The 144,179-nt window shown below is 41.5% G+C and overlaps 3 long non-coding RNA genes across 3 annotated transcripts; 2 read left to right on the forward strand and 1 right to left on the reverse strand.

The window, feature by feature from the left end:
- Positions 1–5,047: 5,047 nt before the first annotated feature.
- On the reverse strand, positions 5,048–7,352 carry LOC113900710. The gene is made up of 2 exons (XR_003513224.1): positions 7,050–7,352; positions 5,048–6,770 (listed from the first exon to the last, which is right to left on the reverse strand). It is a non-coding gene; the product is annotated as an uncharacterized LOC113900710 (long non-coding RNA).
- A 29,327-nt stretch (positions 7,353–36,679) lies between these two features.
- On the forward strand, positions 36,680–102,893 carry LOC113900986. The gene is made up of 2 exons (XR_003513270.1): positions 36,680–36,926; positions 101,811–102,893. It is a non-coding gene; the product is annotated as an uncharacterized LOC113900986 (long non-coding RNA).
- A 1,633-nt stretch (positions 102,894–104,526) lies between these two features.
- On the forward strand, positions 104,527–114,580 carry LOC113900987. The gene is made up of 2 exons (XR_003513271.1): positions 104,527–109,666; positions 110,315–114,580. It is a non-coding gene; the product is annotated as an uncharacterized LOC113900987 (long non-coding RNA).
- The last annotated feature ends 29,599 nt before the right edge of the window (positions 114,581–144,179 follow it).

The raw sequence follows: 144,179 nt of genomic DNA on the forward strand, positions 1-144,179 counted from the left end.
AAAAATCTAGAATGTTTTACTGCATGTTTCCCCTTAGGAGTCTGACAAAATGAAAGAGTGGATGGTTTCCACCAGACATTTGGCTCAACTCTCAGGTAAGTTGAGCAATACTCTTAGACCTTGGGTATGAACCGCCTGACCTGGTGCCCATCAAACCCCATAGACCCTACCTGAGAGTGTAGAACACAGGTGAGCAGAGTACACCTTCGTTCTCTCCAGTGGGCTTTGAAAGATATAGCCATGCAATGGTTTTCATCACTTTTTAAAGGGGAGGAGATTGTGACTTAAGGCAATTCCCCACATAAGCGACCAGAGCTCTACTGATTGCCCCACATACGAACCTTCAAGTCACAAACTTCCAGAGATGAGAATGTGTGTTCACATGTCTGATCACGTAAGTTAGTTCACATGTCTGGTGTACACTGTCACATGTGTGCTTATATACATGCTTATATAAGTATATACATGCTTATATACAGGTGGTTATATAACCTGGCTGAAATTGGCAGAGAAAATGTCAGAGCTGGTATCTACAACTGGTCTGGTAGTTTTGGGATGGGAGGGGATGGGAGAGGACTGTTGGGGGAGCCTGTAGCAGCAAAGTAGACCTGACATAAATACTTCCCCAGCTCCCTGGCCTCTCACATTGTAGGCAGACGCTTTACCATCTGAGCCACCAGAGAAGCCCCCCTTGGCCCCCAGAGGAAGGAAAAGAGGACATGGATCCCTAGAAGGCGCTCAGAGATGAAGAGGGGACTCCCTTCCCAGAGATAGAGCTTGGGCCGTGGACCACTGGAGGGACCCCCTGGGACTGACTATCTTTGGAGGAGTCCTCAGCTGAGTGCAGATTTCACATCATCTATGCAGGGGGCTCAGCAGTAAAGGATCTGCTTGCCACGGCAGAAGACACAAGAGATGTGGGTTCGGTTCCTGAGTTGGGAAGACAACCTGGAGAAGAAAAGGGCAAGCCACTCCGGTACTCTTTCCTGGGAAATCCCATGGACTGAGGAGTCTGACAGATTACAGTCCATGGGGTCAGAAAGGAGTCAGATTCGACTGAGAAAGCACACATGCACAGCATCTATTCAGGGGCCAGCACATGGGCAGAAGAAACCATTAACATCAGAAATAACACCAAGTGTGGAAGACCAAGCTAACTCCTCAAGCCTAGTGGACAGCATGTATATAGGAATACACTCTCATTCCCTGTTATTGTTGTTAGTTACCAGGTCATGTTCAACTCCTTGCAACCCCATGCACTGTAGCCCACCAGGCTCCTCTGTCTATGATATTCTCCAGGCAAGAATACTAGAGTAGGTTGTCGTTTCCTTCTCTAGGGGATCTTCCTGACCCAGGGATCGAACATTGCATTCGTCTCCAATCGAACATCCAATCGTCTCCTGCATTGGCAAACGGACTCTTTACCACTAAGTCACCCGGGAAGCCCTCTCATTCCCTGACTCCATCCCAAATTTATATGGTCCAACCAAACCAGAGAAGTGAGGGAGGGGAGCATGGATAGCAGATCAGCAACCACTCCAAGAATTGCAGTGCTGGGGAGTGAAAAAACAACGGGTTTCTCTAAACTACTTACCCCTTTTATTTTTTCACAATTCTTAATAAAATGTGATCATTCTGGGAGTATCAAATGTTACAGTAAAACACCCAGTCACATCCACTTATCTTTCACATCTACTAAGAGGCAAGATCTTTCTAGTTCAAAACCATTCCCTTGGCAAGTCTTTCAGCACCAGCCCTGGCACTAAGAAGCCTGTGAATGTGTTCTGCTTTTGTGGACTATGCATGCTTTAATTTTGTTTTAATCAAATTAACTCCTATCACATTACGTGAGCTCAAAATTATAGAGACAGCCTTCAACTGATTGTAAATGCAGATTTTGATTAATCTTTAAAAGGGCAAGTTCAACAGCGTTGCACAGAGCAAAGAGGTGAAGCAGAAAAATAATTGTAGCATTTCTGTTTATCACACACACAAAAAATGCTTCACCAGAATTTCACATTCCTAGGAAGTAAAGACAAACGTTAATGTTTATTTACAGTGTAGAGTAAGTGGTGGATATTTCTACGTTTTCTCCACTTTAAAATCTGGAAAGACTGTGGAATTCTGGCTCACAAATACAGACTGAATTTTTAAATTGTGAGTCATACAATCACGCATATGCTATTCAATTATTCCTCCATGAATTTTCAGTAGACGAACGGTGCAACATTTTCAGTAAATGTCCAGGTGGTATCATCCTACTTGGTACACTTTGCAATTTGTCTTTTACACTGAAGTTTTCTTGATGTGTCAGAAGCAAAAAATACATCCAGATGTAAATCTTTAACCTGGTTACAGGCTTTAAAAATATTTCAAAGTAACAATCATCTTCTCTTAATGAATGAAATTGTGTTCCCAACATTTGTTTTCCAAGTGTCTTACATATTCCATCCTTGTTAGCTCTGCTTTATCCCATTTAGTAGAGAAAATATATATATATTTTAAAATATGTATTGTTGTTGTTTTTCAGTCATTAAGTCATTTCTGACTCTTTGCAACCCCATGAACTGCAGCATGCCAGGCTTCCCTATTCTTCACTATCTCCTAGAGTTTGCTCAGACTCATGTTCGTTGAGTTAGTGATGCCATCCAACCATCTCATCTTCTCTCTACCCCCGTCTCCTCTTGCTCTCAATCTTTTCTAGCATCAAGGTCTTTCCCAGAGTCAGCTCTTTGCATCAGGTGGCCAAAGTATTGGAGATTCAGCCTCAGCCTCAGTCCTTCCAATGATTATTCAGAGTTGGTTTCTTTTAGTATTGACCGGCTTGATCACTTTGCAGTCCAAAGGACTCTCAGGAGTCTTCTCCAGCACCACAGTTCGAAAGCATCAAATCCTCAGTGCTCAACCTTCTTTATGGTCCAATTCTCACATCCATGCATGACTACTGGAGAAATCATAGCTTTGACTACACAGACCTTTGTTAGCAAATTGATGTCTCTGCTTTTTAATATGCTGTCTGGGTTTGTCATAGCTTTTCTTCCAAGGAGCAAGCATCTTTTAATTCCGTGGCTGCAGTCACTGTCCACAGTGATTTTGGAGACCAAGAAAATAAAGTCTCTCCCTGCTTCCATTATTTTCCCATCTATTTGCCATGAAGTGATGGAACCAGATGCATGATCTTCATTTTTTGAATGTTGAGTTTTAGGACAGCTTTTACACTCTCCTCTTTCACCCTCTTTATATATGTCTATTTAAAGTATATCGTGCAGGACAAAACCTCCCAGAACACAGAGATAAAGGATGGGAGGACTGGAACAAAAAAGGAAAGGGTTTAGCTGAGTTGCATTTCCTTTTAGGCTTTTATTGGGTTGACCAAAAATTTCATTCAGGTTTTCCCATAACAATCAAAACACATTTTTTGTCCAATCCAATAACTTGGATCCCTAGAGAAGCTCTGTCTGATATTAACATAATACTAGCACAGATGGGAGCCACCACTAAAATTTTCAATTTTCTGGCAACTACATTCAAAATGAGTCAAAAAACACAGGTAAAAATAATCTTAATCATATATTTTATTGTTAGATGTTTTCAAATTATTATCACTTCAACTTGTAATGATACAAACATTTAATCCATGAGGTGCTTTAAATCCTCATTTTCATTCTAAGTCTTCAAAATCTAGTGTGTATTGTACAGCCACAGCACGTCACATTTATAGGGCTCAGTGGTCACCTGAGGTTACTGGCCAGCACAGCTTTAAAGAGTTCAAGAAACTTTCCTAAGACCCTGATCAATAAGCCTGCATACCTGTGCTGGTGCGGTGCTAGTGCTCATAATGATGACTCTAATGAGGGTGCTACTGGAGGACCTCTAAGAAAATAATCCCTGCCATGACTGAAGCTCTATGACAGCTTGTTACAACCCTGTTAACCAAGTAACTCTTATCCACAGTTTACAGAAGAGGAAACAAGTTTGGAACCCACCCCACCCAAGGGTGCTTGAACCCAGATCTGGCCCCACAGTGATGTTCATCTCAACACCCAAGCCTGGTGCTCATCCCACAATGGGGTCCAAACCATGACCAGGAGGTGGCCAGGCTGGGCGGCCAGGCTGGGCATCCAGGCATTTGAAGCTCCCAGTGCTCAGTTGCTCAGGACTCTTTGCAACCCCACAAACTGTAGCCCACCAGGATTCTCCGTCCATGGAAATCTCCAGGCAAGAATCCTGGAGTGGGTTGCCATTTCCTTCTCCAGGGGATCTTCCCAACCCAAGGATCAAACCGAAGTTCCCTGTGTCTCCTGCATTGACAGCCAGAATCTTTACCACTAGCGCCACCTGGGACATTTCCAGTGAGCCTGAGTTTAGTTTTTGCACTGTGTACCCGGGGATTTCTCATGATGATTGCAAAATAAGTGATGGCTACGGCCTCTCTCAGGAATGTAATCATTTCTGTAGAAGTGCTGAAAGTTTGGATCAAATCAAGAATGTCTTTTTTCCCCCCAAACTCTCAGAAATAACTAGAGATCCCTACCCGTTGGGAGACCTGTAGGGCATTCAGTGATTTAACTTGTCCGATGTCACCCTGATGATAACTGATAGACGAGAGCTGGATGTGGGATTTCTAGGTGGCGCTCATGGTAGAGAACTTGCTTGCCAGTGCAGAAGACATAAGAGTTGCCAGTTTGATCCCTGGTTCAGAATTGAAGAATTCCCAAAGACAGAAGAGCCGGGCGGGCTACAGTCCACAGGGTTGCAAAGAGTCAGACTCAACTGAGCGCATGTGCACTTTTTGAATGAATTAATAAGTGCTCAGTAAGTGGAAGATATAATTATTTTAGAAAGTGTTCTTGTTTTAAAATATCAAACATAATCAATAATGCCATATTGAATTTCTGTGAGACCATGTTAATCATCTTTGAATCTTGGTAATTTTTTTAAAATAAAACTGGGAACATTTTTTTAAAGATAAGTTTAGATCGTACAAGCTCTTATACTGTATACTTTAACATTTTTAGAAAACCTATCAAATAACTTAGAAATAAAGGAGATGGCATGTCTATTTTTAATATTAAAATAAAAATATATCACTGAAGTGTATAAACAAAAAAATTATTGTAATATTTAAAAGAAAGTCATACAATGCAAATACTAAACTGTAGAAAACACTTTTTTAGCATTTTTAAAGCACACCAACTGCTCACTAAATTCTAGACACATCTATAGTGCGTTAGTGTTCAGACAAGTTCAGTTACTGATATAATCATTTATAAATTAGACTAAAACATAAGTCACCCCTGGTGTCTGAGAACACACACACAAAGAAATACAAACAACACATACATAGACAAATGCACTTTTTTTTTTAAGCCGCAGAGAATCGCAGGATTTGAAAGGGAGAAGATGTGCCACTGTTTGACAGCAACACTTGGCAATAGCTCTGACAGTTTGAGGAGAAGCCAATCTCAGTGGTAAAACCCTTTTATGGGTCCTTGGCTGGGACATTCAGATAGGAATGTGCCGTGAGAGAGAACAGGCTTGGCGAGATCGCAAGCAGGCTTCACTCTGTTTATTTCTGCCATCGCTGTAAACTGTGCTTGGGGTTGCAGATACACCGTCCCAGGCTTGCCTTGCAGCCTAGACCATGGCCCCAGGTATGAGCTGAGGAAGATGGGCGAGAGGAGCTTGGAAGCTGGTCCTCTCCTCTCCTTTCAGCTCTCGGTACACTTTGAATTCATCACATGGCTTCAATGTCACCATTAAGCCCCCACCATACATCAAGAGCCATGTCAACCACTTGACCTTACTCATGTGTAAAATGGGAATAATAACTGTATCTGTTTCCTAGGGGTGCCATGGCAATGCTGATGAAGTGCTTGTCACCGTGGCTGGCACAGAGTAAACATTCAGTAACTGTTGAGCCTAAAACTGGAAAATTTAGAGTGTTATAATTATTGAGCAGTTAGTCTGTACAGAGCCAGGATTCAAACCAAGCATCCTGGCTCCAGAGCCAGCCCTCTTAATCACTATCTTGGGCTATGGCCACTCAGTATCTATTAATTTTCACAGAACGTTTGAAAATGGATCCTTGTGGTTTGTTCTTAATATTGATCAAGTGGGGCACAGAGAATGGTCAGTGCCTGGCCAAGGTTTTCACGAAATGGAAGCTTCAGCTAACAACTACTTTTCCTCACAGTCATTCAGTAAATAAACCTGTTTGTTGTTGTTCAGTCATTCAGTCGTGTCCAACTCTTTGCGTGTCAAAATAAACCTTAATAAACGCTTTTAGCTCACGAAGTATGAGAAAAAGTATGGTAGAAGAAAGAAATGAAGAATTGGAAGATACGGTTCCCACACTGGGAGGGCTTCTATTCTGATCAAGAAGATAAAGCAGACACCAAGGCCTCAAAAAGAAATGGAGGCGTCAAAATAGATGCCACGTGGACACACTGATGTAAGCTGTGCGTACAAAGTACGGAATGGAGACATCGGAAGGGAGTCGTCCCAGAGGATTCCAGGAGAAGAGAGCTTTGGGGCCAAGTCTAGAAAGAAGAGCAGGCTCCAGGTTGGCAGGGTCTTCCCTTTCCAGCCATCTTGCCAATCAACAAACCCTCTGCATCCAAGGGCTGTTCTGAAGGAAATCGTTCCAGCCTGTGAGCAGCGCCCCAGCCTGAGGCCAGGTCAGCAAGGACAGCCTGACGGGTCAGTGCCACTTGGGAAAGGGCCATTGACAAGCAGCCAAAGAGATGCCCCAGGATGGGGAAGGTGACCTACGTAAGGGGAAGCGAGAAAAAAAAAAAAATTATGAAGACCAAGTCCTGTAAATAAATCTCAAACTTTTTTTTTTTTTTGCCATTTTGAATTTGTTCCTTGCTAGTCTGAGAACCACACTGGCTTTTCCTCCTTCAGTGTCTGGATTAACACACAAGGCACAGTGGTCCTCATTTCATATCCTCCCCCATCTCTGCTCTTATTTCCACCCTCTCTTCATCCCACCACCACTAAAGACAAACTAAAATAAAACAAACAAACAAATATGTGAAACTTACTTGGAATGATGCTAGAGTCTCAGCACTATTAAGACACTGAGTAATGATTGGCTGCTCTCCAGGTAGCTCTGCAGTCTGTTAAATAGCTCAATTAGTGAGCAGGGCTCTCTCTCTCTCTCTCTCTTCCTCTTTCCCTCTCTCTCTCTCCGCTCCTCATTGAATTTGGCCAAATGCAAGTTGCATTCTTGCAAAAGGCTGTGCCAAATGAACCCCAGCAGCATCCTCTTGTAGCCCCCGTGCCTGGGACCACGGAGAGCAGAAGAGAAGTCAGCATCTCAGGGCCTTGGGGACCGCGAGGCAGCAGAGAGCATCGTGGCAGGATGGTTTTTCCTTCTGAAGGGGGGCTAATGAGCAATGTAGGTGAAGCCCCTTGGGAGGCACCTGGGCACCCTGCCCACCCAAACAGAAGAAAGAGCAAGGTGCCAGCCACAGCCAGAGACGGGGGTGGGAGGGAGTGGGTGAGGAGAGGAGATGAGGGGGAAGGGGTGTGGGCCAGAAAGCAGACGCTCTGCTCAATTGTTCACATTTGAATGATCCAAAGGGAGCCTGCATCCCTTAAGAAAATACAATTCTCAAAAACACGACATAAGCCCACAGTGTTGGCGCCGTGTTCATCAGCGATGTACCTTTCCCACCATTCCTTTGAGCGCTGGACCACTGAGACACTATTCCCTCTTCTTGGAAGGGATGTTTTAGGTACACACACTCTCCACCTGCCAGACACACACATAGAGTGAGCCCTCAAATCTACACTCGTTTTGTGGCTGTTTTGTGGCCCAGCCAGACTTAAACAGCGTCAGAAGGACAGACAAGAAGGCTATGCCTTACGTAGAGTCCACAAGCCCCATGTAACACACAATTCCTTATTGAAATCCGCTGCCCTGCCCTGCAAACTTGTACAGAAAGCAGGACATTCATGTTGTAAGGTAAATACATTTAGTCTGTTGTCTGTTTCTGTAACACTTTTGTTGATCTGGGCTACGTGATCCCAATGTATCCATAACATCTTGGCATGTACAATATACAGTTTCTCAATTTGACTCATTACAGCCTTCATACCAATTAGGTGAAAGAAAATATTGTTTGCAAAAATACTTTTAGGGGGATTACATTTATCCTAGAATATTATGTATCACAATTTTAGAAACATTAGTTCCCAGCATTTACATATACTTATTACAGTTATACCCTAGAGAAGATATTTAAATGTCTTTACCCTATCTGTTGGGTATATGTTCCCTCAGAAAGAGTACCCTGTCAAACAATTAGAACGCTGAAATAAGAGAAAATATTCTTGGTTTCTAAATTGAAGAAAAAGTTGCCCCAAGATAAAAATTCTTAATGTAAAATTGTCCTCCGATTTGGGTGGTTTATTTTTGTTATGACATTATGGGAATATATTTTTTTTAAATTTTAAGCGTAAAATCATGCAACCCAATTATCAAGATATTTGCATCTGAGAAAATCAAGTAGTGAAATTAGACTCATAGATTTTTATGTGGACTTGAATCTGTTTCTTTGTCATTTCAGTGGGTACTTGGTAGTGCTTTGCCATGAATGTTAATAGGCTTTGTGTTATAGGTAGTGATTCTGTACATGTTGAGACGGACAAATTTGAGCTAGACACACAGACCAACCATTTTACGGAAAGCTGCCGAAGAGAATCATAAAGGTCCTTCAAAAATGAGATCTCCAAATATACCCTTCTCCAAAACACAGTGTACCTATCAGTGTCTGCTTTCTTTTGGTTGGATGTATATCTTAATAAAGGGTGGGGGGAAAGTTAATTTTAATAGCAGATCCTCCCTACCTTATCACACACCTCTGTTTTTTTAAAGGACAGATCAAAGGTGATCACGGATATCTGTATAAGTCACATGTAAATTTCTTTATTAGGATAATCTGTCATCCATTTCCATTTTTTTCCCCTTGGGGGAAAAAAAAAAAGAAAACGAAAGAAAGAAAGCATAATCAAAAGCCTAAATGACAAAGAGTTGACAGTCAGATTCCGCGGTAAATGATTCCAGAGTTGCTGGCCTGTGGAGACGCAGAGGAAGTCCCCAGCAGATCTGATTAATTCCAGTCTCTCCAGCTGCCGGGGAGCAGAGGGTAAGCAGTTTCTCAGAGAGGAGCCTATTACCACTACTAGGCTGAAATAGATCTAATCAACTCACAGCCGCTCCAAAGAAAACTTTACAGGTTTAGCTCACTAAGGCAGTGCTTTAAAATGATGACTACAAAGGATCATGGGAGTCTGAAAGCATTTAGTCTTTATTGCAGCTCAAGGAAATTTTCTGCTGTGGTTAGGTCGTGCTAATTTACTGAACATGACAAAGCCCTCCCAGACTGGGTGACATCATTTGTTTAAAGGCCCCAGTGCTCATACGGGAATATTTTGAAGATGACTTTTTTTTTCTTCGAAAACAGTTAATTTGTTGATATTTCTTCGGTGTTGGGGCTAATTACATGCACCATTATAAATGTCTGAACTAACCTACTTTAACGTTTAATTTAAACAACAATGCTCTGTAATTTGTCATGGTACTTACAAAGTGATGAACATTGCAACTTGGTTTCTAAGCAATCACTGTTTTATCTGTGCATCTTTAAAAAGAGGAAATTCCTGATGGGGAGGGAGAGTCTTTGAAACGAATGTGGGGTTCACACCACCAGCTTTGGAATGACATTCAGTGACACAGCAATTTGTGTGATAGAAAACACTCAGAGCTGAATGGATTGAAAAATGCTATGAAATAACATACTCTATCAAACAAAGTTCTGAGTTTTTATAAATACTCACACTGGATTGTATAACCACCTCCTCTTTAATGGAAAATAAACAGAGGGAAATTATTAAGTCCAGATAGATGCACATGTTAGATTGAAACCAAATAACCATTTGTTTTTTTTTTCTTTTGGTTGTTGGAAATCTTTGTAAAGATTTGCAGAGGTAAATCTGCTTTTGTTTAAATAATCAAGATTTGGAAACTCTGCAGGAGTTACATGATATGTTGTTTAGAATGCTGTGTGTGATAGCCAATAGGCACACCACACACTTATTAAATATATTGATTACTAATGAATTCCCTGATCATACCCCCAAAAGAAATTAAAGGAGTGTATTTGAATCTTTGAATTTAAGTTAATTACAGATGATAATCTGCAAACTGTTTCCTTCAGAAGATTTCTGCTGAAGGAAGATATGGAAGACCCAAAAGATGAAGACTGAGGAAGCAGAAAGACAAATGATGGATAGTTTAGGATTTTACTAAGCCCTGAATCTGTTAGTCATTATTTGGTTAAGCATGTGTGATCAGGGAAGGACTGGACACACCACAATTTCAGAAAAAGCAAAATATAGTCATGGGTGATATTCTGAAGAAAATCTCCAAGATTGCACTGGAACTTGACTTCTAGTTTTGGGAAAAAAAGCAAAAAACAAAATCCTAGGCTGAAGGAAGTGACAACCCACTCCAGTACTCTTGCCTGGAGAATCCCATGGAGGGAGGAGCCTGGTAGGCTACAGTCCATGGGGTCGCAAAGAGTCAGACCTGACTGAGTGACTTCACTTCACTTCACTTCACTTCAGGCTGCAGAGCATTTAAAGAACTTATCATAACAATACCTAGTTGCTACTATAACCTGACATTCATTACTGTCTGAATTACAGTTAAGCCATTCATATATTCAGAGCTTGTGCTGATCAAATTTCTTCCTTGAAATAGAGTTTTGCATTATTTGTCACTTATCCAGAGCTTAAAACAGCGCCTGTGCTTTCCTTCACATCAAGGATCCCAGATGTACCTTGGGAATCCATATCTGAATAGGATTTGTAAATTTCTGACTTTCATCAGAATATAATTTTTGGTTACATTATAATGGACTTGATCTACATTCCTGGAGTTCAAGCAGGATTTGTATTTAGATCAAAGAAAAATGTTCTTTTCTGAGGTTTTTCAATCTTGTTTCATTCAGGTAATATTAAGCTACTTAAAATTTTAACACTGAGAATCCAGCATTCCCCCTAAAGTAGATATAAACGTCTCTGGAACTGTAAGATTGAAGAGGTCCATCCTCATCAGCTACAAGTTCATGGCAGCCACAGGACACCAAAGGTCTACTTCTGTCTCTTTAAGTGACAGTTCCTAGTGGCCTCAAAGGTGCAAGCCATTAGGTAGATATATTTTAATTGGTTTGACATGACTGTTCTGTTCCTCCACACTGAGAAACTACCTTCAAAAATTTCACGGATAGATTTTGGACCACACAGATAACTTTTAAACATATGACGTTGCATAATTCTGCAGTGTCTAATAGGGAGCCAAATGAAATTAAAAATACTTCTGGAGAGTACCAGAAGCACACGGCTTCTGTGCTTGGCTTGATTTTTGAACAGAGCACTGGGCAGTGGAGGCCCAAGACATGAATATTTTTATCAAACTATGTCTGTGAGGGGCTTCCCAGGTGTCTCGGTGGGTAAAGAATCTCCTGCAATGCAGGAGACATGGGTTCAATCCCTGGGTAGGGAAGATCCCCAGGAGGAGGACATGGCAACCCACTCTAGTATTTTTGCCTAGAGAATACCCTGGACAGAAGAGCCTGATTGGCTACAGTTCATGGGGTCGCAAAGAGTGGACACTACTGAAGTAACTGAGCACACACACAGGTCTGTAAGTTTCAGACTGTTACAAAGACTAATGACAACACAATATATGCCCATTGTTCTTGGAAAAAAGCAATAGTGGAGGAGAAGAAATGGAGGACTAGGGAAGAGAAAAATGAAACTATCGGTATAAATCCATCTGGAAAAACACCTCAAAGCCTACTAATATCCAATGGTAGCATCATTTTCACCTACAAAGCTGGAGCTCTTAGAAACTCCTCTTGATTATGTGACAAAGACAACCAAAATCACTGATCATCAAAATCTGAAAGCTGGATAGCTTTAAGAGTTGTCACATCATAGTAACACATTCATAAAGTTAGAATATTGATAAAACAGAAATGAGATGAATGATGATAGACAGAAAACACCCTGAATGTAGCAAACTTTTACTGGGTACGTGAGCATATAATTTTAGGAAAGATTGAGCTACTGGCCATCTTACCTATGGATATGTTATTGGTGTGTTCTCAGTTGCTCAGTCATGTGCAACTTGACCCCATGGACTATAGCCCTGCCAAGTGACTCTGTCCATGGAGTTTTCAAGGCAAGAATCCTGGAGTGGGTTGCCGTATCCTTCTCCAGGGGATCTTCCCAACCCAGAGATCAAACCCATGTCTCCTGCATGGGCAGGTGGATTCTTCTACCACTAAGCCATCTGGGAAGCCCTTACGTTACTGGAGGATTTATCTCTTATAGATTCTACAGCTTGAATGCCATGCTGAAGTGAATGTAATGTGTGTCTAATCAACGTCATCCCAGAAAGTCCTGAAGATACAGCCATGTCACTGGAGCCTTCAGGTCACAGGCAGTGGAGCAAGGGGAACCTGAGTGCATACGCATGGTGTCCTTTTGCAGGGAGTTCAAGTTTGGGGCCAGAGAACCCCGTCCCTGTCAGGAAATAGCACCAACAACCAAAGGAATACATTTTAAACTTGTTTTTGAGGGAAATCGGGATGGTTCTGAAATCACCTGGATTTGCTTTATTGTTTTATTTCTTCTGCAGAGATCACAGTGATGTCATATGGGATTTGGCAGTAGAGACAGAGCACTACGGCAGATTTTTAGACTCAGTTCCAGGGGCTGTACTTTTTGACTGGCTACCTCCATGTGGTTTGGCTTCTTAGTGGCATTCAATAGGCTTTGTGTTTCTTATTATGATTTATTTTTAAATCTCTGCGTACTAGAGTGTTTGTGCTACTGAATGCTGCTCTAGTTTTCTTTACATGCCAAATACTCAACACGGAATCATAAAGATGTGCTAATTAAACTCAAAGCATTTCACATCTATTAATTCAGACTGCGATCTCTCATCAGATTTCATATGTGAAGTAGGACTCTGGGCTGGTCAACAGATGTACACTGTTCGCCAATGTGGTAAGCAACCAACTGCAATGACCATTCCCAAGGCAGAGTTTGTTTTTTTGTTTTTTCTTTTCCTTGTTCAGCTGTCAAAGGTTTACATTTCAGTTCAGATAGACGTTTGGCACCAGCAGAGAAAACTACATCTTATGGCTCCCCAGGGTGTATACCAGTTGTAGTTATTTTAATGATTTCCAACATTTAGCTTTTCTCTTGAATGGCTACTCTTTCTTTGATTCTGCCACTGAGGTAAGCCATGACCAGTAACCCATACTGGACAGACTGAGGCCAGCACAGGATGATCTGATATCCCTTCAGGGCACACGGCATGTCCCTTCTTTCAAAAAAACTGCTTACCCCAAGCAAAACCACAAGTAAGGATCCATCGTGAATGAAAAGAACAAAACCCTCTGAGGAGGACAGAAGGACAAAGAACTTGATGTTTTCAGAGACCAGATTCAGTGCAAAATGCTGTATAAAGTGGCACACATTGAAATTATTAATTCAATCATTTCTATCTGTGTTCTTGCAAAAGACACGGAGAGGAAATATATCTTGTGCCTCCAAAAACAAACCTACCAGAAGATGAAGACCACCCAACAGAGCACCAACACTTCCATCAATCTCTTTAGTGCAAAGAAAGAGAGTTTGTACCCAAAGTGAAGCTCAGAGCTTAACACTAAAGGATGGGGTTTCTTAGAGATGCCTCTGTGGATCCATCCCCAGTGAGTGATATCTGACAGTAAAAAGGCTATGCAAATTGCCACTGCTCAAAAATCAAAGTTGTTGTAAAACAATTATCCTTCAATCAAAAAATAAATTAAAAAAAAAAAAAACCAAAGTTGAAGTCCAAGACCTCTGTCCAATCAAAGGGTTCCTTTCTGCCCCCTGGTAGATGGAGACACATTTCTACAGGCCCATTGGAAGTGAAAGTGAAAGTCACTCAGTCGAGTCCCTCTCTTTGAGACCCCATGGACTACACAGTTCATGGAATTCTCCAGGCCAGAATACTGGAGTGGGTAGCCTTTCCCTTCTCCAGGGGGTCTTCCCAACCCAGGGATCGAACCCAGGTCTCCTGCATTGCAGGCAGACTCTTTACCAGCTCAGCCACATTATGTTCTTTGTAAAACTGGGCACTTCACTGAATTTCTGAAAGTAGATTTCTGAAAAACACAAACTATGATGTGGTCAGGTTTAACCAATTTTCTTCCTAGTGAATGCTTTGTAACAAAGCAACCATTTAATATGGGCAATTCTGTGCTTCCTCTCTTTCAATATGTGAAGAGACATTTTGGGGGTACTTGGCTGTGTGCACTGTGGTCTTGGGGTCTTCTCCACCATGGCTTTCTCCCTCCCCATCATTTTCTTTTTCCCTTCTCTTCTTCAGCTCATAGCCAAACCAGATGCTAAAAAGAGAAAATATATTTTGATTTCTGCTTCTTTCCCTCCCTGAATTTGTTTCTGGCATCCCTCCTTGATGATTTTCCTCCTTTATCTCATCGTTTCCTCTCCAATCCTGGGGTAGTATTGGCTACACTAGTACTATCAACAGATGAATCTATCAACTATCAACAGATGAATGACTTTGAAGAACTAGCGACTTAAAAGTGAAAGTTCAAGTTCTAGTCACTCAGTCACGTCCAACTCTGTGTGACCCCACGGACTGTAGCCCGACAGGCACCTCTGTCCATGGGATTTTCCAGGCAAGAATACTGGAGTGGGTTGCCATGCCCTCCTCCAGGGGATCTTCCCAACCCAGGGATCAAACCCGGATCTCTCGCATTGCAGGCAGATTCTTTACCATCTGAGCCAGGAAGAAAGCCCCAGCCTAAAGTGTTCATGTATTTTCCAAGCCAAATAAAAACAATATTAGAACAAATGAATAAATGGACGATGGTAGTGCACCCAGGGAGACTTCATTTCCATTTGGGTCACCCTTAGAGAAGCACGTTTGAGTGTGCTGTGCTCTCAAATGTTATAAAATTCTCACCAAAGGTAAAAAATAATATGTTGGGGTGATATTGCCTTGTCACAGAAGCACATCTTGTTGAACGTGGTGCCTAGCCACAGGATTTCACAATCTTTGGGGATTGGCAATTCACACGGTTCAAAATCCCATTTGCAACCCAGCTTTCCCCAATCCCATGAGATGCACTGTGAGAGCATTTTAATATAATAGTCTTCTCAGAGTTGAGAACTCTAGGTTGATATACCCTCATCTAAGACAGAGGGGCAGGAAGCAGGGTTGAGTTAATGAATTGATGGAGTAAAAAATGCTTTGTCTTTTATGTTTTCCGTCCTACATGTGCTTTTTCTGCCTGCTTTTCACTACGATTTTACAACTGATTCTTTTTTCCTTACAATTGCTTCTATGAGAAGAACACAGGCACACAAACTTTGAATTGCTATCACCTTCACTTATTTCTTTACAGAGACAATGCTGTTTCAAGAATACTCGTTTCAAGAATAAAATGCCAGTCCCCCCAACCCCCAGCCCCACCTCTGATCCCACATCCTAAAAAAAACCACTTCATTTCCTTTGATCTGTGAGACAACAGTGCTTTATGAATAGTATTGTTTTCTCTGTACACGCCTTTTTTTCCATGGAAAGTGTTGTTTGAAGACCGATCAATGTTCTATTTTAATCAAAACTTCCCCTGTGGCTTAGCTGGTAAAGAATCCGCCTACAATGAGGGAGACCTGGGTTCGATCCCTGGGTTAGAAAGATCCCCTGGAGCAGGGAAAGGCTACCCACTCCTGTATTCTGACCTGGAGAATCCCATGGACTGTATAGTCCGTGGGGTCACCAAGAGTTGAACACGACTGAGCGACTTTCACTTCACTTCACTTCCCCTCCCCAGTATTTTTCGTTTGTATTTTCTGAAGTCTCAAGTTCACATGAAAATAATTCTCTCAAAAAAAATGGCTCCTGGAATTTCCTGGGGTCCAGGGCTTAAGACTCAGAGCTTCTAATGCAAGAGTTCGATCCCTGGTCAGGAAACTAAGATTCCACACGCCGAGTGGCATGGTCAAAAAAAAAAAAAGAAGAAGAATTTACTTTAAAAAATGGCTTCTAAGTTTCCGGAAACAAATGCCAGACGGAGTTCCTTATGTTTGCCTTCTCCAGAGAGTTCACATCCAGGGAACTTGGAAAATTGAGCAGGACAGGCAGCTTAATCGCTGGCTGAATACCGATGACTCTGCTAGGCAGTGTGATGCACACGTGTGAAAAGTAAGAAGCAAAAAAGGCGTGAGGATAATATGGAGCCCTGGTCAACGCAGAATTAGACTACTTTCCAACTGTTAACACTGGGCTGTGGAACCATATATCATTCTCAGTGTAAATCATCACTTTGAAAGTCAAGCTTCTGAGTCAAAGGGGGAAAATATCTCCACTCTGTGTGTTCGTGGTGATTCCCAGCTTAGATGGGAGCTCTTTCTAGGATCTCCCTTTCATAAGCCTCAAGATTTGTGGTCAGCCCGGACTCCTTCAAGGCTTATCATCACGACACATACGTCAGCATTTAGATCTCTCCCTAGCTGTCAATCATAAAAACAACACAACCTTTTTCCCTGAAAAATATTTATACCTAAAAATGTGCATGTATGTCAAATGAAAGTAATGGAATGGAAACGAAAAGATTTGGTTGAGATAGAAAAGATAAAAACCAACCAGGTGACATTTGTCCTTTGATCTGTATCTTTGAGTAAACGGATAACTTGACCTTAAAACCTTTTATCTGAACAGTTTTAATTCAGCCATTGTCACTAGGATTAGAAAAAGAGGAGGAGGAGGAGGAGGAAGAAGAGAAAGAAGTGAAGAGGAATAAACCAGAGCCCATTACAAATCAGGACAAAAAGTAACTCAATGTAGTAATTCCAAGAACAGTTCTAACTTTTTTGGAGCACGTGAATTGTCATCACAACATTTAAGAATGAAACTGAAATTAGCTCCTTAAAGTGGTCCTGTGACTTTAATTATTCAAAAAGTACACCAATTTAATGAGTTTTTAAATATTAAAACTCTTCCCTATTGTCACCACCTACACTATCTATTGTGAGCTCTTAATTTACAGAGCAATTAAGTCAGGACCCTCATTTATCAGGACATGTGCATTTGTTAGAAACGTAGTCAGTTTTTATTAATTGATGCTATAGAAATACAGAGGTGAAATTAATGTGTGCCTTCAGAGGTCGTGCCCGTGGTGGTGGGGGGCTCGCAAGGAGTAAGACGTGAGATAAATAAGTCACTGCTATTTCCTGATTACTCTAGAGATCACTGAAATATTAAGTGGCACAATGGGTACCGTTCTCAGCCAAAATGCTTGCAAGAAAATGCCCCCTGAGTTTTTCTCTGGCAAACATCTGTCATGGGTAGTAGCTGAGAAATAGGGAAACTTCAAAGCAGTACTTTCTGATTATTAGCAGAGTGTGGAGTGTAATGTTCTTACATTTTAATGCAAACCAAGTGTTGATGAGCTGAGAGGGTAGAATTAAAAAGTAGCCCAAATTTCCTTTGTTCTTCGGGATGGGGCTGACAAGAACATTCACAGCCAGCAGTGTTCCCCAGTCCTTAGCAAGTTGCAAAGCACAAGAAATTCTGGCTCCAGAGGTAGATGGTGGAAGTAGAGCAGGACTAGGTAGGACTTGCCCTGCTGACCAATTACAGCCACCATGGCTCTGTCCAGTCACCTGGTGTCCACTGCTCAGCATACATGGTTCAGAGACAATCTTATTCAAAGCGGTCACAAAGGAGCATGAGTAAGTTTAAGTGGTGTGTCTTCTGCAAATGGACTTATCTATGAAACAGAAATTGACTCACAGACACAGAGAACAGACTTAGAGTTCCAAGAGGGATGGGGGCAGGGTGGGATGGATTTGGAGTCTGCAATTAGCAGGTGCAAACTATTATATGTAGGATGGATAAAGAGCAAGGTCCTACTGTAGAGCAGAGGGAACTATAGTCAATATCCCATGATAAACCACGATGAGGAAAAAACCAAAGCAGATTCACAGACATAGAAAACAAGCTTATGGTTACCAAAGGGGAAAGAGGGGCATGGATAAATTGGGAATTTAGATTAACAGATACAAACTACCATACATAAAATAAACAAAGACCTACTGTATAGCACAGGGAAGTACATTCAATATCTGTAATAACCTATAATAAAAATAATCTTTAAATGCATGTGTATATCACTGAATCACTTTACCATACATTTGAAACTAACACAATATTTTAAATCAACTATATTCCAATTACAAAGAGAGAAAAAGTGCTATGTCCTTGCGTCAGGAGGTTACTACCACCTCACAAAATTGTGCTGTAAAGGTTAAAGTAGGAAGACACTCTCTATTGTGAAATATAAACTCAGAGTATGAAAAATATCTGAGTAACTGTGTCAACATTTCTGCCAGTTGTTGGAAAGATTTGAACATAAAGGGACTGAGTATTTCCTTGGACAGATAGACCCACAGAGTGTTAGTATTTAGCTAATTTTTTTAAGAATTTAAAAAAGAATAGATATATATGTATAACTGCGAGACTTTGCTGTACACCTGGAAAGAGCACAATATTGTTAATCAACTATACTATACTCAATCACTAAGTCATGTCCGACTCTTTGTGGCCCCATGGACTGTAGCCCTCCAGGCTCTCCTGTCCATGGGATTTCCCAGGCAATAATACTGGAGTGGGTTGCCATTTCCTTCTTCAAGGGATCTTCCCCACCCAAGGATTGAAACCCGAGTTTCTTGCGTCTCCTGCATCGGCAGGCAAATTCTTTACCAGTGGCACCAATATACTCCAATACAAAAAGTTAAAAAAAAAAATAATAGATTGGATAGCGCAACAATCTCCAAGCATTTTTAATTCCTCAGAATTTCCACAGTCCACACTGGAAAAGAAAACTACACCAGGAAATCATACCACCCCCAGAAGGTACATCCCAAGGTCTGCAAAATAAGTCACCTGCCTCCTCTGGGCACTTGTCATTCTACCAAATCCTAAGGTCAAGTGCACAAGCTATCAGGTCCAGCTCCCCACCCCTGGAATCTGAGGGTAAAGGGAGAAGACAGCATTTCACTCCTAATTCCTGGTGGCTTGGATCATGGTCTCTTGTTGTTCAGTGGCTGTCGTGGCCGACTCTTTACGACCCCATGGACTGCAGCACACCAGGCTTCCCTGTCCTTCACTCATGGTCTCTAGAGTACTAGAAAGTTTGATGGGACATGCCACATGGTCCCCTGTCACCAGGACTTGCTAAATATTCCTTCATTTCTCATCCAGACAGGCAGCCGAGGATAAAAAAAAAAAAGAAAGAAAGCAAACAGCAGGGCAACCAACGCTGTCTTCCACAAATGCTCTGTAATAAATTGTTCTTTCAGCAGTGCAAAAGACAGATTTTTCTTTCCTCTGCTTCTTTCCTCCTTCACTGGGGAACCACCAATGGGAGGCTGGCTTTCCCACCTGGCCCTGGCTGCCTGTGCCCATAAATTTGCCTATGCGAAGCCTGTTTACGGGTCGCTGATGGAACACGGAGCCTGTGCATTTTGTAAGCACCGGGTAGATAATCATGGTAATTGATGTTTGGAGCTGCGAGCTCCTAGGAGCACGGGGTCTCTTTCTCCCAGTGAGGCCCTGCTCTCTGTTATCAGTCCGGCCCATAATTAAATATCACTCTTTTACAATATGTTTCAGGCTCCTTAATGAGTCTAAAGCAGAGAGAGTCACCTCTTTCCCCTCTGAGCTTTATTTGCTTGTTATTAAACAATGTTATTGAGCTTCCTTCGTTCCCTGCGTTGCCAAACCTGCATCATTTCCGTTTTATAATTGCACAATTAGAGCCGGGGCTCTGCTTTCATACATCAGCAGGCCCTGCGTGTGTGTGCGTGTGTGTGCGTGTGTGCTCGGGGAGAGAGAGAGAAGGAAAAATCAGGTGTTCACAGAGACTACTCAAATGCATCTTATTTTCATTAGCTGCCAGATTTTGCAAAATGGGAACCGATTTATCATGAGCCACTTTCTCCTATCAACCACCTCCACCAACAACACCGTGACTTTCCCTGTGACCTTGCGCTGTGTGGCGGAGGGCCCAATTTGCTCACTGTGACTCGCTTCATAATCCTGTGCCCCTCCCCCGCGGCCCTTTTTTTTTCTCCCTCCCCCAAGCAAAATCCGGTCATTTATATTCTGAGGCTAAACGGTCCTCTTTTTGCCCCCAAAGCTGGCGAGCTGTAGAACACTGGTAATTCCTTCTAACGAATTTCCAGAGAGCTCCTCCTCTTACACAGGCTTTCTCTCTCTCTCTCACACACACACACACACCGAGACAAACACACACACACACACACACACACACACCCTTACAGGCACCCCCTTAAGCTGCTCTAAGCAGTGTATTAAGTAGCTGAAGAAAATCCATTCACATTCTGCTGCGTCGCTTTCTTCCCAAGTCATGAACCCATCACAGACTTTTTCGAGCTGTGGGTTGCCACGGTGAAGATTTACAATGCCAGTTATTCATACATCTGCCTTCTCTTTTCTCCCCCCCTTATTCTTAAATCCCTTGGGCTAGGGCAACCTTGATACTGAGACTCGTAAAATTCATGCAGGCTTATCATCCTTGGTGAAGGCTCCAGGCTGCACCCCGCACCCCTCAGCCTGCTCAGCTCCGTGACGGCTGGGCCCCCGGCTTTTCTTTCCATCATGGGGGTGGGGCGAAGGGGTTGGGGGGAGGGGGGACCGAGGTGTCACAGTGGGAGACATGATAGAAAACTTATATTTTAAAAAAATAAAAGCAGTATCGGTTTCACTGATCGTTTACTCATTTTTTTAAAAATGACTTTTGGGTCTCTCTCAGGAGGTCAGGACGTATTTGATGCTGTGATATTGTGAAATATACAGTGGCCTCAGTTTGAATAACCCGAAATGAGAAAGCTCACCCATTAGTGTACAAGAGCGAAGGGAGCTGCTGGAATATAGACCTCCTCATTTCTCATCAAAAATCCTGCAGGAGGACGCCTCAGTGCTTTCTTAAGAGATGCATTTGATGGCCGGTGTTTGCTTTGTGATTTTTTTCACTTAATTCTCCTTCTCCTAACTGTTATTAAATTCATTGTTCTTCAAGAACGTGGAAAAAAAGAGAAAAATAAATATTTTCAAAAGCAAAAAAGTGAATATTTTAATGAAGCCATTGAAATTTTCACCAATCTGAAAATGAAATGAATACTGTGATAACATAATAGAGAACTATGGTCAAAGACTTGTAACCTCTTTGTAACATTTTGATGGGAAATGATGATAATTGTAGCAGGTGGTAATCTGGAACTCTTTCTAAAAAGTTGATCAAGTGATTTTTAGCCAAATTGAAATAGAATTCTGTCTCAGAACTGTTGTTTTTATAACCTTCTATTTTCATTCACTACTTTCAGGAATACAAACTATATCTTCCCTGGCCTCCTTCATTCCCCTGGTTGGGGCTGTGGTTGGTATGTCCACAGGGGCACATTCCCCTTCATGGCACCTCCTCCCATTCTCTGACCTTGGCCATGAGCATCCCTGGAGGCAGGCAGGTGTGAGGTCCTTGAGCTGCATGGGCTCTGCTGGGGGCAGGGCTGCTCAGGGGCCACATTCTGACCCACTCTGAAGCATCAGTGAGTACTCCACAGGCTACCTTTCAGACACTGCTCAGCTCTGAGAGAGGCTGGAGATGTCTACCTGTAATCCAGGAATCCAGGAAGGCATTTGAGAGGAAGTCATGCCAAGGAGGGGCCTTGATTGTCCTCACAGGTGTGTGTCTCGGACCTCAGCTTCCCCGACACGACAAGGAGACTGCTTGGTGTGACCCGCAGGTCCTATCTACTGTTCCATGACCTAGCTGCAATCCCATTCACTCTAAGCAAGAACTTGGTTAACCTGAAAGTTTTCTTCCAGTTCAAGGTTGCCTGCAGAGCCCAGCCTCCTCAGGGTAGCTCAGGCATGATTTGGGGTTTACCTTCTCTCTTGAGGTCATGACTGCACTGTTTAGGAAACAGCCTCAGAACATAACACGACATAGTGTGTTGATGCAAAATACCCAGAAATCCAAGGTGTTGATTTATTGTTGTTGTTCAGTCTCTAAGTCACGTCCAACTCTGCGACCCCATGGATTGCAGCTTGACAGGCTTCCCTGTCCTTCACTATCTCCTAGAGCTTGCTCAAACTCATGTCCATCAAGTCTATGATGCCATCCAATCATATCATCCTCTGTCACCCCCTTCTCTTCCTGCCCTCAATCTTTTCCAGCATCAGGGTCTTTTCTAATGAGTCGGCTCTTCACATCAGGTGGCCAAAGTATTGGAGCTTCAGTTTCAGCATCAATCCTTCCAATGAATATTCAGGGTTGATTTTCTTTAGGATTGAGCCCACAGAAAAGTGGGGAAGAACCATGTGAAATAGCTGTGGCTATGTTTTCTGAGACTACATCCTTGAAGCAAGGATAAGACAAGAGCAACAAAAGGAAAGAAATTCTGTTGTATTTTATTATATTATTTATTTGATTTTTAATTTAGTCTTTTTTCTTTCTGGCGTAACCCCTTTCCTTCTAGGTAGAACTTTGCTCTTCCAAACCATGCCCTAGCCCACTCCTGTCCCCATGGCTCCTGGGTACCACCAGGCTCTGTTTCAGAGATCTGAGCAGGTGGATCTGACCACCTTCATTGGCCCTGAATACACCTCTGAATAGTGTCATCTATAGCATCTCACTACCATGTGGCCTCACATCCTCTTAGAAAACCATCTGGCCTGTATATCCTGGGATTATTAAGTTGACATTCAGTTAAACTTTCAAAACAATCTATCAGTTCAGTTCAGCCACTCAGTTATGTCCAACTCTTTGCAACCCCGTGGATTGTAGCACGGTAGGCTTCCCTGTTCATCACCAACTCCTGGAGCTTGCTCAAACTCATGTCCATTGAGTCGGTGATGCCATCCAACCATCTCATCCTCTGTCGTCCCCTTCTCCTCCTGCCTTTAATCTTTCCCAGCTTCAGGGTCTTTTCCAATGAGTCAGTCTATGGCCACTCACAAATAGGGCTTCCCAGGTGGCTCAGTGGTAAAGAATCCACCTGCCAATGCACAATACACAGGAGATTCAGGTTTGATCCATGGGTGGGGAAGAGTCCCTGGAGAAGGAAATGGCAACCCACCCTAGTATTCTTGCCTGGAGAATCCCATGGACAGAGGAGCCTGGCAGTCTACAGTCCATGGGGTCACAAATGAGTCAGACAGGACTGAGCAACTAAACAACGGCAACACGAACAATATGGGCAGATAGAACAAAGTAACAAAGAATCAAGTGTTTTCCTGTTTCTTTCTACTATCTCTTCCTTCACAGCATACAAACACACACACACATATGTGTGTGCCTATGTATGCACCACACAGCAATTACCACTTTTAGAATTACTGTTGAATTTGAACAAGAAGAAGCATTTGTATGTACATAGTGTACTACAGTAATTCATTAGTCTCTTTTTCTCCTTTTTAATAGCTGTTTTTCCAGTTTTATTGAAATACAATTGACATAACATTGTATAAGTTTAAGTTTCACAACATAATGACTTGATATGTAAATAGGTCATGAAATGATTACCACAAGTGTAGTGAATGTTCTTCAACATACACAGTTACAATTTTTTCCTTTATGTTGAGGACTTTTAAGCCCTAATCTCTTAGCAACTTTCAAATATAGGAAACAGTATTGTTAAAACAGTCAGCATGCTGGACTCATCCCCCTAGAAATTGTTTATTATATAAGTGAAAGTTTATACCTTTTGACCTTGTGGCTTTTCATAGCTGCTTTTAAGTTTTAGAGCAAGTATTCTTCTCTAAAAACGGTGACTATTTTGAAACGTCTTACAATTTCAAGGAATTAGCAGGATCACTGCAATAATTTTTTTGTGTTCTTCACAAAAGATGCCTTTCTGTAGATGTGACTTGGTTCCATCACCAGCTGAAGATAATTATCAATAGCACAAGAGGCTTACTCTATGTTGGACATGCTCATACATGGGAATGGCACCCTCCTCTCTGACTTGTGTGGGGAAAACAATAGCCTCAATGCCACCAAATTATCTAAAGGAGAGGAAAGCTTCGGTCCTTGGAAAATCCATCTTATTATTTGCTTTACTTCTTTTGAGCTGTATTGTTACCTTAAAACCATTATGCTGTCAAAAACGTCTTTTCTGTCCTGTTCCAAATCTTTTAACACTCTTAAGACAGTAGGTGGTGTAGGAAGGAAGGAAGTGACTCCCTTATTCAGACAAAGCCTACCAACAGCACTTACTAAATTTGGGCCATCAAGGACCTTGGCCAATCAACAAAGAGCTGTGAGCTCTACTTAGCCTTATTAGATATTTACCTGTTCTTTTCAGATTTTTATGCAGAATAGTTTCTCAGGGCCAGAGTTTTCTCACAATCATTACTGGGTGGAAATAACCATCACTGTCTTCTTTCTCTGTCACACACAGCCATCTACACTGCCTCCCATGTTTGTCTGTATGCTTCTTATACAATCGCCAAGTCTATTAATCTTCAGAGAATCTTTCTTCCCTGTTTTCAGTGCTAATGGTAAAGAAGCCACTTCCCAATATAGGAGACACAAGAGTCTCAGGTTTGATCCCAGGGTTGGGAAGATCCCCTGCAGTAGGAAATGGCAACCTGCTCCAGTATTATTGCCTGGAAAATCCCATGGACAGAGGAGCCTGGTGGACTACAGCCCATAGAGTTGCAAAGAGTTGGACATGACTAAGCACACACACCACCATCCTTCATGAGCCTTTAGGGAGAGTACAGGTAGCAGATTTGATGGGCTCACAAAGGATATTGATCCATCTGTAAAGATGTGGATGGGTGGGTATCCAAATGTTAATATCAGAGAGGCTTCAAGAACTTAGGTCTGACTGTAGGGGTTTTCCTGGGCAATAATTCCACTTGCAGTGGGGTTGGAGAGGAGAGACCACCCAGTTCCTAGGAGTTACATCTGTGTTGAATTGAGACCCATGTGAGTCAGCATCATCCCTCTGGCCCAGGTTACTACCACCGCCCTAGAAGAAGGGGTTCTCTAGGTAGACAATTCCCATCAAACATGTTCAGACAGAGGCCCTAGCAGGAAGCTCCTAAAAGGATGGAACAGCTCAGGAAGTTCTCCAGTGCACGGTTACCAAGTTGCACGCTCTCATCCACCACCCAGTCTTCCCACTGAGATTTCATCTCCTTGCCTGGACCTTCCTGAGTTCATTTCTCTTCCTTTGATGCCAAAAATTTCCCTGAACCCAGCCCTTTTTGGATGCCAATTTCCTAACCAGATCATGATTTGCAGAGACATCCTAGACTTTGGGTGGCTTTCCTAGGTCTAAGATACCTGGCTCCTTCTCTCTTCGATGGCTAACCTCTCTGGACTTGACTTCGCTCCAGTTGCTGACTTTCCCCTGGCCCACCAGGACACCATCTTTTTCTGACTTCAGAGCTCACAACCCTTCTCTCTGTTCTTGAGACAACAGAGATATACCTTTATTTTGATTTTTATTGCATTATATTGTAAAGACTTGTTGGTGTCTGGCTCACAAGCCATGAGCAACAGGAAAAAAGGAAAAATTAGAAATGCCACTCTAGTCCCAGAAGTATACAAGAGGCTGTTAATTATAGATGTTCAGTATATGTTTGTTGAGCCTGCCTGACTTATGGACCTTATGTAACCAGCTCCCCTAAAATATTCATATTTCCATATTTCATTGGCCAAATTCATAGACAAAAATTTATTTAAGTTGGATCTATCATTTTGGCTAATTTTAGATAATATTGTTTAAATCAGACTTTTGAGGATATTACAAATATAAATTCTATAATGTCAGCTTACTATCAATGGATAGTCAACATGTACATTTTAAATATGTGGAAATCCTACTACTTATTTAACACTTGTGAGATGGTTATCCAGATACCACTTATATGTGGAATCTAAAAACATATACCGGTGAACTTATTTACAAAACAAAAGTAGGCTCATAGACATAGAAAACAAACTTATGGTTACCAAAGGGGAAAGAAGGGAAATAAATTGGGAGTTTGAGATTAACAGATACACTTTGCTATATACAAAATACGTGACCAACAAGGACCTACCGTATAACACAGGGACCTATACTCAGTGTTTTTATAATTACCTATAAGGGAAAGGAATCTGAAAAAGAATAAATTATGTATATATATACATGAGTGTATAACTGAATCACTGTGCTGGACACCTGAAATGAACACAATGCTATAAATTAGCTATATTTCAATTTAAAAATATAATTATCTAGATGAGCTAATACATTAATGGAAGACATAAGCTTGATAATAAAAGGCACAGATTTAAAATTTTCTATAATGGTTGATCTGCATAAGTTTCATTTTTCAAATAAGTGGACTCTTTCTAATGCTTGAGGGTGCTATTAATTTCCTAGGGAGGACCTGAGGAAACTTGTTTCACAGTTGAAGAAAGAACATTGAGATAAAACTTTGCACCAATTTTATGACCCCTTTGGTTTCAATAATTGAAAATGTTTACATGTCTTCATTCATCCCTGTTACCACCATAGTGGTGCCGTTGACAGCTGACAGTCTTACTGTGGGCTCCCTACCACAAGGAATGTGCATTGAATTCTGGCTTTGAAGGATCCCAGTGTCTTCCTTGGAGAAGGAAATGGCAACCCACTCCAGTGTTCTTGCCTGGAGAATCCCAGGGACGGGAGAGCCTGGTGGGCTGCCGTCTATGGGGTCGCGCAGAGTCGGACACGACTGAAGCAACTTAGCAGCAGCAGTGTCTTCCTTGGTTGGGGAAGATTCCCTAGGGGAGGGAATGGCAACCTATTCCAGTGTTCTTCCCTGGGAAACCCCATGGACAGAGGAGTCTGGCAGGCTACAGTCCATGAGATTGCAAAGAATCAGATACAACTTGGCAACTAAACCACCACTGCCTCTACTAGGGTCTCCCTGGGTACTTTTCCCTGGTATCCCAAAGACTGATGCTAGTGGGACCAAGACTGTGGGGTCATAGCCATGGCCCCAAGTTTGCCAGGTTTGGTGTCTGGAAGAGGGTCCGAGGTGAAATTCTGCCTTTCTTACTTTGCACTGTGCCCAGAAGGCCTCCTCCGGCCACAAATTTGAAATGGATATTTCAAAGTACTCTTAGTAGACTCTGTAAGAATCACAGCTATTCTGTGTTTCTTGTACATTCCACATCCTTGATTTGGGCTACACAAATATTCTTCCTGTGGTCTTACTCAGAAAGGCTAAAACAATAATATTCTAACCAATTGAATTTGAGGGGAAAAAAGGCCATCATTTCTGCCTCTTTGTCACCTTAGGTTTGGCTTCTCACTGAAGCTCAGATACTATGAACATCTTTCCTGAAGCAGCATGTACAGTGGGGGAGTGGGCTTCCCAGAAGGGTAGTGCCCTTCCAAGGGCAAGGCCAGCTGGATGGTTTCAGAGCAGAAGACCTGGGCTTCTGTCAGCTCAGAATTCTGCCCCTAAATCATCTTGTGTCCACGTCATGTCCAATTCAAACCCTATATGTTCTCTTTCTTCTTCCTACCTCCCTCTCTCTTTCTCTCTCTCTCTTCCTTCTTTTATTTCTTTCTTTAATTCATGGATGGTCTGGGCAGAATCTCTAAGATGTTTAAATAAGCCCATTCAAAAGACAGATAAAATCCAGTTCTTTCTTTCCTTCTATGTAATTTTTTTCCCAATTCTTGTGTTCTAAAATACCAAGCTTTAGTAATACATATTATCTTTTTTCCAAGCCATATTACTATTTCATGAGTGTGAGCTTTAAAAACAGCCTTGCTAAGAAAGGTGGGTCACTTGTAAATGGAAAGACTGAGGCAGAGAGTGATGCGGCCCTTCTCTCAGGGCCCCTCGTGGCTAAGCCCAGGCTCCCGTGGACTTTGGAAGCTTAATTTATTCCAGAGAAGGGCCAAGTTCCAGACTATGCAACTTACACATGAAAAGGCAACCCAAACAAGACTACTTTCCTGAATTTTAAATAGAAGTCTCAAATTGCCTGCAAGTAAGCATAAAATTCCAAGTTTTACTGTGCAAAAATCCTATAGTATAGGCACACAGATGAACAAATAAGCTGGAAAATGATGAGAATGAGAATGAAAAACACCTTCTTTACAATATTTAAATATATTGTAAGATACATTGTGCTTGTTAGGAGATTAAAAAAAATTGTTTTACTTGTATGTAGGTTTCATGCCTTCACTACTAATATACACCCAAGACATCACTAAGTATCAATATTCACCTTGTACGTGTTTCATGTTCAGTTATCAACTTAAAACAATTTACAGAGCTCTTCTTTTTTTAGCTGTTTATTTTATACTGGAATATAACCAGTTAACAATGTTGTGATATTTTCAAATGCACAACAAAGGGACTCAGCCATACAGATACATGTATCCATTCCCCCTAAACTATTCTCCTGCCCAGGCTGCCACATAACATTGAGCAGTAGGACCTTGTTGGTTATACATTTTAAATATAGTAGTGTATACAGTACTCTTGCCTGGAAAATCCCATGGATGGAGGAGCCTGGTGGGCTGCAGTCCATGGGGTCACTAAGAGTCGGACACGACTGAGCGACTTCACTTTCACTTTTCACTTTCATGCATTGGAGAAGGAAATGGCAACCCACTCCAGTGTTCTTGCCTGGAGAATCCCAGGGACAGGGGAGCCTGGTGGGCTGCCGTCTATGGGGTCGCACAGAGTTGGACACGACTGAAGCGGCTTAGTAGCAGTAGCAGCAGCAGCAGTGTATACATGTCCATCTCAAACTCCCTATCCCTTTCCCTGGTAACCATAAATAAACTTTAAAATTTCAACAGAGTTCACCCTTACTCTTAGCAAAGTGTTACCTAAGTGACAGACATCTGAACAAACCACCATAACAGGAGCTTGCGTTTGCATCTCACATTGCAGTTTTCCTAATGTTTTGCTGTACGGTATATTTGATCATGATGTCTACTCTAGAGTATATTTTACACTTCACCGTTCTGTCCCAGCCTAAAGATGGGGAACACTGTAGCAAGATAAGACACCTGGGTGAGACCCCAAGAAGTGGCCCCCCAGGTTAAAACCACAGTGATGACTACAAAGCTGATGCAGATAAGCATCAAGAAGTTCTGGTCAGAAACAACAGAAGCAGACAAAGTCACAGACCCGGTGAGGAGGAATGAAAGAGACACAGGAGGAAAGAGGAAGGCCTTTGACCCCAAACAATTCTGACCTTAGGTCAAATACTGTTTGCCTGTGGTCTCCTCATCTAGTCCCTGGTAGGGGAGGTTCCGGGGGATCGCGGTGGGATGTCCTAGTCCTGAAGGTTTGTACAGGGTTTGAAGTGCATTTAGACAGCATTCTAACTACAGCTGCGGGTGGAAGTAGACCCAGAGAAGTGACATTGTTAGTAAAACACTTACTGAATGCATGTTCAGTCTTGTCCTAGTCTTTGCGACCCTGCGAAATGTAGCCCACGAGCTCCTCTGTCTATGGGATTCTCCAGGCAAGAATACTGCAAAGGGTAGCCGTTTCCTTCTCCAGGAGATCTTCCCGATACAGGGATCAAATCCAAGTCCTTGTGTTTCCTGCATTGGCCAGCAGACTCTTTACCATTAGCACAAAGTGGGAAACCCAGTAAAACACTTACCTCCAGTAAATAGAATCAGTGATAATTAATTTCTCTTTCTAGTTTCCAATTGATATTGGTCATGGTTTCTTGATTTTTATGTTGAACTCTATGTATATGTAAGTATGCTTGTGTGTAAATATACATATATATATACATACATAAAGGTAAATATTCCTGTTTAATTATATCTTGATTGTATTCTGGTGAAGAAGGCCATGAAACATACACACAAGTAAAACTTCTGTCAATGTATTTTACAATATAATTTTAAATGTATATGTATATATACATATATATGTGTTACAAATGAACTTTGAATGTTTTAAGTTTATACAGTAAAAAGGTGAAAATTTTCAAGGCAGATAAAATTAGCTCTAACTATTCAGTGTTGTTATTTACATTCAAAAATAATCTTTATATTTAAAATGCTAACCTTGCTAGGCTTGACCTTACACAAGCTTGCATTCTCAGCATTGATTTATAAAACTTATATACTCAGAGGAAAAAAAATTTTTGAAATAGAAAATAAGCAATGCTAAAAAAGAAATTATTCCACAAAGCATCATATAGATAGGAACATAACTTGAAACAGTATGAAAATTCTGAGTTTGTGTGTTTAGTTGGGGTTCTATTTATGCAGCCACTCTCAAAGTAAAGGAAGAAATACAAGATATTTTTAACAATAATCTATCCATACATTCAAAATAGTCTTGGAGTTTAACGGAATTTCATACTATGTTATGGCTTGGAATGCACTAAATAGATTTATAGGTAAATTTCCCAAAACAAATCAGTTGAGGCAGTATCATAAATGGAAAGATTCTGTACCAAGATTTTTTTTCCCCAGAAAGATATGGATGAATTAACACCATAAACTTGAAATGGTAATTTTATGTTAATCATCTTCTGTGTTTCAGAATGCATAGATACTTCTGTGTAATGCACTAGTGTGCTTGTGTGTGTGTGTGTGTGTGTGTGTGTGTGTGTGTGTGCGCGCGCATGCACATAGGCATAGGTGTGTGTCTGCAGCTCTAGATGTTAATGCTTTTCCTTAAACAGGCTGGGCTCATCATAGCAAATACCCAATGAAGAAATAAATGTCCTTGACGTTCCATTTACTAGACAGTGGGTGGCACCATCTTAAGAAGCAGATGATGCAAGTTCGTACTTGGCACTATTCTCTTTATTTGGGCTACAAACTCTATCCAAATTGTGAAGGACTTTCCACATTAGTAATTAATAGAGCCCCATTATGCTAACTATCACCCAACTTAGGACATCTTAGAGGAAAGATAAGAGATGAATAATTTGAAGTAATTTTCTTGTAATCATGCCAATCACTTGAGCAAAGTAGTTATTAAAGGAAACAGTATTACGATGAATTATAGGACTTCTTGCACTGAATACCTTTTCTTATCAGCTGCTTATAGTTTCTGATGCTTAAAAAAAAAAGACAAACAAGCAAAAGTCTATTCCGAAGAACACTCATCCGACTGTAAATACTAGTTTGTTTAGCAAACCCTGCATTTTAATGAGGCTTGAAAGACAGACTTTATCGTAGTTTCTGCTCATCTCCTTGAAAAGCGCTGAAGTTTGTCTGTCTCACCTTCCCTTAAAAGGTACATGTGACGAGCTTGAGTCACCTCTGATGACAAGGATTCTTCCAGTTCAGATTTGCTGAAGTGATTAGACATTATTTATCTAATTAAATGTTCCAAACACATCGTTATTGAAAGGAATAAATTTAATACATTTGTTGAGCAGTGTTAACTGAAATGTAACTGCACATCATTTGACTTTTTAACATTTTATTATATCTATTAAGTCTTTCTGTGCTTAATTAAATCAACTTATTTTTTACAGTTAATTTAACGTGATTTCATTTTCGTTCCAGAGTCTGAATCGGATATTATGGAGAAAGCCAACTGTATACACAAATTAAGTTCTGACTCCTCAGGTGCCCCCTTGCATTTCATTCAAATCTGGAAGCTTCTGGGAATTATCATGTTTTAAATGGATGTTATTTTTCACAGAGTGGAAAGCTATCTCTTCGTCGTCGTCTTTTTTTTTTTTCCTAACTTAACAATTTTTAAGCCTACCGAACCATCAGAGTTGTACTATTTGCATCATTGATCATGGCCAACTTTTGGAAGAAATATTATTTTTAATGCTTGGGGAAAAAATTAATCAGATCAAAAATGTGAAAGGATCAGTCTTAGTTGCCACTCCCTGGGGGTTAGACTTTTTATTTGTCTCTGTAGAAACAAGGGTGTCTAAATAATAACACTACAGTTTCCAAGATGACACGAGCATTTGAGTAGCAATACCTGGGCGGGAGTGTAATGTGGAGGAAGTTGTTTTATTATTATTACTATACTCAAATTAGTGCTTCTCACTGATGATTGTTTAGCAGCATTCTTTTCTTCTCAGGAAACCCAAACTCTGAAATGGGAGGAGGAGCAGAAATAAAGCCACAAATGTTTGATGCTGATCACAGCCGTGAATCGTGTGACTGGGCCGTGAAGGGGGAGACTGGTACATTCAGACCCCCCCACCCCAGAAGTGCTAAGATGGAGTGCATGGCTGGAAACAAACGGGAAAGAAGATTCGAAGGTTGCAAGTGGTGGTGGAAAATTCTAATGAGACATTTACGTCAGCTTACAAAGCTCCTTGTTTTCCCAAATGCTGGAGTGTTTCAGGTTGTGTCAGTCTTCGACTGAAAAGTCCTAACAGGGAAAGCTTCTGAAATGCTTGTGGAACCATCAGGATGGTGAATTTAAAAGGTGACCACAAATGCATTTGGTGGAGATTAACTACCCCATATCAGAGAACAAAATGAAAAAAAAAAAAAAAGAAGACAGTGAGTGTGTGTGTGCTGACGGATGGTTCCTCCAGGGGCCCCCGACGTTTATCAGAAATTCTTGCCCCCCTTGGCTCTGGGGGCCCACTCCTGGCTACTCGGTGGCCACTTGCACTGGCTTCGATTCCCCTCTGGGGGAGGTGTTCATGATGGCAAATTTGGCCAAAAGATTTTTTTCACTACCCTCCAACATCTCCTTTCACCTCCAACCTCAAGGCAGGGCCCTGGCTTTCACTTTAGAGTCGGGAGGATAAAGACGTGGGGCCATCCGGGCTGACCCCCAGGGCCTGGCTGTCAATCACAGCCTCCCCATCTCTGCTCCCTTTCACACCAGGCAGCTGGACCCATGGCTGTCAACCAGGTAACAACCTCCAGACAATAGAGGCCTGAAAGCCTGGTCTAGACACTCTTTTAGCCACTTATTTGCTGCTCTTGGCAGCTGTTGAAGCATAAATAAGCAGTTTGTAATCAGAAAGCTGACATCATCGCCGCTCGGCTGAGAGGGGAGATTGTTCCTGAGGTCTGAACGGCTTTTTTTTTTTTTTTTTTTTTTGTGAGTGTGACAACAGATTCTGGGGTGGAGAATGCAGATTTGTGCCATGCTAAGCTGGTCTTTCTTTGATTTACAGAAGACAATTGGATCAGGTCCCCGGCTCCAGGACACACCAGAATTTTTTTTTAACATGTTCAGTTCCTGATGACCAGTAAAATTGGATAATAAATTGGGTGGCCACGGGCCATGGGCCAGTCCTGAGAAAGAAGAAAGCAGGGTACATGGAAGTTTGGGCTTGGGACCTTCTCTGGGCCACCGGACATATATCTCATCCTCCCCTTGAACGTGGGCCTGGGGCACAGTTTGGGCGGGACGCATAGAATGGAGGGTTGGTGTTGAAGTGTGTCTGTACGTTTCATTTCTCAGGAGGCAGCAGAGAGACGGGGGTGTTTATTGCCACTTCCCAAGGGTGGTTCCTTGTTTTTGTTGTTTTTTTCCCCAAGATCAAGTTTGCCATTCAAAGTGACTGGCAGTTATCCTGGTGAAAGAGAACAGACTTGAACCATTCTCCTGAACTGTGGACTTTCCAGCATCTCTACAACTGAGAAAACTGCCCTCTCTCTGAGGTTCTTTCCCCAAAAACTGAGGTCGTTATCAGAAGGAGCCTAGCTAGCAAGATGGCAGATGGTTATTTATTTATAATAATTGATTTCTTATAATTCTTTTGAGGATGTTCCCCAAAGGAGGGAGAGCTTCTCTAGTTTCTTTTAGCAATGAGGTCTTGATGGCTCTTGTGTCTGCCTAGAAATCTGCTCAGGGTCTGTTGGTAGATGCCCGGCCCAGATGAATTCCAAGGTGCCAGGGAGCCTGTTACCTGAAAACCATTCAGGTGATGCTGCCCATCTCCAGTTTCACTGACCGAAAAAGACAGTTTCGCAAAAATATTGACTTCCTATCTCCCGGAGGGTCCCTGGTATTAGTTTGCTATAAGTAGCTCATGATTTAGAATACAAAGGCATTTCCAGAATGCATGTTGAACAAAATGACATAGCAGATAATTGAAATTTATTTGCAATTTTCAAACTACAATAAACACAATTCTCCTTTTCTTTCATTAATAATCGCACGGCTAATGCATAGCAATTCCTTCTGCAGCTTTACAAGCAAACTTGAGCTGCTGTGTTGTAATAGCTGGAAAAGTTAATGTAGCTTGAACAAGGTTCCTAATTGTCCCTGTCTCTGTCATATTTGTCTACTTGAATGGTCCTAAATACCACAGCGATTAATTACTCCAGAGCAGGTATTACAAGATGTTATCATCTTTCCCCGACTGTCTGGGTGAATGGAGAGAAGCGGGAGACTGTGCCAGTGTTTCATCTCTGCTCTTCCTGTAAGGCACTTTAACCAGAAGATTTAACGTGTCAAAGTTAACTGCGTTCTCTAGCAGATATTCACATTCTAATTAAAGATTAAGAACGCAGTACATTACACTGTGATTTGTCATACATGGCTTGTTAAATAGGAAACCTACCGGGATTCCCTAACATTTTATAAACATTATTCAGGGCTTTTAATGTGGGCAAAGAAAAAAATGATTTGACTATACTGCAGTCTGGAAAGCGGGTCGCCCTCCGCCCAGCCCCCTGCCAGCCCCCAGTAAATCACAAAATCAGACGACAACTCGGGCAGTTGAGAAACTGTCTTGCTGCAGGTATTTTGTTCAAACCCTGAATCAACTCTGGTTTGTCTTGGGTGGTGCAGGGGATATCTTGGTTATTATGCCTCGGTAATTTTTTTTTCTTTTTCTTTTTTTTTTGACTTTTGCTTTTTGCTGTCTCCCAAGTAGAGGACGAGTCTTTGTTTGAATATGAGTACCAAAGGACGGCAGGAACATGAAACAGTGTTTTTACCGCAGCCTCTCATCCCCTTGGCCCGAGGAGCACTAGTGGCCCAGGCCTGGTTCATGTTCTCTGATTGCCTGAGGAGTAAATTAATGAGGTTACTGAGACGCTGCACATTTGCATATCCACAGATGCTTATTAGGTATGAATGCCAGGTGCACTGAATTTGGGGGATGCAGGATTTGTTAAGCATTAACCATCTTTCCGCTCCTTGGAAAAGAGGTGTTTTGTCACTAAAAATAAGATGCAGGCAAAACTCCTGCTTAATAACTCTCTGAATAATCACGATCAGATAGAAAGCCAAGGAAAAGGAAGGTCTTTCCTAAAAGCAGCAGAGAACCCACCGGGCTTGCCCTCGTTGCGGGGAGACCTAGATGTGGTGGTCCCAGAGCATAAAGGAAGTTGGATGCGATGTTCTGCTTGGAATATGGACTTTAATGATGCTGGTGGCAGGTGCAGCAGACCATGATGCCGTCATCCCGAATGCAAAATTATCAATTGAAGGAGACCTTACATCTGTAAATATTATTGACTGGTCGCCAGTCCAAGCTGGAGCAGGGGAGACCTTTGCTAAGAAAATGATGCTCAAGCCTGAATCACAGAATCAGTCCTACCTGTGTCTCTGAGGGGTGTGGGCGCATGTTTCCACTTGGGTGATCTCTGCTGTGTGCAAGCACATTGTGTATATCTTATTGGGACAAGGTCCGTGGTGCCTTAGTGGTGGCTTGGAGACTCCGTCCTCAGAGCTTCAAGGGTCAGGTTTCATATTCCTCCTATTCTTAGGAACACTTGGCAAAACAACAGGGTGGGAAAGCCTGCCTGGCCTTTTTGCTCTCATTTTATACAGGTAGGTTTTCTTACTTTCAATTTCTTTTTTCTCTCTCTTTTTTTTCCCTCTTTAAGGAAAATGATTGGCAGCACTCAACCTCAAGGAACTGATCTATCAAAATCAAGCTGGGATAAGTATTTCCTTGAGAAATAATATATATTTACCAACAGACTCTGTTCTGCCCCCTTGTAACCCTGTACCTGGCACACCACTCCCGCCCACCATCAGACCAGTGATAACCCTGTATTAAGAATATAGTCACCGTGTCTGTATGCAAATAAATATGTATTTTTTCAAAGATTCCATGATACATATTCTCTATTTTGCAATGTCTTTTCTTGATTGTAAAAATATTTCCGAGATCTAAAGAGCGTTTTGAAAGATCCTCCCCCCCATTTTAAAAAATAGCTATCTAAATATGAATGACTTAAGCATCTTCCCAGAGAAAAGTCAGAGCCTTTATTTCAATCTCGCATCAGACTTAAGCTTTTCATTTATTCTGTTGAGATTCAGAGGTAGAGTAATTGTCAGAACGCTACCCCCTCACCCCGCCTCCAATGATCTGCACATGTTTTAAAATTTGATTTATTTTCTCACACAAATTTCTGAAGCATTCATAAACATACTGAGAAATCACAATTATTTCAACGTGGCAGAGTTGTAACGACGCCCCTATATATTTTCATAAACTGGAGTATTACAGATTTACCACTATTTGTTAATAACATTATATAAGACATTAAAAAAAAAAACCTGCATTTCACCCCAAAAGGGCCTGCCTGCAAACATACACTGCAGTACAATCACTGGAGTCCAGGGTTTTTGTCACACAGGCAGAGCACAGATTTTTTTGATTATGTAGATTTCTTTTCCTGCCGTAGTTTCATATGCAAAGCATGCAGAGCCCCATCCGTGCTATCTCCTAAAGCAGTCATTCTGAAACCCAATCTGGGGACAGTGCAGACTAAATAAAATTTCATTTTGATTTGGCCTCCTGCTGCGAATGGGACTGCTTTGTCTCAGCCGACAGAACGAGCGAGCCAGAAAGGTATGTCCTGTTTTGCATGGCTGATGGTGTGTCTTGCGGCTCCCAGGCAGGCCCTCCTGCAGCCCGCTCCTGCTCAGGCGGGCTCCCAGCTCCTAGACTCTGCTTGTCTTTCTCTTCCCCCTTCCATTGCTTCCGGGACTGCCTGCCTTTACCTGCAAGGCAGAGCCGGGACAAACCCACACCGATGGTTTACTTTGGCAGATGCTTAATAGCTTGTGTGGCTGTGTTCGTTTTTTTTTCTCCCTGTCTTTGTTGCCGGTTTTTTTCTTCTTCTTCTTCTCATTTGGTTTTTGTTTTGTTCTGCTTCCCTGCCCCACACTGGCTGTCCCTGTTTCTCAAGGTGTTGAATGCCAAAATCTGAACTTAAAGAAAAATTGTGTATTGCGGCTAGGATGCTCCTGAGATTTTCCTGGGAGATTTTTGTCATGCTGAATTTTATTGTAAATTGGAAGCTGCGGTGGACAGCTTTGAAAGACTTTCGTTTGCACAGCCCTTTTGAGCCTCCTTGGCAGAAAAGCAATCGCCCATTTTAAAGAAAGGGGGAAAACAGAAAATAACAACTCTTCCAATAGGACTGAACTGTTTTGCCATCTTGGTATGTTTTTTGTAAAATGTATTGTGGTATCTGCCTGAAGAGCTGCAAAAAGTGACTCTTTTTTAAATGGTGACCTTCATCACAAGAGGCTGGATGGTGTCAGAGACTGTCGTCCCCCCTTTTGGAGAATGGATAGTGATCAGGGAACGACCTGCTCTGATGTTCTCAGAAGAGGCTACAGATAACCATGGCGATGTGCCAGGGAGGTTGCCAGTGGGGGAAGTCAGTTTTTAAGCCCAAATTTCTCCTTGGATTTGTCATTGCCCTTGATCAATTCTTATGGCTCCATAAGGGAAAGAAGTTCTTCCCTGGTTAATATGCTGAGAAACTATTAATATAAACTAGATAATAGCAAATTGGTAAAGGTGGGTATTAAACAAAAAATAAATTAAGAGAAGAGCAGGGAGGGGCTGCTCTCTGACTCTGGGTTTGACGTAAGTAATTCCAAAGAGGAGACAGAGGAGTAGAAAAAAATGCTAATTAGTTGCATAGGGATCTCATCCACCCCCACCATCGGAAGTAGAAACAAAATGTCACAGAACTTTGCAAAGGGTCGGAAATTAACTTTATAGCTCCATACTATTGCACTGTTGCAGTCACCCCCGTGTGCTGTGATAAGTGCACCTCTAGGGGTCATTCTTGATGCCATGTCTCAAATTCAGTGGGTGAGGTCTTTGCTATTACAATGAATTGTCCTTTTGTAACTAAATCTCCAAATTCACTCTGTTGCATCATTTGGCCAAGAGCCATCAAAAATTTTCCTAATGTGTTGACAGACCCCTGCTTGTCATGTACAATAGGTTAAAGAACAAAGTTAAAGCTAAAGAAGACATCGAAGAAACTATACCCTGAAAACAGCACAACATGTCTGATAAAGATGGCACCATCTTTATAAGGAAAAGGAAGACGGTGGTGTCAGATGGGCCTGGCAGTGTTCCATTGGACAGGGGCATAGTTTCTCCATCAGCATGTCTTTTTGCTCTAGCCTCAGTGGCAGAGTCAACTCAGTTATTTTACAGCTGCTAGTTGATTATATTAAAAAGCCCAAGTTTGTGTTTTGTCTAATTTGTAAATGTTTTCACAGAACCATTTATTGGCATTATAGGGACTTTTTTGCTGACTAAGTGAACACATCAAAAAGTAAAATCCACTACATTACCTCATTGGCTTTTTTAAAATTATGATTATTTGGCAACTATAAAATACCTTTTTAAAAAATCTATAATATGGACACTGGTTTTGAATAACAAGATTTTATTTGTCCATAAAAGTATACGGGAATTTATGTGTATGTTATGTGTATATATACATATTTGTATACATGTATATGCATGGTTTCCCAGGTGACACAGTAGTAAAGAATTGGCTCGCCAAGCAGGAGATGAGGGTTCCATCCCTGGGTTGGGAAGATCCCCTGGAGGAGAAAATGGCAATCCACTCCAGTATTCTTGCCTGGAAAATCCCATGAACAGAGGAGCCTGGCAGGCCTACAGTCCATAGGGTCGCAAAGAGTTGGACATGACTTAGCCACTAAACCACCACCACCATATATGCAGAGAGAGAGAGAGAATGAACCAATGATACTGTTTTTAGAGCCACAAAGTTTATCTTGAGGAAAAAAAACAACAAATACATCTAGCAGAGAAAATTCTATGCTATGATTTGATATATCATATACATGTAATTATCACCAAAGTTTAGCATTAAAGCATGGGATATTTTTATTAGTTCATGTCTTCATCTCAAAGTCTGCCTGTAGGAATCAGATTACTATAGGAAGATTTAACCTCTTTTGTAGTTTAGGGAAATGACCTCAAAGAAGAATGGGTGCTGCCTTAGCATCAGCCTCTTCATTCCAGTCTTCTGGCATCTGCCATGCCTGTTGGCCTTCATGTTTCAATCCATGTGCTCCATAAATATGACAGTTGAGTGTGCCTGCAAGCCCTGACTGTAACTGGTAGAAGTATTGAAGGTATAATGACTGTAATGCTGGCTTTTGGCATGTGAACTTAGTTTGTTGTTGTTGTTCAATCACTAAGTGGTATCCAACTCTTTGTGACTCCATAGACTGCAGCACAACAGATTCCTCTGTCCTTCACTCTCTCTCCAAGTTTGCTCAAATTCATATCCATTGAGTTGGTGGTGTTATCTAACCATCTCAACCTCTGGCACCCTCTTCTCCTCCTGCCTCCAATCTTTCCCAGCATCAGGGTCTTTTCCAATGAGTCAGCTCTTAGCATCGGGTGGCCAAATTATTGGAGCTTCAGCTGGGACAAATACTCTGAATATTCAATATTCATCCCTGAATATTCAGGGTTGATTTCCTTTAGGATTGACTGGCTTGACCTCCTTGCAGCCCAAGTGACTCTCAAGAGTCTTCTCCAGTATTTTATTTGCCAATGTTTGTGATAAGCAGTCTGACCTTCTATAATTCATTATCTGGATTTCTTTACAAGTAAGAGAAAGATGGAACAGTGGCTGGAGTTAAGGCAAATTGTAGCCAAAGACACAATTTTTTCTTTTGACCCTTCCTAATGGCAACCCACTCCAGTGTTCTTGCTTGGAGAATCCCAGGGACAGGAGCCTGGTGGGCTGCCGTCTGTGGGGTCACACAGAGCCAGACACGACTGAAGTGACTTAGCAGCAGCAGCAGCAGCAGCAACTCTTGGGAAACAGTAGATACACAAGAAATCCTCCTTGAGAGAATAAATGAGTGAATGAGTGACCCTGGTTGAGGGCAGGAGGAGAGGAACAGGAGAGCTTTCCATCCTTGGAGCCCATCTCCTGTACATCCAAGCGGTCATCACACATGAGGAAGGAAGAAAACTTGAAAGCCATGGATTCTCCACCTGGGGCCCACAGTTTTCTTAGGCATGAGAATCCATTGAAAATACATGCACATCTTTTTCCCCCCAAATATTAAACTGCATGACAACCCCAAAAAGATTTAACTAGAAACCTCTGAATGTTAGGGCTCTAGGATTTTAAGAATATCCAGCCAGAAAACAGTCACAAGTGGCAGGCAACGGGAAAACTTAACATTCTCTGAAAAGCTTGGAAAGAGAAGTACAATTTATTTACTCTCTGCAACTATTTCCTGGCTACAAAGAGGAAATAGTTACTCCATGAAACGTAGAGAGGCTAAAAAAGAGCAATACTAAAAAACAAAATTATAGGGAAATTTTGTTCTACATTTCAGCAGGTGTGCTAATAGACAACAGAAACCAAAACAATAATGAGAATGCAAGTTAGAATCCAGACTTTGGTCTCTGGGGAGGTACCATTAAAAAACACCTTTGGCATTATTTTTCAGAGACTCACACTGGACTTGGAAATAAACTGCTAATGTTGTTTTAATAAAAATAGCTATATTTAACAGAAAGGCCATTCACTTTAGCAGTCTTAATAGGCAAAACACTCTCTACTCTTTTGACGTATGTGATAATAAAGAAAATTTCTGATCTAGAAAGTACAGGAAGAACTGAATAAAGAAAATTTCTGATCTAGAAAGTACAGGAAGAACTGTGAACAATTAGGTTTTCTGTGATAAGTTAGGTAACCTTGGAAAACCCCCACAAAGCAGCAGATCAGGGAGGCGATTCCAGCAAGATTAGTCCTTGGACAATGGGACATCCAACTGTCCTGTTGGAGAGAAGACTTCTACTTGACCTATGACATCAAAAGTTGTATGGTCAGAGAACGTCTGTAAACTGTGGCTTTCATGCACATGGAAATAATCCTAGACTTCAATATTTTCGCCTTATGAAACTTCAGTAGATTTTAGCATCCAGATTAAAGAACTTGAATGTTAAATGTAGAGCAATACATGTTCTCCATACAATGGTCATCCTCAGAAAAAAATGACATAATGTTTCTTAGAAAGCCCACATTGCACTGATCACTGACTTGTCAAGTGATTAACCAGAGGGGAGTCCTGTGGTTGGGCTTCCGTGGCTGCTCATGATTACTCAATGGGTGGGAGCTGCTGTCACAGCAAAGACTGGGAAGTCACCACTGGCCACTGAGCTGGACTGAGTACAGGGCAGGGGCATGGGGTTCTCTGGATGGAGAAGTAAACTGAGGTCATACCCACAGGAGGAGTCCTATGCACTTCCCTTGTCGTTCTGCTCAAGACAAAATAAAACATCATGAGTTCCTCAGCTCCAGACTGCTCGCAGGAAAGCAAGTAGCCATCTAAAGACCACAGAGACAATGATCTCAGTCAGGAGAGGACCAGAAGACAATGTGATTCCTGCCCTATCCCCAAGGCCACCCGGATGCATGAACTGTACCCACCTTTCCGCACACACTAGCATGTCATCTTAGGGGAAGAAGCAGAGAAGGGGGTAAACACCCAAGAAACTGGGGGTTTTATTCAAATGAAAGAATGAACACCAACTGAGAAGGGCAGCTTAGATGGTCAGGCCTGACCTGACAGCTCCAAACTTGATTGGACTTTTAATTAATTTCTTTCCTGTACCCTCCTTCGCTACTGTTTGAGGGCTCAGGAAGAAGCTGAGATGAGCTGCAACCAAAGTAAACTGAACTTTCACTTCATATACAAGTCAAATTGTCACAGAAATTTTGCAACAGCTACGCTCAAAAGATTCTAGGTTTTTACATAAAACTTCCCGTCGATGACCTAAGGAAATACTAGAAAGTCTATATCCCGGTCTCAAAATAGAGGGGGAATAACATTGAACAAGTATTGGTTGCAATATGTCAGATTAATCTTCTTCCATACCTGCTATTGGAAGGACTGATGCTGAAGCTGAAGCTCCAATACTCTGGCCACCTGTTGGGAAGAACCAACTCATTGGAAAAGACCCTGATTCCAGGAAAGATTGAAGGCAAAGAAAAAGGGAGCAACAGAGGATGAGAAGGTTGGATGGGATCACTAACTCAATGCACATGGATTTGAGCAAACTCCAGGAAATGGTGAAGGACAGGAGAGCCTGATGTGCTGCAGTCCATGGGATTACAAAGAGCTGGACATGATTTAGTGACTGAATAACAACAAATATTTACCATGCTTTAACAGCAGAGGGCTAGACCTCACCTCTACATGGATTTCTCAGAGCAATTTCTCCATTTGTGGGAGGAATCCTTGATGTAGAAGGGTGAGCCCTTAACTCATCTGCAAATTTCCTGAGTCCTGACCTAGTTCATGGGCCAGACTCCATAGGAGCTCAAATAAAGCCACATTATTCCTCCCAAGAATTTAATGTTTGAAACAGAAATGCCCACTTTTCAGGAGATGTTGGAACTTGATGACATCAATGTGGACGTGGAAAAAGACAAATGATTTGATACGTCCTCCCAAAGACCTAAGTGTCGTCATCTTTCTGCTCCTTCTGCAGACTGGATTCATCAACTCCTTATGTCTGATGCCATGAAATGCCACAGCATTATCTCCATCAGTCCCCCTGTTCTGCCTAAGTTTTCTAGAATTTATTTCTCTTGTTTCCAACTTAAAGGAATCTCATTTGGTGCCAACAAATATGTGAACAGGAAATTCTTAGAAATCAGTGAAACGTCCTAGGCATTCAACCATGCGGCCTCACAGAGGAAGTGTAGCAACCGAGAACACAGTCTTGGACTCAGATCCACATAGTGAAACTGAAGTATGTTGTTGAATCTGATAATACAAATGTTGAAAATGCTCATGATGTCAACCAGAAGTGTTCTAGAAAGGTACATAAATGTCTTCAGGAATGCCAATACTTCACATCAGGGAGATGCCATCTTTGAGAATTAAATGTTCCAGGGTACAGCATGTAGAATAACTTTCCAAAAGTTATGCCATCTTCCTTCTGTTCCATTGGCTTGTTTATTCATGTAAAACATGCACCAGGCATGGTGAATGTAAGCAGAAAACTATCTTAAAATTCAAGAGGAAAGTCAAAAGACTCGAGAAGTATCATAGCATTCAAGGACAGAGGCAGAACCAAGCTGCTACTATAGGGATGGAGATACAATAGGGATCTAATTATTTCTCTAAACAGAGACCAGGGGGCTGGAGTTTTCAAACAGTGCAGGAAAATAAATGGAAATCTCAATTTTACAAAACATGCATTATTTTGAAGGTTTGCTACTAAAACACCATCTTTGACTTCACCAGTACATCAAACTAGTGAAGTGATCTAGATATAAAAAAAGAACAGCTGTGTTATGAATAAGGCATAAATTAAGGCTTGGTTTTCACCTGTAGAATTTCTCCCTTACAATATTTTATATAAGCATTCAGTAACTCAGATTACTAGTATTAATGTCAATGGTTTTATTAATGACTATTGATGGGTAATTTCCTGGTGGTTCAGACAGTAAAGAATCTGCCTGCAATGCAGGAGACCTCAGTTCGATCCCTGGGTCAGGAAGATCCCCTGAAGAAGGAAATTGCTACCCACACCAGTACTCTTGCCTGGAGAGTTCCCTGAATAGAAGAGTCTGGTGAGCTATCATCAATGGAGTCGTAAAGAATCTGACACAATTGAGTGACTAACAATGTATTATCAGGTGATGTTTTTGTCACCCAAGAAAACACTCTTTCAGTTCATAATATGCAAGGATCCTATTATAAAAGAACTAGTGTAGAAATAGATAACCTTGGGGAAAAGTCTTCACCCGATCATTTTAGTGGTGTTCTGTGTCTGTGTAAAGGGCAAAAGAAGGTGAATTTAGTTATACCATTATCACCCACCCACATTAAGAATGCATTTATTCCCCTCTAGTCCATTACAGACTGCTGTGCTTTTCACTTACAGACTCTTTTTTATTTTCTTTGCTTATTAAAAGAATACTTGAATCTTTTACCACTAAGGAATGCTTTTGAGGAGAACCGTATATATGGAAACTGACATGCTTCTCAAAAAAGAAGTGACTATCCGTGGTCTAGCTAAATGGTAACCAAGAGTGTTTTTATTTTTTTTACCAGCAATCTATGAGTATTTGAAAAGCATAAACATTAATGAGGGTGAAGGGCTCCGTGGAACGAGCGGATAGGGTTTGGAGTAATGGGATGAAATTAAGAAAAGGGAAAATTAGGTTGATTACCAATTACCAATTGAAAATCTTGTTAATGTTGAGGTCTATTAGACTGTAGGGTAATCTTCCAAGGGAAGTGGTGGGACTCCCATTGCTTCGATGTTTAAAATTAGAGTGGACAGAGCACTATCAAGAGCACCCCGTGGGGAAGGATCCACCCTGTTGTGTGGAATGAGCCTGTTCACCTTGGTTGCCTTTATAGGCTCAAGCTTCCACATGCCATAGGGAGAGACAGGGAAATCATTTTTAAATATTTCATCTGCTTTTCATCTAGAACCGTCTTTCTGACCCTTTGATAGAAACCCCCCAAAAGGCAGTGTCTTTTTGGTTTTTTTTTGTCCACAAAGACCTTCCCAAGGTATCCTTTCTACCTAGGAAGCTGACATCTTTCTGAGATCCAGAAAACCAGCATCTTATGTCTCATGGTACTTTGGTTTTCAGGAAAGTAAAAATTAGGGTGACCAGGTAAACAATACTTTAATAATATGGCTATCACAAGAAAGTTCCCTCAGTCTTGAAAGATAAAGAGATGGACTGAATGAGAGGGAATGCTACAGACGGAGAAAGAACAGAGCTAATTAGCAATCAGTGAGCATTGCACTGTGTTCCGGCATCATATAAAATTAGGTGGCACCAATCACATGAAAAAAATGGATATTTTCTTCTATTCCCTGGGAGTCCATCATGGTATGAAGTTCATTTCAGAAAAAAAAAAAACAAAAAACAGTCTTTATCTTAATGAGAACATTTCTGGAAATTAATGTTAGAAAAGATAGTTACAGCTTCTAATTTTAATGAAGTAGTACTTTATACTTTTTGGAGGTTCTGTAAATCATTATAAAAAAAAGAAAGAATACCATACCCACATGGCATCCATATCTTTGCACAATATCTCTTTATTCTGGTTTAAATAAACATGCCTAGCCTCATAAATCCCCAAAAGAAAACAGGCATGAGGTTATAAGCATGTCTGTGTAAATTGCTGGGCTGAGTGGACAGTGGGATTCAGAGTGTCCATTAGAACAATGACAATCAGACACCCAAATCCCAATATCCCCTCATTACTGGAGGTGGCCCAGAGGAGGCTAAAGGTTGTAGGATGGTGAAGGCGGAGAGAGCGTGTGCCCTGAAGGTCTGCATTAGGCAAAACCAGTGTGTCAAACCAAGTAGGTCAACAGATCCCACACTGCCTCTTTTGAAGATTTTGTTTGTTTGTTTTTGGCTGCGCTGAGTCTTTGCTGCTGCACAGGCTTTGCTCTAGTTGTGTGAGTGGGGCTGCTCTCTAGCGCTGGTGCTCAGGCTTCTCATTGCAGAGGCTTCTTTTGTGGAGCATGGGCTCTAGGCGGCTGGGCTTCGGTACTTGTGGCTCATGGGCTCAGTATTTGCAGCTCCTGGGCTGTAGAGCCCAGACTCAATAGTTGCAGCACATGGACTTTGTTGCTCCAGGGCACGTGGGATCTTCGCAGACCAGAGACTGAACCGGTGCTCCCTGTGTTGGCAGGTGGATTCTTTACCACTGAGCCACCAAGGAGGCCATCACTCTTCCTCCTCTTCACTCTTTAACTTTCTAGTGACTAATAGTTAAAAAGTCATCCTTGGTCTTCAGTAAAGAAAATTGGGGATGGTAGAAGATACGTATAATGCAGGATTTCAATTTGTCTTCTAAAAACGATGCCGGGAAAAAGTGAGAGAGTTCAGAGAAAAAGATTAAAACGGTACCTTTCATATTACACGCTCTGTCTTCATTTCCCATCCCTTCTATCTGGTAAATTCCTTCCCTGTTTATGAGTTTAATGTTTTAACTGATTGCAAAATTGCTGTAGTTGAAGATGTTCAATAGAAATCTCTCACTCCTACCAGTTGGTTTCACACATGAAATGAACATTTTCCAGAAAAAAAAAAAATCTTTTTTTTGGTCTACCATGGGAAACAGCTTCTTTAGAAACTTGTGATTGTACAAGATGAAAACTACATTTCTGAATTCAGACACTTCCATGCAATCCATTGCTGTGATTGTTCTTGAAATCACATCCATGCGATGCTTATTTCACAGGAATGGCATTCGGAGAGAATCTAAGTCCAGTGCTGTGAGTGCAAGTGTTGGGTACTTGGCAGATGTGTGCTAAGCCCTAGGCTGAGGCCAAGGTCAGAGAGCTGGGCTGATGACAGTGGCTCCCTCCGGAGAGCCGAGCTGGCAGGACCATCTTTACACCATAAGCCAAGGAAAGGTGATACCAGCTTAAGAGCAGAGGTACAGAGACACCACGTCCCTTTTCTTTTCTCACTTTGTGGCCAAGCTGACAAGAGAGGTTGATAAGTGACACACTAAATTTTCTAGATAAGGAAACAAGTGAAGTGCTTTTATGAAAGCAGTTGTTTTCCCTGTCTAGAGACTAGCCAGGGAAGGAACAAGGGTGCTCGTGTTCTGTTGTTCAGTTGCTAAGTCATGTCTGACTCTTTGCAACCCCATAGACTACAGCACACCGGGCTTCCCTACCCTTCACCATTTCCCAGAGTTTGCTCAGACTCATGCCCATTGAGTCAGTGATGCCATCCAACCATCTCATCCTCTCTTGCCCCCTTTTCCTCCTGTTCTCAATCTTTGCCGGCATCAGGGTCTTCTGCAATGAGTCAGCTGTTCACATCAGGTGGCCAAAGTATTGGAGCTTTATCACCAGTCCTTTCAAGGAGTATTCAGGGTTGATTTTCTTCAGAACTGACTGGCTTGATCTCCTTCCAGTCCAAGGGACTCTAAAGAGTCTTCTCCAGCACCACAGTTCGAAAGCACCAATTCTTCAGTGCTCAGCCTTCTTTATGGTCCTACTCTCACATCCATACATGACTACTGGAAAAACCATAGCTCTGACCATATGAAGCTTTGTCAACAAAGTGATGTCTCTGTTTTTTAATATGCTATATATATTTGTCATAGCCTTTTTTCCAAGAAGCAAGCATTTAGAAATCCCCAAATCACCAGTTGTTCTTGTTCAGTCATGCCCAACTCTTTACACCCCTGGACTCCAGCATTAATCCTGCAGTCCATGGACTGCAGCCTCCCTGTCCTTCACTATCTCCCAGAGTTTATCAGTTAGGGTACCTTAAATTCAAAATATGGTGTTATTCATCAGAAATAAATACCCAAATTTTTCCTTATAGACAACTCTTACTGAGAAATGTGTACAAAGTCATTTACATTTACTGTCAAAATTGAGTGTATATATTATTTAAATATCCACATACTCACTTCTTATGTTCAATTAGGAGATACTTTTTTTCTGTAGACCCCAACATTGCAATTTATTTTTAGAACGATACTACTTTACATATAAATAAAATTTCAGAACACTTTCAAGCATATTATTTCATTTTATCTTTTAAGAAATGTTCAATTTTTATTGTCAATAGCAATTTAATTATAGCTTTATTTTATTTAACCAACTGGTAGAAGAAATGTAGACTTGAAGTTATGCATCAACAAAATTCATATCCAATAACAAATGTAGTCATAATAACAGACTCTAGCAAATTACCAAATTATAATCACATAACACATTTTCCAGGCAGCTTCCCTGGTGGCTCAACAGTAAAGAACCTGCTTGCCAATGCAGGAGACGTGGATCTGATCCCTGAGTCAGGAAGATCCCCTGGAGAAGGAAATGGCAACCCACTCCAGTATTCTTGCCTGAAGCATTCCACAGAGAGAGGAGCCTCGCGGGCTACAGACCATAAGGTCACAAAAGAATCAGACGCAACTGAGCGACTAAACAAAAACAATCAACTGGTCATTTGTAGGACCAGGTAAAATGAACCTGTGGGGGCCCTTGTTAAAAATAGTTGAGAGACTTGCCTGGTGGTCCAGTAGTTAAGACTTCATCTTCCTACATAGGGGATGTGGGTTCAAGCCCTGATTCTTCCAACATAGGGGATGTGGGTTCAACCCCTGATCCAGAAGCTAACGTTCCACATGCCTCACAGTCAAAGAACCAAAACATAAAACAGAAACATTGTTACAAATTCAATAACTTTTTTTTTTAATTGCTGTTGTCAGTAATTAAACTCAGTAATTAAAGCTCAGTCATGTCTGACTCTTTGCGACCCCATGGACTGCAGCATGCCGGGGCTTCCCTGTCTATCACCAACTCTCGGAGCTTACTCGAACTCATGTCCATCGAGTCTGTGATGCTATCAAACCATCTCGGCCTCTGTTGTCCCCTTCTTCTCCTGACTTCAATCTTTCCCAGCATCAGAATCTTTTCTAATGAATCAGTTCTTCTCATCAGGTGGCCAAAGTATTGCAGCTTCAGTTTCAGCATCAGTCCTTCTAATGAATAATCAGGACTGATTTCCTTTAGGATTGATTGGCTTGATCTCCTTGTCCAAGGGACTCCCAAGAGTCTGCTCAAAACCACAATTCAAAAGCATCTGTTCTTCGGCACTCAGCATTCTTTCTGGTCCAACTCTTACATCCATATCTGAGTACTGGAAAAACCATAGTTTTGACTAGACAGACCTTTGTTGGCAAAGTAATGTCTCTGCTTTTTAAATGGTCCACATTAAAAAAAAAAAAAAAAAACTGGCTTAAAATTTTGAAAGGATGATGGCAGAGTGTTAAACCCTACACACAGGAAGGGGGCCTCTGTCACCACTGACTTTTCTGAGTGTCATTTGATTCTGCTTCCAAAGGCCCAGATTTCAGTTCAAGGCAAGAGGAAGCTATATAACAATTAGCTGTTGCTCAGTTGCTCAGTGTATCCAACTCTTTGCAACCCCATGAACAGAAGCACACTAAGCTTCCCTGTCCTTCACCATCTCCTGGAGCTCCCTCAAACTCATGTTCATTGAATTGATTATGTAACAATTAGGGCTGTTTACAAATAGAGCAGCCAACTTTGTTACACAGCCTTTACCCTTCCATGGAAAGTTCACACAGAACCTGGAAGATGACCTGCCAGAGACGCTGAAGGAGAAATTAATTCCCATTTTGGGACAGAGCCAGACATAGCTTTAGAGGTCCCATTTCATGCTACAATTCTATAAGTCTGCCAATTTTCATCATCTTCAAATTTCTTAAAGGAGTCACTTTATACGATTCGTTAATACGACGTAGGAAGCACACCAACATTCTCGACATTGTCACTTTAAAGGGATCATCTCCCTGTCAAAAAATCTTGGCATTGCCATTGTTTGACATAAATAAAGGTGGCCAAAGATACATGGGCTTCATGAGCACTTATATGACTCCACTCAGCATGGAAGAAGCTTGTTAACAAACATGCAAGACAGTCAAGGGGGTTGGGTATTTCACTACTTGAAAATCCACGTGTCCGTCAGTGCTATGCAAAGCTTGCAGTCCCCTAACCCACAGCTATCACAACCAACCCTTTGTGGTCACTGTAAGTCTTCATATAATTGCGGCATCATTATACAGAGAGGCTAAGGTAAGAAGCTACGGAGGATGAATTTGAAATGTTGAAGCCATAATATTGAAATGCACATTACGAAGAGGCTACAGAGATAAAAAGCAGCCAAGAATCCCATGCGTCCCTGAGTTGATCAACAAAGAAACCAGCCCACAGGTAGAGTCAGAGCAGAAAAACTATTGAGATTCTCACAAGGACCAAAACAAGGGACCCATGGAACTACCCGGGTCTTATTGTTTTGCCTGAGTAACATAATCATTAATGATATTAATATAGTGTATTTTTATTGAGTCCCTTCAGGCTGTTCAACTACTTTGAATCTACTTAATGTTGGTTAAATGGCGTCTGGCTGGTAGTCAGATGGACGGGCTCTTGTTTTCTTCCAGAGCTCACATTCAGGAGCATTCACCATGGCCATTATGCTAATAAAATAAGGATGGGGCTGGTTCTAGCATCCTGGATTTTTGTTGAGCACAGCAGCGTGGTGCATCAAAGGCGAGTCGAGAGATGTGACGTAAATGGAAATCGCGGAATATCATAGTGCCGCACAACAGGTGCACAAAATAGATGTTCAAAATGGTTTCTATTATTTGGCTTTTTTGGAATCAAATCAGAATCAAGAACAATAGTGGCCATTTCAGATAAATTACTTCAGCACATTCTTGCAGACTGAGCAGCTGTAAAGGAGGGGAGGAGGGAAGCTGGGGGTGCTTGCTGTTTGGAAGGTGGTTGCAAATACATTTCTAGGGTGTATATAGTAGATGCGGGATATTATATTTGTTTTTGCCTTTCATGCGTGATGATAAAAGTAGTTTCCTTTCCAGGGTTGCATGTTTCATTAGTCCCGGCATTTTAATAATTAAGTAGCACAACTCTAGAGCCAATAGCTAACATAAAAGTTTGCAGACAATCCATTATTTTTCTCAGACAGCCTGTTTGAAGAGCCCATGGAGATGCAGGTTAATGATTTAAGTTCTAAAACAGGTTGTTTCATAAAATCTTGGGTGTTTATGTAGTTTTGTTCTAGCGGGTACTGTCTTTTGTCAGGTGTGGTGTTATTAATGACAGGAGATGGGGTGAGGGGCCGGTGGTCCCCTCTGTACATCATTATCCACTTCAGCCCACTCTCTGGCTATTTCTGCTGTATTACAGTTACTATTTGTAATTTTTAATGTTGGGAAGGGAGAGGTTTGTTGTCTTTATAATCCTCTCTGTTAGCATATTCTATTTTATTAGACATAATTCAGAGGAAGAGAGAAAGAAGGCGGCAGACACTGGTTAAGGGGGATATATAATTGGGTGTAGTGGGATTAAACTGTTATTAGTGTACACTCTTAATGGATGCCCCATAAAGAAGCCATGGCAAAGGCATTAATGAGCGATAAAGGAAGAGAAGGCAAGTTGAACAGTGTTTCCAATACTGAGATGCTACTTAACAAACAAATTGTTTAGTAACCACTCGAAAAGCACACCAGATTCCTGATATATTTAAGCAGGAAGATTTTCCTCCAGAATTGTCTGTTGTTTTTAAATCTGTAACTTCCCATTGGCAGGATCTTTCTCACACCCCGATCCTAATATTGAGTTTTGCTCCAACATCGAGCCTTGAATATTAAAAAAAAATAAAAATAAAAATCCTGAAAATTTTCAATCGAATGGAGAAATACATAAATGTATCTAAAAATACGGCTCTTCTTTGATTAAAAAAAAAGAGCAAAATATGTGAGCACTAATGCCCCCAGGTGATGGGAGTGGGAAATAGGGACATGATTTTTTAGATATAAATATTCAAATGTTGAAAAAGGTTAAAAGTGAAAATTGCAATGTACTTTTCTGTTAAACTTTTTATTAAAAAGTCAGGGCCAGCGTCCTTTTGCTGTGGTCGTTGATGTTGCAGGTAAAAATCAAAGAGAAAGCGCAAGTATAGATGGTTTCACAGATGATTTAGATAACGTGCTGTAATCTAGTGGATGAATTACTCTTTGGGTTAAGTGTGTATCTGATGGATCACACTGTGTAAATGTAGACAGTAACTTTTTCTGCTTTATATTCTTTTCATTATTTCCCTTTCTCACAATAAAGTAGGATTTTTTTCCCTCTCTTAAAATAAACATATTATAGATTTAATGACCACAGCAGAGAAGCCAGAATACACTATTAACAGCATGATGTTTGTGTGATATTTTTCAAACATCAGAGATTTTTGATAAAACTTTTATTTAAGAATTACTACTTCACTTAGATTGCACACTCATAACCACGAATATTTGTAAATTGTATTCCCCACAAAAAATCATCACCCCACTTGTTGAGGACTTTTTTGGAGGCTTCTTTATTTTAAACTTCTGTAAGAATTAATCCTTGAGGTCCTGTTCAATTGTGAAGTTCTGAATAATATTCTTTTCCATTTGAATATATTTTTAAGAACAATCTAAATTCCATGGCTGCCTGTGTTTTCTAGAAATCCTCTCTACCTCTCTTCTGTGAAAGACTGTCTAGCATTTGTGACTTGGAATGTGTTTGTAAAATATGAAGGAACCGCGGATGGTGTCTAAGGAAAACTCAGCTACCTCCCGAAATGGAATGTTTATGTGAGCAATTTCACAAGATAAGGTTGACAGTCAAGGTGGCCCACCTCAAAGATCTAGGACTTAACCTTACAAAGATGCACAGTTTCTTTCTTTTTTTTTTTTTTTCCTTGATGTATCTTTTCGCTTTTATAAAAATGGGTTTCAGTTCTCATACATAAACGACTCAGGCAGAGAAATGAAAAGTTCTTTGCATGAGAAATAGGATCTTAGGTATATGAAAACTTGGTGTTGGAAGTAGTTTTCGCTTTTTTCCATTCGTTTTTATTGCTTTCCAAAGTGAAAACTCCACAGAGTCAGAAGCCAAAAGGCCTTTTGAAAAATGCCACTTTCAGATTTCAGCCAACAGCCTCAGCTGACTCGACAAGAGAGGTTCTAACAAGACAGTTGCTCGCTGCCGGCTACAGTTCCCGCTTTTGTCTCCTGTGGAAACTAACACGGGGCAAATTGAAAGAGTGATTATTTTAAGGCTCCACTGTCTTTCCTGATCCAGTGTCTACAGTATTTTCATAGAAAATGGGAGCAGGAAAAGCAGGGGGAGATGTCAGACCTTGTCAGTTTCAGCTGTGGTTGTTGGCAGAGAGCTGAAAGTTCTAGCTTTTCAAACAAGCTGCAGAAATCTCTGCTCCTTTTGCTTTTAAAACAAAAATGTTAGTTGAACACCAACTTTACCCTTACCTGTCCCTTCTATGCTTTCCCTTTGCATTGTGATTTTTAGGGAGGAAAAAAAAAAGGCACAATAGTTCGTTTGGGCAGTTCTGAGGGAAACTTGTGCTGCCAAAACTTTGTTCCAATAAATAAGCCATGAATAATGGATGCTCTCAAACCATGGGACACTGTATCTGTGAATGTAAGTAACTGGTTTATCCAATCGGCGATTTATTCAGACCCTTTGGTTTGCTCTGTTGTTCTCTCCCCAGCGAACCTTTATTCACTTTGTAAATCTCACCTTTTATGGAGTAAGACAAAAAAGGCAGGAGGTACTATAAACAGTTGCTCAAAAAAGCATATATTATTACAGATCAAATTAAGGATTAGTCTGTCTTTACAATCTAAACCTGTCCTGTCCTATTAGCTACTTCTGTCCTATAAAATGCTACTAATACTTATTAATTAGCTATTTCTTTAGTATGCTTTAATGATTTTAAAAATCATTACCTTTAAATTTTACAAATTCAACGTATTTAACCCATTTTTGATCTCCCAATTCTTTTTTTAAAATCACATAGTTTAATAACATTCTATTTTAAGACCTCAGAATATAGGAATGTTTTTTAGTGCTTCAGACTATCATGACAGGCAGGTTTTTATGACGATGCTGTGTGATTGCATCTATTATTATTGGGTACTTACTGTGTACCAGGCACTTCACACGCATTGTCCCAATTAATTCTTCGAGAAACACTTTGAGGCAGCTGCTATTATCCTTATTTCACAGATGAGAAAGCTAAAGGCGAGCTTAAATAACTTTCCAACATGACACAGGAAGAGCTGGGAGGTGTGCAAACCCAGGCCTCTCTGACTCAGAACACATATTCTTAACAAATGGCGCTGCGTCACAGTTTTTACCTCTGCCTGCTCACACAGGAGAGGGGAGGTAGGGAGTGCTATATGATGACAGTCCGTGCATAGCTTGCTGGTGTAGATAGCAGGTCCCAGACTGTTAGGCTGACATGTTGGAGGGCACAGTGTGGCTACCCAGGATGATGCTGTAGGATAATTAGTAAGAAGGAAAGCTGTTCACAGGCATAGCTATACATAGAGGCTTGGACTGTCCTCCCAGTTGGAAGCCCCCAGTGAGTCCAGCCAGCCTCGGTGTCAGTAGGTACCTAAGCTCCTACCATAAGCACATACAAGGAAGTGGTTCCAGTCCCCACCGCTCTTTCCTGAAGCTGCCTGAGCACAGAGACTCATCTCAAAGCTGAGATGATAGAGAAATGCAGGAGGCATGTGACCTCAGAAATACATGCTCCCAGCCCCTGGCATCTGGGCATTTTGGACACAAAGGAGAAAGACGGTGTTTACATCAGCCAGAGGGCTGATGAAGACATTCCCTCTCTTTTCCAAGGACACCACTCTCACCTGCCTCCACACACATACACCTTGAAACAAACCATGTTTACCTATAATTTCAAAGTTAGGAGCAGACCCCGTACTTAGGCTCCAGTTCAAAACTGACTTTCTTTGATGAGAGGAAGGAAAAGATATTCATTCTACAAATCAGAGTTACTGCCATAAGGATTCAAATATCTGTGAGATTTAACAATTGATGTGCATGTTGAATTTAGAGTGTAGACGAAGACCTCAAATTATTTCCCAGGTGTAAAGCGATGGGGAGGCCCTCAGGCGTCGCTAAGACCCTCGTGGTCCAGAGCCTTGGGAGCCAGCGAGATGCAGCTGCCCCCGGGGCAGCGAGGGTCAGAGCTGGGGAGTCAGGCCTGCTCCCCGGAATCCGGCTGTTACGTGTACTGTTAATTGTGCACCAGCGGTTTTGTCTACTTTAGTTCATTTATAAAGTTGGAAAGGAAAGGTCTCAAAAGTATGCTCTCTGCTTGTTATTGAAGCAAGAGGGCTTTTTCCAACTTAATTACTGAGGTAGATTGCCAACTTTCTTTTCTTCAGTAACAAGAATCTTCTTTTTAAGGACTGACTTCTCATGGATTCCTATTAGATAACAGCATTTTTGAAAGAATTTGTGTATATTTTTCAATAGAATCATTTTCAACTCCTAGAGGAAAACCCCAGAAGTACTTTGAGTTATCCTACAAATTAAAAATACGTAGCATTTTCCAAGGGCAAATATCCAAAATCTTCTAATTTAAAAAATCCTAATTATTCTATAAATTTCTACTAATCTTGCTGGCATATATTTGATGGTATATACTACACACACACACATACATAAACACATACACATACATATATACAATATACATACACCAATGCATATACATATATATAATATGCATCCACATATACATATGCATAATATACATGTGTACATGTGCATACACTTATGGATATATACATACACACATGTGCACACGGGATATACATACACACAATATACACATATATATACAGACACATATATACATATATATATACATGATACATGTACATATATACATATATACAATATACATACATATACAGCCTACATACACAGTCACCTATACCACACACATTTATGCACACATATACACAATATAAATGCACATACACATATACACAAACATACATATATACTTATATACACATGCACATACACAATCTGCACACTGTATACATATACACACACCTACACATATACATACACATATATACCCACATACATATACATGCACAGACACCTATGCACATATATACATTCACGTATTCATTTATATACATACATATACGCCATATACATACACATACACATATATACAATATGTATGCACTTATACCTACATGTTTGTGCTCAGTCATGTCTGAATCTTTGCGACGCTATGGACCATAGCCCTCCAGACTCCTCTGTTCTTGGGATTCTCCAGGCAAGAATACTGGAGTGGGGTATCATGCCCTTCTCCAGGGGATCTTCCTGACCCAAGTATCGAACCTACATCTCTTACGTCTCCTGTATTGGCAGGCAGGTTCTTTACCACTAGGGCCACCTGGGAAGCCCCACCTCTATTCTAATTCGAGCTTATTCTATCCCAGTGAGGTGGTATAGTTAATATGACATTGCAAGTCAACCGGACCCTAAAACCTTTATTCTTTCCGCTAAATCACATCACCGTCTTTTCCTAATTTACTCTTATCAATAGATTTTCTTCTTATATCTACTTATTTTAAGGCTTATATTTTCTTACTTGAACTTATTCTTTATATATTATGGATGCTTATTCTTTAATGATTATGTAGCCATCTGTTTAAATTTTTTTTTACCTTTTTATGTAGAAAAGCCTTGTAGTGTGTTCTTTTTTGCTATCATTTAAGAAATACTTAAACTCTGTATCAAAAGTATATTCTCATATTTTCTTCTGAAATGTTTTGTTTTTCATTTTGAATACACTTTCCCATCTGGAATATATTTTTGTGAAAAGAGTGTGAGGTAGAGATCTAATTTTATCTTTTCAGTCCCTTCTTCCAGTTTTTTTATATTTATTTTTATTTATGCATGTATGTATGTATTAATATCTGGCCGCACTGGATGTTAGCTGCAGCATGAGAGATCTAGTTCCCTGACTAGGGATCAAATCCAGGCCCCCTGCATTCGGTGTGCAGGGCCTTAGCCACTAGACCGCCAGGGAAGTCCCTCCTTCTCTTTTTTTCTTTACCCTCTATTGACAAACCCATTATGCCTTTCTATATTTGCAGTCCCAACTCAATATAGGGGTTCCTATGTGTATATACACATGTGTATAGATGGCTGTTCATGAGCTCCTGATTCTGTTCTGATGGTCAATTTGTTTACCCTTCCACAAGCATCACAATGATTTAGTCGCTATGGCTTTAGCATAAGCCTGAGTACCTGTTTTCCTCCTTTCTATTAATGTTCTTTTATGAATGTATTTCTTTGGTCTACACGATTTTTAAGTTCCTCTTGTACTTTTCTGCTGACTTGAGGGTTAATTTTTGTTTAATGTTTGTTTTAGAGATTTATTTTGTGTTGGCAAAACTCAGAGTATGCATTCTGAGTATATATCTAAATGAGGATATATTGTCATTACGGTTTTTATTGAAGTATAGTTGATTTACAATGCTGCACAAGTTTCACGTGTTCAGCAAAGTGATTCTGTTATATATACCTATGTATCTAATTTTTTTCAGATTCTTTTCCCTTATAAGTAATTATAAAATATTGGGCAGAGTTCCCTGTGGTATACAGTAGGCCCTTGTTGCTTGTCTATTTTATATACAGTAAAGTGTATATGTTAATCCCAATCTCCTAATTTATCCTTCCCCCCTACATCCCCTTCGGTAACCATCAGTTAGTTTTCTGTGTCTGAGGGTCTGTTTCCATTTTGTATATAAACTCACTGTATCATTTTTTCAGATTCCACCTGTAACCAGTATCACATTCTGTTTGTCTCTGTTGGATTTACTTCACTTAGTATGTTAATCTCTAGGTGCGTCCATGTCGCTGCAAATGGCATTATTTCATTCTTTTCTATGGCTGAATAATATTCCCTTGTATACATCTTTAATTCCTTGAGTAACCCTTTTTCGATGATGCCTGTGAATGGTAGACTCTGAATCTCTGTCTGAAAACGTTTGAATTTCAGGTCTAGTTTCAGTGGTTATTTATCTGTACTCAGCAGTCTCTGCCGACTGTTTGGTTCCATTCTTCCAGTTCCCCTCAGATACCATCCCTCCTTCTGCCAGCTGAGGAGTTTCCACGTCAACACCTAAAGAATCTTCAGTAAATTACATCTCGCTTTCTGGTATTCATACCCAGAGGACATCCATGGTATCACACTACTAGAACCAGAACTCTTAGGATCCCCTCATCAGATCTTAGCCGGGTACCATGTAGCAAAGGTGTGCAGTGAAAACAACGGTGAGATTTTCAAAGACTAAAGCAGTCTTCTTAATCTTATCTTTGTATACTCTGAATGAATATAGAACATATATTTCTATACTCAGTGATACATTTCAGATATGTGTTTTTATTTCCATGTGGGTAATATTCCAGTTAGGGAACAATATCTGAATAGTTAGTCAATAGCATCTGTTAGCTAGCCACAAAATTTCAAGTTTAGAAACTGGAACACTTCAGGACATGAACCCCACCACCTTCGTTCTGGACCCTCTGTGCATATCTTCTTTGTAGCTCTCTGGGCCTCGGTGTTATCCTTGCTTCTTGTCCCTTATTCCAAGTGGACCATTTTATCTTCAGAAATAGCAACATGTTCTACCCCACCTTGTGTCTTTACAACCCAAAACAGTGATTGGCATATAAGGAGGATATTATGAATGCTTGCTGAATAAAGGAATTATATAGAGGCAGGTAGAAGTAACAGGGATAAATCAACACAAATCAAGCAAGATTTAAAAAGCAGTGCCCTGGGACTTCCCTGATAGTCCAGTGGCTAAGACTCCGTGATCCCAATACAGGGGGCATGGGTTTGATCCCTGGCCAGGAAACTAGATCCCACATGCTGTAACTAAGGGTTCGCATGACACAGCTAAAGATCCCACATGCCACAAGACTCAGTGCAGCCAAATAACTAATTTTTTTAAAGCAGTGCACTTATTTTTATATATAAAAAGTTACTTCAGATGGGGAATTTGGGGGCGGGGAGAAGGCTAGTGAAATGAAGATATTTATTTTGCTAAGAAAGAAAATGTAGAATTGTCCATGGACAGAGAAATACATTTGGGGAGTGACCTGCCATGGAAAAGACAGTCTAGTTCAAAGAGAAGGAGCAGAATCAGAAAAAAGAACGTGGGAAGAAGCACAGCTTTTCCCAGCTGTGGAGGATCACGAAACAGATTCCTACTTAGGAATTCTGATTCGATTCACCTAGAAATTCGAATCTGAGACACACTATCAGCATAACAATTATGGAATGGTTTAAATATTGCACACGCAATATCAATACACATTATTTAAGAACCATCTATAACATGAATGCTAAATCACTCAGTAGTGTCTGACTCTTTGCGACCCCATGGACTGTAGCCCACCAGGCTCCTCTGTCCATGGGATTCCCCAGGCAAGAAAACTGGAGTGGGTTGTCATTCCCTTCTCCAGGGGATCTCCCCTACCCAGGGACTAAAGCCATATCTCTTGCATTTCCTGTATTGGCAGGCAGATTATTTACCACTAGCAGGCTGACTACTAGTTCACTCTATAAATATATTACATTTTGCTTACCCACAAAACACTTTACAGATATTTGGGTTATTTCTAGTTTTGAATAGTATCAATAAACATTCAATTATTTATTGTGTACATATTTTTTATGGATTTATATTTCCAGTGTCATTTTATTTCATAACTACCTAGCAGTGAGATGGTTAGATCATATGGCAGGGGATTGTCTACCATTTTAAGAAAAATATCACACAATTTTTCAAAGATTGACACCATTTTATTTCTCCAACAGCAGGGTATCAGTGCTCTAATTCATCCACACCCTCATCACATCATATGAGGACAAGTGCTTTCAATCCTAGCCAGATGCCATTCTAATATGTATGTTGTAGTATCTCACTGTGGTTTTAATTTGCATTCCCTAACCATTAATGCGGAGAAGGCAATGGCACCCCACTCCAGTACTCTTGCCTGGAAAATCCCATGGACGGAGGAGCCTGGGAGGCTGCAGTCCATGGGGTCACGAAGAGTCGGACACGACTGAACGACTTCACCTTCACTTTTCACTTTCATGCATTGGAGAAGGAAATGGGAACCCTCTCCAGTGTTCTTGCCTGGAGAATCCCAGGGACGGGGGACCCTGGTGGGCTGCCGTCTATGGGGTCGCACAGAGTCGGACACGACTGAAGCGACTTAGCAGCAGCAGCAGCAGCAACCAATAATGATGTTGAGCATCTCTTCATGTGCTCATTTGTCACCTGTATGTCTTCCCTCCTGAAGTGTCTGTTCAAATATCTGACCCATTTGTAATTGATTTGTTTTTGTTTTCTTATCACTGAGTTTTGAAAGTTCTTTATGTTCCAAACACGTCTCTTTTTTCAGATATTTGCTTTGAAAATGTTTTCTTTCGTGTGTGGCTTGTCCTTGTTTCTTAATAACAGTGTCTTTTGGAGAGAGGAAATTTTCACTTTTGATGAAGCTCAATTTAAATGTATTACTTTTTTTTCCTTTATGGATAGTGATTTTGCTGTTGTATCTAAGAAATCTGTAGGCTAGCAAAGTCACAAAGATTTTTCTCTTGTGTTTTCTTCCAAGTGTTGTATAGTTTTATGTTTCACATTTAAGTCGATGATATGCTTTAAGTTAATTTTCTTCATATATTAGATTATACGGCTCAAAGTTCATTTGTTGGTTATACATATCTAATTGTTTTTTCACCATGTGTTGAAATATGTACAGTGCTTTGATATATACAGTTTTTCTTTTAGCTTTTTGGTTCAGTTAAACGTATCAATCTTTACATGTTTCCCTTTTGCTTTTATGCTTAGAAAAGGCTTCTCCAAACAGAGATCAAATAAATTACATTTTCCCCAGGAAGTTTTAGATATATAAAATATTTAATTAATTATAAAATTACAAAATTCCTTAAACCAAAGGGGTTCCCATTGATTTTAAAGGTTGCATGGAAAAATTAAAACTGAAAGAACGAGAACACTTAAATTTTTGTTAGGGTAAGCTGGAACTGAAATGTGAACTATTACCACATAAACAAGATGTAAAAATTGTAATATAATACCAAATATATATTCAATACTAATACATTTGGAAACATTAAAGAATCTAAGAAAATATAAAATGACAACATTGGCTGGGAGAGTTGACAAACTTAATATAACAATAAACATGGAAGGAACTTGAATTGTTCTCAAAGAATTGTCTCAAATGAAATGTAGATCCAAATAGCGTTATGGGTGAATTCTTTCAAAAAATTCAAAGAAGTTCCATGGTATATAAACTGCATCAGAGCATAGAAAAAGATGGCAAGTTTTCTGGCTACATTTGCAAACCTTGTACCACACTCAAAAACAAAACTACAGTCTAATGTCAAATGTGCACGTGAATGTAAAAATTCCCAAACGATGTTAGAAGACCAAATCAATCAAATCTAGAAATACAGAGAAAAAATTGACATCCCACACCCAGTTGAGTTTCAATCGAGGTTCTCACAAATGGTTCCTTATGGGAAATCTAGGTATTAAATCAGTAGAGAATTTATGTGATTAGCGTAAACCATTACCAAAGATCTGTTTTTTAAAAACATTTTTTATTGAGTTAATTGTAGTCCACACACAGTTATAAGAAATAAAGCAAAATAATAATGTGGAAATAATACACCCAGTTTTCCCAGTTAACATCTTACACAGCTATAGTACAGCATCACAATCAAGAAATTTATATTGATGAAATCTATCAGTCTTATTTAAATTCGGCCAGTTTTACATGCACCCATTTACATGTGTTTAGTTCTATGCAATTTTACCACTAGCATGACCACCACCAGTCAAGATGCAGATACCTTTCATCATAAGGACCTCTTATGCTGACTTTTATAGCCGCAGACACAGCCTATGACTACCTGTGACCTGTTCACTATTTCTAGGATTCTGTCATTTTATTTCCAAGAATGTTGTGTAAATGAATCATGCAATATATATTCTTTCCTCACTCAGCTTAATGCCATTGAGATTCATCCAAGTCGTTGCACACACCAATAGTTGATTCCCTTCGTTGCTGAACTTTATTTCACGGTATGGATGAACCACAGTTGTTTTTGCTTTGTTTGTTTGTTTTTAACATTCACCTGTTGAAGGACTTAGACGAGTTGTTCGGTGTAGTTCGGTTACTACGTACAAAGCGGCTATGAAAATTTATCTGCAGGTTTTTCTGTGAACATAAGTTTTTATTTCTCTTGAATAAATGGCTCGATTCCTCCCAAAATGTTTTTTTAAGTGCAATGGCTGGGTCATATGGTATGCATATGCTTAGTTTTGTCATCCACTGCATACTCATTTTCATTTTACATCCCCACTAGCAATATACAAGTTTTCCAGTTTCTCTGTATCCTCACTGGCATTTGGTGATATCACTATTTTTTTATTTTAGCCATTCTTCTAGGTGTGTAGTAATATCTCCTTGTGGTTTTAATTTGCATTTCCCTAATGGCTAATGATATTGAACATCTTTTCATGTGCTTATTTGCCATCTGTGTATCTTCTTCAGTAAAATGTCTCTTCATGTCTTTTGCCCATTTTCTAATTGGTTTGTTTGTTTGCAAATATTTTCTACCAGTATGTAGCTTGTCTTTTCATTATCTTAACAGAGTTTGGGCAGAACAAAAGTTTTCTTTTTGACAAAGTCCAATTTATCAATTTGTCCTTTTATGATTTGTGCTTTTGGTGCTGTGTTCAGGAACTCCTGGGCAAGCCCTAGATCCTGAAGGCTTTCTCGTAAGGTATTTTTTCTGAAAGTCTTACAGGTTTACTACATTTAAGTTTGTGATTCGTTAAATTAATTTTTTGTTGAAGACTTAGATAAAGATTTGTCCTTTTTGCATATGGATACCCAGTTTCTCCAGCATCATTTATTGAAAAAGCTATCCTTCCTCTATCAAATTATTTTTATACCTTTGTCAGACATAAATTGGACTTATTTGTGTAGGACTCTCTTAGGGGTCTTTATTCGGTTCCACTCTTAGTGGACTTATTATTGGGCTTCGCTGGTGACTCAGATAGTAAAGAATCTGCCTGCAATGCACGAGATCTGGGTTTGATCTTTGGGTTGGGAAGATTACTGGAGAAGGAAACGGCGACCCACTTCAGTATTCTTGCCTGGGAAATCCCGTGGACAGAGGATCTTGGTGGGCTACAGTCCATAGCGTCTTAAAGAGTAGGACACGACTGAGTGACTAAACATACACAGCCTTATTATTGTAGAGTGAGATCTTTCACTTTATTTTTCTTCAATTTTTTAAATTATTTTAAAGCCTGTGCTTTTCCACATAAATTTAACTTGTCTAAGTCTACAAAAAATGTTGCTGGGAATTTGAATTGCACTAAACTCGTAGATCAATTTGGGAAGAATTAATATCTTTACTATGTTGAGTCTTCCAATCAGTGAATGAGGTATGTCTCTTCATTTAGTTAGATTTTCTTTGATTTCATTTATTAGCAGTGTGTAACTTCCAGCACAGAGATCATCTATCTATTTATGAAATAGTTATAAATCTAATATTATTCATCTATCAACTGATAGATCATTAAATCAAACTTTAGATTTGTAACTATTTCCTTTGCTTTGGCACAATTATAGATTATATTTTGTCTTTAGTTTTGGTTTCTGCTGGTCTGTTGCTAGTTTATAGAAATACTGTTGATTTTTCTGTGTTGATCTTGTATCTTGAAACTACCGAAGTCACTTATCAGTTCTAGGAGATAGCTGAGATATCTTGAGGGTTTTCTATATAGACAATACAGTTATAATGTGACCTACAAATAGGAACACAGTTTTTTGTTTCCTTTTAAACATGCATGCTCTTTATCTCCCACCACCCAGTAAAACTTCCAGCACTATGTTAAATATGAGTGATGAAGACAGACATTCCTTCTTGTGTCTGATCTTAAGGAGAAGGATTCAGTCTTTCAGCATTAAGTATTATGATAGATAATATTGTCTCTATCATATGAGTATATTTTTTGTATAGCTATCTTCATGGTTGCTCTATCAAAACCTAATTTTTTTAAATGTCATAGTAAAGTAAAATTGAATGGTTAACTTCCTAACATAATAAAAATATCTTAAAATAATTCAAAATCAGGCATCAGAGCAAAACACAAAGTGTTTCGTTAAAGTCATGGCAGTGCAAAAATGCATGTTATTATCATTAATAGCAGACTTTTTAATGAAACTTATACCTCATGCAATAAAGATAAGAAAATAAACAAAAGAATCAAACCTGGAATTGAAGAGTCAGATTTATCTTTTTCTTCTTATATTCCGATCCTTTGATTGACTTCCTAGAAAACCAAGGAAAGAAATTCAAATTTGTGAATTGATAAGATATTTCAGTTATGTGACTAGCTATAAAATAAAGATACGGAAGTAAACACATTCCTATAGTGAAAAATCTAGTAGAAAACATAAAATTCACAATAGAAAAAAATCCTAAGAATAAACACTTTTTTTTTAATTCTCAAAACTAAACTTTCTTGGCAGTCCAGTGATTAAGACTGCGCTTCCAGTGCAGGAAGCATGGGTTCAATCCCTGGTCAAGGAACTAAGATCCCACATGTTGCACGGCTTCATCAAATGAAAGAAAAGAAACAAGGAAATAAAAATCTTCAAAACTTCAATGGCTTGAAATAAAAATCCATAAAAACATTGGGACATACTATGATTTTAACTAAAAAAATAGATATTTGAAAATATTATAATACTTTTAAAGTCAAATAACATATTTACTGTAATTTTAATAAAATTTGTAACCAAAGTTATTTTAGAGTAAGAAGGGCTAAGAAAATTTAGAAACAGCAGAATGATGAAAGACTTGCCCTACTTATCATTTAATTGTCTTTAAAAGTTGCAGTAACTAAAACAGTGTGATGATGATCTTAGAAAAGTCAGGCAGATTAAAAGCATGGGATAAAACTCCAGAAATAAAACACTTAAGTATTTGGTATATCACAAAAATTATGTTGTAAAACAGGGGAGAGCTGAGTGTTTAATCAGTATTTCTTCTAAAGAAAATAAAATAGTGCATTGTAATTTTTGTAAATTTAATTTCCTTTGAATCTAGAAATATATGTGTTTTCTCATTTTTTTCTTCTTAAAAAGACGTTGAAAATAACATTTTTCTTAAAAAGGAAAACTCAGGTTTCTTTATCTAACCTGCTTTTATAGTAATGGATCCGTTCTCTTTTACTCCTGGTTTGTTTTCTTTTACTCCTGGTTTGTTTTTGTTTCATGCTTATTTTTCTAACCTTTATATGAATAATTAACTTGTGTTATTCTTTCTTGTTTAGTATCAAAATTATTTTATCCTATAAACTTATGTGTAATTAAAACTGTGACAACATCCCATAGATTTTTTATATGTGCATTTTGATTGTAATTGTTTATTAAATAATCCAAAGCCATTTTTTTTGCCCCTCTGTTAAGCATTATTTATGTTCTTTTTATTTTTCAAAAAAGATAATATTTTATGAGTATTTATTTATATTTTTGTTATCAACTTCTAGATTTTTGCACTGATGTCAGATATTGTGTGAGAAAATTTGTTTTGTTGACTATATTGAGAGTGGCTCTATAAACAATATAATCATATTTAAGTGGTCCATGTGTGTTTTAGTTGCTCAGTCATGTCTGACCCTTTGCGACCCTTTCAACTATAGCCCTCCAGGTTCCTCTGTCCATGGGGATTCCCTAGACAAGAATACTGGAATGGGTTGCCATGCCCTCCTCCAGGGGATCTTCCCAACCCAGGGATCGAACCCGCATCTCCTATGTCTCTTACATTGCAGGCAGATTCTTTACCTGTCGAGCCATCAGAGAAGCCCTAAGTGATCCATAGACATTTGAAATGTATAGCATAATTGCATATTTATTTCCTCATATCAAATTGGTTTCATGATTTAAATCTTAAGCATTCAATTTTTTTTTTTTTGCCTATTATCTGTTAAGCACTCAAAAATCATGTCAAAATCTCTCACTTCTATTGTTTCTCTGTCAACAGACTTTCCTGTTTTTAACCATAGTTATTTACATAGTTTGTTGCTATGTAATTCTGTATGTAAACTTTCATGAGCATTATTTTATCTGGTGATTATACTCTGAGTTTTTAAAAGAGAGAAAATGCCCCTGTAGGTTTTGTCATAGCTTTTTTTTTTTTTTTTTTTTGCCTTAAAATATGTGTTGCCAGATATTAATAGGGACCATTATCTCATTTTTATTTGTTGTCATTAAGTGATATATTTAGTCCCTTTTGGTTATTATACATTTTTGTGTGTATGTGCCTGCATGCTCAGTCACTTCAATTGTGTCCGGCTCTGTGATCCCATTGACTGTAGCCCGCCAGGCTCCTCTGTCCATGGGAGTTCCCAGGCAAGAATATTGGAGTGAGATGCCATTTCCTTCTCCAGGGTATCTTCCCAACCCAGGGATTGAAACCGCATCTCCTGCGTCTCCTGCATTGCAGGCGGATTCTTTACCCACTGAGCCACCTTGCAAACCCATGTTTTTTCCTTCTTTCTATTATTTTATTTTAGTCTTTTTAGCAGTATGAACTGTGATCTATTTGATCAGTTTTCTCTAGTAATTTTGAAGTGATAAATCTTATTTTAATATTACTACCAGATGCCTTGAAAACACAGGCCGTGCCATCCTGCTATTGGCTCCATCTGCTGCTCTGCTGCTCAGTGTAGCCATGCCTGATCTCCATTTTCGATACTGTTATTAAAAGCTAGAAAAACAGATTTGGAGTGGCACTCCCTTTCTCGTTTGTGACCTGCTCTTGCCCCTCCAAACTGGTGCAATTGGGTTTCTCACAGACTCTCTGTTTATATCTTGTTGAAACACACTTCTTTCTGTGGAAGGAAAACTAAGAGTTTTCTCTTGGGGGTCTTCGTCACATCTAGTCTGGCTGCATGTCTGACCTGAATTTCTAAATGTTTCTGTAACACAACCTTAATTTTCAGCACTCGTGTCCTCCCTTGCTAGCTCAGATGGTAAAGAATCTGCCTGCAATGCAGGAGACCCAAGTTCAATCCCTGGGTGGGGAAGATTCCCTGGAGAAGAGAATGACAACCCAGTCCAATAAACTTGCCTGGAGAATTCCAGGGACAGAGGAGCCTGACAGGCTACATAGTCCGTGGGGTCCGAAAAGAGTCAGACACGACTGAGCAACTAACACTTGCACTTTCTTCCCTACCACACTTCCTGTTTTTCTATTGCTTTGCTCATCTGAATTGGAATCTGCAGAGGGAAAGTTCACTGAAGCTTGAAGCCATGTGTGGGATATATTGAGCAAGAAGTCAAACTATAGAAGGTTGTATAAAACAATAAATCCCATTTGAGCTTTCAAAACCATTAATTTCTCATATCTGGAACTCCCTATACTAAAGTAAGTCAGACAGAGAAAGACGATATCATATGATGTCATTTGATACTGCTTATATGTGGCATTTAAAGAAATGGTACACATGAACCCATTTACAAAACAGAAATGGACTCACAGATGTAGAAAACAAAGTTGTGGTTACCAGGAGGGAAGGGGGAGGGATAAGTTGGGAGACTGGGATTGACATATACACACTGCCACATATAGAGTAGATAATAAGGGCCTACTGTACAGCATAGGGAACTCAGCTCAATACTCTGTAATGACCTATGTGGGAAAAGAATCTTTAAAAAATGGTTATATGTATGTATACGTATATAACTGATTCACTTTGCTATACAGCAGAAACTAACACAACATTGTTAATCAGCTATACTCCAACAAAAATTTTAAATTAAAATCTTAAGTTAAAAAGTATATCTCCATATATAATTAATATAAGAACAACTTAAGAATATGAATTCTGTATCCCAAATGGAGATAGGGTTGTTTGATCTTCACACTTTCAAGCTTAATGTTAAAATCCGTGGAAAAATCCTTCTTTACTTGATATCCCTCCACAGGAGGATTCTTTAAAGGTAAAATAAACTACCATAAACATATTGTTTCATAGTAGGATCAAGAATCATATTCTTAAATCAACACAATTACAATGTAATCTATGTAATTTTATATATTCTCTTGGATTTCTCTAGAATAATTTAAATGATCAAATCTCATAACCCTATTTGTTAGTGACTTTCAGGTTTCTTTTAAAGGGGATAAACATACCTTAGACTGAGAACTTTTCTAACTCAGAATCTGTGTATTTTACAAAGGCCATGCATTTTGTATCTCTAAAAAATTCTGCTAAAGTTAAATGTCTTCAACATAATAACTCTTTAGTAAAGAGCTTTATCATTCTGACAGCTTCTTTCATGCAGGTCAAAATGAAGCACACAACTTTTTCTCTGGTCTGCAAACAAAGCTGTTTGAACTCTTTTTTTTTTAAGGCAACTCGCACCTCTTCACATACCTTGCACTGTTTTCAAGTCCAAAGTAACAAACATCAAAACAGCACCTAAACAAAGTAGTTTGTGTTCCTATCTTTATCCCTCTAATTGAAGTCTTATTTACAGTTTTACTATAATGTTTTTGAATTGTAATGGTTAGGAGTTTGTTTGAAATCTTCAGTACAAGTGAAAGTTTATTTTCCTATGATTAATTCACTCTAAAAGGCATGCACAAAATAATACAATCATAGTAAGCTTTGGAAAGAAACTTAGAGATCATTTGTCAAACTATCTTATTTATAGAGGAGAAAGTTTGGCCCAGAGAAGTTCTTTGATTTGTGTAATGAAAGAGTCATAATGTCAGTAGCATTTGTGTTTTCCAAGCAAAACAGGACTGAGGCAGAAAGTTGAGTTTGTTCCCTGAATAACTCAGATCAAAAGAAGCTGAGGTATCTGAACTCAAAAGCCAGATGATAGGTTTGCCCTCAAACATCAGGACACATTTTGTTTGTAATTTTGCTTATCCACAGTATTCATGTGCTTTCTAATTAAACATTTAATCAGTGATGATTAAGATGGACACAATAAAGGACAGAAATGGTATGGACCTAAAAGAAGCAAAAGGTATTAAGAAGAGGTGGCAAGAATACACGGAAGAACTATACAAAAAGATCTTCATGACCCAGAGAATCACGATGGTGTGATCACTCACCTAGAGCCGACATCTGGAATATGAAGTCAAGTGGGCCTTAGGAAGCATCACTACAAACAAAGCTAGTGGAAGTCATGGAATTCCAGTTGAGCTATTTCAAATCCTAAAAGGTAATGCTGTGAAAGTGCTGCCCTCAATACGCAAATTTAGAAAAGGTCAGTTTTCATCCCAACCCCAAAGAAAGGCAATGCCAAAAAATGCTCATGGTGATGGACAAGGAAGCCTGGCGTGCTGCAGTCTATGGGGTTGCAAAAAGTCAGACACGATTGAGAGACTGAACTGTATATTCTGCTTTTTTGGCCAGGAGGCATGTGGGATCCTAACTCCCTGACCAGGGATCGAACCCACATCCCCTGCATCCTAACCTAGACAAACAGGGAAGTCCCCAGCACATGTCTTAACTCTGAGCTATGCTTCCCTTAGCCCTGTCTCTGTGCGTTCACCCTCATCGCCTCCACTCCCTGCCTTGTGTTCAATCTTCCTTCCTGTCCGTCACTCCCTCAACTCATCATGACATCACCCTGGCTTCCAGGGAATCCAGGTACAACTGTCATCACATAGGTTGAGTCTTTTTTCCAAAATTCCACAGGAGACACATCTCCCCTCCTGACAGAATTGAGGCAGGAGTCCTTACAGTCATTGTAGCCACGTGGCTGAGCGTCATTTAAAACTGGCCAGTCTGTTGGGTGACAATCAAGGAAACCTGGGTGGCTAATGCCTTTTAAAATAAGCATCTTTGATCAGTAACCTCAGGACCTGTTGCCATGAAGCCACACTTTTCCCTTCTAGGGAGGAAATGTGTCACTCCACCAAGAGAATTACATTCACCAGTTAGAATATGTGTGTTTGTAGGCTCCATGGCTGCAGAGATGCACTGCTATGGTCAGAAAGGCACTTACACAGTCATCGCCGGGTCCAGACCCCGGCTTCACAGAGGAGCCAACAGACTCAGGGAAGTGAAGGGACCCCCTCCCCCACCCCCACACAGCTACTTACATCTTATAATAACACACTGAGCTGAGACACTGAGACAAGAAACTGCCACAGCGCAGAAGACACTTCCGTAGCTTTTCTTCACTGTGGTGGTCAGTCCGAGGCAAGAGGTAGATGTACCCACTCCCCCACTGTAAAGCAATGGGAGACTCATTCTGTTTGGACAGAAACTCCAAGATGAGAGCAGCAGGGCAATCAAGGGAGGAGGCTGGGCCCTGTCCAGACCACATATCTCTCATTCCTGAAGTCAGGGGACCTCCCCAATCACACATGCGCAGAAAAGGCTCCTTGAAGGTCAAAGGGGAGTTATGTCAAGGGATGCTCTACCCATAGTCTGCTTTGGTAGAATCCATCTTGGCTAAGAGGTGAGCATGCACACACATGGAGGGTCCTGAGGTACACCAAAAACGGACTGTGAACCAGGCAAATCCAGATGATTGGCCAGAGGAAACTGGAAGACACGCCCCATATATGTAATTCAACTCTCATACGAGTGCAGCTCAGCAACTCTCCCTCTGAGTCTTCCTGTGTCTATCCACATGCACTGCACTCTTTTTCCTCCTAATAAATATTTTATTTGCTTCTCTACTTTCCATCTTTGTTGAAATTCTTTTCTGCAAAGCCAAAATGCCAGGGCCCTTGGTCTAGTGGCTAGGATCTGGTGCTTTCACTGCCCGACAGCCTGTCTCTGGTTGGGAACCCAAGCCCTGCTTGAAGCTGCTGCAAACCTAGGCCACCCAAGACCAACTCACACAAGGGGATCAGTACAGCTGTGTCAAAGGGCTAACTGGTCAGATTCTGAGTCACAAGACAGAATATCTTCCTGCATGGTTGTGTTACATGAGTTTCAGCAGAAGTTACTTAATCATGTCTCATATAGAAGCTCAATTTAAGTACCAATTCTCCTGTCTTACCTGGTGGCTCAGATGGTAAAGTATCTGTCTGCAGTTTTGGAGACCCAGGTTTCATCCCTGAGTCAGGAAGATACCTTGGAGAAGGGATTGGCCACCCACTCCAGTATTCTTGCCTGGGGAATTCCATGGACAGAGGAGCCTGGAGGGCTAAGGGGTCAGAAAGTGTCAGACATGACTGAGGGACTAACACACCCTTTCTCCTGACTTAACAATTTTATGGGAAAGAGGATTTATACCCAAGACCACTTTGTCACTCAGTCAGTACTTCACAAAAAAATAGTAAATGGATAATTCAAGTCTACCACTCAGATAATTAGACTTAAAAATCCGTAAATGTATTTTCTCCTGGAGAGAGAGGACAGCCAGCTACTAACAGCGACCCTGGAATGTAATGGTTAAGCGGGAGGTGACCTGTGGAGCCACAGAGCCAGAAGGGCTCAGGGGAGAGAGGAATGACTGGGTCAGTAGGATCAAGACCTTCCTTGTCCAGGTCAAGACTTCACTGGATGTGTCAAATCAGGGATGCTCTGCAGATTCTAAACCAGGGTTATTTGGCCCCAGTCTTTTGTAAAAAACAGTTGCAGCTGCCAGGTGTTAAGTATCTTTTATTTTGCTAGGATGATAATCTGTTGATAATCTAGGACATGTCTGAAACTCAGTCTGTGTAAAGATTTGTAGATTCTAGAATGGTATACGCCATTCAGCAAATCCACTGGTTAAGAATCTGCTAGGTGGACACCATCCTGATGCGGAGACAGACTGGTCAGTAAGATACACAAGATGCTTTTCTCTGCCCAAGACTGCAGCCTTGCAGGGAGACAGGTCCATGAACAATCTCTGTGTAACTGGACACACAGGGGCAAGCAACGCAAGGCCAGGGAGGGGTCTTGGCTGCAGAGGCCAGGAGGGGAGAAGCTGGGAGAGAAGGAGAATACTCTGCCTGGGGAATCAGCCAGGCTTTGAGAGCAGGTGTTTTAATCACCTCTTCAGCATCCACGGAGGAAGTGCTGATTCAAAAGGAGAGTTCATACAAAGACCCAGATGAAAATATATAAAATGGCCAGTGCCAGTACCCTGGCCCTATGACCATAAAACCTGCTTCTTTTTTGATTTACAGTGTCATATTAGTTTCAAATGTACAGCACAGTGGTTTTCATATATACATATATTAATTTTTCAGATTCTTTTCCCTTATTTGTTGTTGTTACTGTTTAGTGGCTAAGTCATGTCTGACTCTTTGTGATCCCATGGACTGTAGCCCACCAGGTTCCTCTGTCCATGGGATTCTCCAGGCAAGAATACTGGAGTGGTTTTCCATGCCCTCCTCCAAGGGACCTTCCCCACCCAGGGATTGAACCCATGTCTCCTGCATTGGCAGGTGGGTTCTTTACCACTGAGCCACCTGGGAAGCCCCCTTTTCCCTGATAGATTATTCCAAAATATTTTAATGTTTTGTCAAACTTACTTCTTGAGGCTACACATGCACCCCAGCATGTGAACAAAATAATTTCATGTCAGGGGAGCATGTTCAGTTCAGTTCAGTCACTCAGTCGTGTCTGAATCTTTGCAACCCCAGGGACTGCAGCACTCCAGGCTTCCCTGTCCATCACCAACTCCCGGAGCTTACTCAAACTAATGTCCATCGAGTTGGTGATCCATCCAACCATCTCATCCTCTGTTATCCCCTTCTCCTCCCACCTTCAATCTTGCCCAGCATCAGGGTCTTTTCTAATGAGCCAGTTCTTCTCATCAGGTGGCCAAAGTATTGGAGTTTCAGCTTCAGCATCAGTCCTTCCAATGAACACTCAAGACTGATTTCTTTTAGGATTGTCTGGTTTGATCTCCTTGCTGTTCAAGGGACTCTCAAGAGTCTTCTCCAACACCACAGTTCAAAAGCATCAATTCTTTGCTGCTCAGCTTTCTTTATAGTCTAATTCTCACATCCATACATGACTACTGGAAAAACCATAGCTTTGACAGATGGACCTTTGTTGGAAAAGTAATGTCTCTGCTTTTAAATATGTTGTCTAGGTTGGTCATAGCTTTTCTTCCAAGGAGCAAGTATCTTTTAATTTCATGGCTGCAGTCACCATCTGCAGTGATTTTGGAGCCCCCAAAAATAAAGTCTCTCATTGTTTCCATTGTTTCCCCATCTATTTGCCATGAAGTAATGGGACTGAATGCCATGATCTTAGTTTTCTGAATGTCGAGTTTTAAGCCGGCTTTTTCATGCTCCTCTTTCACTTTCATCAAGAGGTTCTTTAGTTCTTCTTAACTTTCTGCCATAAGGGTGGTATCATCTGCATATCTAAGGTTATTGATATTTCTCCCGGCCATCTTGATTCCAGTTTGTGCCTCATCCAGCCTGGCACTTTGAATGATATACTCTGCATATAAGCTAAATAAGCTGGGTGACAATATACAGCCTTGATGTACTCCTTTCCCAAGTTGGAACCAATCTGTTGCTCCATGTCTGGTTTTAACTGTTGCTTCTTGACCTGCATACAGATTTCTCAGGAAGCAGGTAAAGTGGTCTGGTATTCCCATCTCTTTAAGAATTTTCCATAGTTTGTTGTGATCCAGAGTCAAAGGCTTTGGCATAGTCAGTAAAGCAGAAGTAGATGTTTTTCTGGAACACTCTTGCTTTTTTGATGATCCAGTGGATGTTGGATATTTGATCTCTGTTTCCTCTGCCTTTTCTAAATCCAGCCTGAACATCTGGAAGTTCATGGTTCACATATTGTTGAACCTTGACTTGGAGAGTTTTGCTAGCATGTGAGATAAGTGCAATTGTGTAGTAGTTTGAACATTCTTTGGCATTGCGTTTCTTTGTGATTGGAATGAAAACTGACCTTTTTCAGTCCTGTGGCCACTGCTGAGTTTTCCAAATTTGCTGGTATATTGAGTGCAGTACTTTCACATTGACATCTTTTAGGATTTGAAATAGCTCAACTGGAATTCCATCACCTCCACTAGCTTTGTTCACAGTGATGCTTCCCTAAGGCCCACTTGACTTCACATTCAAGGATATCTGGCTCTAGGTGAGTGATCCATCACCTAGGGGAGCACGGATCTTTAGTAATTCTTGGCCTTACACATTTAGAGGCTTCCCTGACAGCTCAATTGATAAAGAATCTGCCTGCAATGCAGGAGACCCAGTTCAATTCCTGGGTCGGGAAGATCCACTGGAGAAGGGAAAGCCTACCCACTCCAGTAATCTGGCCTGGAGAATTTCATGGACTACAGTCCATGGTGTTTCAAAGAGTCGGACACGACTGAGCACCTTTCACTTTCATTTTACACATTTAGGTATGTGACTATGCCTTCTAATCCATTCGATTGCATCACTGAATAAGGCATATTGATTTACCAAAGTATACATTGTGAGTTTTAGATTCATTAGCCTGTAGACTTTAAGGAAATCATTAAGCATGGGACTGCTTAGGCTCAATTCTTTTCAGCTTGGTAGGAAAATAGAAAATGCCTATCTCCAACAATTAAATAAAGGGAGCGTCTTCTTGGTAGGCACCATGTCAACCTGTCAAACAGGGACCCACACAGAACCTCCCTCCTGAAGGTCTGGAACTCACATGTCCTTGGTGAATACAAACGAGGGACACAAACCCCTTTGTGTCAGGGCTCCACAAATGTGGAATCAGTCACCAGTCAATTTAAGAACAATTGGAAGCTTTTCCTGTTTTAAAAGGGAGCTGAAACAATACCTCGTGATGAGTGGAAGTTGTCGTAATTGTTTTAATTGATGTTATTCTTGTGTTATCTCAGTTTATTGTGTATTTATATGCGTTGGCTTATCGCAGGTCATGCTTGAAAATGGGCTTTCAGCTTCATTTACAGACACAGTTAACAAATCAATCAAGACATGTATGTATGTTTCTCAACCCCACTTGTTTATATCAGATGGGGTTGCCATATGTACGCTCCATACATTTCATGCCCTCATGTTTATATCACACAGATAATCCATCTGAGATTGATTTCAACTTCACTTTTAAGTCCTTAGAACCAACACAGCAAACATGCATCTTGAAATACAAGTTGAAGTTATTTTACCACAGAAGAACAAAAAGACCTAATGTTTTTTAACTCTTTCTTGTGGATCTATTTAAAGTAATGTGCCTGTGGCTCGTGACAAGAATTTGCTGGAGAAGAAAGTGGCCATCAGAATGCTGTAACTCTCTAATTTCATCCCCCACACACACGAGCACTGAAAGCAAAAAAGACGGTGTAAACAAAGCCACAGAGAAGATCACTTGGGGAGGAGTGCATTCTAACACCAAGCACTGGTGTCACAGCTGATGGAGAAATGGCATGTGTAATGCACACTCTGCTTATAAATGATAAACATCTACACACACATCCCTACCTGTCTGTCATTTTCTGGTATCCAAAACACAGCAAATGAACCAGCAAATACACAAGGAGAAAGGAGAGGAACAGGGTGTCATTGTTTCATCTACTCCATTTATAATCTTACAAGCCACAAAAGCAGCTCATCTGGGAAATGTGTTTTTCTCCAAACTTCATAACATGGCTGTGTTAATTCAGACATCGTCACAGCCATGTGGTCACCCTTGTCCCCCAAACCCTCACCTTTGTAGCTGAAGCGACTTAGCAGCAGCAGCAGCAGGATGTATGCCCAGCAGGGAACAGAAGTGGGGGACAAATACAGACTTGAGTGACCTAATACCTGTGCATCATAAACCCCACCACCATCCAAAATGGAAAATAATCTCACATGGAGGCAGCATGTGGACTTGCCAAGGAAGAAACTGAAGAGCAAAATATCTTCCTTAAGGGGATGGGTCTTCAGAGCTACTGGGCTCTTGTATTTCGCTCAGTAAATATCCAAATCTGAACCCTGCCCAGGGTAGTGGTTTGTAAGCAAATATTCTGAGGGAAGAGGAGGGATGGGGTGTTCAAAGAGGATGAAAAACCTGAAATGGCTATTAGAATCCATTGTATCATTCCAGCTGCTACGCAGACATATTGCGTCCATGTGTCGAAAACGCTTACTAAGTTTTTCTCTTGGAGGAAAATAAGCCATAAGCACACAATAGCCTTTGTCTCTTTCAAAGGCTGGATAACACAGGGCCTCTGCACATCTCAGTTGAAGGTACACTGGCTTGGCACCTAAAGCTCTAACCCACGCTTCCTGTGTTTCCCTCCAGTCTCCAGGGGCCATGCAATTGGCTGACAAGGACCACAGAAAGCTCTGTGCTGGGACCCCAGGGGACGCAGAGCATCAAGGGCCTGGAGAATGAATGCCCCTTATTGATTCCACAGACATGTGCTCTCAGGGCTCTCCGGAGGCCTATCATGCATTTCCATGTACAGATTAACTGAACCGTAAGGGCTTCCCTGGGGCTCCCCTGGTGGCTCAGTGGTAAAGAATCCTCCTGTCAATGCAGGAGATGTGGGTTCAATCCCTGGTCCAGGAAGATGTCCTAGGAGAAGGAAATGGCAACCTACTACCGTATTCTTGCCTGGAAAATTTCATGGACAGAGGAGCCTGGTGGGCTACAGTCCATGGGGTTTCAAAGAGTTGGACACGACTTAACCACTAAACAATAACAACAAGGACTCAAAAATCTCCAATGCAGTCCAGATGTTTACATCAAAGTTGTAGGCACCACTTAGATGATTCTCTGCCAACACTCAGGACAGGAACCCAATTTATAGAAAGATGTGAAATTATCTTAAGAACAATAACTATCCCTATAGGAGAACCATAAAAACCTCGCAGGAAATAGATGCAGGCAGTGGTAAAGCTGGAAGAGACTTCGAAGACAATATAGGATAAGTAGGAGCTAAGAAGAACAGAAGAGTCGAGGTATTTGTAGAAAATTGTGGGACCCACAGCACGGCTTTCTCTGTGCTGCACTTCACTGCACACATGTGCACAAGGCCTTTCAAGAAACAAAAAGATGAGGTCCCCAAATGAGAACAGCACACTGATTAAACTGTACGTTAACATGACTACATACATTAAAACTCTTACAACACATCTATCAGTGGAAAAGCACAGAAATGATTACACATGACTTAAGCCTCCTTTTCATTCTGAGCTTAACCCATGGTAATATTTCAAGACAGAGTTGAAACAACCAATCTATTGCCACAAGTGGTTTTGCAAGATTCTCAAATGATTTCCTCCCTTCCTTAATTCTGAACCTACTGGACCACATCACAATAATATTTCTCTAGATAACTGTTCTATTCAAATATCAAAGCCTTCTACTACAGACCTATGGTTGTCATCTAAAATTATGTATTTCTAATCATTCGTTTGCTGGAATTCTTTGAATTCGGAGAACCAATCTTGTCATGGAACACAAGTATAGCATTGCAAATGAGAAATGCCAACTTCAAACTTTTTCATGTGAGAATTTATTGCTGGCACCTAAGTGGGTGCTGACCATGCCTGACTCCATAGAGAATGAACACAATGGCACTCCTCATGGAGTTTACAACAGATAAGCTCATCAAACTTAGTGAAAACTAGAATCAGTGCTTAGTAAAAATTTACGGTGGGCAGGATGGTTTCATCATTGTTGTCTAATCGCTGAGTCATGTCTGACTCTTGGCGACCGCATGGACTGCAGCATGCCAGGCTTCCCTGTTCTTTACTGTCTCCCAGAGCTTGCTCAAACTCACGTCCATGAAGTCCTTGATGCCATCCAACCATCTCATCCTCTGTTACCCCCTTCTCCTCCTGCCCCCAATCTTTCCCAGCATCAGCGTCTTTTCCAATGAATCGGCTCTTCTCATCAGGTGGCCAAAGTATTGGAGTTTCAGCTTCAGCATCAGTCCTTCCAATGAATATTCAGGGTTGATTTCCTTTAGGACTGACTGGTTTGATCTCCTAGCTATCCAAAGGGCTCTCAAGAGTCTTCTCCAGCACCACAGTTTGAAAGCATCAATTCTTCAGCGCTCAGACCTCTCTTAACCAAAAGTAAAAAGAGCTAATCCTCAAAACAGCAAAGAAGGATTGACAAGAGAGAGATCCAGCATAGTCTGGGCTTTTTTCTGGAGACAATGCAGAGTCAGTAAGGTGTTTTTGTTTGTTTTTTGTTTGGGGGAGATTTTTAAAGTATAGTAGATTTTTGATGTTGTCCCAATCTATGCTGGATAAAAAAGTGACTCAGTTTTACATATATGCATATTCTTTTTTAATATTCTTTTCCATTATGGTTTATCCCAGGAGACTGGATATAGTTTCTGGATACAGTAGGACCTTGTTGCTTATCCATATAAATGTAATAATGTACAATCAGGATTTTTAAACAGAAAACTTGGGTTGTCAGTTTGCAATTTAGAAGATGAACTTGGCAGCAACGAGAACAAGAGGTTAGAGGTGGTGGTAACTCCAAAAAAGTATAAAGGACTTGGAATTGGATAATCTTATGATCAGAAATTTAGAAACATTTTATTTGTTTTTTAATGCCCATAGTAACTTCCATAAGACTGCCTAACAAAAATTTTTTAATTCAAATATCTGCTTATGTTGGTCTCAGAATTCCAAATATAGTTAAAAGGTTGAAATGTATTTTGATGCAAAATTTTAGCAAAATTTTGGAGTAAATACGAGTCTAGTGAAATCTGACTCCAATTTTTCTTACGAACTTTCTTTAAGAACAAAGCTCATTACTCTTACTGGATATTGGAAACATATTCAAAGCCCAGAAACAGAACATTGAATTGTTTCAGGTGTACCTCCTGGATACATTTCTGTACCTGATGAACTCATGCTCAGTGCTGCTGAGATGACCTTCATCTTCAGGGCCTGGGTGGAAATTTAGGTTCAATTTACCAGGAAAGGTAGGCCTGGTACCTATAGTATCAACAGCTACGAATGAATGAAAGCTTGTCTTTAAACAATCCATTTAGAAATTCAGAATTATTTTGCTGTATGCTATTTTCACAAAGACATCCTGGTAAGGTAGACATAGTATAGTATTAAAGTGCTTTGATTTCTTATAAATGACTCCAGTGTAGTCGATTTAAACGAACAATTGGCAGCTGAAAGAGTCTGAGGTAAATATAAACCCAGGAAAACCGTGGGAATCTCGAAAATTGTTTCACTGCTTTCACAATAAATGAGATAGCACATATTTTAAAAGTCAAGATGACGGGACGTGAAAGGAACATTTTGTAGCACCGGTGATTTTCAAGAGAAGTTAAGTTTGTAGTGGCAACTAACCAGGGCTGCTCGTCTCTTGAATGGGATAGGTGAGCTGTTGCGGAAATAATATGCATCTTTTCCAATGGAATGAACTAAATGAGTCATTATGGAGACACTCATTACTGGCTGTTTCACTTAATGGCTCCATGAAAAGATGTATCAAGGGCTACAAACTTTGTGACCAATAAGAGAGTGGAGAAATAATGAGGTAAACTGGTCCAATCTGTACGCAGATAAAATCCCAATAAGCCACAGTAGGGGGGCGGTGCTGGCAGCCTTACGGCCCTCGGTTCAGGTGCCAAGGGTTTTCTACAGCCTGATTGAAACCAGAAAGTGACAGAGAGGGAGGGAAAGAGAGACAAAGAGAAAGATAAAGAGAGACAGAGGGGCAGAGAAAAGAGAGAGAGGGAGAGAGAAAACGAGAGATTGAGAGAGGGAGAGACAGAGAGAAAGATAGATAGAGAGGCAGGGAGAGACAGAGAAAAGAGACAGAAAGAGGGAGAGAGAGAGTGAGATGGGCAAAGAGGAAGAAAGAGAAAAACAGAGGAAGAGAAAGAGGCAGAGAGGGACAGAGAACAGGAGACAGAGAGAGAAAGAGAACCTACCCGTAATAAGATTTTCTTCCTTATAGAAAGCACATTTCAATGTTCTTGTCACACACTTGTTTAGACATTATTGAGTGTTATGTTTCTGTAAAACATTTCAAAGGTTGATGGAAGTTGTACATTTCCCGAATTAGGAAATAGTACACTGTGCACTCTCTAATAACAGATGTAATAAATGTATTTTGACGCTCATTTAAGAATAGTGTTCCTTCTCTCCACACTATCACATACAGATGTAGGATGGGAAATCCTTAGACATAGATATCCATCCACATTCACACAGGTTCCAAGATCTATTATGCAAATGGAGGGATAGGATTAAATGCTGCACCTACCAAAGAGGATTTGATTCAAAAACATCCAAACCCATCCCAGTGAATCACACTGTCAATTCATCCCCAGCCATCTCAAAGGAAGACGAAACTACACAGACCTTCCTTCGTCTTCTCTAACTTCTGATTCTGTTAAAACCCATCCTGATATTTAACCTCGATCTGCCCTGCCACCAGTATAAGCCTATTACTTCTTATTTTGTTCCATTGACTAATGAGAATAACTGGCCCCATCCTCTTCATAATATCCTTTGATGGAGGAGTACAATAGTTATTATGGCTCCCTTGGGAAACTGAATGTGTCCAGTTCTCTTAACCTTTTCTCCTGGGTCATATTTTCTAACCTCTTTATCATTTTGGATGCTCCCCTCAGAACCCAAAGCCCAGATTCCAAATGAAGCCTGTCCAAGTCAAGTCAAACAAATAATTGCCTAGCTGGCTTTAAGTGTGAGCACCTCTTCACACAAACTGCCACCATCTGACTTTTCCTGGCAGATGGTTGTATCTGTCGGCTCTTTACAATATTCTCTGAACAGTTCACCTGGGGAGAGGGAATCAGTTTGCCTTTTCTCTGATGAATCCTCAGTCTTCCAAACAAGGATGTGCTTGCTGGAATTTTTTCACTAACTGGACCCTTACTTTGCTAGCATGCTTCTTGAAATAAAGCTCTTGTGCCGAGTACTAAACTTCTCCAAATTATGTGAAAGTAAATTCACCTGATGGGACTTTTTACTATTTTAACTTAAATTCTATTTTATATTAGAGCAGATATTGGTTTACAGTGTTGCATTAGCTTCAGGTGTACACCAAAGTGAGTAAGTTATACATATACACATCGCCACTCTTTTTTCAGATTCTTCTCTCATAGATTCTTCTCCCATATACTCCCATACATAGTATCAAGTCCCCTGTGCTGTACAGTAGCTTCTTCTTGGTTACCTAGTTTATCCATAATAATGTGTTAATCCAAAGCTCCTAATTTTTCTAAATTATATGAAAGCAAATTTGCCTGATGCACTGCTTGTTTTTCTATTAATTTGTATTGAAGTATAGTTGCTTTATAATGTGGTGTTAGTTTCTGCTGTACAGCAAAGTGAATCAGCCACATGTGTACGTATATTCCCTCTTCCTTGGATTTCCTTCCCATTTAGGTCACCACAGAGTACTGAGTAGAGTTCAAAGGAAACCATAATTCACAAAGACACATGCACCCCAGTATTCTCTGCAGCGCTATTTACCATAGCCAGGACGTGGAAGCAACCTGGATGAGAGCAAGTGATGCTTTCTGATTCTCAAAAACAATAAATAAATAAGTGCTCTCAATAGTATTGTCAATAGCTAGGGAAATGGGAAACAGGTTCAAATACAGAACATGGCAGGTTTCTTCCCAGATTCTACCTCTGATGGTCCCAGTTCCATATTCTAGGCAGGAATCCTGCTCAGTCTCCCCACCTAGAATGCCAATGAGTGTCCCCAGGACAAGGTCCTTTCATTGAATGTTTAACAAATTCCCTTCGAAGTCTTGGTGAAGATGGCAAATCCTCCATCATCAATCTTGTTATTTTATCATCTTTTCAATTTTATCATCTTTCAATAGTTGTGCTTGAATGTTAAAACAGAAGAGTCAAAATATACCTTACCTTCCTTTTCTGTAAAATAAAAGGTGAAATATCCTTTAAAACTACAGGGAATTAGAACAACAAGGAAAAGCTTAAGATCACCCAGCTGAGGCCCAGACAAATGGAAGCAAGGCAAGCGCATTCCCCACCCGGCTTTGAATCCATTCTCAGTTTCTGACCCACAGAAACTCTGAGCATAATAAAGTGGCTATTTTTAAGGACTGGGTTTGGGAATAAATAACTTGCTGTATGTGTGTGTGTGTTCAGTCTGACTCTTCGCAATCCCATGGACTGTAGCCCAACAGGCTCCTCTGCCCATGGAATTTTCCAAGCAAGAATGCTGGAGTGGGTTTCCATTTCCTTCTCCAGCAAAACTTCCTGCAGGGATTGAACCTGCATCTCCTGTATTGGGCAGGCAGATTCTTTATCACTGTGTCACCTGGGAAGCCCAGTCATAGATAAATGGAAAATTTACCTAACAGTTTTGAAGGGCGTCCATCTAGGGAAGATGATAAGACCCTGAAATCGGGATTTTGAGAGTGCTGGCAGGCTGGGACAACATTGTCTAACGACACAGTACTAGCCAGAAGGGCAGGATAAGACCAATCTAAGTGTATAGCTACCTGACTCCCTGGTACACCTGCCAATCTATTCCAAAGATCTGAAAGGAAACCAAAACCCCAAGCATCTTGCAGGACCCCTAAATACTGTTTCTCGTGGCATTTTTTGTTCTTTTCAACCATCGACACTTCGGGATGATTTAAGCACATTTTTTCTAATGGCACATCCTTCCATGAGTTTAAATGTTAGCAATTTGTTATAGCATTTCTCATTCTTCAAAGACATGTCGATTCAGACTATCATCGATAAATCACCGTTATGGTGTTTTTGTAGCAGAAATGGCTTCTGTTGACACAATGTAATTAGCAAGCAAGCAAAGCACTAAGTTCACATGTAAATACAACAATACTGATTCCGCAGCTGCCAGACTCTGCCTCTGAAAACAGCCTATGTTGTGTTTCTACCTTGTTCCATGTCTTGTAGGACACGGCAAAGCTGGCAAATTGTAGGCTAAGGTAGTATCATTGGTTACTTTTCTTTCTTTTTTTTTAATTTATTTTTGACTGTGCTAGCTCACTGTTGCAGCATGGGCTTTCCTCTAGTTGCGGCAAGCAGGGGCCACTCTCTACTTGCCCCGCGTGAGCTTCTCTTTGCAGTGGCATCTCTTGCTGCAGAGCATGGGCTCTAGGGCATGCAGGCTTTAGTAGTTGTGGCTTCTGGCTCTAGAGCACAGGTGCAGTAGCTGTGGGCCTGTGGGCTTAGTTGCTCCTCGGCACGTGGGATCTTCCCAGACCAGGGATCAAATCCATGCCTCTTGCGTTGGCAGGCAGATTCTTTACCACTGAGCCACTAGGGAAGCCCCACCAGTCATCTTTCTGAGTCCCTTCCTCCTTCCTTCCTAGAGACGCTGCAAACACAGGTGATTGCCTCTCCTCAGCAGAGATTCTCAGAGAGGCTCCTGTTTCACTCTCTTGTCACATCAGATAACTCACCAGAATATTTCCTCTTTTCTTTCCTTTCTTTAAAGATGAAAACATGATTCAAACCAAGGCAAAGTGTACAAAGGACCCATCCGTCTCTCTGTCTGATTTGGGTGTAGTGAGGCTTTTGTTTCCTAAGCGATGGAATCCCTCTGCCCCTCTCCTTGTCTTTTTTCCCTTTTCAGATGTTTATGTTCAGCGCATCCGTGGAATTGAGCTAAATGCCAGGCAAGTTCCCTGCTGGGCAGTGAGGGTCCACCCGCCACCCAGCCCCTGGCCGCAGAGCTTCAAGCTATTTAATTTTGGAAATGACATTTCTTTACAGTTCTTCCAAGATAGCAATTTATGTCAATCATCTGAAAACTCCCTTTGCCAATCACAATGTCAATGGACTTGAATTTCCTATTGACTCTGGGGTGAGAGGGCTATCGCTTTGACTCTTCTGAGTAGTACTTTTCACTACCATACAGAAACGTTTCCCTCCCAGGGAATTTTCCTTGTGGTTGCAGACCTAATCTAACCTTCCTTTTATAGTGCCAGGAAATAGAAAAAGAGGAAAATTTTGTAGAGTGTTTTATTGCCAGGAAGCATGGCTCTAGTTGACTCTCTCTATCATGAACTCCTGTGATCTTATCCCCAAAAAAACTCAGTTATAATTCAGGGGGAGATGAAAGCCTTGGAGCACCCAGACTTAGCCATGGCAGTGCATTGCTGCATCCTAGGAGCTGATGTGAAAGTAACCTATAAAATCGTCTTGCATGTATGGGTTCTAAAAACCAGTGTTTGTACAAACTAAACAATGTCTCTGTTTATTAGGATTATTAATGTTAATCTTAATAATTAAGTAACTAATTGGGTAGGATTAGATTTAATTCATGTTTACCTTTATAAATGCATAAAGGAGGGTTTTATGTGTGTCATTCACAGAAATCAAACATTCTTATCCAAAGGACACAGGTAAGATGAACAATTTTGCTATTGTTCAGTCACTAAGTCGTATTTGACTCTTTTCGACCCCATGGACACCATCTGTCCTCCACCATCTCCCAGAGTTTGCTCCGCTTCATGTCCATGGAGTCGGTGATGCTATCTAACCATCTCATCATCTGCTACCCTCTAGGTATAATAAAAAAAAAAATTCTTACAGTATTTCTTTTCCTCCACTTCCTTGAAATAGGTGAAAGACCTGAATATTTTTATTTTACTAAAAGTTCAAGATTCGATTTTGAAAAGGTGAGAAAAGCTATTGTCATGCAGATAGAGGTGATGGTCTAGGATAAGTGGAAGTGAGATTCAGGTGAGAAGGAAAATGATAGGATTCTGTTTAAAAAACTCACATTTTGCTTCCTAACAAAAAGGATGTATGTCTTAGATGCAATGTGTGTGTGTGTGTGAACATGCATGCATGCTCAGTCGCTTAGTCATGATTGACTCTTTGTGACTCTGTGGACCGTAGTCTCCTCTACGGTCCACATCAGGCTCCTCTGTCCATGGGATTTCCCAGGCAAGAATACTGGAGTGGGTTGCCATGCCCTCTTCCAGGGGATCTTCCTAACTCAGGGATGGAACCTTTGTCTCTTGAGTCTCCTGCATTGGCAGGCCGATTCTTTACCGCTAGCACCACCAAAGCTTAAATTCATGTAAGTCTTGTGTAAGATTCTTTGGAGTTGATTGGCACCTGATAACACCAAGTAATGAAACCCTGGGATATTTGGAGAATAATAATGCACTTAGAGCAAACTGAGACAATAAATCTGAGAAACCTGTTTTTGGAAGATGGTCACTTCATCCCTGTAGAATGACTCTGATTTATTTAGGTACTCCTGATGCCAGTTTTGTGAATCTGAATTTGAATCTGATAGTTCACTACTGGCTGTCCTTTACGGCATCAGAAAGCAGAAGTTTTATAGCTTTAGTCTACTACCCAGAATGTTGTGGGGACCTTCAATAGCCAGGAAGGGATATAACCTATTTGCAAGTGGGGTGTGGGCATTTTCTGGGCATCATGGTTCTTTCATAAAAGTGATTTGGGCAAGGAAAATCCCAGGCAAATTCTGTTTCACATTCCCTTGGCGTCCACAGAAGCCATCAATTTAAGCTTCCTTCTGTCTGGATTTCCCCAGCCAACAATTTGCTGCTTGATTATTGTTTTCTATTGCTAAAGTGACCCTTAACTATGGTTGCTGGAAAATTCCCTGGTCCCCTCAAAGCAATGGAGAAATCCTAGACCAGTGGGTTGGTTTTTTTTTCTTTTTCCTATTAGTCTTGTGCCCTGTGCAAATACTTAGGTAGCTACACTTCCTCGCAGCTGAGTGCCTGAATAGGCACTCTTCAAAACACTGATGATGTGCGTGACATCAAAGGCCTGATGTGGCTGTAAAGACAAGAGACTTCGAGAAGGACATACTTGTCCCACTACTGGCTGTCCTTTAAGGCATCAGAAAGCAGGAATTTTATAGCTTTAGTCTACTACCCAGAATGTTGTGGAGTCCTTCAATAGCCAGAAAGGGATGTAACCTCTTTGCATGTGTATTAGTTTGGGTCTGATGGTTTAGTCGCCAAGTCATGTCCGATTCTTGTGACCCTATAGACTTTAGCCTGCCAGGTTTCTCTGTCCATAGGATTCTCTAGGCAAGAATACTGGAGTAGGTTGCCATTTCCTTCTCCAAGTTTGGGTCTAGTCCCTGAAAAACTAAACACATTTTGTCATAGAATCAGCACCTCCAAGTTGAAGCTAAGCAGGAAAACTTTGACTCCTGTAGCAAGAAGGAAAAAGAGATTCTGAGAAGGGACCACAAGGTTTGCTCATTTTTACTCCTGGGCTTTGGTGACTTTGACCTGTTCTCTTCTTTGAGTTTCCTGGGCTTCTTAGCAAGCCATGGAGGAATACCACAAGTACTTCCCCTCGCAAATCTGGGATTCTGCTTCAGTGAAGGACAGGGGAGAAGCTGCTTTGGGGCTGTCATTGTTTTAACTTCTCAAGGTGAGAATTCAGACACAGCCTTTAAATATGTTACAGCCTATGGAAGAACACACTTTGGCCACCTGATGCGAAGAGCTGACTCATTTGAAAAGGCTCTGATGCTGGGAAAGATTGACAGCCTGGGGAGAAGGGGACGACAGAGGATGAGATAGTTGGATGGCGTCACCAATTCAATGGACATGAGTTTGGGTAAACTCCAGGAGTTGGCGATGGACAGGGATTGCGTGCCGCAGTCCATGGGGTCACAAAACGTCAGACACGACTGAACCGAACTGATGGAAGAACTTATTCATTCATGGACATCTTCATTCATTCAACATCTGCTGAATGTCTTTCATACTCCAGGAATCAGTCAGTCTCTAGGAAGTAGGAAGTGGACAGACCGTGACTCTCTGCTCTCAGAAGCACCTGATAGCCCCAAGGGGACAGATGGGCGAGCTCACAATCCAATATGATGTGATGATGTGATGGTGCTTATAAATGAGGTGTGAACCAACCACTACGACGGGGCCCCCCAGTAAGCCACCCCCCAGGGGAATCAGGTCATGGAGTGTGATAGTCAAGCTGGAGGTTTCTCATCCAGAGAAATCACTTTAGTAGAAAAAAGAAAAGGCATTAAAAATCGGTTTTTCTTTTGGTTGATAAATACATGGATATACAACCGGGGTTAATACACATTATTAACCCACTACAGAACCATAAGTTGTAAGTGAAAAATGTCACAGACAAGATCTTTCCTGTTATCTAAATTTCATATTTCCTAGAGAACTATATAATCTGGATATTTAAAAGGCTTATTTAACTTTGCCAACCAAAGATTTTTACTGTTTAAGAGTGTTGGTCATTCATAAACAAGGGTCACTTATGCACAGTAGATCCCTTTTTATTCAAAATCCAAATTGAGGAGCTCAAAACAGTCATTTAAATCATGTTTTAAGGACTTCCCTGGCTGTCCAGAGGCTAAGACTTCACCTTCCCGTGCAGCGGGTGTGGGTTCAACCCCTGGTCAGGGAACTAAGATCCCCAGTACCTCACAGGCAAAAAACTAAAAATGTAAAACAGAAGGACTATTGTAATAAATTCAATAAAGACTTAAAAAACACGTGTTCTACAATTTCTTTAATAGAAAACCCTTACTAGGTCAAGTCAAGGATTTATTATTAAAATTAAGATCCTCATCGTCTGTCAGAGGATCAGGACAATACCACATTAACATCTAAAACCATGAAATTTTGAAAGACCTTAAACATTAAACCAAGGTTAAGTTTAGTAGATTATTATTGCCAAACATATTTGACTAAATGTTAATTCCCTGAAAACTTACTACTTTAGTATTTGACAAACAGTAAGCAAACAAAATTATTAAGCAAAGGGTCCCTCCCCACATTGGTTTCAGCCATCTCTCCCCATCTTAGATAGGAGACTCCATCGCTGTAGTTTTTCAGGTTAAAAATGCACACACTTAGTTGTTGCCTAAGGTTAAGAGGGATAGGAGAACTAAGAACGAAAGCTAAAGAGGATAGATCTTTTGTTGTGGTGAAAATTTCCCAAACTGATTTTAATGATGGTTGTACAATTCTGTGAATATCGAAATACCTATGTTGCTTAGTTTCTGCTTTTATTGTCTGCCTTCTTCTGAATGTGAGCTTCATGGGAGTGGGTCTTAAAACTTTGTCCCATTCACTGTTAATCCCAGAGAGCATAGAATATATAGAATATGTACTAGACCCTCAGAAACAGATGTTAGATACACTCTCGTGCAGGCTCAGTCATTTCGTGTCTGACTCTTTGTGACCCCATGGACTATAGCCCACCAGGTTCTTCCGTCCATGAGATTTTCCAGGCAAGAATACTGGAGTGGGTTGACGTTTCCTCCTCCAGGGGATCTTTCTGAACCAAGGATCGAACCTACGTCTTCTGCACTGGCAGGCAGATTCTTTACCACTGCACCAGCTGAGAAGCCCTGACTCTCAAGACCACATTACTACAAACACTGGAAAGCACTGATTGGAAGCAGAGCATCCAACAAGTGCCCAAGCCTACGTGTCCGTGGCAGAGGGGCAGTATTTGGCGTTTTCCTAAACAACACAAATATTTTAGGTTGAATAACTATATTCATTGGAAAGAATCGTTTTAAGAGATTCCTTAGATAACTGAGAGTTTACTGCATTGTTAAATGTTTTAATGAAGTGTGCTCTCATAGAAACTGTTTCATCTAAACATACTGGAGTCTCGTCTTAATTTTAACTTTGCTAATTAAGTTATGCAAAGGAAATGCAGAAGGGATTTCAGTGAAGACCAGACGCAGGTCCTGCTTCGTATACAACATACATTTGATTCTTCTGACACATTTTAATGACTTTGTAGATAACCAGCCAGATCATCCTGATTATATCATCCAGTGTTAATAATTATCTTTCTGAATTTATAGTCCGTTTTCTAAGGAATCCAACTATCAGAGAAGCATCTGTTTGTCCCTCATCTATGATTTCTTTCTTGCTTTTAATTTCACTACTGAAACCAAAATGCCATTTACACTAGTTAATTCAAAATACAAAATTCCACATTGCTCATGCAATTGAATACTGGATTCTTACCTGATGTAATGCTACAAAGTTATTTATAGAAGCTCCAGTGTCCAAAAGATATAAAAAGATTTACTCCCAGGTGGCTGCCTCTGGGGGAAAAAAAAAAAACTAAAGTAGCTGGTAAAGTTTGGGTAAGGATCACAAGGTCAAATACAAATATATATTTACCACCTAACATATCCCACATAGGATATTAAGCTCAGGATTTTTTTTCTTAAAAATACGAATTTCTCAGTAATCCCAAAACTCAAATCACTTGAATAACATTTATTTCCTTTACAGCAAATATTTGCACTCGCCCCCATTTTGTTCAAAGCAGGAGTAGATTTCTCCCTATTCCTCTACAAGGGTACTTTAAAAATACATACGTAAAATTATCATACAAAAGAGAAGCTACATTACACTATATCTAATGGCTATTAACCAAATGGGTCATTATAAATTGGAAATAATCAGGAATTGGATGCAAAAATACTTTGCCAAGTAGCAAGGCTTTTTAAAACACACGCAGTCAAGTAGAGACTAAGACACAGAGAACAAATGTATTGACAGCAAGGGAGAGGAAAGCATTGGGAGATTAGGGTTGACAGATATACAACTGATACTGTATATAAAATAGATAACTAATAAGAACACACTGTAGCGCACAGGGAATGCTACTCAGTGCTCTGTCATGACCTAAATGGGAAGAAAGTCCAAAAAAAGGGGATATATATATATATTTATATATGTAAACCTGTGGCTGATTCACTTTGCTGCACAGCAGAAATTGACACCACATTGTAAAACAACTCTACTCCAGTAAAAATTAATTTAGAAATAAACAAACAAATAAATAAAAAGGGTGACCAAAACCACCTTCATGGCTTAGCAAATAATATAAAATTGACAGTTTCAAATAAAATGGTATGTGAAAAACAAATCGCGTTTGGTTCCCTCCTCCCTCTCCAGGGCTGTCATGGGAAAGAAAAGGCATTTATCTGGGCTTTGGGGAGTGGGAGTCTGGCCCGAGGTCCAGGCGTGCCTGCAGACAAGAATATAGTGTTCAGAGGTTGGTTACAGCACCTCCTTTATCTCCAGGGCATAAACCCCTCACAATCCAACCCCCTCCGCGATGGCTGTGGTTCTTCTGGAAAGAGGTGGAAAAGAAACTTGAGGAAGGAGGAAGCATAAAACAGAGCTGAGTATTAATCCGCGTCAAAGTACTTAGAGTAATCAATATTTCAAAAATTAATGCAAAATAATGTGAGAATTCAAGGTCCTTTGAGGATTTTCTCGCAGTCACCTTACTCTGTCATTTAAGCAAGATTCAAACGAGAGCTTGGGACACTCCAATGCAAAGCAGTGGGTCTCTGTAAATTCCAGGGCTGGGAGAGAGAGAATCCAGAGAACCACTCGTCTTCCTCCTCAACTTTACCAAAACCACGTGTTCTATGTGGCTAAAACGGAAGTGTATTCTAGATTTTAAGCTTTTGCAAGGAAGTATCTCTTTAAAATATTAAGAATCATTCCCGTCTAATGCATGTTTGTGCTTCAGATTGAATTTGACTCTTACTTTAATTTGAAGGTGTATGTTAAGTCACCCCAAAGCATTTTTCCTTTACATTTAATAATATTTTACAACCAAACCATGTCTCTTTCCCTTGAAGCCCAGAATCTTCTAAAGTTTCAGGAAGGACTTCAGTTGACATCTTTCTGGCAACAGTGGAAAGAGTCCTTCAACTGTTTTCTACGAGGTTTACACCCACATTTCACATTTTAAAATGAAGGCAGGGACTTCCCTGGCGGTCTCGAGTGGTGAAGACTTTACCTTTCAATGCAGGAGATGCAGGTTGGATCCTTTGTCGGGGAGCTACATCCCACATGCCTCATGGCCAAAAAAAACAAAACATGAAACAGAAGCAGTATTGTAACAAATTCAATAAAGACTTTAAAAAAAAAATCGTCCACATCAAAAAAAAAAATCTTAAAAACAAAAAAAATGAAGACATTTTTAACCCTGTATCTGATTTTCTTTTCCATCCTGGGCACGTTAAGGAGGAATGAGTCTTTTGTCTCAGGGGTCCTGCAAGGAGGATAGTGACAGGCTGGCAGCTCTCACTACACATGGCCTGTGACTTTCTGAGTCAATTCCCGGCCTCTAAACCCAGGACTGCTCCGGCACCTAAGCTGCCTGCTCTTCTGCAGACCGTGCACTCTGTCCAGTGAGTTGCCTTAGAGTTGCCTTATCGTCCAACACGACGACTCCTCTCTTGCACCTCAGGAAATCCTTTCATGTGTCTCGTTCATTTTTCATTTCCATTGTACATGTTTTTCCCTGATTTCTCTGCCATGCCTGCAATGAAGTGGAAAGAGTTAAACTATAACAATAAAAAACAAAATTGGAAAAAGAATTACTTCCTCCTTCAACTCATAGAAATTGAACATCAAAATAGCCAGGATTTCAGAAGGAAAAGAATTTAATCTCATAAAATGCCTTGGTGTCAGGGATGTGTGGTGGGGAGAGGAAGGGCGGAGACTCAGCCACCTTCTGATGTCAAGGTCATAGTTATTCCAAATTCTACAGCTGCAGGTATGCTCTGCTCACCTAGATAGCTCGCCTCTTCAATCGTCACAAGCAGACAATCTCCCTCTTTAACTATAATCATGACTTTTGCCATAAACTCTATTTTGTCCCCAATTAATGGTGCTTACCAACATTTGGAAATTATTCGATCTGTTTCTGTTCTTTTATTTTTAATATTTCTAGGATTTTGCTTCATATGAGCAGGATATAGTAACTTTAAAAAAAACCCACTGAGCTGGTGTCAATCTTGAAATACATGTGTTTAATCTATTAACATTTATTGCAACTACCAATACATTTGGAATTTGTTTTACTGCAATTCATTTTCATTGCCCCTCTTTTTTCTTTCTATTTTTGTGATTTCTGTGTGTTTGACACAAAGTTTTCAGTATTCTTTTCATTCATTTGTCCCAGAAAATTGACTATAAATGTTTTCTAAGCAAGATCTATGGGCTTCCCTAGTAGTTCAGGCGGTATAGCATCTTCCTGCAATGCAGGAGACCCAAGTTAGATACCTGGGTTCAGAAGACCCCCTGGAGAAGGAAATGGAAACCCACTCCAGTATTCTTGCCTGGAGAATTCCATGGACAGAGGAGCCTGGCAGGCTACAGTCCACTGGGTCACAAAGATTCTGACACGACTGAGCAACTAACACATACACAAGCAAGATCTATGGTGACTTCCAAGATCTATGGAAGACTCTCATCTTCTGAAAAACAAGGGTCCCAGCTCACACTGTCTCCTGATTAGGCCCCCTCCTCCCCCTCAAACCCCCTCGGCCACCGCCGTCTCTCTCAGTCTCTCTCACTGTATGTCTCCCATCATTCCCTCTGTCCTACTATTGCAGTTTAATACACTTTTGCTGCTAGTCTCTCAGTCGTGTCCCACTGTTCGAGACCCCATGGACTGTAGCCCACCAGGCTTCTCTGTCCATGGGATTCTCCAGGCAAGAACGCTGGAGTGGGTTGCCATTTCTTCCTCCAGGGGATCTTCCTGACCCAGGGATTGAACCTGTGTCTCCTGCATTGCAGGCAAATTCTTTACCATCTGAGCCAGCAGAGAAGCCCTTCATCACTTATAAGTTCCATCTTGAAAAACAAAAGAAAAAATGATTTGTTTTTACAACTGCACTGTCAGTTTTACTGTTATTTTTCGGTCCTACTCCTCTCCACGTTTATTTTTCTTCTTTGTAAAGTACATCATAAGGAATTATTTCAATAAGTTCTGCAAATAGTTAACTCTATCTTTGCACTTCTGAATTAAAAAAAAAATCTCCTTAATGAATAATAAGTTTCTGAATTCTACTGGGTGTAGAATTCAAGTTCAATGGAACCCAAGGTATTGGTCCATTGTCTACCAGCGTTATCGTCAATGAGGAGTCTGGTGTCCAAGACTTTAACCTGTAAACTGTTTTTTTGTTGGTGCTGATTTGATTTCTTTTTTTTTTAATTAACGCTTTATATAATATACCATGCTTTTGAAATGTGAGGTTTTTTTACAGTCCAGTACATGAACAACCTTGGTGAGCATTCTGTGTGCACTTGAAAAGACTGTGTATTCTATAGTTGTTGAGTCTTTTATTCTGTAAATGTCGGTTAGGTCAAGATGGTGCCATTCACATCTTCTATATCTTTACTGACTTATGCTCTAGAAACAACTGATTTTTCTAGTTGTTCTGTCATTTACTGATGAAATAGTAATGAATTTTCCATTGCAACTTCGATTATCTATTTCTCCTTTTAGTTCTGAGAGTTTTTGTTTTGAACCTCTCTTACGGATTGCATCATAATTATTATGTATACATTACAAGCAGACCTCAGAGATTTTACAAGCTCCATTTCAGACCACTATAATAAAACGAATATCTCGATAAAGTAAGTCACAGAAAGTTTTTGGTTTCCCAGTGCATGGAAGAGCTAGGTTTACATTGTTCTGTAGTCTGTTAAGTGTACAAAAGCACTGTGTCTTTTAAAGAATGTACATGCCTCGATTAAAAATGCTTTATTACTAAAAAGCACTATCACCTGAGCCTCCAGTGAGTCCTAAATTTTTTTGCAAAAGTAACACCAAAGATCAGTGCTCACAGAGACTTCCCTGGCGTTTCAGTGGTTATGACTGCCTTCCAGTGCAGGGGGTACAGATTTGATACCTGGTCAGAGAACTAGAGTTCACATGTCTTAGAGCCAAAAACCAAAACATAAAACAGAAGCAGCAAGGTAGCAAATTCATTAATGACTTGAAAAAACAGATCAGTGATCACAGTTCACCATGTATATAAGGAAATATAAGTGTAATACAATATGTAATATAAATATAACAATGTAAATATAATATAAATATAATAATGTAAATATACTATTGATATAACAACTATAAAAATAATAATAATGTTTGAAACATTGAGAGAATTACCAAAATGTGACACAGAGGTACGAAGTGAGAAAATGTTGTTATTGTTGTTCAGTCACTCAGGTGTGTCCAACTCTTTGCGACCCCATGGACTGTAGCCCACCAGGCTTCCTATCCATGGATTCTCCAGGCAAGAATACCGGATGAGTTGCCATTTCCTTCTCCAGGGGATCCAATTTCTGACAATTTAACTAACCTCCCAGAATCAGTTTAACCAGAGACTTGCTGTAAGGATTAAAGGAGATGGTGTTTATGACGTGCCCAGGCTAAGAGCTTGCTAAATGAGTATCGCTCCTGCAGAGCCTGCTGATAACAATACTGTTGCAGCTACTACAGAAGCGAAAGGATCCATGGACCAGGACCCAGAAGCTGGGAAGTGCAGAATGACAATGGGTTTTTTTACAGCTTGTCACAAGTCAGCAGCATTTGGTGTCTACCGTGCTGGGTAGAGAGCTAAATTATGAAACTTGGCTGGGAACCAGAAGGTGAGGCTGGAGGTGGAGCAGGAGCTCAGGGCAGATCTGAGCAAGGGGAGCATCAGCTGGGCTGCGGTGAGCAGTGGCAGCAGACTTCCTTAGATAGAGCAGCATCACTGCTGCCAGGTGATAGCTCTGTGACCTCCTGCTCCCCTGGAGTTTGTACCAGTGCACGAGTTCCAGGCCTTGAATCTGCCTGGTAGTCAGTGGAGCTCAGGCCCTGCCCCTTCACCACTTCGGCCGAACGCAGAGAGTGCTTGCATGCATGCTAAATCACGTCAGTTGTGTCCATGTCTTTGCAACCCTATGGACTGTAACTCGCCAAGCTCCTCTGTCCATGGGATTCTCTAGGCAGGAATACTGGAGTGTGTTGCTATGCCCTCCTTCAAGGGATCTTCCCTACCCAGGGATCAAACTTGCATTTCTTATGTCTCCTGCATTGACAGGTGGGTTCTTTACCACGAGTGCCACCTGGGAACTCACAAATGCAGAGAGATGGACCTTTATTAGAGGTGAGACTCCAGTGATAGAGACGAACAGGACTGGAGATGTTTCCCACCCAGGTACAAAGACCATACAAATACACAGGGGTGGTGGTTACACACCACACATTAAAGGTGGGTAAGTGATTCTAGGTCTTTCCATAGCTCCCATGTTGAGAGTCTCTCCGGTTCCCCGTGGCTGTTGGGTGTCTCTATAACCTTCCCCAAGCACAGACCTGCAGTCCATAACATTGTGGGCAAACAGGAGACAGGCAGCAGAAGAGCTCTGTAAACCCGCTCACCTCTGGTCTTACCATCTGCCCTCCACAGAGCTGATCTGTCCAAGGTCACCATGAGCTCATCTTTCGAAACTTCCCATGACAAGTCTTTTCATAAAAGCTTGAATTTCTAACTTTAATAGGCTGATGATAATAAAAGCAATTGTTCAGAAGCCAGAAAAACTAAATAAGTCAAGAGGATGATAAAGATTTAAACATAAGTCATATTTAGATATTTTTAACCAAGTAATATGCTAGAAAAATATTTCTTATTATTCTTTAATTAGGCAAAGATGCATAAAGGCCATAAAACACTGTATCTCTATCGCAGTCTGCTTTGACTTCGGTAAACAAAAAGCTCTTCTTTGCCAAGTTCCCCAACTCAAGAAGTAGAAGTGTCATGTCAATGAAGTTAACAGTTAAGAACAAAGTATTTTAACTTCAAATTGTTATTCAGGAAAGAATTTTGAGGACTCCTTTAAAAAAAATTGGCAGTTGTCATTTAATATATGATGTGATCTAAAAGCGTATTATTTTTTAATGTTACCTAGGAGATTTCATCAGCTTCCTGACATTCTTAATCTTTGGTATAATTGTCTAAATTGATAGAACATCTTTTATTAAACGGATCAAGTCACACCCTGCCCTTTCATAAGTCAAGTAAACAGGTGTGATTATTCAGGGCTCGGAGTTCTTACTTCCTTTGTCTCGCTTTTTTCTTTCCCCCCTCCAACCCTCTTAAAACTCTCTGATAATGATAAAAGTGACATTGTCTTAAATGATAAGAAGCACCAAAATTATTTTCTCCCTGACCTTTATCGCTTGCTGAACAAGTAGCTTCTGTTAGCAAAAGAGTTCAAGCTTTTTCTTACAAAGGATTCCTGGCATCGTGCCGCAAGAAAAACATTTATTGTTTCTGATAAGGAAAGTTATTAAGCCCTCATCTTTTCTCAGAAAACCATTTAAGCAAAATAAAATTGAAGAGTATTTTAGGAACTACAGAAGAAGCAATTGAAGGGAAGGGCTTCCCTGGTGGCTCAGATGGTAAAGAATCTGCCTGCAAGGCAGGAGACTCTGCAAGGCAGGTTCAAACCCTGAGTCAGGAAGATCCCCTGGAGAAGGAAATGGCAACCCACTCCAGTGTTCTTGCCTGGAGAATCCCATGGACAGAGGAGCCTGGCAGGCTACAGTCCAGAGTGTTGCAAAGACTCAGACATGACCAGAGACTAACACACACAGGGGCAAAAAAAAAAATTCATAGGTTACATTTTCTGCAGATTCTCATGGAGTTTTAGAACTTGGACTGTGTTTCTTGAATTGCATAAAATACATATCCAGGATAATTGTTGGCATCATTTTGATACCCTGTGGCACATTTAAATCACTAAACTTGAAAGTAGAAAAAGTAAGTTTTGTAAAAAGAAGTTGGGGAGAGCAAATAACAGGAAAAAAATCACATGAAATTCACATAATGGGCTGATTACGCTTGAACCTCTGCAATTGGCTATTTCTTGGATTGAGGGGTTCAGAACCAATTTTCATCTCCTTTTAAACCTAAATGTGTGTGTGTTTGCATCAAAAGTGTTGCCACCATTTGTTAAAAAGGCAGTGCATGTGCAAAGTTTCATCACTTGGTAGTTAGCTGCCTTTACTGTTTTTTTTTTTTTTTTTTCTGGGGCTTTGAAACAAACCAGTGTGATCTATGTATCCTGTAGGCTGCAGAGTCCATGAGAACGGAAAGACACTTTTGTCATTAATTCTTAAAAAACTATGGACTAAATGGCTGCCAAGTCAAAGTTATAACAAAATCCCTTCCTTTTGTTCCCAAAAAGTGTGGGTTGCTTTTACACTGTGCTCCATTCAACTGTAGGTATAGCATATAGTCAGAGAAAAGACACCTAGTATATTAAAGCCACATAAAAGGAAGCATGCATTTACAAATAATAAGATTCATTAAGGAAAATAATAGAAGTGGCAGTAATACTCATTAAGTCGAGAATTCATAACTTGAGATTTCTCATTCACAATGAGCTTCATGGTATGCCACAGTCTTTAATAGTCTAGCTGCTTTTTGTAATCCTTTCCTTAAAAGGCTTTGCATGTTAGAATATGCAAAATACACATAAAAGACCGGCTTCTCTGACCATCTCTTTGTGTTTGGGTATAGATTTCTGTATGGCATAATATTTCCACTTGTGCTGGCTTCCTGGCATGAGAATGTTTATTGCGCTCATTAGCTAAGAGGGTATCGGCAGTGGTCCAATGCACACAGATCTGCCTTCTGATTTCAGCCATTAAATTGCAATGGGGATTCACGGGCTTTAACATCGTGGGTGTGAGAATAATAAAACGGAGCTCCATCTTTAGCCCAGTTACCATGGATGCAGTTAAAGGTCAGAGTGCCAGCTGCTAACTAGTTGCCTTTTGAGCTATGTCTCCCCACCTGCTCTGGGTTTTCAAGCACTCTGTCCCTCTAGGTCTGTCCCGGAACACCTTCACCCACTTTAGTGACACACTCACCTCTCCCCTCTAAGACAGAGGACTCCCCCTTTCAAGACAATGGTTGCCATAGGTCTCGTCTTCTATTTATGTTTTATAGATGGGTACAGAATCGGAAGAAAGAGGCTATAATAAAAATACACACTGCTGTTGCTTCAGCATCCTCAATTCTCCGCTCATTTTCTGCACATCACTCTACATGCCTAACAAAAAAAAAAGAAGTATAGTAAATTCCCATCTCTGTTAAAACTGGTAATGGGTTCAGGCGCTGATGCATTCACAACATGAAACATCAACTTCTTCATTCGGCCCAAAGTCCTAGGAGTTAATTCCCTGTACTGCATGAAGTGTCAAGGTAATTACAGAAGACCAGCCCTATTTCTCCGTGCGCCGCCTGGCTTCCCGAGCCCCTCTGTTTACAGATGCACCAACGCAGAACCACAGTGCTTTCATTCAGCTGAGCTTCTTAATCGAAAAGGTTTGGACAATGTTGGATTTTCAAAAAGAAGAACTGTGTCTGTGGCGGGGGGTAAGGGGTGCAGAATTAAAAGTAGCCAAGCAAAATCAAGTGCATGGTAAGAAAGCTGAAAGCGCTATAAAATATCCCCTGATGTCAACACCTCATTTCAATAGATTTTAAAACTCCTGTTCATTTCCAAAAGACGGTACTATGAGCCTTTCCCCAAGTAACCTAACTGGGGATCTAACCTAACACGATCACATTTTGAGATATTCGGGGAACATGTAGCTAAAAAAAAAAAATTCCTTGGGGAAAGTTTATTGTTTTTCTTTCTGTGTAGATATAACTCCTAACTATGTGTAGCTATATAAGCCAGAATACAAAGAAACTTAGAAAAAAAAATGTTGTGCCCCTCTGTTTTAAACATACATTTATATAACTTGTCATTTCATAAAAATAAATTAAGTATTATATGAGCCAAATGTTTCAATTCCACACAAGAGTGGTTTCTGGGACTCTTGGCAGAATGCCACTATATTCATTTTTATTTCAAACACAATGTGAAGTCTTTAATTTTAATATACTTTGTAACTATAATGGTTATAAGGCATATACTGTATTAATTCATCCTCATCCTTTTCTGGTCCTGGGCAGATTCCACTGAGGAACAGAAAGACGCCCTGATTTCATGTGTCTTACATACTTGAAAATATTGCTGAAGAGTCGAGCAGAATGTAGACCGGAGAGCACAAGAATCTGAAGCTGAGCCTTCAGGGCTCTGTGCCTTAAATGCTGACACTAGCTTTGACATCTTGTCCTTCCGCATCCCTGGTCCCCAAGTTTAATGGCCAGGTGGAAAGGTGAGGGGCGCCCCCTGGGGCTCTTCCCCAGCTCCTGAGTCCCGACGCATCTCCCCAGGGAGCCGTCTCTCAGCCTGTCCTCAGTCTGGAACTGGGCATCAGTTGGTTAGCTGATGGGAGCCTGTGTGTGGCAGCCTGTGTGATGGCAGTGTGTCCAAGGGCCCCTTTTTTCTCTGGAATGCCACCAGCCAGCAGTCAGAGAAACAGCAGAGAGAGAACACCAGGATAGCCCAATCCCAGCTCTGCCAGGAAAAGGAAAGACCGATCCCAGGAAGAGGGAACAGAGTGGCAAGGATGGACACATATGTAACTCTACTAATCCCCAGTGACAGTCCTGGGTTTCAGAACGACCTTCGTAGCACAGTGGAATTTCTTCATTAAAGCGCTGCTGAAGGGGGCGGAAGGGAGAAGTCATCTCCCTAAGCCGTGTGGCAGTATCTTGGGGACACCAAGCTAACACATTTCCAGCGATCACGAAGACTTCAGCTCCACTCTTCCTCTGCCACACTTCTAATCAGAGAATTTCTTCCTGTGCCTTGTTTACTGTTGATATTTTCAGGCTGATTGGAGAGGAATGACATTTTGACAATTTACTATAGCAGTAAGCACTGTGCAAACAAAAGGTGCTGATGAAAACGGGAACCCATTATTATGTAAATGACAGCTGAGTAACACAGACTCCATCTCCCAGTCACCATCATTGAGACCAGTTTTACTCAATGATAATAATTTTCATGATTGCAGACTTCAGAGTGATCAGAAATATGCTTTCGCTGTTGCATTTATCTACCGCTGGTACTTGACCCTTAATTAAATTCTGAAACTTTTTTATATAATAAAGTAAAATACAGCTGACACTTCTGCTCAAACAAAGAGGCTCCAACACAGAGCTACCAAATAAGATAAAGGTATTCCAGACTTACCTCGCCGTATTTATAGTAAACATGGATGGTACAGTGTATTTTGAAAGCTAGCTTAAAGTTTAAAATGCAGATGTGTGCTATCAAGCGATTTCAATTCTGTGCTTCAGAGCTGCTCCTCTTAAATGGTGCTAAATATCTTGGACACGTCATAATAAAAAAAAAATCTGTTTAAAAGACATGTAAATGTGCTCTGAAAATAAGTTCTGTGGATTCTTTAAATCTTCCATCTTAATATCTAGACTATTCAAATCGAGTCTTCAAAACTATGCCATTTATTAAGATACACACAGCATGGTAAGCTGGCGTTGAGTTTTGTAAGGGAATATTTTCTTCATAAATTCATTCTTGTCTTAAAAGGAGAAAAGCCGAGGCAAATCTGAAGACAGCATTTTGGCTTTAATGAAAAATTGATTGGCTAAAACAGATGTCAAAGTGAAAATACAAAGAAGTCAGGCATTATGCGTGTATCAGCTTTTCTTTTTAAGCGTTCCTGATGGAAGAATACACTTTGGCTAATGTGTTCTCATTCTCTTGAAATCTTTCTAGTGCTTCAGAGTGTTTATTTACCTTGAAGTTTTCAGAGTCTCAGGATAGGTAAAAAGGTCTTCATTGAATATGTTAATAAGGAAAAGTCAGCTTGAAGGGGCAATTGAATGAGCCCATTTTTTAATTTTTTTTTTTTTATATAACCCTTTGTAACCAGGCAGCTCATGGAACCAATGAGCTCCGAAGGTAATTACTTAAGTGGGTTTCATGAAGAGTAGAGAGATGATTGGGCCACATTAAATAACAATTGTGTCCTTAATGATGTGTTGGGCTATAATGCAAACATCCCTCCACCATCACTCGCAGGATCTCCACTGTACCTTTCTAACGACCCCCAGGCCCTCCATCTCCCTGCCTCAACTGGGGGCTTTCAGAGACTGTATAAACACTAAGTGAGCTGGTATATTTTTTTAGACTGCAGGGCCTGCAGCTGCGTGGTCATTGATAAATTGGCTATGAATTGCTGAAATACTTCATATGAATATAAACATTGTTGTAGCTTTGTAACTGAAAAAACATGGAAGAAAGAAATGTGCTTGACTTGAGAGAGAAGACTACAGTTCAGAACGCAGCCTTCTAGAGATTTCCTTCTTGGTGCAGTGTAAAGGTCTCGTTTACAGGGAAACCAGCATAAAAAGTCCAAAAAGTATGGGGATGTAGTGGAAATTTTCTTTACTAAAAAGGGATGTTTTAAAGAAAGTAATTCAAGTGTGGTTTTGAGTTTAGGTATCAGTGGTTAAAAAAAAAAAAAAAAAACACCTGCCAATACAGGAGACTTAGGTTAAATCCCAGGGTCAGGAAGATTCCCTGGAGAAGGAAATCACAACCCACTCCAGTATTCTTGCCTGGAGAATCCTATGGAGAGAGGAGCCCTGTGGGCTACAGTCCATGGGGTTGCAAAGAGTCAGACACAACAGCGATTAAACAACAACAATGTGTATAGAGGCAGAAAATACTACTGCAGCATGTTATATTCTTTTCAAACATGTAGTAATCTGAGTGTTTGTGTCCACTCCATTTGTGTAGAGATATCATAATAAATATACCTGATGTCTGAGTTAGGAGTTACATGAGATGCTACCTAACCCTGAAAGAATTTTCACAGTGGTGTAAACTTGTAGGAGAAAAATAAAATGGAAAGGGTAATGCGCCCAGGGCCATAAATTTTCTGGTAACCCCTAATAGTATCTTTTTGTGGACATGGCTGTTGAATCTTTTAGATGATCATGAAATCTCTACTGCTAAAATCAATAAATATATTTCTGAGTTAATTCCAATAGAATGGACAAAATGCAATCAGCTGTCCAAATACTTTTCACTAAATTCTAACTCTTGGGATTAACTCTGTACCCATTTCAGAGAATGGGAAAATGAGGTACCTAAAATGAGAAAACTCCTCTGAAATTTCACTGTAAGTTAAATATATGGTGGGGAATGGAAATGAACCAATCTCTCACCTCTTCTCTTTTTTTTTTTTTTTTGTCTGTCTGCTTGTTTTAGTTGAGTAATGAAGACATTGAGATAAGAAGTGATACAGAAACAGACATATGCGCCACAGAAAAACCACAATCCAAGCTCATGTTGAAACATGTGTTCCCAGATTGGACTTTGGAAATAAGTACCACCAAACCTCTCCATGTTAATTCTTCAAATTAAATGAGGGTAGTGTAACTATGGGGCTTCCCAAGTGGCTCAGCAGTAAAGAATCCGCCTGTAATGCAGGAGACAAGTTCAATGCAGTTCAATCCCTGAGACGGGAAGACTCCCTAAAGTAGTAAATGGTAACCCACTTCAGTATGCTTGCTTGGAGAATTCCTTGGACAGTGGAACCTGGTAGGCTACAGTCCACAGAGTCGCAGAGAGTCAGGCACAACTGAGCATGCGTGCATAGCACCTGTATATCACAATCTCCAATTCTGCCTTCTTGGATGAAGCACCTATGGTACACCAAGTGTGGAGCTTTGCAGATGTAAGAACAGCAGCCTTGAACAGAGGAAAGAAGAGGAGGAGGCCACCAAGGCTGGGTCCTGCGTCTTGTTTGATGCTTCCTTTTTGTTCACAGCCATCGGTGAGCTGGGGTATCAGACCCCATAGGAGGTTGCCTGTCTCTCTGCTTTCTCAGAGCTTGAATTGAACCCTGGTCTGATTGACTCCAAAGCAAGACTCATTCACAGCCTGAGCTGGCCAGTGGGGAAAGGGATAATCAAGGCTCAAGTCCAGATGCCCCAGTAGCATGCTGCAGGCACTGGCAAAGAAGCAATGCCACTGTACTGACTAAAGGAGACCACCCCTCATCCCGAATATTCTTTTAAAACCAAGGATGAGCTGCCATATGAGATATTACCTGACCAGCTCCTATTGAGTCCTGAGCGATCTGACTTTTCATCAAGTATTTTGTCCTGAACTCTAGAGAGTTAAGTATTTTGTGCCCATTTCACAGATTTGAGAAATGAAATTCATAAAGTAAAATATTTCTCCAAGGCTAGGATGAATGAATTGCACAGCTGGAAATGAGAGAAAAGCCAGGGGCACTTCCCCTGGTGGTGGTGGTGGGCCTCAGTCTTCCCTGGTCGCCGTGTTTGATTCCCAAAGAGCCTTTGTAAGTTTGTGTGCTATGATCCTCTCAGTGACATTTGAAAGTGAGAAGAACCAACTGTGATACACACACACAAACTCCTTCAAAATATCTTGGGCGCACTCTTTTTTAAAGCAGAGCTCCATGTGAGTGATAGCCAATTATTTGGAGGAACTCAAGAGCCTCTTGATGAAAGTGAAAGTGGAGAGTGAAAAAGTTGGCTTAAAGCTCAACATTCAGAAAATGAAGATCATGGCACCTGGTCCCACCACTTCATGGGAAATAGATGGGGAAACAGTGGAAACAGTGGCAGACTTTATTTTTCTGGGCTCCAAAATCACTACAGATGGTGACTGCAGCCATGAAATTAAAAGACGCTTACTCCTTGGAAGGAAAGGTATGACCAACCTAGATAGCATATTCAAAAGCAGAGACATTAGTTTGCCAACAAAGGTCCGTCTAGTCAAGGCTATGGTTTTTCCTGTGGTCATGTATGGATGTGAGAGTTGGACTGTGAAGAAGGCTGAGCGCCAAAGAATTGATGCTTTTGAACTGTGATGTTGGAGAAGACTCTTGAGAGTCCCTTGGACTGCAAGGAGATCCAACCAGTCCATTCTGAAGGAGATCAGCCCTGGGATTTCTTTGGAATGAATGATGCTAAAGCTGAAACTCCAGTACTTTGGCCACCTCATGCGAAGAGTTGACTCATTGGAAAAGACTCTGATGCTGGGAGGGATTGGGGGCAGGAGGAGAAGGGGACAACAGAGGATGAGATGGCTGGATGGCATCACTGACTCAATGGACGTGAGTCTCAGTGAACTCCGGGAGTTGGTGATGGACAGGGAGGCCTGGCGTGCTGACACAACTGAGTGACTGATCTGATCTGATCTGATTGGGTGCCAGGCAATGTTTTGCACTTGATGTATATGAACTGCTCAAAACCACCTTATAAAGTATGCATTATTGTTTTCAGGGCTTCCCAGATGGCTTAGTGGGTAAAGAATCTACCTGCAATAAAGGAGACACAGGCTCAACCTCTGGGTTGGAAAGATCCCCTGAAGGAGGGAAGGGCAACCCACTCCAGTATTCTTGCCTGGAGAACCCCATGGACAGAGGAGTCTTCCACGATACAGTCCATGGGGTTGCAAAGAATCAGACACAACTGAGTGACTGAGCACACAGGCATACACACAGCATTGCTTTCATCCCCATTTTATGAATGAGGAATCTGAACCACGAGGACTAGGTGACTCACTCCAGGCCGTGCAGCTGGAGAATGGAGCCAGGATCTGAACCCAGGATGGGCTTCATGAGCCTGGACCACTGAGCCACTCTGCTTCCTGCGAAAGCAATGGTGGTTGGTTAGAGTGAGACCCATCCCAGACCATGGCAGCAAGAAACTAGGAAATACTGATTAAAACCCTATGGTAAATGGACTCAACTAGTTATCCCTTTCTTCAAAATACTTTTGCTGGGGACCATTCTTTCCTCTTTATTGAATTTGTTACAATGCTGTTTCAGCTCTATGTTTTGGTTTTTTGGGCCACAAGGCATGTGAGATCTTAGCTCCCCGACCAGGGATCGAACCAGCATCCCCTGCAATGGAAGGGGGAGTCTTATCCTCTAGACCACCAGGGAAGACTCTATTTATTCTTTTTAATACAACCTATTTGGATGCTTTTGTTTTCTCTTGATTTTCATTTCATTTCATTATTTCATACACAGATTTCAAATTAACAACAAATTTTGTTGCCTACCCTCAGACTGAAATACAATAACGTATAGACTTAGATTCAGCAACATCCATGCTTATATATATTGATACTTAATACTTCTTTATTGTAGCTAAATTAATAATGTAACTTTTTTATGTCAATATGCCAATTCATATGAAAGATACTTGCAAAAAAATTATTCTTGAAGCACTTTAGGAAGAGATATGAAAGGAATAATAAAATAGAGGAATAAATAAAATTATTTGGGATGAAGTTATAAATTATAGTAAGGGCTTCCCTGGTGGCTCAGACGGTAAAGAATCTGCCTGCAGTGCAGGAGACCAAGGTTCAATCCCTGAGTTAAGAAGATCCCTTAAAGAGGGGAATGGCAACGTACTTCAGTATTCTTGCCTGGGAAATCCCATGGACAGAGGAGCCTGGTGGGCTACAGTGCATGGGGTCGCAGAGTTGGACAAGACTGAGCAACTAACACTTAACTATAAACTTTAGTACTGGCTCAAAATCCTTGAGAAAGGAACTTCTCCATGTCTAGGTGATCTCTGAATTTCCCTTGCTGCTCTGTCTCATTTCTCTGTGCTGTTCTGTTTTCTCACTTGACTCTGGGAGATGGTCCAGGTCTCTGGCAGTTTGCACAGCATGTCACACCATTCTTCCTCCTTGACCCCAAGGAGGAACCACAGTCCTGACCTCTTTCTCACCTGGCCCCTCATAAATGGGTGTAGAAAACTCCACCCTTGCCCTCAGGAGCTGCAAGTCATTCCAGATCCAGTGCCAGCTGCTCCTTGGGAACCTTCCAAACCCAGAGCACAGGGTTAGTTCACATGTGACTGGGATAAAGGTTTGTGATGGGAGCTTATGCCTTTTAATACATGCTAACTGAGTCACCACTGTGGACCCAGCCCTGCATTCCCTGACTAACCCTGGAGCGAGGGTAGAAACCCCACGTTCTTGCTGAACACTGCTTGAGAGACCCTAGTCAGCCGGAGGCGCCCCGAAGGTCCTTGTGAAGATTCACATTCTCAAAATGCTCCCAGGAGCCCTGAGCTGCCTCAAAGGCACTTTGCTTTCTCACACAATGATGCTCTCCCAAGAAGTAGAGACAGAGTTGAAGCGTGGGCTGCAGGAGTGTCAGTAGGGAGATGCATCGGGACCAAGTGGGACTGGTCCATGTCCAGAATGGGACTGGACAGAGGGGAACACCAGGCTTCAGTGCCAACAATGTCCCAGCAGACTCAAGGGGCTCTAGGGCCAGCATGGCCCTTCCAAGTCACCCCAGTGTGGAGCAAGGAGGTCAGGCCCTTAAAACCCCACATCAGGGGTGTGCTCGTGTATGCGTGCTCAGCTGTGTCAGACTCTTTGCAACCCCATGGACTATAGCCTGTCAAGCTCTTCTGTCCATGGGATTCTCCAGGCAAGAATACTGGAGTAGTCTGCCATTTTCTCCTCCAGTGGATCTTCCTGACCCAGGAATAGAACCTGCATCTCCTTCCCTGGCAGGTGGATTCTTTACCATCTAAGCCCCCTTTATTTTTTGTTAACTTATTCTACAGGCTCTTCTCCACAGAGGAGTCAAAGTGATCTTCCTTTTTTAAAAATTTGAAGTACAGTTGATATACAGTATTACATAAGTTCAGCTTCCCTGGTGGCTCAGGGGTAAAGAATCCACCTGGGATGCAAGAGATTTGAGTTCAATCCCTAGGTTGGGAAGATCCCTTGGAAAAGAAAATGGCAACCCACTCCAGTATTCTTGCTTGGAAAATTCCATGGACCGAGGAGCCTAGCGAGCTACAGTCAGAGGGGTCTCAAAAGAGTCAGATATGACTTAGTGACTAAACAACAGCAGCAGCATTATGTAAGTTACAGGTGTACAATACAGTGATTCACAATTTTAAGGAAGATCAGGTTGAGCTTCTTCTAAGCTGAACCTCCTCCGCTTGGGATGTGGCCCCTCGGCCTTGATTCCTGGCCAACAAGCCCCTCACATCTGAAGACTGATCATGGCTCAGCCCTCACCTTCTACCCACTCCTCTCATCTCGGCTGCTTTGCCCTTTTCATTGTCATGCAGACCCTCTTCCTATGCTGTGGTTCAGGCCTCTGCTTTTGCTGGGACTTCTGTTTCCTTTGCTTGCCCCCTAGAATTGTCACATCTCCATTAAGATGCCAGATTCTTGGGGAGTCCCCTGCAACACCCTGATTCAGAAGGGCTCCTCACCTTTCCAGACTCTTTCTGTCTCTCTGAAGCCAGTATTCATTCCCGGTAAGGAGTGTGTGTGTGTGTGTGTGAGCACATGTTGTTTTGCTCACCACTATATCTAAGCTCCTAGAACAGTTCCTGGCCTAGAGGAGCATTGAATAAATATTTGTTGAGTGAGGACGTAAATGAAGAGATCAATGAGCAAATAGAAGCACGCCAAAAAGTTATGGATAATGGAGTTTGTAAGTTACCGAAATTTTCAAGGAGAGGATCAGAGTCAATCTCAGCTAAAAGAAAACCCTCCAATAAATGGAAATAAAAATGTTTATTCTACTGAGTTATGATCAGAAGGAGAGGATTTATATCTCAGTTCATTTACAAGCACCATATTATAAATTCCTTGAGGCCACAAACCAGGTTTCATTTCAGTTTTATTCCCCCAAAGCCCCTAGCATAGGTGCATGGTACTGTAAATGAATGAGTTGCCCCCTAAATGAATGTTGAACTCAATTAATTTAGCATATCAGTATACTCTGTCATTAAAACAAAGCTTTCGGTCACCTGAAGCCTTCATGAATGCAGAAGGTTGGCCCATTTCAAGTATCGTTATGTTTTTTCTTGATCATCTTTAATAGTGTTAGACTAGCACACCAATTTTCCTAAAAAATGCCTGTAGATGTCGAGTTAGGGAAAAACATTAAATATTGCATTGCTATTTGAGAGAATTTGCTAACTTTCATAGGAATGAAAGGCTCATTCACTGGGGCTCAGAAGGACTAGCCCATGAACAGCGTTTATGGGGTGGGCTCTGTGCTTGGCCCCGCCATGGGCAAAGGTGCTGTCTTAATGATCCAGAGGAATGCTCGGGACACACGTGGCTGTTGGAGGGAGCTGGTGTGGGGGCTTTGGCTGGGTTCCTTTATTTTAGCTTGGTAAACCAAGCCTGGAGTAGGAAACAGCAACCCACTCCAATATTCTTGCCTGGGAAATCCCAAGGACAGAGGATCCTGGTGGGTGTGACAGAGGAGCCAGTGACAGTCCATTAGGTCACAAAGAGTCTGACCCTACTGAGCAACTGAGCACAGCAAACCAGCTACTCTGCCTGCTAATGAAAAATTGGTACGATGTATTTTGAAGCAAGTAAGGGACTGACCGTGACGCTCCCCTTGCAGCAAACATACATCCCTATGAACACTGGGAGAAGCAAGGCTGAGCATCCCTTCACCACAACTTTCGAGAACCTCAGCAACAACAACCAGCCAATCAACAATAGGTCCAGCTGAAAAGCCATGAGAAACCCAGATATGGCATTACAAAGCAGAGACATTACTCTGCCGGTTTTCCCAGTAGTCATGTATGGATGTGAGAGTTGGACCATAAAGAAAGCTGAGTACCGAAGAATTGATGCTTTTGAACTGTGGTGTTGGAGAAGACTCTTGAGAGTCTCTTGGACTGCAAGGAGATCAAACTAGTCAATCCTAAAGGAAGTCAGCCCTGAACATTCACCTGAAGGACTGGTGCTGAAGCTGAAACTCTAATACTTTGGCGACCTGATGTGGAGAGCTGACTTATTGGAAAAGACCTCGATGCTGGGAAAGACTGAGGGCAGGAAGAGAATGGGGCAGCAGAGGATGAGATAGTTGGACGGCATCACTGATTCAATGGACATGCTTCTGCTGCTGCTAAGTCACTTCAGTCATGTCCAACTCTTTGTGACCCCATAGACGGCAGCCCACCAGGCTCCCCCTGTCCCTGGGATTCTCCAGGCAAGAACACTGGAGTGGGTTGCCATTTCCTTCTCCAATGCGTGAAAGTAAAAAGTGAAAGTGAAGTTGCTCAGTCGTGTCCAACTCTTAGTGACCCCATGCACTGCAGCCTACCAGGCTCCTTCATCCATGGGATTTGCCAAGCAAGAGTACTGGAGTGGGGTGCCATTGCCTTCCCTGAAATGTCCATGAGTTTGAGCAAACTCTAGGAGATAGTGAAGGACAGAGAAGCTTGGCATGCTGCAGTCCCTGGGGTCGAAAATAGCGGGACACAACTTAGCAACTAAACAATAAAACAACAGCTCAGTAGAGAAATGCCAGCATGGACCATCATACTGATATTGGAAGCAGTCCAGCCACATTCAAACCTGAGCCCAGTCTTCCCGGTCAAGGCCAAATCTCCAATCACAGACACCATGGAGGAAATAAGAAGCTGAGGGAGACAGACGGGAAGAAGAGCCCAAGAGACCAGAGACCCAAGGGACACACAGGAGGCAGCAGTGGGCCCTGTGTGCCCTGTCTCTTTGCAGTCATGAACCATGTTTAAGCAGACACTGCATTTTTCCCATTATCTCTGTTTTTCTCATAATGAAAATAACCCAAGCTTTTCAAAAAAAAAAAAAAAATTTAACCAAGACACTCATACCTGCAAAAGTCAAATAAAACCACTCATAATCCTACCACAAGCAGACCAGCATTATTCATCTTTTATGTGAATGTTACACATATATTTTTCTCCATATAATGTAGTTCACATCTACTAACTAATAACTGACTGTCAACCGTCTGAGAATTCTGCAGCTCTATGGCATGCCTGAAAGACGTGCTATCAACTGTATTTAGCATTTCTGTCTACTCCTTGGTCCATTCATCCAGTGAATATTTTTTAAGTACCTACTATGTTCCAAGAAGTAGTCTGCAAGCTCCTGATGCAAACTAAGAGACACCATCATTGTTTTCAAGCAGGTCAAAAGGAGAAAAGAAAGTCATTACAGTTCCATGAATTATAATTTAGTGAGTAGGAGCATCTTACCTAGTTAGAGACTGAGAAGTTCCAGAGATGTGATAAATGAACTCCGTATTGGTGAGTAGGAGGCAGCTAATAGGGAAGGAGTGAGGGGGAGGGGACCAGGAGAGGAAGCATTTGAGGAGTAGTCAGGAGGTCAGAAGAGCTGACACCCAGGAGGGGAGACGAGAAGAGAGGATGGGTGGTGCTCACTGGGTGTGGGATTCAGGAGGGTTCTGCTGAGGCTGAGCTGGCATTTATTAAAGCTACTCCAAGAATAGCAAAAGCATGAACGGGGGCAAGTAGAAGCATGGACAGGAGGGAAAGTTAACTTGAGCCCAGATGATAGGATCCGAAACAGAGGAAGCAACTGGGAGCCTTGGGGAGAGGAGGAGGTGGCGGTGGGGCTGGAGAAGGGTCCATGTTGGGAGGAAGGCAGCGTGTGGGACAGAGAAGACAGGGGCCAGCCTCCTTGGGGAAAGGGCTAATGAGGGCTGAGGTGTCTGGGTAGCAACTGCTCCGTGGAGAGCTAGACAGCAAAGCGGGAAAGAGGAGCTAGACCTCAGTCACAGCAAGCAAACTCTACAGCAGGGATCTCTGTAAAAGTTGGAGCTGGGTGGCTTGGAGGTATTTGCAGCAGAATTGGAGACAAGCTGGACACCAGGCACATGGTGGCCAGACTTTTCTCCCCACCCTTGACCCCTTCTCCTCTTCTTCCACCTGCAGAAAAATGACCGCACATGTGCTGTTCCCAAGATGACCTGTATGTCACTCTTCACATTTCACCTAAATCCATCAAAGGAACTCTGTTTCTTCTCTCTGTGTGTATGTGTGTGTGTGAGAGAGAAAAAAAGCTAGCTTCTCCGTTCCTTATTGCTGCCAGTTCTTACCTAGATTTCCTAAGGAACAATCTTTTTTCTACTTTCTCATTATCTGTTTCTCTTATTGTCTGTACAGGACTCCAACTCCTTTTCCTGGGAAGAGACTTGCTGTGAGGTGTCTATAACGGGGCACTGGGGTTGGAGAGGATGTTTAAAAGAATAATTAGAAATAATGCAATTAGATAGTCACATCAGAAGCTACACACACACACTCACATACACTCACACATACACTCACATTCACACAAACATTCACATACACACACATATTTGAGTCTACGACCTCATCTTTTAAAACTAAACCTATATTTCCTCAAGCATTAGCATTTTAGGTCAAACCTTTACAAGGATTTCTTCGTTAATTTCGTCACCTTATGATTTTTCTACTTGGTTTAATTAACCAGCATGGCAACTGTACTGATATTTGGCTTATTACCGTATGGAGCTTTTCAGCCATGCAGGTGCAGTGGATTAAACAGACTTTTATAGGTTAGATCTGAAACATAAACACGATTTGTAATACATTTCTTTTCAAAAGTGTATACTAAGCTCCCCAGCAGCATACTTCAAATTAGCCTGTAGAAGTTACCTGCTCATAATTTGAAGTTTCCTGAATAGACATAGATACTGATGTATGTAAATATGTCTAGATAGAACTCTGGATGCACGATATAATTGTGTTGTAGCTAAGATAATGTTCCACAGCAGGGTAAATTAGCACATTCGTGAATTATCCATATGTTTAACATCAGTTGCAAAGATCTAATCATTAGTTGAAGAAAAACTTACACTCCATCAGAAAAAAAATTTCTCTATAAACACTGACGCAGTTAGATTCCTGGAGTGAATGGCAACGTCAGTCGAAGTATAACAGGCTTGTGAATTCCAAACACACTTGCATTTGAGGATGGCCACTTGTCAACAACAGGCTTCCCTGGTGGTTAAGACAGTAAATAATCTGCCTGCAATGCAGGAAACCCGGGTTCAATTCCTGGATTGGGAAGATTCCTTGGAGAAGGAAACAGCCACCCACTCCAGTATTCTTGCCTGGAGAATTCCATGGACAGAGGAGCCTGGCGGGTTGCAGTTGATACATTTGCAAAAGAGTCAGACACAACTGAGCAACTAACACACACACTCGTCCAGAGCGGAGTATCTTTAAGTTCAACCAAATCTTACAAACGAAAGTTAGAAGAAAGAATAATTAATCAAGTCACAGACTGGTTCTTTCCTATCACAGATTAATCTTGAGGTAATAATATTACAAGCTTGGATTTAGAAAAAAAATTGTCCCCAAAATATAGACTATAAAAGATGGATGCCCTGTGAGATGGGAACAGTTATTCCACAGATGGAAAAATCTACCGGATAGGCTGCTGAGTTAATCACAGTCGAAACAGGTTTCTTTTTTCTAGAACTTCTCGGAGACTTTGCTATGCTGACGGGCGCTGTGAATTTCTACGATGGGACACTACTTCTCAAGCTGATCTGTGCCTCGTCAGTTGGCAGTGGCAGGGAGCGAGGTCTCAGGATGGGAAGACCTTTCAACGTGGATGAAAGCTCAACTGGTCCAAACTGTACCTGGGGCCTGAAACTGACCTCAGGATGTCAAATGGAGATTTGGAGATTTCATCACAAGTGCAAGAACTTGGACTTCCTATTGGTCCAGTGGATAAGAATCCACCAGCCAATGCAGGATACACAGGTTCGATCCCTGGTCTGGGGAGAATCCACAGGCTGTGGACCAACTAAACCCGGGCACCACAACTACTGAAGCCCGAGCACTCTAGAGACTGTGTTTGACAGCAAGAGAAGCCATCACAGTTAGAAGCCTCTGTACTGCAACAAAGAGAAGCTCCCGCTTGCCACACCTAGAGAAAAGCCCTTGCAGCAACAAAGACCCAGTACAGCCAAAAATAAATAAAAATTATTGTTTTTTAAAGTGCAGTTCTTTTTCTGGGTCACAAATGCAAGTCTGAGAAATAAGAGAACAAGCAGTCACTATATCCATGGCTTTCAAACAAATTTAAGGGAAGTGAGAAAAAAATAAGGGAAGTTCTTCAGCACTGCCGTTTTGTAAAAAGTGTGGTGTTCTAGGAGGGGGTAGATGGGGATACGGCAGTGGGGATGGAGGGCACCAGAAGTCACCAAGGTGCCAAAGAGATGTGTTGAGTCACCTCCACCCAGCCCAGCTACTCTCTGTAGACGAACAGCAAGCACGAACAATCTCAAGTTCACGGGTGTCTTGGAGGGACGGGCTGACTTAACCACAGAGTTGAAATCCCCCAAGACGGTCAGTGTAAACCGCCACGGGGATTGGTCTCTGCCTCTGGAAGCTAAACCCTTATCGCTCTACAATGAGGGTGCTTTACATTTGGAATCAATATTTAATTCATCAACACTCAGCCTGAAAACTGAATGTACTGTCGGAGTTGGCAAGGGGATGCGAAATTTATGTTTTAATTAGTTGGCCCTTTCATCAAACGGTAGACACGATGTCTGTGGTTTAGGACTTTGAAACAAACCCTATGTGAGGGGGAAATCACCAGGCACATAGAACCCATTCATGTGCATGTTTATGGTTTCTCTACCTGCGAAACGGAAAGAGTTTGTGAAGGTATATTTTGGGGAAAATTTACACAGGTTTCTTGTTCATCAAATTAAGCCAGTGCGTATTTTACTCAGCAGAACATGAACTTGGGTGTGGCTTCTTAGATTGGGGTGGGGTTTTGCCCGGGATTTTTCTGAATTGTTCAGTGAAGATACCACACACATGGCAAAGAAAACATCCAGGTTAAATTGGGTAGAGATCATTTTTTAAAGTTTTATGCATGTGTGTGTGTGCACGCACACATGTGATTATATATATATATTTTTTTGTCTGCCTCGGGCTTCATTGCTCTATGGGACGTGGAATCTTAGTTCCCTTACCAGGGATCAAACCCATGTCCCCAGCATTGCAAGGAGGATTCTTAATCACTGGACTACCAGTGAAGTCTCTAGAGATCATTTAAGTATGTGAACTCAAGTACTATGAATTAAACCTTCACAGACAACGGCGTGTGGAAAGGAAGTCAGAAACCGTTGCTGAGGATGAGACACAAGCAGAGCGCTTTCGTCCATCTTTGCGGTAACAGTTCTGTGAAATCAATGAGATTATTTGTATAACCAGAGTCTTGACTTCCTGTTACCAATGCTGAGAAATAGAAGTCAACCAAAGCACTGGTTCTTCTCAGTCAGACCCTTGGAAGGGTCAGCACCCAGGAAACAGCTCTGTCTAAACTGGTCACACGCCCAGCCTACAACACAACAACCCTCCAGACGGATGCTCCAGAGAAGAGCGGAAGGTACTTAACGGCTTCTCCCATCCTTGTAGACCCCAAGCCCATCCTCATGATGCACTCTGCTCTAAGAGGACTGGAAAACCAGTATCTTTCATAGTAATGACTTCCAGTTTACAGCCTTCATTGGTTATATTTCCTCAATAGCTGTTGTGTTGAGATTAACTGCATAAATGGTCTGCAGCTGTCTGTTATGAATTAAGGGAGTTTAATCAAAGTATTTCTAATGTACAGCATAATGATAATACATGGGGGAAGTACTATTTAAGAGATAATGATGGCTTCAGAAGATCACTGTTGTAATGTTTAGTGCATATGCCTTCAGCATTGAATTTGTTGTTGTTCTGAATATGCTTAATGGATCGCTGAAAGGCGGCCTAATGCAGGATTGTTTGATGGGGCTGACAGAGCTGGAATTAGCCCATTGCTGTTTACTGCATACAGCCATTAAGATTAATTGCTGCCAGATAATTTTGACTGTTTTTATCTTCTGGAAAAAGTGTCACTAATGGGTTTATAAATTGGTTCACTATTACTAATAGTCAGGCCAGTGTAACAGGATAGAATGTCAGCTAATTCTAAAGATAAAGGTAAAAAAAAAGTCTAAAGTACTATATGGCTTGCTAGTTTTCAGGAATACTGTCATTTAATAACAGACACGCTGATATACGATGCTCATTAATGTGATTTCCTGAGCTTTGCGTTGAACCTAATAGATGCTAATAAAGTCTTATTGAATGTCCCATTAAAAAAGCGCAATCTGTTTTCTACATTAGTGGCCAGTGTTGCTTATCCTCAATGAGTAAAACCCAAATTCCAATCTGTTCCCAAACCAAGCTTTTCAGAGCATCTTTACACCTATTTTTGTTTTTATGAATGTGAACTGACTTCCTAGGTGGCTTAGATGGTAAAGAATCCACCTGCAATGCAGGAGATCCAGATTCGATCCCTAGGTTGGCTTCAATCCCTGGATTCTGAAGATCCCCTGGAGAAAGGAGTGGCAACCCACTCCAGTATTCTTGCCTGGAGAATTCCATGGACAGAGGAGCCTGGCAAGCTACAGTCCATGGGATCGCAAAATGTTGGACATGACCGAGTGGCTAACACTTTCACACTTTCAAATGCGAACTGTATAGAGACAAACTCAAGAAAAATTAACAAAGTTCATGAATTTGCAGTCATAAGTGGTATGTAAGTTACCTGTGAAGTTCACAATTTGGGCTTTTTTATATAATGTTCAGGCAAGCTTCTAGGAACTATTGTTTGAGGATTGTTTGCAATTGAATACTATTTTAAACATTAAAGTAACTTAGTAGTACTGATTTAAAAGAAAAACAAAAAGCTTCAGGGACTTCCCCAGTGGTCCAGTGGTTGAGGGTCTGCCTTCCAGTGCTGGGGATGCCGGTTCAATCCCTGCTCTGGGAACTAACATCCCACATGCCAAAGAGCAACTGGGCCTGCTCCCCACAGCTGCTGAACCCAGGAATCGGAACTGGAGAAGCCCGAGAGCCACAGTGAAAGGGCCAAATAAATAAATGTGTTTGTTTTTTTTTTTAATTCACACACGTAAATTTTAACACCTAAATCTTAAGACTAAAATGTTCTAAGTATATTTTTCCGAGGAAAATTAAATGAATTTAATTCTTTTTAAGTGATGTGATTCTAGTAGATTATCCATGGAGCAGTCAGTCATCTCCTCGAACTAACCAACCAAACTTCCCACACTGGTTGGCAGAAGTTAACATGAGTTTTGCCAGCTTACCACAATTTATAATAAAATCCCTTGTGCACAGAATTTCAAATGGACTCTTTATTTCTGAGTTCTAAAAACTCAATGGAAAAAATATGAACCAGACAGATAGAGAGTGAATATTTAGCCACGAGAAGAAACCAGTAATTCATGAGTGGTGAGGTTCTTCCTCAAGAATGGATGGTGTAAACTATGAAGCATTTCTTTCACGAAGTCAAAAACATATTTATATCTTTCAACTAATTTTTTGTATTACACTTAAAAGTTTTACATTTAAAAATACCTGAACCCCTGAAGTGTGTATAAGGTAAGATATGACAATTTATTTTTCCTTCTTTTTTTTTTTTGATGGTGTTGTTTGATGTGTATGCTCAGTTGCTCAGTCATGTCTGACTCTGCAACCATTTGGACTGTAGCCCACCAGGTTCCTCTGTCCATGGAATTTTCCAGGCAAGAATGCTGGAGTGGGTTGCCATGCGCTCCTCCAGGGGATCTTCCCGACCTAGGATGGAACCCACGTCTCCTGCATCTCCTTTATTGACAGGCAGATTCTTTACCACTGAGCTGTTGGGGAAGTTACTAATAGATAGTCACTGATGTCAGATGTACAGGTGATTCCCGAGCTCATCAGAGTAACACGTTCCTGCAGTGTTACCGGGCATATTCTTCAGGTCTCCTTTCCCAAACTACTGACTCAATTTAAGATTCCATCCTCCATCCTCTGCTTGTATTGAATCTGCCTTGTAAAGCTCATTCCTTTCAAGTGATAGGGTGTTGAGAGACATGGGGGGGGGGGTGGAGTTCAAGACCAGGCATGAGATTCATCCGATGCTATTTCTTTAACGTGATCCATTCTTCCTTTGATCTGTGAAGTTCCCAGCATCCAGTCAAGGTTATTGGGATCCAGAGATGGAGCGTTGGCAGCCGCTTCAGTGTCAGTTGTCTGGCGTTAGATGATTTTTCTCTCAGCCACATTCTACCCGCTACCTTTGAGGTATGGCATTCAGCCTCACTGCATCACTGAGAAAAGAAATGGTAAAATTAAGTACATTTTAAAACTGCTCATTGAACGCACATCATTAAATAATTCTATAAGAAATTCATAAACAGAGACAAGTAGGAAGATTAAACTGCTACAAATTATGTGGTGGAGGTAGCAGGGAGTGTACACTTACTTTACTCTTTGTTCCAGCCACAAAGTGTCTAGGGCTAGGCATGGTTATGCCCATGGCTTAACAATGAGTACCTTTAAGGAAGTGTGACCCCTGAGTGCCCCCAAAAGGGAGACTATTGTAACAGCATTTAGCTCATATCTAGGAACTGGTAAAGAACAGGTCTGCCAATGCAGGAGATGCAAGAGACACAGATTCAATCCCTAGGTCGGTAAGATCCCCTGGAGGAAGGCATGGCAACCTACTCCAGGATTCTTGCCTGGAGAATCCTATGGACAGAGCAGCCTGGTGGGCTACCCTGGGGTCCATAGGGTCACATGACGGAATCAACTTAACATGCCCACACATACAAAAATTGGTTTAAAATGTCTTTGTGTTGCTCAAATTACAGTTGTTCTCAGTTGAGGCTTTAAGTTTCTATCTTTCTTCCTTTCTCTGTCTTGGTCCTTCTTCACCTTAATTCCCATCCCACTAGCAGCAAGTAAGTGGGGAAAGGAGCAACTTCCTCTCCTTCACCCCAAAATGCCGTGACAGTGCTGGCCACCGGTGGTCATTCCTATTCTCTGCCATTCTTCCTGACCATCCCATCCTATCTCTTTGACAGGTGTTGAGTCTACTTACCTCTGTTTTCTCTGTTTCTACCTGTTCTGTATCCTTCATGAGACCAAGGGCTTCTGTGTTTTCAAACAAATGAACCTCAGCACACGAAATGGCACTGGGTCCCCAGGTGGTGCCTTAGCATCCAAGGCTGTGTAACAAACCACTCCAGAATGTAGCTGTGCAAAGCAGCAGCCTTCCCCTTGTCATCTCTCTTGTGGGGTCTTTGGGTCAGGAATTAGGGACGGGCTAGTTCCTGACACACAGGCTCAGTGGTTCTGCCTCAGGACCTCCGAGGCAGTTGCAGGAGACATAACAGCTGGGGGCTTTCTGGGCATCTTTTTCTCTTCTGTAGTCTCGAGGGCTCTCCATTTGGTCTTTCTTCATGGGGTTAGTTGGGCTTCTCCAGAAGTGGCTGGGTTGGCCCCTTTCTAGGTGTTTCAAATAGAAGCTGTTTAATAAAAGAGATCAGAGAAGGCAATGGCAACCCACTCCAGTACTCTTGCCTGGAAAATCCCATGGATGGAGGAGCCTGGTGGGCTGCTGTCTATGGGGTCGCACAGAGTCGGACACGACTGACGCGACTTAGCAGCAGCAGCAGCAATAAAGGAGATGACTATGCAAACATCAGAAGTGCAGAAAATGACATGAGGGTCATGATCCCCTTCAGATATAGCAACATCATGAAGGACCAGAGGGATAAAAAAGGGACAACTGCGAGGCATATTCAGAGAACCCAGTGGAGTCGAATGTTCATCTTACTGAACCAGCCAATGACAGCTCCCATCTCTCTCCAGGCATCACAGAAGGTGAGAAAGTTATTTACTTAATCTGCTATATTCATTGAATCTGCTGTGATCAGGGTTTTATTTTAGCCATAAAGAATCCAAAATGTTCTGTAAACAAAGTTAACCTAAAATGCACACTGTACTTCATCTAATCACTTCTCCCCATTTATTTATTTATCACTTATTTGTTTGCTTTAGCAGCCCGTGTGATAGACTGTGCACTGGATGCGTGCGTGTCCTCATGTGTCATATACTGTTCATCATAGAGTCAAGACTGTAAGGAGACAGACTTCTAAAGATCTCATCTCTGCTTCCACTACTTTTTTGAAAAAAATTTTTATTTTACATTGGAGTATAGCTGATTAAATTTCCTTGGAAGAAAAGCTATGATCAACCTAGACAGCATATTAGAAAGCAGAGACATTACTTTGCCAACAAAGGTCCATATAGTCAAAGCTATGGTTTTTCCAGTGGTCATGTATGGATGTGAGAGTTGGACTATAAAGAAAGCTGAGTGCTGAAGAACTGATGCTTTTGAACTGTGGTGTTGGAGAAGACTCTTGAGAGTCCCTTGGACTGCAAGATCAAACCAGTCAATCTTAAAAGAAATCAGTCCTGAATATTCATTGGAAGGACTGATGTTGAAGCTGAAATTCCAATACCTTGGCCACCTGATGCGAAGAACCAACTCACTGGAAAAGACCCTGATGCTGGGAAAGATTGAAGGTAGGAGGAGAATGGGACGACTGAGGATGAGATGGTTGAATTGCATCAAAGATTCGATGGACATGAGTTTGAGCAAGCTCCAGGAGATGGTGAAGGACAGAGAAGCCTGGCATGCTGCAGTCCATGGGGCATGCCACGTAGAGAGTCAGACACGACTGAGTGACTGAACTGAATAGCTGATTAATAATGTTGTAATAGTTTCAGGTGGACCTCAAAGGGACTCAGCCATACACGTGCATGTATCCATTCTCCCGCAAACTCCTTTTGCATCTAGGCTGCTACATGACATTGAGCAGAGTTCCCTGTGCTATACAGCAGGTCTTTGCTGGTTATCCATTTTAAATGCAGCAGTGTGTGCACGTCCTTCCCACACTCCCTAGGTAACCCTTACCCCATTTGTCCCCCATGGCAACCATAATTTCATTCCACTTCTTTTTGAAGCAAACTATTCTGTTCCAGGGGTGTGTCTTTCTTATGCTCAGTCACTTGTATGCAAGAGTCAACCCAAGCCACAGCAGCACACTTAACTCTTGTCTCACATCAACTCACATTCCATTGGCCAGGGCAAGTCATGGGGCCACAAACAACATGAATGAGGCTCAAAAGCGTTTTTCCCCACAAAGGGAGGGGAAAGAGAGAGCTGGAAAATACCTCTCTCACTTTCCCATGCGTCAGAATTCCTGGAGGGTTTGTTTGTTAAGCCTGACTATGGGTCCCAGTGCCAGCGTTTCTGATTTGTTAGCTTGGGGCCTGTCGATCGGCTTTCCTAACAAATCCCCTAGTCGTACAGATGCTGCTTCATCCAAAGACGACACTTTGAAAACCACTGATCTAAACTCTCACTGTTGGCATCTGGAGATGCCATGCGACGCCTGAGTAGAGAACAGGAAAGTGTGAGTGCAAGAGGAATGAAAACCCCAAATGATAAAAGTCTTGGGATAGTCTTTGTGAAAAAAAAAAAATGCAATAGGATCTTGGTTTAATTAGCCTAAAGCAAGGCAGCTAACAGAGAACTTAATGACAGTCTTCATGTCTGCAATGGAAGAGGAACAGCTGTTTTTTTGGAGGATGAGACCGGTATGACAATGCACTGGGAGAGATTCAAGGTAGCCGTGAGCAACAACAATCCATCTGCAAGGCTGCAGAGGTGACGCGCGCACTAAGGACTCTGAGAGAAGCAGAATTAGATCACTTCAGGCACAAGCCATAGCCACTCTGCAATTATTTGACTTTTGTTCTTTCACTGGAGCAATATGAGAATTGTCTCTGAGGGTCGCTTTCGGCTCCGTAATGAGGATAAGGAAAACAATGAGGAAGAGGTAAAGACCAGGGGGAAAATGTCGTCTGCATTTGTGAGTGCATTTCAAGATGCCACCAGTCGTTTTCTGTAAAAGCAAGCATTTCTTAATTTTGCTGTCACCCCTAACATGTGATGAACCTCATTCCATTGTGAAGCTGACCTTTCTGGCTGAAAAAAGCATTCCAGAAGACAGAATACCTGGCTCAAAGTCTCAGTTCTGGCATATTTCTGTTGTTGTTGTTGATTGCTTAATTACTTCAATCTTTCTGAGTTTCTTGTCCATAAATGAGGTTAATAATTTCAACAGTATTAGTGTGCTGCAAGGATCCAAAAAGCTAATACATGAGAAGTTGCTTTGCAAACCATAGAGTGCTGTTGGCAGGCTGAATTTGTGGTGATTGTAGGTGGGGAGCGGGGGAGTGGGAGGGATGCCGTCTTAACGGGCAGCTATGCTTCTCCAACAGGAATTTCAAAGTGAAAGTCGCTTGGTGTGTCTGACTCTTTGCAACCCCATGGACTACATATAAGCTGCCAGGCTCCTCTGTCCATAGAATTCTCCAGGCAAGAATACTGAAGTACGTTGCCATTCCTCTCTTCAAGGGATCTTCCCAACTCAGGGATCGAACATAGGACTCTCGCATTGCAGGCAGATTCTTTACCATCTGAGCCACCAGGGAAACCCAAGAATACCAGAGTGGGGAGCCTATCCCTTCTCCAGGGGATCTTCCCGATCCAGGCATTGAATTGGAGTCTCCTGAGCACTCTGAAATTCTGAGGATGGTGTGTGTTTTGGACCTCAGATAATGAAGGCAGCTGACTGAACTCTCAGTTCAGGCATGTTATGAACATCAGTTGTCACAAGGCCCTTCTCTTGTCTCATTTTATTATTTTCCCTTTAACCCCATTTTCAATCCTGTCCTCCCTGATCCCTCATTTTTGATATGCATAAATCTTTAGATATGCATAAATCTTTGAAACACAATGCATGCTCAATCACTTCAGTCATGTCTCACTCTCCATGACCCCATGGATTGTGGCCCACCAGGCTCCTCTATCCATGGGATTTTTCCCAGCAAGAATACTGGAGTAGGTTGTCATTTCCTTCTCCAGGGGATCTTCCCAACCCAGGGATCAAACCTGCGTCTCCTGCATTGCAGGTGGAATCTTTACCCCTGAGCCAATTGTTGGGAAGTCCAACAATTAAATATGTATGATTGTGTGTTTTAGACCTTGCTCCATGTTTTACAGAGTCAATTTATTGTATACCTGAAATTAACACAGCATTGTAAATCAATTACACTTCAATAATAAATAAAACCCTGAATACTCTCCAAAATATATACATTATATATATATATATATATATAATTATGTATATATTATTTACCTATATATACATTCACACATACACACTTTTCTTACATGAAATTTCAGGAGTTAAAGATCCTCCAAGGGCTGAGGAACAACTATCACAGATCTATGAGAACAATTAAGCATTCATCCCTGAGGGATATTCAAAGCTTTACTCACTTGTATCAGAATCACAAGCTGCATCCATGATAGAGCAACCTGGAAGAAGAGGTACATTCTTAAAAGTGTGAATTAACCAACATGAATCCTAGAATCTTCAAGTCCTCTGAGGACAAGGATGACGAATGGAGGCTTGGAGGAATGAAGTACCCCAGCCATCTTCAAGGAGCATTCTGCATTCCCAGTGAGGAGCTCTCTGTGGCTGCTTCTTCCGCTTACTTTCAGGGTGGTGAGTTTTGTTCAGAAAATGTGATTGATAGGGCAGTGTCTCCACACACATCGTTAGCCTGTGGTGGGTAAGCTCAGGTGGTCAGAGCTTCGTGCTAATGAGGCAGAGGTTAGGAGCTCAGTGCGCACGTGGACCACAGCTTTTGTCTCGTTCACATCCCCAGCCTACTCCCAACGTGGGCCACCACGTTGTCTTGGAAATGAATTCAGAGGGAGGAGCCTTGTGGAAGGGCCTGGATGGACTGCTGCACATGTATCATGACTCTGGGTAACCAACTCCTCTCAGAGCTCCTGATGGCTGATGAGGATGGTCAGCTTTATTTAAAAAGGACAGCAAGCATAACCAAGACATTCACGCTCTGTGGATTTTGTGATGATGTTAAATTGTCACTAGATTTTATATCCTTGGGAAATACATATTTGAATGTGAATGTATTAGATAAAATAGTGAGTATTTACTGACAGAGATGGGTGAGCATTCAGTCTGCAGAAAGCTCATCTGACTAAAAGCAACCTTGATGTTCTGGAGTTCTTAATTGGCAAATCCTGGATGAAATGTTATTAAACAGTTGTTGAACTGAACAAAACTTTTCAGTGTATTTCTCTCATAGAGCAAAGCCTAGATTTGTGGAGCATCCTGTCCATGTTTGGGAGCACTTTAGACACTCCTCATTTTGGGTAAAAGCTGTACAATCCAAAACAAGCCAGAGGTCAGGAAATGGTTCTCAGATCCTCCCTGACCCATAGACTTTTCTTCAACCCATGCATGCATGTTGAGTCGCTTCACCGAGTCTAACTCTTTGAGACCCCATAGACTGCGGCCCACCAGGCTCCTCTGCCCATGCGATTCTCCAGGCAAGAATACTGGAATGGGTTGCCATGACCTTCACCAGGGGATCTTCACGACCCAGGGATTGAACCGCCGTCTCTTATGTCTCCTGCATTGACAGGCAAGTTCTTTACCACTAGCGCCACCTGGGAAGCCCTTCTTCAACCCATAAGAAGTCAAATGGTGTTTTAGCTCCTTCATGGTTGTCATGTCTGCCCCTCCCCACCCTCCCTATTACCACTTCAGCTAAAACCCTGGTTATTTCCCTACTGGACTGGCTAGAGCTCACAGCTAACCCCTCACCAACACTGAGGATGAGTTACAAGGTGAGCTCTAGAATTGGACTGCCTGGTTAAGCTTGAAATCCATAGAACTTCTCTTCCCTCTAAGCAAGCAAACTTGCAAATATCCTTTGAGTCAAACAACCACAAAAGTCATTTGTATTTTTTCTACTGGGTGATCATTTCAGACCTCAAAATTGATCCAACATCCTGAGGGCTTTTATCTTCTCCATGGGACCCTAGAGAGAGGCGGGTGCTGCTTGAAGTGGAGAAAAGACATGGAAGTCACAAGCTGTGTATAGTGTATGTTTTTATCGCCTGCCCTCCAAGCTGTGTCTCACACATATGCAGACTAGAGATGTGGCACTTAAATAATTAGCTCTTGATTAGAAAGATCTGGCTGGCTAGTTCTCAGTTCTTTATCCACCCCCCCCCTTCATTTTCTTTTCTTTTTTCTTTAGATAGAAATAGCAGATAATAGATAAATAGATAGATGGGCATGTGTTCAGTCATTTCAGTCTTGTCCAACTCTGCAACCCCAGGGACTGTAGCCCACCAGGCTCCTCTGTCCATGGTATTCTCCAGGCAAGAATACTGGAGCGGGTTGTCATTTCCTCCTCCAGGGAATCTTCCCTACCCAGATCAAACTCAGGTCCCTGTGTCTCTTGCATTGCAGGTAGATTCTTTACCACTGAGCCACTGAGGAAGCCCCCAGATAGACAGATAGATATAGTAGATAAATAGATAGGGTTGATAGCTGGATAGATAGATAGAAAGATAGATATATAAAGAGATAGACAAACATGATATGACCGATGATAGAATCAGAAGAGTCAGTCTTGGCACTAATCTAAAATGATCACAGCTATGCTTTCAAACTGATTCATGTCCAAAGTGCCCCAACACATGGACAGGATGCTCCAGAGTGAATTCCACAGTACAGGCACTCCTTGGAAAGATGCGGGGGTCAGGGGTGGGGGGAGAAGGGGGAGAAGGGAGGGTGGGTTTCTCTTTCACTCTCTGGTCACCCCAGTTAGAGGAAGGTTGGCAGCTCTCAGTAGACCACAAGCCAGGAACTGAAAGCAGCACATTTAAAATAAATAACTCTCCCAAATACAAACCACAGAATATTAGTTACCATCAGAGAAAAAGTGAAGGAGAAAAAGAAATGAGGGGGAAAAAATCGAATCCTCCCCACTCAGCCTCAGAACGCCCCTTGGAGCTGGGCAGGAGTTCTTTATTACTCAGATAATTCAGAAGAAGAAATCTCCTGTCTGGACAGGCATCGCCTCTGGGCTGAGTAGGTTATCCATTTGAACTCCCTTCTGCAGCCTGGCTGCTCCACAGGTGAATGTGGCCTGAAATAAAGGTATAAATTATCAGCACGGTACATGGGGATTTAACCTTCCAAGGCCCCTTCATTAACCTCAAACCTCCTCTGCCTACAATCACCATGTGGAAAAAAGGTCCTATGTGTGGCCTGGCGGAAGCTAACGCAAATGTTTCACTGATTTTTGAATGAAGGAACAACAACAACAAAAAATAACCCTAACTGCGACCCATAAAAGACATAGCAATTTAGAGTTTGGTTGTTTCCTATGGAATGTGTATGATTTTTTTCACCCCCTCCTCTGATTTTCCCTTTAAAAAAAAAAATAATTGTTAAGTTTTTTCAACATTGTGGCCTTAGGAGGTAATTTGCTAAATAGGACAAAATTAGCTGATTTTTGGACCATTTAAAAGAACATTTCTTTTGAAAGCATATAAAATGTATTAAAGCAATCTTCGAAGTCTTTACCCCTGCTTGAGATTTTAATTTACTCCAAGCTAATAAATTATCCCCTTTCTCAGAAGCTATTGAAAAATTTCAGTTAAATCCTTTTTAAATTTTAATGTGTTCAATTGAATCCCAAGCAATTTAGACGCACACACTCCCAGCTTGGGGTGGTCAGCTCACCAAGGAAAGACTGAAAAGGGGTCAGATTAACGGGAACCCCCTCCCGCCCCCTGGGATTACCAAGGTGGTATTAACGAATGTGATTTCCCCTGCACGTACAAGGTCCGATTGTTGGATAATTACTTTTCCACAACAGCATTTAACAAACGCTCCTGTTTGAAGGCTAGGACCATTTTCTCTACAGCTGGAGGATGTTCAGGAAAGGCAGGATGATGGGGAGTGGGGGTGGGGGGAGCAGGAAGCCGGGTGGCTCTAATCAGAGCCAAATCGGGTGCTAGGGTCACTTTGGTTGTAGCGTTTGCCCGAGCACAAAGGTTCACTTCATCTCCGGCAGGGCTCTGCACACTTATCAGAAATATTTTTTCAGGCTATCAATTATTATATTTGAACATTGCATCCTGGCTCAGGGGAGCCCTCAGCAAGCTGTAGCAAAAATCAATCCAGTTTTACAACTTTTACCTTGGCAGGGCTCCAGCTCTGTCCGTTACCCGGTAATTTAAAGATGCCATAGCTCTTTCGGTGCCACAGATATATCCCCGAGTATGACATGTCCTTGATCACAGCAATCATTTTTTAAAGTTTGCCCAGGTGTCCTGGGTAGGGTTAACTCTCACGGAGGTTGCAGGCATCACCTTAGCAGTTCCGCTTTGTCCGTAATCATACCTGATGATTGTGGTGAACAAAACACTTCCCCTTCCCACACTGTCTGCTCTATATGACAGCAGCCACGCAAGCTCATTTTATTTGATCAGGTGGAAGAAGGCTGAGCAGCAAAGAATTGATGCTTTCAAACTGTGGTGCTGGAGAAGACTCCTGAGAGCCCCTTGAACTACAAGGAGATCAAACCAGTCAATCCTAAAGGAAATCAGTCCCGAATGCTCATTGGCAGGCATGGTGCTGAAGCTGAAACTCCAATACTTCGGCCACTGGATGTGAAGAGCTGACTCACTGGAAAAGACCCTGATGCTGGGAAAGACTATGGGCAGGAGGAAAAAGGGGTGACAGGGGATGAGATGATTGGATGGCTTTAATGATTCAATGGATGTGAATTGAATGATTCAATTCAAGCAAACTCTGGGAGATAGTGAAGGCCTGGTGTGCTGGGGGCTTCCAGTCCATGGGGTCGCAGAGTCACACATGACTTAGCAACTGAACAACACAGGAGAATCTGTGTTTTTTTGTTTTTTAACTTTACAATATTGTATTGGTTTTGCCATATATCAAAATGAATCTGCCACAGGTATACATGTGTTTCCCATCCTGAACCCTCCTCCCTCCTCCCTCCCCATACCCTCCCTCTGGGTCGTCCCAGTGCACCAGCCCCAAGCATCCAGTATCGTGCATCGAACCTGGACTGGCGACTCATTTCATATATGATATTATACATGTTTCAATGCCATTCTCTCAAATCATCCCACCCTCTCCCTCTCCCACAGAGTCCAAAAGACTGTTCTATACATCTGTGTCTCTTTTGCTGTCTCGTATACAGGGTTATTGTTACCATCTTTCTAAATTCCATATATATGCGTTAGTATACTGTATTGGTGTTTTTCTTTCTGGCTTGCTTCACTCTGTATAATAGGCTCCAGTTTCATCCACCTCATTAGAACTGATTCAAATGTATTCTTTTTAATGGCTGAGTAATACTCCATTGTATATATGTACCACAGCTTTCTTATCCATTCATCTGCTGATGGACATCTAGGTTGCTTCCATGTCCTGGCTATTATAAACAGTGCTGCGATGAACATTTTTGAAATCACAGATTAGGAATAGAGTCCGAGTCCTACTTGGAAAAACTTAAAGCCAACTAGGATGTGAACTGCACGAGCCTCTAGAGCTTGGCTCTTTGACTGACACCCTTGGGGAGATGGTCCTGGCCCAGGGAGTAACCGCCTGTTAGCTGAGTGCACACGTGTGCAGTTTAAGGGCTAGGCTCTGAGGATTGGCACCCTAGAGCAGGCTGTGTGTCATAAGCCAGGGCAGTGTGATTTTAAGAGGATATGGTACTGCTCCGGGAAACATTTACGACCTCTCAGAAGGTGGGAAATTTGGATTGCAGCTGCTGGTTTCATATACGGATGAGTTGCTGTAGATGGCAGGAAACGAGCCACCCATACCAGGCTTTGGAATATCTGTGAAGTAGTAGGAATAAAAGAGGAAGGCTTGCCTTAGGGCTACGTTTGAAAAGAACTTTTTAAATTTATTTTTATTTTTAATTGGAGAATAATTGCTTTACAAAGTAGTGTTGGTTTTGCTATACAAAAATGTGAATCAGCCATAAGCATACATATATCCCCTCCCTCCTGAGCCTCCCTCCTACCTCCCTATCTCACCCTCTAGGTTATGCAGAGTGAAGTTAAGTCAGAAAGAGAAAAACAAATATCATACTTTGATACATTTTTTGTGGAGTCAATTAATAGAAAAATGGTACAAAAATTCCTGTAGGGCAGGAGTAGAGATGCAGAAGGAAAGAATGGACATGCAGACACAGGGAAAAGGAGAGGGTGGGAACAACTGAGAGAGAAGCATAGACATATATATACTACCATGTGTAAAACACATAGCTAGTGGGAAGTTGTTGAAAAGACTTTTTGGGGGGAGGTTTTTTTTTTAATTTTGAAATTCCTTATTCTTTTAACTAAAGTATAATTACTTTATAATACTGTGATGGGTTTTGCCACATAACAACATGAATCTCATTAGGTATACATAGGTCCCCTCCCTCTTGAACCCCCCTCCCACCACCCTCCCCATCCCATCCCTCTAGTCTGTCACAGAGCACTGGCTTTGGGTTCCTTGCAACATACATCGAACTTCACTGACTGTCTATTTTGCATACGGTAATATATATGTTTCAGTGTTATTCTCCCAATCACCTCACCCTCTCCTTCCTCCACTGTGTCCAAAATGTTGTGTCTCCTTTGCCGCCCTGCAAGTAGGATCATCAGTACCATCCTTCTAGATTCCATATATATACATTAATATATGATATTTGTCTTTCTCTTTCCGACTTCACTCTGAAAAGACTCTTTAAGCAGGTATGCTTTAGAAGCCAGGAGCATCTCAATCTCTTCAGTGAATCCGCATATGTAGATAAAGCAGTGATTAGATGGGGCTTGTTTTCGGTGCATGGGGTGAGGTGTGGAGTCCTTAGCATGGGGAAGGGAGTGTGGATGTTAAGAGTCATTCATTAACCACCCAGTGGGCTGGCCAAGTTGGCTCAGAGGGTGAAGAATCCCACCTGCAATGTAGGAGACCTGGGCTGGGAAAATCTCCTGGAGAAGGGAACAGCTACCCACTCCAGTATTCTTGCCCGGGGAATTCCATGGACAGAGGAGCCTGGCAGAGCACAGTCAGTGGGATCACCAAGAGCCGGATGTGACTGAGCACTTTCACTTTCACAGGATGAACGAACTGCTCCTGTCTGCCTTGTCTGATGACAACTAGGGTGAGCTTGGGGCATCTTTCTGCAACTCCCGCGAGCATGAAAGTCTAGATACCCTTCAGCTTAGGTGGCAGGAGGGTGGAGTCACATATGCTCTGTGGTTTTTGTCAAGAGTACAACATTAATTGTATAAAAGGTTTGTGTTTGACTCGGCTGGACACCCCCTTCCCCAACCTGTAGCTTTTCCCGGTGCTTTCATGGTTGAACACTTTGGCATTTTCGGGTTGCCAGCTTCGCCAGTATCTGGTCTGAGAGTCACGTTGTTGTTGTTCAGTCACTCAGTCATGTCCAGCTCCTTGCGACCCCATGGACTGCAGCACGCCAGGCCCCCCTGTCCTCCACTATCTCCCGGAGTTTGCTCAAACTCATGTCCATTGAGTCAGTGATGCCATCCAACCGTCTCATCCTCTGTCCGCCTTCTCCTCCTGCCCTCAATCTTTCTAGGGCTTGGGGTCTTTTCCAATCAGTCAGGTGTTTGCATTAGGTGATCAAAGTATTGGAGCTTTAGCTTCTGCATCATACCTGCCAATGAGAATTCAGGGTTGATTTCCTTTAGGATGGACTGGTTGGATCTCCTTGCAGTCCAAGGGACTCTCAAAAGTCTTCTCAGCACCACAGTTCAAAAGCATCAATTCTTTGGTGATCAACCTTCTTATGGTCCAACTCTCAGATCCATACATGATTACCGGAAAAACCACAGCTTTGACTATATGGACCTTTGTCAGCAAAGTGATGTCTCTGCTTTTTAGCCCACTGTCTAGGTTTGCTACAGCTTTTCTTCCAAGGAGCAAGCATCATGAGGCACAAAGAAACCCAAGTACACACACTGACACGTCCTTCCAGAGTCTGCAGGTGCCAGGCAGCTGCGTTCTCTCCACCTTGCACTGTTTCTAGGCTTGTTTCATATATAAGGTCCCTGGGTTTCAACTGCTCTCAGCAGGAGGAGGAGGGAAAGGTACATTTACTCCATCTTCCCAGAAGCAGAAGTCTTTTCCTGATGTCTTCTCAAATTATGATTTAGTTTAAAAATAACTTTGTCTCATGACAGTTCTATGGCTGGCTTCACAGATGGACAAATGAGCTATTTTTTCAGTTATTGAACTTTACCACATAGTGGCATTTGTGTTCATTAAAATTTGAAAGTAAATAGAAAAAACAAATAGTTCTGATGATAACTGTCTTATTTTAATATTTATGTGGAAGCTGCAGCATCATAAATATTGAGTTATGCTATTATCCCTGTCTGTCCTGGCTTTTAATAAATGTAAAATCTGGCAAATATTACTACATCTATGCTTTCTTTAGCTTTGAACTTAAGAATAGAAAACACATCCCCTTATTAAAATTTGAAAAATGTCTGTTTGGTGAACAGGCTGTCTCCAAATCTCATTTACCATCTCGTTTTCACTTCCCAAATATTCTCCCAGAAGACTCTCCCCAATCTTCATCATTTTTGCAAATGCAGGTAAACACGAGATAATTCACATGCTGTATAGTGATGAAAAAGCAGTGGGATGAGTTGTTTCTCACCTGCTCATGATTTCCTTCCTAGCTACACAGAAAAGGAAGCTGAGAGGAAGGGAGAGAAAAGACAAGGGTAAAACTGGGCACAGGGGTGACAGAGTGAGGGAAGGGAAGGAACGCAGAGGGAAAAGGAAGCTTCCAAGGTATCCTGGGGGACTGACATGGTGCTGCGTCTGCAAGGCCAGATTAAGATACCTCTAGATGTTGGGACCCGGAATTTCAGTATATGCTAACAGATAAATGGATGAAGAAGATGGAACGGTGGGAATTCCCTGGCGGTCCAGTGGTTAAGACTCCACACTCTCACTGCTGAGAACCCAAGTTCAATCCCTGGTTGGGGAACTAAAATCATACAAGCCGCTCAGCATGATTAAAAAAAAAAAAGATGGACTATTATTCTTCCAATTGTGTGTATGCTAAGTCTCATCAGCCGTGTCCAACTCTTTGCAGCCTCCATGAACTGTAGCTGGCCAGGTTCCTCTGTCCAAGGAATTCCCCAGGCAAGAATACTGGAGTGGGTTGCCAATTCCTCCTCCAGGGGATCTTCCCCGATCAGGGATCGAACACTCATCTCCTGTGTCGGCAGGTGGATTCTTTACCACTGAGCCACCTGGAAAGCCCCACCTTATGGGGAAAAAGTGTTATACCCATTTACACATGAGAGTAAGAGGCTCAGGGAATTAGAGCCTAGGAAGAAGAGAATGATGAGCTACATGAAGCCATCAGTGCCTGCGTCCCCTCTTGCTGGGATGTGAAGAGGTGATGGAGAGTGAACAGCACCGTGGCCTAAAGTCAGAAGCCTTGAGTTCCAGGTGACTCTGATTCATGACCTGGTGATCTTTGGCTACTCACAGAATGACCCGGCCTTTGCCTGGGGTGTGTAAACAGTGGATTGGACAATCAGATGAAATGCCTGTAGAAGCTTTTGCTTGGCTGTCAAGATGTGTTAGATAGCGTGCCACCTGCCACATCTCACCTTGACTACCTCCCTGAAGCCGTTTAAGTCTGCCACCTCTGCATAGCCTAACTCTTTCCAGATCCTACAATTAACTCCAAATAACGGGGTTTTTCCCCCAGTATTTGTACCAAAAATTCATGTTCAGCTTTCAGATCTTGAAACACTGGCTTTATTCTGAATGGAGCACCTGAAATAATTTAACACCTAGATCCTTCCTAAGACGTAATTCTCTGCACTAACCCACCAAATACTCAACTCTTTTGAAGGAGCATATAATTCAGCCCAACTCTTTGTAACAGACATCCAAGACATCAGGTTAGATCAAAGGAAGGGTTTGAACTAAGGTGGGTATTTTTGATCTCAAGTTATGAAACTGGCCCAGAACTCCACCGCTGGGTGTGGTGTACCAGCCAAAGCTTCCCATGGGCCCTAATGGAATTCTGAGGGTGGCCATCGTGCTACCTTCCATCAGATGAGTTGGATCTGTGGCAGGTGAACATGGAGGTCTTCTGGGATTTTTATATGAACCTTCTGAAATGTTTATGACAGATGACTGTGTTACAGACAGAGACAAGTCAGTCGTCAGAACCACCTGTTCATCCCTTTCCCCTTTCCCAAATTCCCCTTTGAGAAATGAGAGGAACCTCATTCACTGTGGAGGGCAGTGTCAGCAAAGAGGAAGCACCGTCTCTGAGACACACACTCCCCAGTGCCAACCCCACCATCAGGCATGCCCACACCTGCCAGCATTCCCAACCAGAGGGGGACCTCCAGCTGGAAGGGTGGCTACAGGAGGCCTGGCCTATCCCTCCTGGAGCCAGGTACCTGCCTGCCACACCTGGAATGGTCCCAGTTGGGCGGGATTCGGGAGGGGACTCCATGTTTGTGGTTTGACTGGAGATGGATGTGGCTGGGAGATGCCAACAGAGGCACTTAGCACTTCAAAGAACTGAAGACCTTTTTCTTAAACTTGGGGCTCGGGGAGAAATGTCAGGACACAAATAGACTACAGTCCACAGGAGCTAGTGTGCGTGGTAATAGCCAGAGATGCCCCCCAAGGCAGAGACGGATGGGACCAAGGCAGCCAGCGTGATCCTCATCAGGCAGGAAGGCAGGCCGATCGCATCAGTTGTCACCTAAGACACCAAATGCTTTAAGAAGTGGAAAAAGAGAAAATGAAGTGCTGGTCACTCTTGTGGATAAGGATGCATAGCTCTGACAGGAAGGGGAGCCCTGGAGGATTAGTGGCCAAGGTGAATGCTTGGACTCTTGCACACTAGTGTCAGGTCTGCCCAGGTGGGTCAGAGGCAAAGAATCTGCCTGCCAATGCAGGAGAATTAGGCTCGATCCCTGAGTCAGGAAGATCCCCTGGAGAAGGAAACGGCAACCCACTCCACTATCCTTGCCTGGGAAATCCCAAGGACAGAGGAGCCTGGTGGGATACAGTCCATGGGGCTGAAAGGGTTGGACACGACTGAGAGACTGAGCACGCATGCATGCACGGTATACCTGGAAAGGAGCCCAGCCATTTCAAAAGCTCTAACATTCCTCAGAAATATTGTTTCTCAAGCTTGGAATTGAGTCTGAAATGCTAAGGAGAGGGAAGCTTTTGGCTGCGGGTGAAAGCTCTGAGTTCTGCTCCTAGAGGTGAAATTCCCAGCATTCCACGCTCAAGCATGCTCTGGACCCCTGGACCACACACGGCAGGTGTAAATTCCTCCTGTATCTGATGCTGTCTGGGCAGGGGAGCTGTATGTGTGCCTGCGCATACTACATAAGCAAACGCTCCTGTTGTCTCGCTTTTCCCACTTCAGATGACAGGCTATGTTTTGGCAACCTTGACTCCTGCGGGGATGTGAAAACCTGTGGCCCCAGTTGGTGTCCACAGGTAGCAATAATACGCACGCCACTAAAACAGAAGCACCAGCTCTGAGGTAATCTCTTTTAACAACACCCAAGGGATGGAAACGAGGCATTTCTTTCACCGGGCTTATGGCATTGCTACTCATGAGTAAAATTTAATGTTTTATTTGAAGATGTCAATGGGTTTCAAGGCATTGTTTCTCTTTGGCAATTGCTTGTTTATCGGTGATTCTCTGAGAGCCAACAGCCTGCTAGGAAAATGTACCAGGCCTGGGAAGCACATACATTCAGGATAAAAATTAATTTTGCCACTTTCCCATGCTACTAAAGCACTGGATCTGATTACTACCCTTTGGGTTTCGATTTCATTTATTCTTGCTAATTTCCTAATTTCTGAGGTGGAGAGCATGATAAACAAAGACAGAGCATCCAGTGGAAATGCCCTGGTGATGCTTTGTTGAGTTAAACATAAATGGATCAGAGGCTCAGGGTCACAGTCTCCTGTAAATCACTATACATGGTCAAAAAAAAAAAAAAAAGAATAGTTAAAAACTTTACAGACAAAGCAGCTGGAAAAATCAGTGAAGACATCTAATATTTATACTTTCTTCTCAGGAGCAATCAGTGTTTAAGATCCAAAAATGCTTAAATTATAGCATTTTGCTAACTGAAACTGTGATTTATGAAAAGACATTTTAAACATATATAAGATTTTTCAGTAGCACAGTGGTAAAGTATTCACCTGCCAATGCAGGAGACACTTGGTTTCGATCCTGGGTCAGGAAGCTCCCCTGGAGGAGGAAATGGTAACCCACTTCAGTATTCTTGTCAGGAAAATCCCATGGACAGAGAAGCCTAGTGGGCTTAGCCCAAGGTGCCGCAAAGAGTCGGACACAAGTAATGGACTGAGCATGCATGCACAAGATTTTTTTTGCAGAATTTTCTGAGATATCCTTTGGTTTATTTGTATGACAGTTGGGTTCTATTTCTTTATTGGTTGGTTCAGAAAGGAAATGAAAACCCAAGTATAATTTTCAGCTTTTATATTTGAAAGAAACCTTCTGAGTCATAGCGATTCCATTTTGTATCTTGACATGTGTAGTGATTTTTATTTATGGATCAAAGAAGCAAAAAAGTTGGCAAACTAGTGCCGTCATTAAAATTGAGTTAGAATAGGGTTATACTCATCATCAAAAAATGTTTTCATTTATGAGTCAAAGTGGACCACAGAGTGAACCCAGGCCCTTCCATTCCTGGATCAGAAATGCACACAAGCCAAGCAGAAGGAAGTCTTGGAATGCAAAACTCCCAAGGCTCTTCAGGACATGTTTGTTTGGTTTTGTTTTTTTGTTTTTTTTTTTGGTTTTTTTTGTTTTTTCCTTTCAATTCTGTGTTAGGATAACTGCTTCGAAATGTGAGACCCAAAACCAAAAAAGGATTTCGTATTTTCACCAGATTTTAGATCAAACTGACAGGTGTCTAATCTATTTCTGAGCACAATTGGGCAATTTAAAATAAACTTCCAAGAACTGATTTGCATACAATAACTTGTCCAGTCTGGTTTGTGAGTAGCATCACCTGTTATCAGTGCTTAGGGAGCAACAGCAGGGATGAAGAATTGCAGGTCTTCCTGGGTCCCTTCTCTTAACGTTGACTCCTAGTCCTTCAGAAATGCCTAATTGCAATTATTTCTGGGGACTTTTGCTGCTTGCTTCTTTGGAAAATCAAGCCTGCTGATTGGTAAATTTGAAAAGTGCCAGCTTGTAGATGAGCAGGAAGCTGAAGCAGAAGTGTCTGTTGTGTTCTTGAAGATCAGAGTCTCTGAAATGGGGTTGGACTAGGTTAGTTCCACATGCTTTAAGAAGTATTTCTTTCATCTACAAAGGTCAGGTAAGTTGCACATGAGTGCATGCTAAGTCATTTCAGTAGTGTCCAATTCTTTCCTACCATATGAACTGCAGCCCTCTAGGCTCCTCTGTCCATGGGATTCTCCAGGCAAGAATACTAGAGGGGTTTGCCCATGCCCTCCTCCAGGAGATCTTCCCAACTCAGGGATCAAACCCATGTCTCTACATCTACTGCATTGGCAAGCGGGCTCTTTTCCATTGGCATCACTTGGGAAGCCCCTCAGTAAGTTACCAAGACTTAAAAGATGCCAATGAAGGAGTTGGAGAACAAACAGAGCTGGGCATGATCAAGCTACACTTTAAACAATTGTGTACATCAAGGTTTCAGCCTGAGGAGTCTTCTTGTTGGTATTTTGGGGGCTTCCCATTGGAGAAGGAAATGGCAACCCACTCCATTGTTCTTGCCTGGAGAATCCCAGGGACAGGGGAGCCTGGTGGGCTGCCGTCTATGGGGTCACACAGAGTTGGACACGACTGAAGTGACTTAGCAGCAGCAGCAGCTAGTGGCTCAGTGATAAAGAATCTGCCTGCCAATTCAAGAGACACAAGTTTGATCCCTGAGTCGGGAAGATCCCCTGGAGAAGGAAATGACAACCCACTCCAGTATTCTTTTTTTTTTTTTTTTAAATTTTTAGGGGCCGCAGTGCGCCCGAGCCCTCCGCGCCCTCCCCGCCCACCGGCCCGCGGCCAGACCTCGCGCCCTCCGTCCGGCTGACACTCTCCCACTCCAGTATTCTTGCCTGGGAAATCCCATGGACAGAAGAGCCTGGGGGACTACGGTCCATGGGGTTGCAAAAGATCAGACACGACTTAACAGCTAGATAACAACTTGATGGTATTTCCTTAGGAGGGATTCAAAATTTTGTAATGTAGCATGATATACTTTTAAACCTATTTCAAGGCTGATGAAGCCTGAAATTTTACTCTTAATTACAAGCCTTTACATCTATAATTAGCAGAATAACTCTTCTTCCACTTGGGTATTTATTCACAGATATAATATTAGATCCTAAATCACAATCACTAAAGCATAATTACTTAAATCTAGGTGATCAGTTATTCCTAGTACCAAGTCCACATATGACCCAACTTTCAACACTGTCCCCAGTCCTCCAGATATTTTCCATAATTAAATACTCATTCATTAAGTCATGTTCGAATCTTTGTGACCCCATAGACTGTAGCCTGCCAGACTCCTCTGCCCATGGGATTTCCCAGGCAAGAATACTGGAGTGGGTTGCCATTTCCTACTCCAGGGCATCTTCTCCATCCAGGGATTGAACCTGGGTATCCTACCCTGGCAGGCAGATTCTTTACCACTGAGCCACCTGGTAAGTACATAAATGCTATGCTATGCTATGCTAAGTCACTTCAGTCATGTCCAACTCTGTACAACCCCACAGACAACAGCCCACCAGGCTCCCCCATCCCTGGGATTCTCCAGGCAAGAACACTGGAGTGGGTTGCCATTGCCTTCTCCAATGCATGAAAGTGAAAAGTGAAAGTGAAGTCACTCAGTCGTGTCCGACTCTTAGCGACCCCATGGACTGCAGCCTACCAGGCTCCTCCGTCCATGGGGTTTTCCAGGCAAGAGTACTAGAGTGGGGTGCCATTGCCTTCTCCGAAGTACATAAATACTCAGTATCAAACATCCAAATCCATAAGTGTAAAAAATTCCCTGTAGAAAAAAATTCTAAAATTTCCACACTGTTTCAATGGAGAACCTCATGTCCATTATGTATGCAATACATTTACTATTGCTAGAAGATGCCACCTGTAAAATCAGATCATTCACAGTAGCTAACATAACACATTTAATCACTTGAGTCTCTGGATAACAAACCCAGGCTGAAATCTGTTTTACACAGTCATTTAAGATTTAAGTATGGTTAATTCTCATGCACAAACTCACAATTCTAATAATCCCCCCCAAACATCCAGCTGGCCTCCTGTGCCTCTCGTGTAACACTTGAGTTTTCTCTCTCCATCACTACGACTCCATTAGGTACCGTCATCCTAATGCTTTGCACTCATCCTCCTCCTTCCACTCAACAGTTTTATGAGCGTTATTCCATCAATCCTCACAAATGCCTCTTTTAACAGAATCTAACATTAGCAATGCATGATGAAGAATTACTGTAAATAATCAACATTAAATACCTTCCTGTCAAAATAAGTGGAAGAGGACGTTTTGCAGTGCAGGACTCCTGATTTTTATTGTTTTTTCATGTACTCGCTAATTTGCAAAATTCTACAATCCACAATGGGTCCTCCCGTCATTAGTGTTAATTAGCGGGATTGTACTGTACTAATAAATCAACATTACCCAAATGCAGCGCATGGAGATACATCCCTGTTTATGCATTTTTAAAAATTAGATCTTGTTCACCACCGAAGTCCTAGTCTTCACTGATAGAGTCTGGATATACATAGATCCCTTTCTACAACGAGGTTTGCATGGAGACAGCAGGCGTGTTTGTAATAATTGTGTTTGTGTATGCTCAGCCGTGTCTGACTCTTTGTGACCCCATGGACCATAGGCCACCCAGGCCCCTCTGTCCATGGGATTTCCCAGGCAAGATTACTGGAGTGGGCTGCCATTTCCTCCTCCAGAGGTTCTTTCCAACCCAGGGGTTGAATCCACATCTGTTGCACCTCCTACACTGTCTGGTAGATTCTTTACCCCTGAACCACCAGGGAAGACCAATGATTGTGTATCTGTTCTCAATCTCACACACTCAGAGGGAGACAGTGACCAAGGCAGGACAGGACCACTGGTTTCACATCATCCAGCACATTAATATAGAAAAAAGAAGCTTGTTCAAAGTCCAGTTGGAACTCAGGTGTTCTCACACCCAGGCCCCAGTCCATCCAGCACAACAAACTGGCCACTCGTGTGAAAAGTGTGAACACGTATCTCCACCAAAGACTTATTTTTCCCAAGCCCATCCATTTCCCTGTCTTCCAACCCCTACCGTTAATGGCACCCATCCTGCCAAACTGACCCTCTCTCTGCCCCTTAACTGCTTAGCCGAGAACTCTGTGATTCCTGTGTGTGGCACGCTGCGTGTATTACTCTTTCTCATGAGAACATTCAGTCGATTAAATTAGACTTATGGTTGGGATGTACTTCAGAATTTATCCGACCTGGGATCCACTGACTGAACGGCATACCTTTCTTCTAACCTCGCATCATCATTTAATTATAATAGACGAAAGTGGTTTCCCTGGCCAGTCGGCACGAAGGAAGGTCATATGGCCACTGACCCACATCTGTACAGCTGTTCCTCGTCTCTTTTCACAGGCGCTCTCTCTGGTGGCCAGTAATGGCTCAGAGCCTGTCAGCACAAATGCTTCCCAACTGTATTGTTATTCTACAATAAATAATGCCCACCAGTGCTCAGGGAAGACCTCATGTTTCTCTGCCTCTTGACAAGGAGATGGGTGACAGAGGGAGAGTCTCTAGATCGCAACAAAAGCAAGTCATCCAACGTCACAGAGACAGGAAAGAGGCCGGAGCAGCGTCCTCTCTAGAGACTCTCTCCAGAAAGAGGACAGTTTTCCCTTTGAAATGGGAAGGGATCTTCCAAAGAACTTTTAAGTTCTGTGGCTCTTTGATTCTCCCGGCAGTTGCTTTGAATTGTCATTTCTCCCAAAATTTTGTGATCTTGTCACCAAAGGCACATCTATATGCATGGATGAATATTCAGTGTATCTATGAACAGTATATTGGAAAAAAACTCGAGCATAATTTTAGTATCCCCGTCCTATACAAAGGGTACTCAGAATCTCGGTAATAAATACACTGGCACCCTCCGCTGCTCTGTAATCCAAGATGGAGAAACTGTCTGGTTTCTGTTAAAGCTGGATGAATTAAGAAAGACTGTAAGATTGCATTTGGACAAGAACCCTGAAGTTTGGCTGCTTATTCAAATCTTGTGCAAATTTCTGTAGACTGCCGAATTGGTCTGAAGCGAGGGGTTAGCCTGTAAATATTATGGACCTTGACGTGCCTTTTCATCTGCTGTTTTTCCTATCAAATTGTAAAATAAACTTGGAGGTGGCTCGGGGAAGTGAGAAAGTGTTGGGAGACACACCCCAAAGCCAAGTGAAAGGAAAGAATGATACAAAATGGGCCATGTTAGGTTTCAAATTAAGCATATCACAGTGGGAATGCTAAATATCCTATTTTATCATAGGAAAAATAAGGGAAATAGAATATGTTTTTCCAACTGTTTAATATTGAAGAGGTCGGGGCTGTGTTTGCAGAAGGAAGTCTTTGATATAAGAAAGGCTCTGGTTAGTTCTAAAGTCTCATCTGAAACTTTTGAAATGTGACTTTTACTGAAGCTCATGACTGTGTATGTGTGTGTGTGTGTGTGTGTGCGTGCATGCACACACAGGAGTATGTGGACCACTGGGAGGACTGAAAACTTAATTGTATTTATCCATCACATTGTTGTTGGTTAGTCGCTCAGTCATGTCCGAATCTTTGGGACCCTATGGACTGTAGCCCACCAGGCTCCTCTGTCCATGGGATTTCCCAGGCAAGAGTACTGGAGTGGGTTGCCATTTCCTTCTCCAGGGGATCTTCCTGACCTAGGGATCAAACCCACATCTCCTGCACTGGCTGGCAAATTCTTTACCACTAAGCACCTGGGAAGCCCATTTATTCGTTATACTTTTTCACGTGTCAATATTCCACTTTATGATGACTATTTTAGTAAACTGAAAATAGAAAAACTGTATGAAGAAGAGAGAATCCTTAAGCATGCTTACAGTATATTTTTAGAGCTTATTGTATTAGATGGATTTGACTGTAGACTTAGCCCTTATTTACAGAAATAACTGGCAAGACTTGATTTTTGGCAACAGAAATGTACTAAATATAATATCCTAAGCATTTATCTACTGCTGCACTTCATTGACTCTCTTCTAGTTTCACGAAGTGACAATCTCATCATCCGATATCAATTATAAGTTACGCCATTATAAACGATGTCATATAGAAAACGTCTGTCTGCTAAAGATGAATACACAGGTGAAGCAAACTGTCTCAGTGAATAATCAGCAATGAATTTTCCCAAGTGGTTCCTGCAAATTCCAAAAATGAGTATTGACTTCACCTGCTTCATGAACAACAAAAAGAGCAGACAGCTGGCTGTAAAGATTCGGGACATAATTACGATTAGTAATTACTGCGTTGTTTCTAAACAGGAAGTTCATGAGGAAGATCTTAGGATGCTCTGTTTAGCTACATGATTCTTTTCATCGTTTTATGTCATGAAAAGAGTCGTTGATGGACTGCCTCATGAAAATCAAAACTGTTCATCACGTTGCTGGAAAAGGCATCACTTCTGCTCCAAATTTCCTGCAGAAGGGAGCAAAGAGAGAGCACTGAAAAGAGAACTGTGTGTACGAGTGCGCACTGTGGCCCAGATTTCTAAGAGGTGAATATGTTTAATTTCCTGAGGGTTTATCCCTTCTAACTCTTACGTATAACATATGGTTCACTGGATGCAATTCAACGCCAATTGTTACCATACAGAAATATTAAAAGTGAGTCCTTAAGGCCCTGTCTCTGTCCTTGGGCTACTGTGAATATTGTTTGTCCATCAGTTCATGATCCAGTGAAGGGTACCATGTTTCAGCAAGTTGAGCTAAGGCAGTGATCCTCAACCGGGGTCAGCTTTGCTCCCCATGGGACATTTGGCAAAATCTGAGGATGTTTTTATTTTTAATGACTGGGGAGGAGGAGAGTGAGCACAGGCCTCTTACTGGGCAGAGACCAGAGATGCTGCGAAACATCCCGCAATGCACAGGACAGCTTCCACAACTAGGAGTTATTCAGCCCCAAATGTCAAGAACACCAAATCTGAGAAACCCTAAGTCAGGGCGAGCCGGGACAGTGACCAGGGTTGGAGAATAGATTTCTCAAATGTCAATTGTCTATCACCTAGTCTCTCAAAGAAAATGTTCTAAAACATCTTTCCCATGAAAGAATCTCGTGGGAACTCTGATGGCTCCTTGCAGTAGGGTGCAGCTGGATGCAAATTTGCCCGAAGCAGAAATCCCTTTTGTCTCTCTCTATTTATCATCATCATCATTACTTTTTTACTTTAGTTAGCAGATGTTTCTTTAGTGCTCTGACATCCTTTTTAATTTGCACATTTATTAATTTGGCTGGCGGAGAGCAGAGTTCTTTACCTGCCGATCCTCCCTGTGCCTTGGGGCTGGCGGCATCGCACATAGAGAGTTGCTCTGGTCCACCATCCATCACTGGGAAGCATTTTTTTAACCTACAGCATCTTTAAATGGGATCATTGGCTGACCAGTGCTTTTGTCCTATCTCCGGCTCCAAGTGAAAGGAGCTGATTGCTCTGAAGTCCATTTACCCTCCACTCCAGGGGAATTGTTTGGATTCTCACGTGCACCCTCACAACATCCCATTTATAGCTGTGACAAAGAAGTAAGCAATTAATCAGACATCTCTCCTAACAATACTGACCTGCCAGCATTCAAATGCTTTAATTAAAATCGCAGCACAGTATATGCCAGGGGTAACAGCCTAGCAATGTCTCCGCGAGGCAGGAAGCTGCTCTGCTCACCAGCCCCGAAGCAAACACACATATTAGGGACGTCCTGGCATGAGACCCGTAATGAGAAGGAAAACACTTCTCCGGGGAGGATTTGCACACACTGACGCTCACCTACAGAAGTAGATTACATCCACATCGTGCTCAGTCACAGACTGCGACATAAAAGGATGCGCTGGATAGAGTGCATTGTATTTTTCTTTCTTCCTTTTTAAAAAAAAAAAAAAAATTTTTTTCCAGAAACTTACACAGACAAGGAGGAACCATAAACCTAACCCAGCAGTGTTGGGCTTTATTCACCTCTGCAGTTTTAAAAATAAAATGTCAGTGCAACTTCAAGATTTACAAGGTTTAAATATCAGTAAGCACAGAAAAGGCTGGGTTGTTTTTTCTTTCAATGTCAAGTCACCCCAGTGACAGGTTTTAGTTTCATGATATTCAAGCATGCTCCCCAATTGTTCTGCCTTTCAAGTACACAGTCCTACAAAGATTTGTAAATTGCCAGGAGGCATTGCGTTTAGAGTACTGTGGAGTGTTTGGAAAGATTGCCATCCACTTATTTTTACTAGGCTTATAGTTATTTTTTTCAAGGTCATATGTAATCCATTGATACAGGTCAGCATCCTTTGAAATAAACACAGAATCCATTCATCTCTTCTTGAGGTACAGCACATCCACAGTTAACAATTGCCTATACTGCCTATATTTTAACTGGTAAGCTGGACATATTAACAGGTAATAGGTAACTTGGACAGGTTACTTTTCAACATCATCTAAGCTAACTTAAAATGTTTCTAACGTGTATGGTCATTGCACTTACACTCCAGAGTTTAAGTATTATGTTGTCCTTTGCTTCTAGCTAAAATTCCCTAACACATCCTCCATGAAAAAGTTATTTTATTTGTTATTTATTTTCAATTTTTAAATTTGATATCAGAGTATGGTTGATTCACAATTTTGGGTTAGTTTCATGTGAACTGCAAAGTGATTCAGTTATACGTATTTATTTATCTATTCTTTTTCAGCTTCTTTTCCCTTATATGTCCTTACAGAGTATTGTGTAGAGTTCCCAGTGCTATACAGTAGGTCCTTATTAATGATCTATTGTACAAATAAGTTCACTTGTACGTTTTTTGGATTCTACATGTAAGTGATATCATATGATAAAAATCTATTTTTTATTGAAATATGGTTGAATCACAAAGTTTCAGGGGTGCAGCAAAGTAGCCCAATTATACATACAATATCTATTCTTTCTAAGATTCTTTTTCATTATGGGCTGTCACAGAGTATTGAGCAGAGCGCTCTGTGCCGCACAGTAGGTCTTTGTTGATTATCCATTTTATATACAGCAGTGGCTTGGCATTAACATGCAAAATGCTCTTTAAGAGTTAGTCTCATTGGTCAGTTTCCACCACCACAGCTGTCCAATGGTGCTAAAACTGGTCCCCTGTCACCCGGGATTTCCAGGGGATTTTGAAAATCCCACGTGCCTTTTTCTAAGACTCCAAATCCTGAATGTCTTTACTCAGTTGCTCCCGCCAGCTGCCCTCAGAACTTGTGACCTACGTGGGTTCTACTCTAAGTGCTTTCACGGTTTATCTTTCTTCCACATGTGGCTCATAGACGTTTGGGGCATCGGTGGGAAGTTGCCCACATCCCTCGCTGCCTCAGGAGGGATCTCTGTATCAGCTGCTCCCCCCTCGGCTCCTGTCCACTCCCGGAAGCCAGCGTCCTCTAGCTGTGTTTATCCACGCTCCCCTCAGGGCACCGCATGTGGCCGGCTTCCTCCTCCACTCAGCAGCCCATTACGCTCCCTCTTTCTCATATCCTGCCCCCTTTCAAGTTTGTATCCTTTTTCCTTTGAAGGACCTTGATCCTTCCCACAATGGTTTTCAAGTTGGAAATATGAAACTCCAAACGTCCTTTACTTCCCTCCTCCCCACACTTCCCTCCTGTGTTTATTAAAATAATCTCTCTCTTTTCCCCTCTCTCTCTCTCTCTCTCTCTCACACGCACACACAGTTTCTGAGATGAATTCACGTTCAGAGAAAAAGACAACTATTCTTTCATCTCCTCATCTGATTGTCATGGAAGACAGTGGGCACCCTCAACAGAGAAGACATGGATCCAGGCAGTAGTAGTCAAGTATAATTTAACTATTTTTACAGGAATTTAGGAAGTTGTAATGACTGTTGGATGCAGAGAAAGCATTTTTTTTAATCCGAAGTTTGATTTTCCTCTCAACCCCTTCATTATTTGCTCCTGATTCTCTTTAGCCTAATCTGCTTCCTAAATATTACCTAGATGGTTACTACTCAGGATTCTCCAGAGAAATACATCCAATATATATATGTGTGTGTGTGTGTGTGTATGTGTGTATGTATGTATAGAGAGAGAGCAAGAAAGAGAGAGATTTATTTTAAGGAACTTGCTTATGATAGTGGAGGTTTGGTCAATGCAAAATCTGCATGGATAGGCGGATTGGGGGCCTGAAAACCTGGGGAACAGTTGCAGTCTGAATCCAGAGAAAATCTTCTGGCAGAATTGTTTTTTGCTCAGAAGAAGTCAGACTATGTTCTAAGCCTTCCACTGATTTGGTGAGGCCCATCTACAATGATGGATGGTAATCTACTTTACTCAAAGTCCTCTGACTTAATCTTGCCCAAGAAACACCCTCACAGAAACAACCAGAATAATGCTGATCAAATATCTGGGCACTATGGCTCAGCCACACTGACACATAAAATTAACCATAGGAATTCCCAAATCACCATCTACGGAACACTAGTTCTCTGACTCAAACCCTGGGTTAAGCTGTGTCTTGGGTGTTTCCTTTTATTATCTCTTATTATTAAAGGGAAGAAAAACAGCATTGCTATGTACTGAACACCTCCTAAATGTCAAATGCTCCA

This window comes from Bos indicus x Bos taurus, chromosome 11, assembly GCF_003369695.1.
Source record: "Bos indicus x Bos taurus breed Angus x Brahman F1 hybrid chromosome 11, Bos_hybrid_MaternalHap_v2.0, whole genome shotgun sequence".
NCBI classification, from domain to species: domain Eukaryota; kingdom Metazoa; phylum Chordata; class Mammalia; order Artiodactyla; family Bovidae; genus Bos; species Bos indicus x Bos taurus.